This window comes from Pinus tabuliformis, chromosome 1_1 (assembly GCF_031772625.1).
Source record: "Pinus tabuliformis cultivar Carrire ecotype Pingquan chromosome 1_1, CPIR1, whole genome shotgun sequence".
NCBI classification, from domain to species: Eukaryota; Viridiplantae; Streptophyta; class Pinopsida; order Pinales; family Pinaceae; genus Pinus; species Pinus tabuliformis.
The window spans coordinates 354,465,508-354,609,686 of record NC_142297.1 but is presented as its reverse complement, the minus strand read 5'-3'; the positions used below and the strand labels follow the sequence as shown (position 1 = coordinate 354,609,686).

General features: G+C 39.3%; 1 pseudogene across 1 annotated transcript; it reads right to left on the bottom strand.

The window, feature by feature from the left end:
- Positions 1–49,476: 49,476 nt before the first annotated feature.
- LOC149213052 (5'-methylthioadenosine nucleosidase-like) lies at positions 49,477–111,174 on the bottom strand (annotated as a pseudogene). The gene is made up of 8 exons (XR_016250788.1): positions 110,953–111,174; positions 110,767–110,828; positions 101,677–101,768; positions 101,282–101,388; positions 69,812–69,886; positions 50,755–50,829; positions 50,358–50,450; positions 49,477–49,820 (listed from the first exon to the last, which is right to left on the bottom strand). The product of XR_016250788.1 is annotated as a 5'-methylthioadenosine nucleosidase-like (transcript).
- Between the last annotated feature and the right edge of the window lie 33,005 nt (positions 111,175–144,179).

The window sequence follows — 144,179 nt, the reverse complement described above, 5'->3', positions numbered from 1 at the left end:
CCCTAGAAGGGCTGACGCAGAGGCCGAAGGGCTGACAGAGAGGATGCAATAGGCTAACGTAAGTGACGCAAAAGCCGTAGAGGGTGAAGATGGACCTCAGAGGCAGCACTAGGGAGATTCTATGGGGCATACTAGGAGCAGATCAATAGACTCTGAGCCAAGAGAGGGTGACGCAACTCCTGAAGGAGTGACACATTTCTAGAGCAGTGCTTGGAGCAGCTTTTGTTGTCCAGCATAGGGAACAATCGGAGTCATTGTGGGGTTTGATCATCCGAATTTTGATCTGTCGGAATATTTATCTCTAGATAGAGGCACTATTGCAAAGGACATTCTCTGTTGGGTGAGCCATTTCTGGCACCCTAGTTGTTTTCACGAAATTTTCTTAATAATACAAACCCCCTATATGTTGTGTCAGTTTTCCCGAATTGGGTTTTTCCAGGGACAATTGTCCAAAAATAATGGTGTCCCTTGTGGTATTTTCTTTGTTTATTTAATTGCATGATTTGTATATTTTTGAAGGTTGCAATAATGTTTACTTCGATGCTTATGCAATTAAATAACTAATTAATGTACAGAGCAAGTAGGAGAATGTAAACCAGTAATTGCAGTAGGGGTTTCTGATGTGTTAGATTAAGGAATTTTCACATTATTAATATGAATGAATGAATGTTTTACATGGCCATGTCGGTTCTCCTTATATAGGAGTTGACTGGCCATGCCAACGTAGAGAGGCATGTCTTTTGACTAATGCCTCTTCAACTTAATTAAGTAGCTTAGTGTTAATTTATGTCTAAATTATTAATTTATTAATATTTTAATTTATTATTTAATTTAATTCTATGTATATGGTTATGAATATTTAATTCATAACATTGCCTTCCCCTTAAAAATTCTTTGTCCTCAAAGCATGGGTAATGTCGGGTGTTGCTGAAGAAAACGTTCTGACTCCCAGGATGAATCTTCCTCTAGTAATTTCTTCCATTTAATGAGGTACGCCTTTATTGTCTTGGACTGTAGTACCTTCTCTCAGGTAGCAAGTATACCTTCTGGTTCTAGAATGATTCTTCCTTCTTCATCGGTCTTCGGTATTTCTTTTTGAGCTACTTGGTTTTTCCCTAGTACTCTCTTCAGATTTGATACATGAAAGGTGTTATGGATTCGACAGTTGTCGGGTAACTCCAATCCATAAGACACACTACTTTTTTTTTGGTTATTTGATATGGACCATAATATTTAGGTGATAGTTTATTCTTCCCTTGTTGTTTCAATGACAATATCTTATAGGGTTGAAGTCTAAAAAAGACCCAATCTCCTTCTTCAAACTCCCTTTTAGTGTGATTTCTATCGGCCTATTGTTTCATTCTATTACACTTTTTCATTAGATTCTCTTTTAATAAGTTAATGATCCTTTGGTTCTCTTCTAAGTGGTTTTTCACTACTAGAACCCTAGAATCGAGTAGTGTGAAATCCTTCCATCTGGGTGGTTCATTACCATAGAGAGCTTGGAAGGGTGTCATTTTCGCTGACATATGGTAGGTGGTATTATACCACCACTCCGTCAGGTGTAGCCACTGATTCCACTTATTTTGTTTATCAATGACGAAGTAACGAAGATATGATTCCAAGCACTTATTCACGACTTCAATTTGACCATCTGTCTGGGGATGATAAGATGAACTCATGTTGAAGGATATTCCTGCCTGGTGGCAGAATTCCTTCTGAAAATTTCCCTTGAACCTTGTGTCTCTATCACTCACTACGACTTTGGGGAACCCATGCAGTTTGTAGATGTTTTTACAAAACATATCCGCAATTTGCCTAGTTGTGTCTGTTTTTTTATGGCCATAAAATGGGCATATTTAATGAGTCTGTCGACTACAAAAAAATATCTTGTCCTTACTATCAGACGCAGGTAATTCTTCTATGAAATCCATTGAAATCTCTTCCCATTTCTGGTTTGGAATGTGTAGCGAGTTTAACAACCTTGGGGTTGGAATATTTTCACTCTTATTCCTTTGACAAATATCACATTCTGCAACATATCTCTGAATTTCCTTGCTCATGCCCTTCCAATAAAATGATTGTCGAACGTTGTAGTAAGTCTTGTAGAATCTGACATGTCCGGCTGCAGGTGAATTGTGAGATTCTTTAAGAATTTTTAACTTAAATTTGGATGTTGGTGTTAGGTAAATTCTACCTTTGTACCACATTATGTCATTCTTCCACTCTAAATTGGTATGTTGATTGATATTCTTAATCATGGAATCACAATCCTCATCCTTGGCATACTCGGCTCGTATTTTGTCCAACCATTCCGGAACAATTATCATGGAGGTACATGTTGTGTTGTTTCCATCCTTACGTGAAACTGCATCAGCTACAACATTCTCCTTTCCTTTCTTGTGCAATATTTCTAAGTCGAAAGCTGACAACTTCTCCATCCAATTTTATTGTTCTGTTGATAATGTCTTTTGTTGAAGTAAGAATTGAAGACAGTTGTGGTCGGTCTGGATTGAAATTTACTCCCAAGCAAGTATTGACGCCACTTCGTTAAAGCATGTATGATGGTGAGAATCTCCTTTTGGTATGTTGATTTTAAGCCTTCTCATTTATTAAGTTTCCTACTTTCAAATGTTATAGGGTGGTTTTCCTGCATTAATATGTCTCCAATTCCAAATCAAGAAGCATCACATTCGACTACAAATGGCTTGGAGAAGTCAAGAGTCGCTAGTACTAGTGTGGTTGACATTACTTCCTTTAGATTCTCGAAACACTTGTTTGCTTGGTCATTCCACTGAAAAGCATTTTTTTTAACAAATTGGTCAGGGGTGCTATCAGATGTGCATAGTTTTTTATAAATCTTCTGTAATACCCGGTTAGCCCTAGAAATCCTCTTAGCTTGGACACGTTCTTGGGTTTGGGCCATTCCTTGATTGCCTTGATTTTGTTGGAATCCAACTTGACTTCTTCCCTAGATATAACATGTCCTAGGTATTCAACTTCCTTTTGCCCAAAAGTACATTTTGATAACTTGGCGTAGAAATAATTCTTCTCTAATACAGATAATACTTCTTCTAGATGCTTGAGGTGTTCTTTCCACATCTTACTATAAACAAGAATATCATCGTAGAAAACTAATACAAACTTCCGCAAATATGCGTGAAAAAGTTCATTCATGGTTACTTGGAAGGTGGCTAGCGCATTTGTTAAACCAAATGGCATAACTTTAAACTCATAATGCCCTTTGTGGGTTCTGAATGTTGTCTTTTCGACGTCTTCTAGTCTTACCCGATTCTGGTAGTACCCTAATCTTAGATCTAATTTTGAGAAGTATTCATCACCATGTAGTTCATCTAGCATTTCATCAATGAACGGAATCAAAAACTTATGTTTGATAGTGATTTTGTTTAAACCTCTATAATCTATACACAAACGGAAGGATCCATCCTTCTTCCTGACCAACACTGTGGGCACAGTGTATTGACTACTACTTTTCGTAATGATTCCATGCTTCAGCAGGTCTTGTATTAATCATTCTATTTATGTCTTGTGGCGATGGGGATAATTATATGACTTAATGTTTACTGGTGTCAAGTTTGTTTTGACTTCGATGATGTGTTCAATTTTCCTTTCAGGGGGTAATTTCATTGGTAGATCTTGAAAAACCTTCTCGTATTTCTGAATCAAGGATGAAATTTTTTATGGCTGGTGAGTCCCTTTTATCGATAATAACTCCAACTGCTGACATTGTGCGACAAATGTTGGTGCTCCCTTGTGAATAAGTTTCTTCATCTGCTGAGCAGAGATGACTTGAGTTGGTGGAGCTTGAAACCTAAATAGCTTATATTTCCTTCCATCCAATTTGAATTTAATGAATTGTTTTTGATGATTTACTGAATACATGCCTGGTGTTTGTAACCATTGTATCCCTAAAACAACATCTACTCCTCCTAGGGGGACTGTATGAAAACTGGACTCCATTTCGTATTTTCTTGATTGTAACTTGACTTTATAACCTACTCCATCTATACATTTTCCATCTACTACCATAACTTTTAAATCTACTATAGGGTAAGCAAAAATGTTCAGTATTTTCGCAACATTGACATCTATGAAGTTATGCGTACTCCCTGAGTCTATTAGAATGATAACGTTTTGCTTCTTGGTGTGACCTTTCATATTTAGTGTCTTTGGTTAAGCTATCCCTTTGACTTATCTAGATCTAGCATAGATCATTTCGTATAAAGATGAGATCAGTTGAAGACATTTTGCTTCCACTGATTCTCCAAGGTGATGGCTTCACCTATCGTAGTGTTTCCTTTCATCCATTTGATGCACCTTACCATGTAGCTCCATCATGCTGCCCATGATTTTATCTATCATGCTACCAATGATCATTATGCTTCACGTTGCCCATGCATCATGCTGCCCATTCATCATGTTGCCCATGATATTATTTATCATGCTGCCCATGATCATATCTATCATGCTACCCATGATCATTATGCTTCATGCTGCCCATGCATCATGCTGCCCATTCATCATGATGCCCATGATCTTATCTCTCATGTTGCCCATGCATCATGCTACCCATTCGTCATGTTGCCCATGATCTTATCTATCATGCTGCCCATGATCTCGTTCATTGTTATGTTGCCCATGATTTCGTTTATCATTATTATATTACGCTGTCCAATATGCTTAAATAGCTACAGAAGAGTGTCAAGACTGCTATAGATAGCCTTGGATTTGCCACACTGTCACCTACAGCTACGTGCCATTAACATGGATCCTTCACGCTGTAACTGCTTGGCAGTGGCTAGGTCCAACCTTCTAACTGTTCCATCAATCTGTGATCTAGTATGACTGCTTCTTATAATAATCTGAGGTGTAGGCTATAATGTGATCTATCACCCTTGAATGCAGGTCTGTTGTACCTGAGTTTAGATCACTGCATATACGAATACCTTATACTTTGACTGCGGCTACCACACCTGAAATTTCCGAGAGGAAGTATGCGAAGTTCTTATCTTCTTAACTTTGTGAACATGTCTTCTTTTACTGCGTGAACAGTTCTCCTTTTGGCTGCGTTTTACATGTCTTCCCTGATCTGCGTATATGTCTCTTTTATGACTGCATTGGATAGTGTCTTTATGACAGCGTGTAAGGTGTCCATGCTGTGCGTATTACATCGTATGGAATCCTGCGTGAACAGTTCTCCTTTTGGCTGCGTTTTACATGCCTTCCCTGATCTGCGTATATGTCTCTTTCATGATTGCATTGGATAGTGTCTTTATGACAGCATGCAAGGTGTCCTTGATGTGCGTATTACATCATATGAAATCCTTCCCTTACTATGGCTTGGTGTTTCCATTACAGTGTATAGTTTAGGGCATCATTTGCATGCAAAATACGACATCATCTTTAGGCTAGCGTATTACTCTTGGTGTCTCACTCCTCCTCCAAAAACCCAAGACGTGGACAGGAGGAGATCACCTCAAGAATGTGTGTTCCAAATGAAATCAAATCCTCTTCAATTTATACCAAAACGTATACATTGAATAGACATGATGTTTGGGCTTCTTGAGCCTACATAAGTTCTTGGTCAGCTAGATAATAAATTCATAATCAAAATAAATTCATATCTCCATAAATACTTATCGGAATCGGATGATCTTTGGATCAATCCTACACCTCTCGACGAGAGGGATTCAATAAAAATATCAACTACCATAAATAAGCTAACCCACATGGATTTTGGCCCTAGTTTCCAATTTAACACTCCCTCTCAACTATGGAGAACTCCATTCGGTGATCCATAAGTCCCATTGTACTATCTCTGCCATCAGTGCCCTGCACTGCTCTGCCTGGCTCTTCTCAGCTCTGCTGGCTTTGCTCTACTCTTCTCATCTCTGCTCAGCTCTGCTGGCTCTGCTAGCTCTGCTCTACTCTACTCAGCTCTACTGGCTTTGCTCTGCTCTACTCAGCTCTGTTGGCTCTACTCTGCTCTGCTCTACTCTGCTCTGCTCAGCTCAGCTCTGCTAGCTCTACTCTGCTCAGCTCAGCTCTGCTGAACTATGAAGAAGAAGAATTGATCGAGAATGTCTCATACCATTCTCCACTGACCCGAAGTCAGTCTCAGAGTGCGTACCACTAGTCCCAGACCAGTCTCAACCGACCCAAAGTCAGCGTCGTAGTGGGTAATACTCCTACCACTGGCCCCAGACTAGTATCGCAGGCTCAGAGAGTGCACCATTGGTCCTAGACCAATCTCAACCGACCCAAAGTCAACGTCATAGTATGTACCACTCTTACTAGTCCCACACCAGTCCTGCACTGACACGAAGTCAGACTCAGAGTATGTACCACTGGTCCCAGACCAGTCTCAACCGACCTGAAGTCAACGTCATAGTAAGTAGAACTCCTACCACTAGTCCCAAACCAATAACATTGATCCTAGATCAATGGAGGCCATCCTAACGTAGGAAGTACGGTAGATAAAACGATGCATCCATTGGTACTACTATGGTCCCTAACTTCATTTCCCTGCTCATTGATCAGATGAGAGGTACTTCCCATGAGTCCCAGACTGCATGGGTAGGATGCCTCAACAGGAGAACTAATCAATCCTTTCCTCACAAGAGAACACATCAACCCTAATACAATCGCCATGGAGAACACATCAATCCAAGCCTCACAGGAGAACAGACCAATCCTGCTACAATCGCTATGGAGAACACATCAATCCAGGCCTTATAAGAGAACACATCAATCCTGCTGCAATCGCCATGGAGAACACATCAATCCAAGCCTCACAGGAGAACACATCAATCCTGCTACAATCGCCATGGAGAACACATCAATCCAGGCTTCACAGGAGAACTAATCCTCCTGCTACATAGGAGAGCGAATCATCCTGTTCCACAAGAGAGCGAATCATCTTGTTCCAGTGCACACCACCGGGGGAGGGTGAGTCACCCTGTGGTCGTATGTTGCTCCAGTAAGAGCCGCAAGCCCCCAAAGCTCCCAGAGCTCAATGAATGAAACATGCAGGACCCTTGTACAAGGGTTTCTTGACGACTCCAAGTCGTTCAAGGAAATCATAAATTTGATCTTTCCCTCGGGGCTTTAGCGACTTGTACATCATCTCAGTGCAATGGAGCCTCCTTGCTCATCGACTTACCATATCCTAGATAAGGTAGTATCTGATGTCTATCAACTGGAACAATTGTCGAATACGGGATTCCTCAATAATTGAATCCCACCTTTGGTTGTTACAGAGAATCACAGTGGTAAGTGATCAAAATAGCTCACTGAAGAGGTTCCCAAACCAGGGAGTTTCATACAAGATCATACTCGTAGATATGTATCCAGTCTTGGCGGTGCATATGGCAACTAACTTCTGCTTCTTGCTCATCCATTATATCGAAGCATAATCCAAAGAGAAACAACACTAAGAAGTGCTCCAGTGATCCTCCACACTGCTTGCCCAGTCAGCATTCGAATAATCATGCAATTTTCATATTTCCGACAGTGTATCTCAATCCATGATAGATTGTGCCCCGAAGACATCTCAGAGTATTCTTGGCACCAATCCAATGAGGCTTAACCAAATATGAGCTCACAATGCTAACTGTAAAACACATGTCCGGATAGAAGTTCACCAAGAACATCAACGTGATTGAGTTTATGAAACTCAGAGGCATTTCCAAAATCTGGTCCGACATCACTACCATATAGCTTCTGAAAGTTAATATCCTTGAGGTAGTCACAGGCTTGCAGTTTATCATTCCACATTAGGAATCCAACTCCCTCTATCTTCTACAAATGAGAGGGTCTGCACCTATCAGACATAGGTGTCAGTATGAGAGGTCTGTCGTCTCAGACGGTTTGGATAGATTTCACTCCTAGTGAATCTTAGCTTCATCAAACAGTTGTCAATCCTCTCATACTACGCCGGGGTGTTTTGCTTCAAGCCATAGAGGGCTTTCTTCCACCTGTATACATGAGATTCCTATTCATGAATCTCAAACTCCATGGGTTGTTCCAAACCTGTGGACCTGCTACATGAGGGGGAATGGTCCCCTTGTAAGAATTTCCTTCGGTATATCTCAGACATGTACCTTCATGCTCTTTTTGAATTCAGGCATCTTTCACCATCTAACTCAAAAACCTTCGGTGTTGTGTCAATGGACATGGTCCCCAGTGGACTTCGTGCAACTTGATACAACCTTGAACTCAAAAACATCTTTGGAAATTCAATTTTCAAACACGTACCTTTCCATTGACGAATGCCACCATAAAACCTTTGACTTCCATTCCCTTTTCAAGATAGGTGGCATCGGCTCCAAGTGTAATCCCACGATTGTTTCCATCTCTATCAAATTAGAGAGTGCACCCTTCTATCCGATGAAGTGCCTTGAAGCACTACAATCAATATGCCAAATTCCCAAAGAATCTGAAGGAGAGGGCCAATACAAGATAACACTTCTCTATCTTATCAAAAACAATATTTGATTCTTCTTACCTGGGGTTCCTTGCTTCCTTGAAGAGTCGGCCGTGTCTTTGATGACTTGCATCTCTATCGTTCGGACACTCCTTCGCATAAGGGCTGAACTCATAAATAAGACATCTACCTTTCCTTCCACCCTTAGATCCGAACTTCCCAATGAAGTGATCTTTAGGTATGCCATCAGAAGTTCTGTTGCGCCATTCTGATAATATGCTCTGCTTCGACTTCACCCTAAGTGAATTGTGAAGAACCCATTGATCCTTTTGTCTCTTCCAAACTGTCTTTGGTGATTGCTCTTTCATTCTTGCTTGGGCATTGTCTTCACCTTAGCTCTAATACCATGTTAATTTTCAGTATGTTCTATGCTAGAGCAATTTATTTAAATTTTCACAGTTAGCAATCACATCAGCATTAAGATAAACTGTAGATAGAACACAAATATAAATCGCAGAAGACAAGCCAAGGCAAGAGGACACAAGATGTGGCACAAGCCAGGGACAAACCCCACAATGTGTGGGGAAACCATTTATCAATTCTTCTTTTATGTTCTTCAAAGTTCAGCAGAGAAAGAGAGAGAGAGAGAGAGTACATTTACAACAGAAGTCAACACTATGACTTATCTAGATCTAGCATAGATCATTTCGTATAACGATGAGATCAGTTGAAGACATTTTGCTTCAACTGATTCTCCAAGGTGATGGCTTCACCTATCGTAGTGCTGCCTTTTGTCCATTTTCTATACCTTACTGTGTAGCTCCATCGTGCGGCCCATGATTTTATCTATCATGCTGCACATGATCATCATGCTTCATGCTGCCCATGATCTTATCTATCATGTTGCCCATGATCATTATGCTTCATGTTGCCCATGCATCATGCTGCCCATTCATCATGCTGCCCATGATCTCGTTCATCACTATGTTGCCCATGATTTCGTTTATCATTATTATATTATGCTATCCAATATGCTTAAATAGCTACAGAAGAGTGTCAAGACTGCTATAGACAGCCTTGGATTTTCCACGCTGTCACCTACAGCTACGTGCCATTAACATGGATCCTTCATGTTGTAACTGCTTGGCAGTGGCTAGGTCCAACCATCTAATTGTTCCATCAATCTGTGATTTGGTACGATTGCTTCTTATAATAATCTGAGGTGTAGGCTATAATGTGATCTATCACCCTTGAATGCAATTCTACTGTACCTGAGTTTAGATCACTGCATATACGAATATCTTATACTTTGACTGCGGCTACCACACCTGAAATTTCCGAGAGGAAGTATGCGAAGTTCTTATCTTCTTAACTGCGTGAACATGTCTTCTTTTACTGCGTGAACAGTTCTCCTTTGGGTTGTGTTTTACATGTCTTTTCTTATCTGCATATATCTCTTTTATGACTGCATTGGATAGTGTCTTTATGATAGCATGTAAGGTGTCCATGTTGTGTGTATTACATCGTATGGAGTCCTGCGTGAACAGTTCTCCTTTTGGCTGCATTTTGCATGCCTTCCCTGATCTGCGTATATGTCGCTTTCATGATTGCGTTGGATAGTATCTTTATGACAGTGTGCAACCTTTCCATGTTGTGTGTATTACATCATATGAAATCCTTCCCTTACTGTGGCTTGGTGTTTCCATTACAGCGTATAGTCTAGGGCATCATATGTGTGCAAACTAGGGCATCATCTTTAGGCTAGCGTATTACTCTTGGTGTCTCACTCCTTCAAAAACCCAAGACGTGGAGAGGAGATCACCTCAAGAATATGTGTTCCAAATGAAATCAAATCCTCTTCAATTTATACCAAAACATATAGGTTGAATAGACATGACGCTTGGGCTTCTTGAGCCTACATAAGTTGTTGGTCGGCTGGATAATAAATCCATAATCAAAATAAATTCATATCTCCATAAATACTTATCGGAATCGGATGATCTTTGGATCAATCCTACACCTCTCGACGAGAGTGATTCAATAAAACTATCAGCTGCCATAAATAAGCTAACCCACACGGAGTTTGGCCCTAGTTGCCAATTTAACACTCCCTCTCAACTAGGGAGAACTCCATTCAGTGATCCATAAGTCTGACTGTACTATCTCTGCCATCAGTGCCCTGCATTGCTTTGCCCAGCTCTGTTGGCTCTGCTCTGCTCTGCTCATCTCTGCTCAGCTCTGCTAGCTCTGCTCAGCTCTGCTGGCTCTACTGGCTCTGCTCTACTCTGCTCTGTTTTGCTCAGCTCTACTGAACTATGAAGAAGAAGAATTGATCAAGAATGTCTCATACCATTCTCCACTGACCCGAAGTCAGTCTTAGAGTGCGTACCACTGGTCCCAGACCAGTCTCAACCGACCCAAAGTCAACGTCATAGTGGGTACTACTCCTACCACTGATCCCAGACCAATATCGCATGCTCAGAGAGTGTACCACCAGTCCCAAACCAGTCTCAACCGACCCGAAGTCAGCGTCATAGTATGTACCACCCTTACTGGTCCCAGACCAGTAACATTGATCCCAAATCAATGGAGGTCATCCTAGCGTAGGGAGTACGATAGATACAACGATGCATCCATCAGTACTACTATGGTCCCTAACTTCATTTCCCTGCTCATTGATCAGATGATAGGTACTCCCCATGAGTCCTAGACTGCATGGGTAGGATGCCTCGACAAGAGAACTAATCAATCATGTCCTCACAGGAGAACACATCAATCCTGCTACAATCGCCATGGATAACACATCAATCCAGGCCTCACAGTAGAACACATCAATCCTGCTACAATCACCATGGAGAACACATCAATCCAGGCCTCATAGGAGAACACATCAATCCTGCTACAATCGCCATGGAGAACACATCAATCTAGGCCTTACAGGGGAACACATTAATCCTGCTACAATCGCCATGGAGAACACATCAATCCAAGCCTCACAGGAGAACACATCAATCCTGCTACAATCGTCATGGAGAACACATCAATCCAGGCCTCACAGGAGAACTAATCATCTTGCTACACAGGAGAGTGAATCATCTTGTTCCACAAGAGAGCGAATCATCTTGTTTCGGTGCACACCAGTGGGGGAGGGTGAGTCACCCTGTGGTCGTATGTTGCTCTAGTAAGAACCACAAGCCCCCAAAGCTCCCAGAGCTCAAAGTATGCAACATAAAAGACCCTTATACAAGGGTTTCTTGACGAATCCAAGTCGTTCAAGAAAATCATAGATTTGATCTTTCCCTCGAGACTTTAGCGACCTGTACATCATCTCAGTGTGATGGAGCCTCCTTTCTCATCGACTTACCATATCCTAGATAAGGTAGTATCTGATGTCTATCAGTTGGAGAAATTGTCAAATAAGAGATTCCTCAATAATTGAATCCCACCTCTGGTTGTTATAGAGAATCACAGTGGTAAGTGATCAAAACAGCTCACTGAAGAGCTTCCCCAACCAGGGAGCTTCATACGAGATCATACTCGTAGATATGTATCCAGTGTCGGTGGTGCTTATGGAAACTAACTTATGCTTCCAACTCATCCATTATATTGAAGCAGAATCCAAAGAGAAACAGCACTAAGAAGTGCTCCAGTGATCCTCCACACTGCTTGCCCAGTCAGCGTTCGAATAATCATGCAATTTTCATATTTCCGACAGTGTATCTCAATCCATGAGAGATTGTGCCCCGAAGATATCTCAAAGGATTCTTGCCACCAATCCAAGGAGGCTCAACCAAATATGAGCTCACCATGCTAACTGCAAAACACATGTCCGGACGGAAGTTCACCAAGAACATCAACGTGATTGAGTTTATGAAACTCAGAGGCATTTCCCAAATCTAGTCTGACATCACTACCATATAACTTCTCAAAGTTAATATCCTTAAGGTAGTCACAGGTTTGCAGTTTATCATTCCACATTCGGAATCCAACTCCCTCTATCTTCTACAAATGAGAGGGTCTGCACCAATCAGACATAGGTGTCAGTATGAGAGGTATGTCATCCACAACCTTCGGATGGTTTGGATAGATTTCACTCCTAGTGAATCTTAGCTTCATCAGACAGCTGTCAATCCTCTCATACTATGCCCGGGGTGTTTTGTTTCAAGCCATAGAGGGCTTTCTTCCACTTGTATACATGAGATTCATGTTCATGAATCTCAAACTCCACAGGTTGTTCCAAACCTGTGGACCTACTGCATGAGGGGGAATGGTCCCCTTGTAAGATTTTCCTTCGGTATATCTCAGACATCTACCCTCATGCTCTTGTTGAATTCAGGCATCTCTATCACCATCTGACTCAAAGACCTCCGGTGCTATGTCAATGGACATGGTCCCCAGTGGACTTCCTGCAACTTGATACCACCCTAAACTCAAAAACATCTTCGAAAATTCAATTTTCAAACACGTACCTTTCCATTGACGAATGCCACCAGAAAACCTTTGACTTCCATTCCCTTTTCAGGATAGGTGGCATCGGCTCCAAGTGTAATCCCACAATTGTTTCCATCTCTATCAAATTAGATAGTGCACCCTTCTATCCGATGAAGTTCCTTGAAGCACTACAATCAATATGCCATATTCCCAAAGAATCTGAAGGAGAGGGCCAATACAAGATAATGCTTCTCTATCTTATCAGAAACAATATTTCATTCTTCTTACTTGGGGTTCCTTGCTTCCTTGAAGAGTCAGTCGTGTCTTTGATGACCTACATCTCTGTCATTCGGACACTCCTTCGCATAAGGGCCGAACTCATAACCAAGACATCTACCTTTCCTTCCACCCTTAGATCTAAACTTCCCAATGAATTGATCTTTAGGTATGCCATCAGAAATTATGTTGCGCCATTCTAATAATATGCTCTGCCTCGACTTCACCCTAAGTGAATTGTGAAGAAAACATTGATCCTTTTGTCTCGTCCCAACTGTCTTTGGTGATTGCTCTTTCATTCTTGCTTGGGCATTGTCTTCACCTCAGCTCTGATACCATGTTAATTTTTGGTATGTTCTATGCTAGAGCAATTTATTTAAATTTTCACAGTTAGAAATCACATCAGCATTAAGATAAATTGCAGATAAAACACAAATATAAATCACAGAAGACAAGCCAAGGCAAGAGGACACAAGATGTGGCGCAAGCCAAGGACAAACCTCACAATGTGTGGGGAAACCCTTTATCAATTCTTCTTTTATGTTATTCAAAGTTCAGCAGAGAAAGAGAGAGAGAGAGAGAGATAGTACATTTACAACAGAAGTCAACACTTTGACTTATCTAGATCTAGCATAGATCATTTCGTATAACGATGAGATCAGTTGAAGACATTTTGCTTCAACTTATTCTCCTAGGTGATGGCTTCACCTATCGTAGTGTTGCCTTTTGTCCATTTGTTGCACCTTACTGTGTAGCTCCATCATGCTGCCCATGATTTTATCTATCATGCTACCCATGATCATTATGCTTCATGCTGCCCATGCATCATGCTGGCCATTCATCATGCTGCCAATGATCTCATCTATCATGATGCCCATTCATCATGCTGCCCATGATCTTATCTATCACGCTACCCATGATCATTATGCTTCATGTTGCCCATGCATCATGCTTCCCATTCATCATGTTGCCCATGATCTTATCTATCATGCTGCCCATGATCATTATGCTTCATGCTACCCATGCATCATGCTACCCATTCATCATGTTGCCCATGATTTTATCTATCATGCTGCCCATGATCTCATTCATCATTATGTTGCCCATGATTTCGTTTATCATTATTATATTACGATGTCCAATATGCTTAAATAGCTACAGAAGAGTGTCAAGACTGCTATAGACAGCCTTGGATTTTCCACGCTGTCACCTACAGCTACATGCCATTAACATGGATCCTTCACGCTGTAACTGCTTGGCAGTGGCTAGGTCCAACCTTCTAACTGTTCCATCAATCTATGATCTAGTATGACTGCTTCTTATAATAATCTGAGGTGTAGGATATAATGTGATCTATCACCCTTGAATGTAGGTCTAATGTACCTGAGTTTAGATCACTACATATACGAATATCTTATACTTTGACTTTGGCTACCACACCTCAAAATTTTCGAGAGGAAGTATGTGAAGTTCTTATCTTCTTAACTGCGCGAACATGTCTTATTTTACTGTGTGAACAGTTCTCCTTGGGGCTGTGTTTTACATGTCTTCCCTGATCTGCGTATATGTCTCTTTTATGACTGCATTGGATAGTGTCTTTATGACAGCATGTAAGGTGTCCATGTTGTGCGTATTACATCGTATGGAACCCTGCGTGAACAATTCTCCTTTTGGCTGCTTTTTACATGCCTTCCCTAATCTGCGTATATGTCGCTTTCATGATTGCGTTGGATAGTGTCTTTATGACAGCGTGCAAGGTGTCCATGCTGTGCGTATTACATCGTATGAAATCCTTCCCTTATTGTGGCTTGGTGTTTCCATTACAGCGTATAGTCTAGGGCATCATCTGCGTGCAAACTAGGGCATCATCTTTAGGCTAGCGTATTACTCTTGGTGTCTCACTCCTTCTCCAAAAACCCAAGACGTGGAGAGGAGGAGATCACCTCAAGAATGTGTGTTCCAAATGACATCAAATCCTCTTCAATTTATACCAAAACGTATAGGTTGAATAGACATGACGTTTGGGCTTCTTGAGCCTACATAAGTTGTTGGTCGGCTAGATAATAAATCCATAATCAAAATAAATTCATATCTCCATAAATACTTATCGGAATCGGATGATCTTTGGATCAATCCTACACCTCTTGACGAGAGGGATTCAATAAAAATATCAGCTGCCATAAATACGCTAACCCACATGGAGTTTGGCCCTAGTTGCCAATTTAACATCTCACCATGTCTTTTATGCCTCGAATATTCTGTGTCATCTCGTCGAGTCTTCCCAAAATCGTCTTGCTTCCTTTCGACATCGTCAAGGCGTTTCCGTAGCCTGTCGATTTCTTCTTGAATTTTTTTTGAATTATCATCGTTACCCATTTTGTTCTTTTTCTTCCTACTGGACCCAATTTTTAATAATAATAAAAAAAATAAAAAATAAAATTAATATTAATATTAATATTCTTTTTAAAATATATATATATATTCTAATTATAAATTATATATAATTATAATTATATAAAATTTGTATATGTTCTAACTATGCTAACAACCCACCAACCACTGTCTTTGATCGATTAACAGGGTCATGATTGTTGACGATGCTTTGATCGATGTGTGAAAAGGAACGACAACGTATGGATGACGGCCCGACTATTTCAACACCATGAAGCACACACCACGACACACAGTCATGGCACACTGGGAACCCACAAACGGCACGGTGGGGTGTGGTGTTCCATGCCACGGAACACAGTCACAGCACACTAGGAACCTGTAGATGACACAGTGATGTGGTTTGGTGGCACGGTATCGATCAATTCATTGTTCCTATGAGACCGGAACACAATCAACATCGGACAGATGTTGACAGTGGCACGACTGTTCCACGCCAAAACCCGAAAACACGATGGTGGGGTGAGGTGGACGCACGGTGTGGTAGATGCAGCAGGAATGTGGATGGAGGCAACGGTGTAGAGCACGACAGGGGCGGAGTGTGGAGTGGTGGACGTGACAGAGATGAGGAGGAACAGAGGGGCTGAGGACTGGTAGATGGGAGGACCGTCAGGCCTGACGGCCAGCAGGGTGACGTGGGGGGTGTCACCATACGTTGTTGGCTCTGATACTGCAGTGATTATTCTCGTACGGTTGATTTCTTAGACTCCAAGTAACTGAAAATACAACATAATTTATGTGTATAAATAATTTTTATTAATATGAATGAATGAATGCTTTACATGGCCATGGCGGTTCTCCTTATATAGGAGTCGACTAGCCATGCCAACGTAGAAAGGCATGTCTTTTGATTAATGCCTCTTCGACTTAATTAAGTAGATTAGTGTTAATTTATGTCTAATTTATTAATATTTTAAATTATTATTTAATTTAATTCTATGTATATGGTTATGAATATTTAATTCATAATAGAGAGGCTACTAGGTCAAGGGTCTTGGTCTTGGTATTCGTCAATTGGAATCTCTATTAGAAGAATTTTTGTGATTTTTCCTCTCAAAGAATGAGAGGTTTGTTGGAAAATACTGAGAGGGGGGTGAATCAATATTCCTTAGCAATTAGAACTTTTAAATATTTTGAAAGCATTAGTTAATCTTCAATTATTATTAATGTTTATGTAGTAACAACTGGAAGTAAAAGAACACAGGAGGCATAAAAATTTTACGTGGAAAACCCCCTCTGGGTTAAAACCACCGAACGCTTTTCTAATAAATTCTTTAATCTTCGGCCCCAACTGAAATGAAAGCAACAACTTCCTCGAATTCTAGAAAAGCATTCTTCTCCGGCTCCCACTAGAAGGCACCCCAACTGAAATGAAAGCAACAACTTCCTAGAATTCTAGAAAAGAATTCTTCCCCAGCTTCCACTGGAAGGACGCCCCAATGCCCTGGTTTCTTCATCAATCAACTGAATGGATGCCCCAACACCTTAGACCAACCTACCACCCTGAAGTGTTCATAGGCTCCAACCTGTAGGTGACTTCATGCACCTGCCTAGCACCTCCTTGCCACCCTATAATACTGAAATGAGACAAGAGTGTGGATTCCCATACCAGGGACAATAATCCACAATACAATATGATTTGCAATGATTTTGATTGAACACCCAATCACACTATGACCTAATACCCAACCATGAAATCATCCCAAAAAATACTCCTATACCTCCCAAAAATGCCTTTTCGACTCTAGGCAGATTGATTCTTTTACAATAATGACTCTTCCAATGATGACACTTTTACAAATGACTCTTTTACAACTTTACAATGATGAATCTTGGCCTTGACACTTCTTCACAATATGCAAATGGTTGTCATTTCTTCAGAGGATGTCCCGTTGACTCTTGGCCTTGATATTTCTTCATAATATGTAGATGGTTGTCATGTCTTTAAAGGATGTCCCGTTGCAATGCCTCCTTTGATTTGATACTTCGGCTCTTGAATTCTTGCTTGAAGTTTTACTTGAATCTTCTTCTACCTGCATGCAAAATTTGCCCAACAAAACCAATTCCAAAACAAAACAAAATACCCTTCAACTACCTTTGCCTGCAAAACACATGTAAGTGCATAATAATGAATAAATACAAATTAAAATTACAATGCGTACTTAAAGTGTGCTTGTCAATTTTTTTGTTGACTTGTTGCAGCAGTAAAAAAAGACTCCCACTCTTGATATAGGCCTGGACTCTATGCAAGACTATATCCAAAACTGACCTAAAGATATATACAATAAAAACTTATGACAGACCCTAGACTTGTGATGGACCAAGTTCTAAGTACAACAACAGAGACCATTCCATCAACTATGGCAAGACAAGTAACATGAACTTACAACATCATAGTACAACAACAGAGACCATTCCATCAACTATGGCAAGACAAGTAACATGAACTTACAAAATCATATAGATTTAGCAAACTTGGTGTAGCATCAAGAATATGTAGCATAAAATGTGTAGTATCAAGAATAGGACATCCGAAAAACTAATTGTGACATATAGAGACATAGAGATATAACCGAGACATTGTATATACTTACGTTGTCCTACAAAAACATATGTCAAAGATGATGCTCAAAATTAAAATGTAAACATTAATAATACATACCTTGTTGTAGGAGACTTACCCTTGACTATTGACGTCTGGCCCTTACTGCAATGATTCTTGAATGCGTGTTTTTTCTTGCCTTTTAGGAGCTCGATATTGAATTTGTTGTATCTACGTAATTTCGGATCTCTAGGGTCTGAAATTTCGTCCTATGGTAGCCCTCTTAGTCCTATTTCCAACTCGACAAGTCTGATAAATATTGAATTCTTCAAGAAAAAGTTATGTCCAATCTCCCAGGATGACCTGATTATAGACTGGTTCAGTAGAGCGAACTTGTACGAAGTGCCACGTATCATTGTTGTGACCTTAGGTCCTGAAAAAACTACTCAACAAACTACAGTCTGTCCTCTTTTTGTGACTATTTACGAAATTTGAATCAAATTCTCATAGATAAAGTTATGATGATTTTCCCAATGTCACATGTTTGACATAGGATTCAGGAGACTGCAAAAACCCTAACTTCCTCAGATCATATCTCTGAAAATATAGCGAACCAAGATCTGAAATTAGGTCATGAGGTTCATCAAGATTTCGAATCAAATGGGTTTTAATTTCAGCTTCTGAAGCTTCGCTGGAAAAAAACATTTTAGCGAAAATTCCACAATGACCTGTTTGAAGCCACAAAATCCCTACTAGAGGAGGGCGAAAATTCCACAATGACCTGTTTGAAGCCACAAAACCCCTACTAGAGGAGGATATGAGGATTATTATTTATATGAATGTCTTGAGTTGAGAGGGTCCTCAACAAGTGAATGTTGGAAGGATTTTAGGAGCAAAATAATTTATTAATTATTGACTATTCAATGACCACAACTAATTATGAATTCCATGCCACAACCCCATAAGGTTTTAGCCCACTAACTGGGGTTACTAACTTCAAACGCAAATAAATCTCAAACCGTGAAGAACTGGGAGGCGTACCATATATCAACGGAAACATCTCGACGAGTAGAATCCATTAAGAAGATATTTGATGCAAAATAATATGATTTTTCAAGTCAAAATTCCCTTGCAAGCTCAGGGTACCCCTTGGTGCTGCTTGGGTTGACATCAATGACAACCATTGATCAACAAGTTTTTGGCCTTGGTGCATAGCGTACGTGTTGTGTCTCTTGTCTATTTATTTTCATGCATTGTTTACTTTTTGATGAATAAGAAAACTAATAATTTAAGAAGAAGAATATCATAATCTAAAAAAGTAAATAGCATTCACAAGCAGTTACTAATCAACAGAAATCAATTAATTCATGATGCCCTAGATTTCTCACACATGATAGGGTGATCCGGGTTTCAATAGGAACACAAAAAATTACAGATATAACCATACATATAAAGATGCAGCAGAAATAATACATCATTTCATTAATGTAAAATACTGAAATATGCTTACAAACATAAATGGAAATAAACTAGCTAGGGGATGGTAGCTTATCTCTAAGAAGAGATGTGGTGGCTACATGCATCTGAACTGTGTTATAATGAGGCTCGAAAGCCTATTTATTGTTGAGAAACAATGGAAACCCCTAAACATCTAAAAACCTAACCCTAGAAGATGAAATGCCAAATTGTGGGCCCCGTTTGGGTAAATTGGTACATCAACTTCCCAAGGTCGTAACATTGGCATACAATCTCCATTTTACATGCACAATATCTCGTTATAAAGATCTATCCGAGAACTACAACTTTGGGAAGAGCAACATCGGTCCATAGACCCATGTTGCTCTTAATTTTCCCAAAAAACGTCGTTTAGGGCCTCAAAATGGCTCCAGAAGTTCAAGACCCTAAAAATAGTAAATTGTGTTATAATTAAGGAAACTGAAAAGCTGAAAGAAACAATGGTGGGGATCCAAGTGGACTTGGTAGGTGGCCACCAATATCCACCTGGATCATTCCTCCCCCCTTAGGAAGCAATGGTCCCCATTGCGTTGAGTTCCTCATGAGATGAGGAAACTTCTGCTGAACTTGGTCCCTGGTGAGTCACTTGCCCTGGTGAAGGAGTTGGCCTGCTTTGACAACTCGATACAGTTGGATATTCTGTTGGTGAGTGTGCTTGATTTGTGTGTCCATGACCCGATCAGTGGCAGCGTGTTCCATGCAATCTGGATTTAACTCTGTGGGTGTGAGTTGTTCTGCAATGTCAAATATGTCTAGTAATGGTGGAAAGTATGGCCGAAGGCAGTCCACATTGAACACTGGGTGCAGGCCAAGGAATGGGGGAATGTTGAGCTCAAATGCATTGTCTCCCACAACCTTGGTAATGGTGTAAGGACCATATCGTAGTGGTCTGAGTTTCCAATAGGCTTCAGTAAGGCGTTCCTTTTGCAAATGCAATCAGACTTTGTGGCCCACCTGAAACTTGTGTGGCACTCGATGTTGATCATGTCGCTGCTTGTACTTGGCATTTGATTTCTCCAGAATGTCGTGGACCTGCTGGCGAATATATTGGATGTGCTCAATGAAGTTGTTTGCCTTATCTGTTTCAAACTAGAAATGACCCGAATCTACGTAAGTAGCTACAAATGGCATGACCACATCAATGGGATGTAGCGGCTGGAATCCCAAGCCCACCTGAAAAGGGTTGTGGCCAATCGCGTTGTGGAGAGCCCAGTTGTAGCTGTGCTGAACATAGGGGAGGCTCTCAACCCATGTGCATGGATGCTTTAAGTTGTACATGCACAGAATGTGTGCGATCATCCTGTTGACAACCTATGTTTGGCCATCTGTTTGAGGATGGAAGGTTGTGGACTTAGTGAGTTTGGTGTCCAGCATCAACCAGAGACTGGACAAAAATGCACTGAGGAACCTGTTGTCCCGATCTGAGATGATAGACTATGGGATCCCAAAGTGTACCCACACTCGTTCAAAGAAGAGTTTAGTAGTGGCTTCTGCTGTAATATTCTTCTTGTAGGCTGCCATAATGACCATCTTCGAGAACCTGTCGACGACCACAAAAACACAGTGATTTCCATGCTTAGTAGAAGGAAGGCCCGACATGTAATCCATGGAAATGGATTCCCAAGGTCGACTAGGGGTAGGCAGCGTGGTATAGAGGCCTTGCTTCTTAATGGTCGGTTTGGCAATGGCGCAGGCAGTGCATGATCTGATGTACTTCTCGACATCATGTCGAAGATTTGGCCAATAGAAATACTTCTGTAGTACTGCCACCATTTTCTTGACCCCAAAATGCCCAGCAACCCGACTATAGTGTGCTTCCCAAATCATCTTGGCACACTCGCTTGAAGGAACACAAAGGTGACCCAGGTGGCATAACAGGGCATCCTTGAGGTGAAAATCTGGAACATGCTGACCCTCCAAGAGTGTCTGGTGTGTGTGGCCGAATTCTTGGTCGCTTTTGTAGAGAAGTGGCCAATCAGAAGTCTCGTGCCCACAAGAGTTGAGCACGGCGGTTAACGCCAAGTTCAGTAATCGACTGAGGCAATCTGCAACATTATTGGTGTTTCTCTTCTTATACTTGATATTCAAATGGAACAAGTATGTGGACCACTTTTGATGGTGATCATTCTGCAATTTCCCTTGGGTCTGTATGAACTGCAAGGGTCGATGGTTTGTGTGGATGACCGTTTCCTTCCCAAAAATGTAATGCTTCCATTGTCGGCAAGCCTGCATAATGGAATACATCTCTTTGTCATAAGTGGGATACTTTCGGGCTGTGTCTAAAAGTGTCTCACTGTCATATGCCATTGGATGCTCGTTTTGAGTAAAGGCTGCCCCAAGAGCATAGTCAGAGGCATCTGTCTCGACCTCAAATAGTTGTTGCAAGTCTGGTAATGCGAGCACTACTGTTGAGTAGAGGCGATCTTTCAACTCTATGAATGCCTTCTATTGAGAATCAGACCAAAAGAATTTTGCTTTCACTCCTCCCTTGGTGACTTAACTCAAGGGCCAAGTGATATGAGAAAATTCCAACACGAACTTGCGGTAGAAGTTGGCAAGACCTAAAAAGATGCGGAGCTCTATCAGAGTGGTTGGAGACGGGCAATCCTGAATGACTTGGATCTTGGTTGGATCCATATGCACCCCCTGTTCATCAATAATGAATCCCAGATACTGAACCTGGGTCATGCCAAAAGTGCATTTCTCCAAATTGGCACATAACTTGTGTTGTCGAAGTGTTTGGAGAATCTGTCAGATGTGGTGGAGGTGCTCTTCCCAACTCTAGCTAAAGATCAAGATGTCATCGAAGTATACCACTACAAATGAGTTGGTGAATGGCCACAAGATGTCATCCATTAGCCTCATGAAGGTTGCAGGAGCATTTGTCAATCTGAAAGGCATAACCAACCATTCGAAAGCATTCTTCCACACATCAAAGGGTTCGATTGGTACATGGTGATATCCTGACTTCAAATCGATCTTGCTGAAATATTTTTCCCCCTTCAGTTGGTCCAGGAGGTCATCAATCTATGGGATCGGGTATCTATTACGGAAAATGATCTTGTTCAGCACCCGATAGTCAATATAGAGTCTCCAAGTCCCATCCTTCTTCTGTACCAACACGATCGGGCTCCCACAGGGCGATGAACTCAGATGGATGTGACCTTTCTGCAGCAGCTCCTAAATCTGCCTCTTGATTTCATCGCTCTCCAGAACAGAGCGCTAATAGATTGGTCCATTGGGCAACAGCGCACCTGGGGTCAGATCGATGGAGTGCTTGACCTGACAGTGCAGAGAAACCCCTACGGGGAAGGTGAAGATGTCCTCGTACTCCTCCATGACCTTGTCCATCTATAATTGTCATGCGGAGGGGCCCTGTCTGGAGGTCGTGGCCACTGTCTTCTTCTTTCCTTGAGTGCGTATCATCAGGAAAACAAATTTCTTGGTTTTGGAAATGATCTTACTGCATTGTTTTGTAGTAACCAAAGAGATGGCGGTAAGCGGTGCTACCTCTAGTATCCTGTACAACTTATTTCCCAAACTAACAATAACAGCACGGGGCCTTGATTCATACACATCATGTCACTTCCACAAGTATGGTTGTCCTAATAATACATCAAAAACATCAAGGGGAGCAATGTCACACAATACCTCATCCGTGAAGGGCTTGATGTTGTAAGAAAGGCGACACTGCTAGCTCACACGAAGATCCCATCCTTGGTGAAGCCACCCGTCGGTAAGCCTAGCCGCTTCACAACCTCTGCCGAAATTAGGTTCTTTTGGCTCCCGCTCTCGACAATGAACTATACCGGGGAGCCCTTTACCCACATCTGGGAGTGGAAGAGATGCTCCTCCTCCTCTAGATCTTCAGGTTCCTCCTTCTGGATCTTCGTGGTGGCAACGGTGGCGTTGGGCTCCGCATCGATAATCTGCTTCCCTTTGTCATTCCCCTTGTTGGGTTCTAACTCAGAGTCGAAACATGCATCTGATTCTGAAACCTTTAGCTCAACCACTGGTGACTGCTTGGCCCAACACTCACTTGTGTTATCAGTGGAGCTCTTATGGAACTCACACCACTTTCCCGTGTCCTTTTCTAGCTTCGTAGCGCTATTCTTTGCTTGCAACTTTGGCGGGTTGTCTTGGGTCACCCCGCCTTGGCTTTGTCCTTCGTTCTGTGGTTTGGGGGCGCCTTTCCCTTGCTTCAAATTCCCGGATCCAAAGTCTCACTTCTTCTGTTTAAAATTTTGCTCGATCTTGACAGCATATCGGTATGCCGTTTTGAGCAAGGAGATGTTCAAGAATTCTATTTCTTCTTGGATGTACCTGTGCAAGCAGCCATGGTATTTGAGTACCAAATGCTACTCTGAATCCTTGATACCCAAATTTGTGCAAAGGGTATGGAAAATATTGGTAAACTTTGCCACGTCTTGGTCCCTTCCCTGCCACAACATGGTCCACTTTATGTATTGATCCTCATAGCTTCCGATGGGGTAGTACTGCTCCTTGATGGCAGTCCGGAATGAATTCCAAGTGGGTGTGGCTGAAAACAGTGAAGTTGTACTTTCATCCTTCTGCTTGCAGTAGGTTTCCCACCAGTTCTTGACGTGGGGGGCGGCTTTGAGAAGAGCGAAAGTAATTTTTTCCCAACCAGAAAAATCATGAACAGAAAAATACCCTTCTAGCTGATTTTACCATTTCTCTACAGCATTTGCATCTATCTGACCCTCAAATATGGGAATGTCAAAGTTAACTTGTACCTTAAAGGTTATGGCGCTTCCAGAGTAGCTGTTGGAAGTAGATGTGTCGCCCCTGGGTAGTTGCTAAAGGATCTGGGCAAAGTTGTCCATCATCGCATTCCTTTGTCGCTCGAGGGCCTCTTCGAGCAAGATTTTGATAGGATCTCCTACGCGCTCGCATTTCTTTTCATCCGCCATGGGAGGTCGTTGGGATTTGCGAGGCTAGTCTTGCAAAGGTTCGACCAGTTCAAGCCCTAACTCGTTATATGCCGACCTCTTTGGGGACATGCAAAGAAAGACAGAGAAAGAGCAGACCACTCTGATACCACTAATTTGGAATTAAGCAGGAATGCAACAAATTACAGAGATGCAGCGGAAATAATACTTCATTTCATTAATGTAAAATATTGAAATATGCTTACAAACAGAAATGGAAATAAACCAGCTAGGTCGATGATAGCTTATCTTTGAGAAGAGATGTGGCGGCTACATGCCTCTGAACTGTGTTACAATGAGGCTTGAAGGCCTATTTATTGTTGAAAAACAATGGAAAACCCTAAACATCCAAAAACCTAACCCTAGAAGATGAAACGCCAAACTGTGGGCCCCATTTGGGTCAATTGGTACATCAAATTCCGGGGGTCGCAACTTTGGCATACGATCTCCACTTGACGCACACAATATCTTGTTAGAAAGATCTATTTGAACACTATAACTTTGGGAGGAGCAACATCGGTCCATTGACCCATGTTGCTCCTAGTTTTCCCAAAAAATGTCGTTTAGAGCCTCAAAAAACTGCTAAAAATAGTAAACTGTGCTACAATTAAGGAAACTGAAAAGCTGAAAGAAACAATGGTGGGGGTCCAAGTGGACTTGGCGCGTGGCCACCAATATCCACTTGGATCATAGGGGTGGTTGATAATTGTTGTCTTGCTGAGAGGGAGTGTTGAAAAATGCAGTAAGAAAGTCTCAATTTGATTTTCCCTTGGTCAAACTGAGAAAATCTGAATTTCCACATCAGTAGACAACTTGGACGCAGTTAACTTGTGTGACATGGCTTTTTACACCCAGTTAGCCCAGTAAATTCGAGTTAGAAGACTTGGAGATTAGCTAAGCATGTGTGATTGCTAATTTGTAGCAATCATGGTCAGTTATTTCAAGTTTTTTTAGTTAAACTAGTTCAAGTTGTTGGAGGAACTAGTGGAAGGTTAGTTGTGCAGTGGGACAGCAATCCAACTCAGTGATCATCCAGTTAACTGATCAATTTGCCCAAACATAGCTAGTGCATACAGATAATTTGAGTTCCACAGTTGTAGTGTAGATTCCAAGGCAATGTTACATCAGTTGTAGACTAGTCTTGAGTGTACAAGTGTTGTGTGTAGTCAGATGATGAACTTTGGGAATTGCGCAAGCTTTTTGGAGGAAATTCCTAAATAATAGGGGCTTAATTTCATCAAGAATTGTGCAAGGAAATAGGAGCTCAAGCAGAGGCGGAAATTGACCAACTTTGGGTCAAAGCTTCTTAGTGAGTAGAGAAATAGGTTATTCACTTGCAGGTTGAGCTCAAATTGAGCTAGCAATTGTAATACATCTCTATTCATAATATTAGTGCAAGCAAGCATAAGGGGTTTTTAGTAGTTGTTTTCCCCTGCAAAAATATTGTGCATGTGTTATTTCTTATTGCATGTTTGTGATTGATGTTCTAAATTGTGAATTGAATTCTTCAAAGCAATAGAGTAGGATTGTGTCTTGTGATTTAGATTAAAATTTGATGAGCAGTTGCAATTCTACACCATAATTTCTACATTAACGTGTTGAACAAGTTGGCAGTGATTTTCATTGATGTCAATAATAACAAGTGATGTCAAGTTCAGAGGGAGCTTGTTGAGGTGTTATATGTGATGCTTATGGCGTCATTTGGTTGTAGACATTTTTCTTATAGGTAGATTTTTCAAAATCGCATGCTCAACCCTTAGTTGGATAACCCTCTCCAAGACCTTCCAAACAACATATAGCACTTATCCTACCTCCACAGGAATAAATAGGAAAATGAAGTTCAAGTAAAGAAGTCACACAAGATTCCAAAATCGGTCAAAGTTTCATGCTCAAGTAATATTTGGGTTTGAACAATGTATGTGAGTTCTTTAGCATGTCCACGCATCTAAGTCATTTTCCATTTGATTCATTGAATCAAAATGTTGGATACTAGATTTGTTTCTCTACATCCAGACATCCAAGTATTTGGGGATATCGCAAAAGAGTATTTTAACAAAATCACCATATTTCCATATTTCCCCACTAACCATCAAGTGGACCCCAACTAATATGGCATTACAAGTAGGATGATAGATGGTGCCAGGTGGTGGATGTGATGACGTGGCACCCTGAGGTGTGGACAGATGGTAGGTATATTTGGAATTTTTGGGTGGCCAAAGTAGCCATATTCTAAGTGAAACATGGAAATTACATGGAATGACACATGTAAAAAAGTTGGCATTGTAGATGATGTGGCAGTGACATGGAAGATATGACGTGACAGAAAATCCACATCACAAATTATGATCGGTTTCGAAGTTTAGACATGGAAGAGTCAAGACTCACAATAAGGACTAGTTTGGTGAAGGTTTTTAGTGTATTTACATTTTTGCTAAAATAGCAATGAACAAGAAACTTGCACCAAAATCATCAAAAGGGCTAAGGTTCCAGGCCATCCACACATTGTTGGGTATGATTTTGTGTCTTCTCTATTATGTGTCATCATATGTTTTCTTCCTTCAAGTATGGTAATGAAGTTGCAAGTCTTTATTTTCTTATGTAAATGAAGTTAAAATTCCTTAAAAGAGCACTCCTATACTTGAAGTTCTCACCTCTACAATTCTTCTAAGTTACAGATAGTAGTTTCTGTGTAAGACAGCATATTATCTTTAACTTCTCCAAGTGTCACAGATAGTAGATTCTGTGTAAAACAACATATTGTCTCTGACTTTTTCAAGCTTTCTTCATTCATCATTTATATTCAGCAATCAAATGGAATTCTGATATTTTCATGTCACCCAAGTATTGAGCGTTAAAAACCAAGTCTCCCAGGTCCTTCATTTGAGAACACAGCATACAATTAAGTGACAAACAAGTGACAATAATTATAATCATTAATGTCTTAAGCACAATTTCTACACAGCTGGGAAATTGGTTTCTTAAGGTACAACATTAATTGGTGCCATTGTCGGGGAGAGAAGACAAGAACACTTTTCCCTGGGTTTTCAATATTTTCCTCTAATTGTTCAGTGAGGAGGAAATATTTGGTTGTTTTGAACAAAAGCAATAACTCTAGCTCCAAGGAGATCCCATACAAGGTCAGATACCTCACAGCAGAAATTTCAAGCCCTTTCAGATCCTAAAAGGTTAGTTTCCAAGAGGGTCTAAAACTCCACTTGTACCAAGTCCTACACTGTCTGCACAAGGCAGCAGTTCATCACATCTTTCACATTCATCTTTTATTGACCAAGAGTCACCTTTTACATCTAATTAATTCCAAGAACCCAACTGTCAGGAACAGTCTTTAGATTTTGTTTCTTTTTCAGTGTCTGCTATAGTTATTCAGCCTAAACCTATAACTACATTACCACCTTTGCACACTCCATTTACTCCTCAATCAAGTTCCACATCCGCTGGTAATCAAGGTTCAGTAAATTCAAGAGAAAATATGGCAGCACCTGCATTTTTTATGAATAGGTATGTACCTGTTCAATTGCCACAACAATTGAATCAAATGCCACAAGAATACTTGAAGATTCTTCTTCGTTTCACAGGGGAAGATGAACAAACAACAAAGAATCATGTATCAGTGTTTTGTAATTTTGCAGAAAACCTAAATGTTGAACATCTGGATGTTGTTCTAAGACTTTTTTTTCAATCCTTGGATGGAGAAGCAAGAAAATGGTTGAAAGGGCTTTCTAATAACTCTATTCCTTCTTGGGAAGAGATGGAGAGCTTGTTCACCCAGAGATGGGGAGAAAAAAGAGATCATGGGTATTCACTCTCAGAGTTTAATGCTATCAAGAAGAAATTTGATGAAGGTGTTGTTGAATTCATCAGAAGATTTAATAAATTGTGCAATAGTCTTCCAGTGGAGATTAAGCACCCTCCTGTTGGTGCAAAAAAAACTTTTGCAGGGACTTTTGAGTCAGATTTTGGATTTACATTGAGGGAGAGGAGATCCCCAACCCTTGATCAGATCCAAACAGATGCATTAGAGATAGAAGCAAATCTGGTGGCTGCAGGTAAGACACCATATGCACAGCCTATCCAAGATAAGGGAAAGGCTAAAGTTGAATCCTCTCAAAGTCAAACATTAGAGGATATGAGTAATGTAATTAAAACTTTTTCAAATAAATTGATTAAATTAGAGATGGAAAGTAATAATTCTCAGAGGCAAGCACAATAAAATAGGAACTTTAATCCTCAGTATAGAAGACAACCTCTACAAATTTTGTAGAAGGAGAGAAAAGATCAAGATCATATTCAAGCACCACTATATATAGAAGCAGATCCTGATGAAATACTAGAACATTCCAGGGATCATGATGAACAGATTTCTACATTGTATGCGGTAGATGATAATGAACTAGGTGTTGAGGGAGAATAATATGAATATGCTGAAACAGATGCCATTTATGATGACAATGAGATTGATGAGTATTGGAAGCAGTTTTCTGATTTTATGCAGACAGAACTACATAAGAAATATGACTTGAGATCAAGGAAAAGATCTAGAAGTTAAGAAGATGTAGATGAGCAGCAAGTTCCAGCTCCATCACAGAAGGCGACTCCACAAGAATCACAGCCTATAAAACAATTGAATAAAGGAAAGTAGCAGAAAAATACAAGTAGCAAGACTCGAATGCTTCAAGGCGAGTCTTCTCAAGACAAAAGTGAAAAAATTCCTTTAGAAAAACTTGTTTCCATTCCACAAGAGATTTCAGTCATAAAGAGAAGTGAAGATGAAAATAAAAAGAACACTAAATAGGGTCAGGTGTTTAGTTTAACTAAAGAATCAGAAAAAATCAGAATTCAAGTGTCCCTCACAGAGTTAGTCAAAACACCAGTTTATCAAAGAGAGATTGCTAAGTTTATCAATCTAAGAGACAATGTAAATATAAATGATATTGTGAACCTGCAGGAAGATAAACCAGTAGTGGTTTTTGGTCCACATGTGGAGGAAGTGGATTCTTCAACCCCTCCATTCTACATTTCTCTATTGATTCATGATTTACTCTTGCACAATTGTATGTTTGATTCAGGAGATTCACATAATCTTATGCCATTATCAGTGATGAAACAGCTAAACCTACGAATCACTAAACCTTGCAGGGACTTGTATTCTTTTGATTCAAATAAAGTCAAGTGTTTGGGGGTCATTAATGATATGGTGGTGTCACTAGCCCAGATCCCAGCTAGAAGCTTGGTAATGAATGTAGTGGTAGCAGATATCCTTGCTAGGTTTGGAATGTCACTATCTAGGTCATGGGGAGCCAAATTGAGTGGTGTTTTGAAGCTAGATTTTATTTATGCTGTTATACCAATTTTTGGTGGGGAAGAAAGGAGGTTGTACAAAGAAATTAGATTTGTAAAAACAATTACAGAAAACGGAGCAAGTAATTCACCTGTATATAGCCTGGAGAAAGATGACTTTGCTTGCTTCATGTTGCATGATGATGCAGAGTTGGCTGAAGATAATCAAAAGTAGATTACTTCAGTCAATGTAATTACAGAGCTGCAAATTGAAGGGGTGTCGAAATGCTTCTTTGATGGAGCCTATTCTAAGGAAGGAACAGGTGTTGGTTTCCTTCTAATTGCACCTGGAGGTAATATGTTTCCTTTTTCTTTTAAATTGGAGTTTGAAGAAACAAACAATGTGGCAGAGTATGAGTCCTTGATCATTGCTCTACAAACAGCAAAACAAATGGGAGTCAAGTCAATTTCTGCTTTTGGAGATTCGGAGCTGATTATAAAACAAATAAAAAATCATTGTCAGACAAAACACCCTAGGCTTAGGGCATACAGAAATGAAGTATGGGATTTGGTTGAGAAATTTTTCGAAGCTTTTAACATTCAATTTATTCCAAGGGATGGGAATAAATTAGCCGATTCATTGGCTATGGCTGCTAGTACTTTCAAGCCTCCTATTAATCCAAGACTAAGATATGAGGTAGAAATGAGGCATAGACCTTATGTTCCTGATAATGTTAAATATTGGCAAGTTTTTGAAGATGATCAACAGATTAAAGAATTTTTTACTATGGTTGAAGAGTTTCAGGGCACAGAAATTGATCAAGATGAAGATGAAACAGCAGAAGTTGCAGAAGTTAGTGGTTTAAAAAATTCCATAGCTAATCAAAAAGTTTTTCAATTGAAAGATAATATTCTGCCAAAGGGACTTGTCCCTCTTGAAAGGCTTTTTAACTCTAATGATGTAGCTGTTGGTTCAGAGAAAATTTCACAGGATGAGCAGATTCAAGATCACAATATTGGAACTCAGGAGGAACCCAGGTTAGTCAAATTATTCAATGGAGTTCCATCTAATTATAAGGAGAGATATGTTAAACTTTTCAAGGACTATGTTGATGTTTTTTCTTGGTCCTATGAGGATCTTAAAACATATGATGTAAGTATTATTCAGCACAAGATTCCCTTGAAAGAGGGGATTAAACCATTTAAGAAGAAGCTCAGACAGATAAACCCTCTGCTTTTACCATCAATTGAGAAAGAAGTCAAAAAGTTGCTTGATGTCAAGATTATAGTTCCACTCAGGTACTCTAACTGGGTGGCCAATTTAGTCCCTGTAAGGAAGAAGAATGGAGAGATAAGGCTATGTGTAGACTTTAGAAATCTCAACAGCGCTTCCTTGAAAGATAACTACCCGTTACCTAAAATGGATCATGTGCTACAGAAGGTAACAAGATCATTCAGGATGTTAATGCTGGATGGGTTTTCTGTGTATAACCGGGTGGCTGTGGATAAAGAAGATCAGAAGAAGACAGCGTTCACAACTCATTGGGGAACCTTTATGTATGCTAGAATTCCTTTTGGGTTGATGAATGCAGGTGCTACATTTCAGAGGGCTATAGACATTGCTTTTGTGGGAGATAAGTTTGTAGTGATATACTTAGATGACATCTCTGTTTTCTCTAACTCTGATGAGGAGCATCTGGACCATCTTCAAAAGACCTTTGAGGAATGTAGAAGATATGGGCTTTCCTTGAATCCTAAAAAGTCTATTTTTGCTCTGGAAGAGGCAAACTGCTGGGGCACATTGTTTCTAGAGATGGAGTGAAGATAGATCCAGCGAGGGTGCAAGCTGCGCAGAAAATACCTTTGCCCAGGAGTAAGGAGGACATTCAGAAATTTCTAGGTAAAATTAATTTTTTAAGGAGGTTTCTGTCCAATTATGCAGAAATTGTAAAATAAATTACTAATATGTTGAAGAAAGAGAATGAAGTGCATTGGACCAAGGAAGTTAGAGAGTCATTCTCCAGGATTAAAGAAGCATTGCAAGCTGCTCCAGTCCTAATAAGCCATGATTATCATAAACCTTTCCAAGTTTTTTCATTTGCATCACCAAATTCAATAGATGTTGTTTTGTTGTAGAAAAATAGTGAAGAAAGGGAGCAGTCGGTTGCTTTCTTTAGCAAGATTCTCAGAGATGCTGAACTAAAGTATAATATTCTTGAAAAACAAATATATGCTTTGGTAAAATCCCTAAAGGCCTTCAGGACTTATGTACTGCAGTCATAGATCATTGCTTATGTGCCAAGTGCTGCAGTAAAAGATGTATTAGTACAGGGTGATGTAGAAGGCAAAAGAGGAAAATGGATAGCCAAGATCCAAGAGTATGACTTGGACATAAAGCCCACAAAGTTGGTGAAAGGGAAAGGATTGGCAAAAATGTTGACACAGTCGAACTTCCAGGCATTGGGAATCAACTTGCTAGCACCTGTTGATGAAGAAACAACTGAAGAAAGTGAGGAAAAGCCAGATCCGGGTATGCAGATCGGGTATAAATTTTTATGTTCAGAATGGTACAGGCATATAATCCATTATTTGTGTTTTCTCTCATGCCCTTAATCTTTGGATAGAACAATGTATAGAGCATTAAAGATCAAAGCCCAGCGATATGCGATTGTTGAGGGCAGATTGTATTAAAAGGATCCTGTAGGAATTATGTTGTTATGATTAACAGAGGATGAATTTATAGAGACCATTAAAGATTATCATGAGAATTTATGTGGAGGACATTACAGTTGGAAGGTTACTGCACATAAAATCCTCCAAGCAGGGTTTTATTGGCCTACTTTATTTGGTGATACATATAAGTTTGTCAGAAGTGTCAGCTTTTTGCTGATAAGAAGAGGTTAGCTCCCCTGCCTTTGATCCTAGTCTTCATAGAGGAACCATTCAGACAATGGGGACTGGACTTTGTTGGAGAGATTAACCCACCTTCAAGTGGATGGCACAAGTGGGTTCTCACAACTATTGATTACTTCACCAAGTGAGCAAAAGCTATACCCACTAAAAGGGCAAATGATCAGGTGGCGATGAAGTTCTTAGAGGAGAATACTTTCGGAAAAATTGGATGCCCTGTCAAAATCATAACAAACAATGTTCAAGTCTTCAATTCAAGTAAGTTTATTTCTTTTTGTCAAAAGTATAATGTTATTTTGTCCCATTCAACAGCTTATCATCCGCAGGGAAATGGATTAGCTGAATCCACTAACAAAACTTTGATGAAGATCCTTAAGAAAACTATTGCAGAGAACCAGAAAGACTAGGATTCTAAGTTAAAGTTTGATCTATGGGCTGCTAGAGTGACTACAAGAAGGTCCACAGGAAAATCACCTTTTGAGTTGGTGTATGGAACTCAAGCCCTGTTCCCAAGCCAACTTGTAAACCCTATGATTGCAATGATTCAGGAGGCAAAAGAAGAGCTCAATGCTCTGATAAGAAGAATGAATAAGGTAGTGGAGTTGAGTGAAAACAGGGATAAGGTAAGGGATAACTTGATCATGTACCAATCAAAGATGAAGAGTATTTTTTACAGAAAGGCCAGAGAAATTGATTTTAAAGTTGGAGACCTAGTAATGAGGTGGGATACTAAAAGAGAAGATAAGGGCAAACATGGAAAGTTTGATCCTCTCTAGTATGGCCCATTGAAAATTATAGAAGTAAGGACAAATAATACATTCTTCCTATAGAATCTTGATGACGAATCTTTGCAGCTGCCTGCCAATGGGCAGTACCTCAAGCATTATTCCCAGTTCTTAAGCATAAGCATCCTATCATTGTAGATACCAGAGTGAATTCAGTGTACAAATGCCATAGAATTTGAATTGGTTAAGCAATATATGACTACATGCCCGAGGTTAAGGCACTGATCTGTGGGTCTTAGTGCTTCTATGGCAAAAGCACTATCCTCGAGTGGAGCCAATGTTGTAGCATCCATTTTTATTTAAGTATTATTTTCAATTTGTCTAAAGGTCATGCAGGGGGTTCAACCTCAATGAAGCTCCTGTATATTCTTTACCCCCGCAAAATTGAAAAGAAATAAATTGTTTTGTTTGATTGAAGGCTTTCGAATGTGAACCTGCGGGAAGATCTGGGTCATCCGATCAACAAGCCATAGATCCGACGACAATCGGGTGGGTAACTAATCGGGCGCGATGGCATATGAAATACAGCTTAATTTGTTGAAGTCCGAGCCAATCTCAACCGTCCATCAAAAGATACGGGATCTGACGGATATCGGGTGGAAAAGTAATCGGCTCTTATCATTAAAATCAGACCTGATAGATCATTAACTAGCAGTTTTTATTTACTATCGAGTTTGTATGGGAGTCAAAGGGGCGATGAAAAATCGGACTCGATAAGGTTTAGTTCAAAAAGGTTTAAATTCTCGTGAGTTCCGAAGGATCGGACCGTTTATTGAATGAGTGATCGGACGGTGATCGCGTACAACTAAGGCAGACCCGATAGATTTATGAACCAAACTGTTAATTCTTTTGAGTTCCGTGGTAACCGAAGGTTTGTCATATTCTGTGTAAATTAGTCAATTTTGTTGTTTTAGCATAATAACCAAAGTTAGAGGTGGATGACTAAAACTACAAAGAAAGGTGATTGGTCGGGTTTCTTAGTGTTTCCGCCAATCAAAACACTCCTGATACATACATGGGTCAAAGTCCACGCACAGGATTTTGTCAAATACAATTTATTATGATTAAAACAGTTTAACCATTATTAAAGCATCTACAAAAAAACTTCATCAGCAGCCAAGCAACAAATCTGAAAGCGAACAATCATCATCATTTTTCTAAATTATGTTACTTCTTGTTATTTTATTTACGAGGTGTCTTTTATCCTCTATGTAATATTCTGTAATAGCTTTCACTTTAGACAGTTAGGAGAATAGTTAAGTAGTTTGATAGTTTTGGTGATCACCAATTGTCTCATAATGTATTAAAAGAGGAAAATTTACAAAGAAGAGGTTGGAATTTTGGAGAACCTGAAGACTAGGCCACTGTATTCCTAATACAATTGTTGATTAATGAAAGAATCAGAAGCTTTCCACACATTGTTGGGTATGATTTCGTGACTTCTCTGTTATGTGTCATCATATGTTTTCTTCCTTTAAGTATGGTAATGAAACTGCAGGTCTTTATTTGCTTATGTAAATGAAGTTAAAATCCCTTAAAAGAGCACTCCTATACTTGAAGTTCTCACCTCTACAATTCTTCTAATTTACAGATAGTAGTTTCTGTGTAAGACAGCATATTATCCTTAACTTCTCCAAGTGTCACAGATAGTAGATTCTGTGTAAAACAACGTATTGTCTCTGACTTCTTCAAGCTTTCTTTATTCATCATTTATATTCAACAATCAAATGGAATTCTGATATTTTCATGTCACCCAAGTATTGAGCGTTAAAAACCAAGTCTCCCAGGGCCTTCATTTGAGAACACAGCATACAATTATGTGACAAACACATGATAATAATTAGAATCATTAATGTCTTAAGCACAATTTCTACACAGCCAGGGAATTGGTTTCTTAAGGTACAACATACACCACACAAGGAGATATGATTTTCATCTATTGGAAACGACAAGCAGAGAATATCCTCAATCAATTAGATTTGAATGTGCATGGAGAAAGAAGAGAGGGGGGGGTCGAGAGGCTCTTGTTGGGGAAAAACAATCATTCAAGGCTGATACTTATAGGTGGAGAAGGGAAACGAGGAAAAGAGGAGGCTAAGAGGCTCCATAGGAAAAAAACGGATTCGTTGAGAGGATAGAGAAGGTTAGGAGGTTGAGATAATTTTAGGGACTAAGAGAATTTCAAATGATACAGTCCCACTTAGAGACCCAAGATGTTGGTTGGTTGAAATCACTAAGTAGTGGTTGTGCCTTATAGGGATAATAAATCCACTATGGATTGTGTTGGTTGATAACTTCTGAGAGGTGGAGACACCCAAGGCTAGTGGTTGACAAAACCTGAAGGTAGTCCATGGGGTTGGGCTGAGAGCACAGGTGAAAGTTCCAATGAGAAGCTTTTGGAGGGTGCACTCCTATTCCTTCAAAGGTAATACCGCTAATAAAACCTCCATATATATATATATATATATATGAATTGAGACTCTTTGTGTCTAAATTCCTAGAGTTGTTGGGATGTTGTAATATAAGTTCTTTTGTATAAAAGAAAGTGCTCCATCCCTAATGTGAAATTGTTGAATAGTTGGTAGGTGAAGGCACAGTACCCTTGAGACACCCTGTTTTAGCACATGATATTGATTTAATCTCCTGAGTAAATGATGGTTACATGCTAATGAAGTGGTTCACCATGTTTATTTGATTTTTATCGTTGGTGGGTGGAGGTGAGGCAACCTCGAGATACCTTGTTTAAGCGGATAATATCAATTTAAAACTCCTTTGAAAGCACTCTACCTCAATCTTTGGAATCCAGCATGAGGGTGACAACTGCAAGAAAGACTTGGCTACAGCTTGTCTATGGTTGGGTGGAGACTTTAAGTTTCAATCTCAGTTGTCTAGTTCAATATATCAAAGATAAGTGGTTTCTTATGACTCTTATGTTTTGAATGTTTTATGCTTGTTTAATGTATTGATTTATCATTGCTTGTAATGTTGAGGAATGAGGCATTTGTGTATGACATTGTTGTTTTAAAGGCATGGATATGGAAAGGTCAAATTCATGTGTTAAATTGAACATAATCCTAGTCTAAATGGCTTGTATGCAATAAATCTATGAATCTTGTGTTGGAAACACTGAGATGGAGGTGAATCAGTGTTTCGTAAATTTCAACAACTTAAGTATCAAAATGATTAACCACCCTACATTTCCTTCCCTAGCACCACCCTGCCACCCTGTAGAATAAAACATAAAATAAGATCTTCTTGGGCTCTCGTATTAGGGACAATGGCCCAATTACAATAACACTCAAACAACTTCAATTATACCCCTTGTCATGTGTAATCTGTAGATAGTTCAACAATACTTTGCATACCTTATATCATACCCCAGCCAGCGTCAAGATACCTCCTACTTTAGAATAACACAAGTCTACTATAAATCATTGTTGGAAATAAACAACACTAGTTCAAGATGTCATCCAAGATTTGCTTAAAGGAAGGGTACAAACTTTGCTCAAGAGTTCTCCAAGTCTACTCCAAGGATCTTCAAGTTTGCTTAAAGGTGTCATCAAATCAGCTCCAAAGTGTCTACTTCAGAGCTTTTAATTCAAAGCTTTGCAAGTCTTACTTAAGGTCTAATCAAAAGTTGATCTAAATTCTGCTCAAAATCTACTACATGCCTGATATAAAAACTAATAGAAATTCTCTGAAGAATAACCAAGGATGTCAATTTGGCATGAAAATGTATTACAAGTGCCTAGAATATGTTTTCAAGAATAAGCTTATTTTTTTTGTTCGTCGTGAGCTTGTAATTTGGCTTAAGGTCTATGTATGGTGAGATGGGCACATCTCAAATAATTTAAACAGATGTCTAAATGGGAATGAATTGGCCATTCATCCCTGGTCTAAATCTTGTAAACTCAGGAGGAAAAGTTAGTATATGCATGTGTGTCCAAGTCCGACTTGTATTTCATATATATATATATATATATATATATATATATATATATATATGTGGACAAGATAGGTCGAAGTTTAACTATAATCTCAAAAGAGATAGCTAGAGGTTAATGAAGGCATACTCACTGCAGGCGTTCCATACATATGTGTCGCAAGCCGATGGGTCTAAAAGGATACCATGCTTAGGAGGGATAGCTCTAAAGAGCTATGTAAAATCAAATGGGTGTAAGCTCGTGTATTTGCACAGGGTAGTAACCATTAACCCTTTGGAGGAATGGCATTAAGACTCATTACAACCATGCGATATAGAGCCATGACCAAGGGTGTCGGCAGGAGAGATACTAGCCATCGAATGTTCCAAAGTGTTGGAGTCATCCATGTGTCCCGAGGGTTTGGTACCTCGAAGATTTCGATGGGAAGTGGAGCAAGTTCCGTTGAGATTGAAATGAAAGGATGATGCGGCAATAGGGCTAGTTGTTATGCATTTGGTACATCGACACAAAGGAACCCCAAAATCACTTATAACGTGAAATTTTAATTTATCATGCAGCAAAGGGCCAGGAAGGACCCCTAACCAATGTGGCAAGTGACATGGACTTAGAGCCAAGTGGTGTCCTGGAAGTCAAACGTGTGTCAGCGAAATTTGTGGTTTTTGCAAGGCCAAGTGGCCTAGATCAAAGTGACATGTGGCATATCTAGAGTGGGGCCACTTGGAAGGTGACATCACCGTAGCGGAAAGGGCCAATAACGTCACCCCAACACACTATCCCCAGCTATTTCCAATGGATTCGGGTGCAACCCCACCAAGATTTAATCCTTGGGGTGATGTGGCGCAGTGGAGCCCACCTGCATAGGCATGAAAGAACGTGACCGTGCAATTAGTTAGAATTGAGTCGAGGTGAAGGTGGCCAGGTGCTTGTAAATTTAGGGGATGGGTGTCTCCTCATCGGATCCAGAAAAACAGACGTAACAGCAAGTCGCAACCTTAAATAATATTCAACATAGGTTTTGTGGTTTTCTCCCTTTATGGGTTTCCACGTACATCTAGTGTTTCTATGTGTTGTTTATATGAATTGAAATATTGGATATTTTTAATAATTGTTAAAATTGGTCATAATATTGGTTCACCATCTCCCCCTCCCCCCCTCCCCCTGCCCCACTCTTAGTATTATCCTAGTTTCTGACAATTGGGATCAGCACAAGTGCCTTCAACAATAGCCTACCAACTGGAAGGTAGATCTAAAACAATGGCCAACCAAGATGGAAATTCCATCAACAAAGCCCCCATGTTCACTGGATCAAATTATGCATATTAGAAGGTATGAATGAGAACCTACCTAATGTCTCTTGGTTCAAATGTCTAGGACATAGTACATAATGGCTATGAAAAGCCATATTTATTGGTCAATAAAGATGATGAGCTTGAGTTCGCATACAATGCTAAAGCAATGAATGCAATCCTTATTGTTTTTCCTGAATCCAAGTTGGTTAAAGTCATTCACTGCACAGCAACCAAAATTATATGGGACAATATGATGAGTTGTTATGAAAGTGATAGTAAGTAAAGAAATCCAAGGCTACATAGTGCAATTTGAATCATTAAAGATGAAAGAGGACAAGGACATTGCCAAATTCTTTCTTCGAGTGGACAAAATAGTTAACACCATAGGAGGACTTTATGAACTCGTGGATGGCTCATTTATAGTTCAAAAGGTGTTGAGATTTCTTCCAACCAGATTCAATGCCAAAGTATCAACGATTGAGGAGATGCAAGATCTCAACAAATTGGCATAGGATCAATTGCATGGAAAGTTGGCATCTTATGAAATGCGAACTTCAAAAGGAAAATATACATCAAGGGAGGCTACATTCAATGTTGTTAGGAAGATAAAAGAAGATCAAGAAGACTAGAGCTATGGATATGATGAAGAGGCAAAGTTTGTTAAAATATTGAAGAGAGGATCTGGGAAGTTCAAAGGTAAGTTACCTTTCAAATATATTAATTGTGGAAAAGTAGGCCATTATGCATCTAAATGTCCACATATCCAACACCAGAGTGGTGCTTTCTTGTACCCCCCAACTTCTTCTCTTACTGGTTTCGAGGATTGATCTCTGTCAGTTGGGAATGTTAGTCGGAAATCACCTTTGGTGGACTGGTGAATATACCACCATTCCTCACCTACCTATGTCCCTAAGTTTTTGATCATTTCCCCTTAAAATTGGTCTCGTCCTACTTCCAATCAATTTGGTTCTCAGTCTTGTACTTAGACTGCTCGCAACAGTAACTAGTTTTTTGGATAGTATCTTTTAATGTCATGGGTTCATCAAACTCAAACATGTCTTTGAATGCTTGAGGTAACCCACTAAGGTACCTTTGAAATTTTACTTTTTAATCCTTGATGTACAACACATACCTCAGTGATTCTAAAAAAATATTTTTGTATTCATCAATAGTAAGTTGCCCCAACTTTCGTAGAATTCCTTGATCTTGTTGTCATAGTATTGTTCCAAAATGTACTTCTCCCGAAAATATTTTTCAAACCTATTCCACGACAACTCCTTTTCTCTAATGTCCTTAAAATTTGTTAGGTCCTCCCATCATATATCAATTTTACCTTTTAAGCTAAAAATTGCTATTTTGGCCTTCATGTTTTTAGAGTAATCATGTACAACAAAGTATTTATTCATCCCTGGCAACAAGGTTTCCACTTCTTCAGCGTTTTTCTTTTCTCCATCAAAGGTAGGGAGTTTTGTTTTCTTAAACTCCTCCGGAATTAAGCCTTTCTCACTCATCCTTTGTCGATAATGTCTTTTAGTTGCAGCCCTTGAAGACTAATTAGGGGTGTCTGGCCTTATTTATGGATTGTTGAGCACATTTCTCCTCTCACATTATATTCATTGGCTTGTCTCTATTTCTTGATTTAGTGTTGTTTACTCTATTAGCTTCAAATCCATGTCTTTCTATCTCATATCGGCTTTGCTTGGATTTTTTTTTTCCCAAATAACTGGAACCAGGCTCATCTTGTTTCTACCTTTGTATGCCCGATAGACTTTACAAGATAATGGCATTCACCTTTGCTTGTTTCTCATGTGCTTTGACAATTCTTTCGTTCTCTGCTTTGCAACTTCTTAACTCAGCTTTCAGAGCCCTGAGATGTAGGAATTTACAAGGTAAGTTCCTTAGATAGAACACCAAAAGACATCGCTCACAAACAGATCATAGATCAGTACACCAGTATACTTGATGTGGTTAAAACCCTCAAAGGGGGAAACAGTCCACGGCCTGAGCCAACGCGGCCACTTCAGGCAATTTATTAATTTAAAAGAAAGAAAATTTACATAAGCTTATCTCTTGAACAGTCACATAACAAATGACCCTCCATGCTCTTTAAATAGAGATCATGGATCAATCGGGTGTTAAGCCACGAATCAAGTGTCGGTAATAACAAGGAGAGAATAAACCATTGGATCACTTCATGTCTAGAACATATCGTGATCGTTGAATTGTAAGTTACAAAGAGTGCATACTAAAGAAACACATTTTACCTAACTATACACTAAACAAGTTGTAATGAGCTTTCTGGTGAAGTGAATGTGTAGTTCAATGTGTTTTTTACGCTAATGTTGGACTGGATCTTTGCATAGTTGAATGGCACTTTGATTATCACACCACAGTGTAGTTGGATGTTACTGTTGAAAACCAAACTCTGACAAGATAGGACGAAGCCGCGAGGCTTCCTTACTAGCTTTAACAGCACCACGATACTCTGCTTCTACTGAAGAAAGGAAAATGGCACTTTGTTTCTTGCAAGTCCATGTAATAGGTCCAGAACCAACAGTGAAGACATAACCTACAGCAAATATGCAATCATCAGGGTCACCAGCCCAATCAGAATCAGTAAAACCAACCAATAGAGGAGATGCTTATGCACTGTATTGAATCCCAAATTGAATTGTACCTCAAACATAAAGAAGTATTCTTTTAGTTGCTTTCCAACGACTTTCATGTGGGTTTTTCATAAACCGAACAAGAAGGCCAACAACAAAGGAAAGGTCAGGACAAGTATGGGTCATATACAAAAAGTTTTCCAACAAGTTGACGATATAAGGTAGCATCAACTTCAAGGGAAATACAAGTGACTAAAAGTTTGGCTCCAAACTAAAAAGAAGGGGTTGGCTTACAATCCTCCATGTGAAAGTGGCATAGAAGATAACAAGCATACTTGGACTAGGAAAGGGAAATACAATCTTTGGATTGCAAGACTTGAAAACCAAGAAAATAATGCAAGTGTCCTAAGTTTGTCATTTCAAACTAATTTTTAAGCCTGGATTTCACATGGTTTATAAGGTTGGGATCACTACTAATAAGGATAAAATTATCAACAGAAAGAATCATCAACAACCTTGTAGAATCATTAGCAATGTCAGTAGCTAAAATCTGTCCAAGATCTCTTAGGTCCTTAATTACAACATCATGAGGTTAAAATTCAACAGTTTTACCATCACATGAATGAATTATCTGATATACAGATAGAAAGTTGCAGGATAATGTAGGAACACATAATACATCATTAAATTGACCATTTTCTAGATGAATAGTTCCAGTCATTACAACACTAAGAGATCTATCATCACCAACATATATATTTTTGGTGTTGCAATCATTTAAAGAAGAAAATATGGCTTTGTTTTTGGCCATGTGATAAGAAGCTCTAGAATCAATGAGTCACTCATGAGAATGAGAAGAAAAAAATACATTTAATGCATAACCAGACTGAGATGCTTGAAAACCACATGCGGAAAGTGTTATTCCTAAAGATGAAGTTGAAGTTCAAGAGTGTTGCAAATGGATGTTATGCTTCTCTATTGTTACTTTCAAGGCTTCCATCTTCTTAAAGCATTTGGATTCTAAGTGGCCATCATGATTACAAAAGTTGCATATGTCTATCAGTGTTTTTCTCTTTGTTTTTAGTTGCCTTATCATTTTTTTGAGTTGATTTTTCATTTTGAGACTGAAATGGCTTAGAACACTTGTTTGGTTTAGGATCATTCTTTTTAGGATGTTGCTTCTTAGGATTCTTTGAACTTGGTTATTGTTGAGTTGTTAAAGCTTTCTTAGAAGAGTTTTCAAATTAAAAAGACCAAGATGTAAGAGTTTTTCTTGTTCTCTTATCAAAGAATCACAGAAGGAATCAAAAGAGGGAGGCTTGTAGTCGTGTCCTTGAGAAATAAAGGCTTCTCTAGTAGAATGGAAGGTGGAAACAAACACAAAATAGGTTGGGCTTAACTTACTAAGAATGGAATAAATAAGGCTACCATCTTATTTTTTGACCTTAACACCTTCCAAGAAAAGTCTAAGGGTCTTGAACTTGGACAAAAATCTTCAATGGAAGAAAAATTATTGGGGTCCAATATAAGCGACTCATTTTTGAGTTGATAGCATCTAATTACATTTTTAATTCCAAAAACTTTATTGATCTTTTTCATTACTTCATCGGGGGTATCAATTTCTGCGATATGGAATCTAAGGTCTGGAGAAATAGACCCCCTATCAACCCACGTGCTTGATCTTGCTTATTTTCCCATTTGGCTTGCTTATCTTCATCTTGAGGTTTAGACTCTTGGCCTGAGGCTATTCTATAAAGACTTTTACTTCTAAGTAAATCCACCATGTAGGATAGTCATTGGTAGTAGTTGGTGCTATCAAGAATAACTAATCATGGACCTTTCATTTTAAAAGAAATGGAAGCTATAGATGTTGAAACTAAGTGTTCCAATGGGAAGATCTCGAAAAATTAGGTCGATTAAAAAAAACAGCTCTAGAAACAACTTCTGGATGAACAAGTTACAATTTTTTGAAACTAAGTGCTATCAAGAATAACTAGGCATGGACCTTTCATTTTAAAAGAAATGGAAGTTGTAGATGTTGAAACTAAGTGTTCCAATGGGAAGATCTCGAAAAATAAGGCCGATTAAAAAAAACAGCGTCTGGATGAAGAAGTTACGGTTTTTGAAAAAAAATTATTGAAAATGCCGACAAACCACATAAATGTTGGGAAGTTGATGATAATGTTATAAACAAACAAACAAACAAACAAAATCCCCACTTTCCAAACTTAATCTAATTAGCTCACTTTAAAAAAAAATTTGTTTTATGTGACCCACTTTTATACATGTTAGGCCCCTATACTACTCATGTTAGGCCCCTATACTAGTAGTATAGGGGCCTAACAATAAATAAGTGAAAGTCACTTTTACAATGGTACTTTATGAACTATCCATTAAATTGTAACTTAAATAAAAGATAAAATGACTTTAGATTTATAAGTGATTCACTTTTCATAATGGGTGAGAACACTTAACTTTAAAACATAAGTTACATGTGTTTTTTAAAAACAACTCAATAAAAAGAAAAACTTGAACCCAAGTGATTAAGTTTAAAAGGTTAGTAACTTTTGGAAAGGAGAAACGGGTTTTTTTTCTACGCACTGAAGCTTTGGAGTGCGTCCTTACTTCAAAAACTCATTTTTTCCTACAAAACAAAAAAAACCACACAAACCAAACAAACAAGTAAAGTAATCCAAACCTTAAGGCTTATAGATAAATTTGGTCAGAAGCTAAATATTTTTCTGAATGTTTCTGATTTTCTGAAATCACACTAAGGTGCAACGGAAAAGAGCATACACATGACAAAAATCATTTCTTTCTGTTTCTGGTTTGCCCAGATCGCACAGAGCCGTGGGGCAAGAAGCATACGCATAAATGAAAGGTATAGATCTGGTAACAAAAAAAATTATATAGGACTATAAACCGAAATAAATAGAGAGATAAATAACTATAACTGCAAATAAAGATTGTATACCTCCACATCTTAAAAATGACATTGTTAGGGCTACCCGAAACCTTTTCGCATGAAATGAAAAGGGTTCCTCACAGGAACAAATGCTCCTAACACAATAGAGCAGTCATCTCGACCCGAAAGCAGTCGGAAAGAGTAGATCTAAGAAACGACAGTCGGATGCAGTGGTATCGACTTCAAATTTAGATCACCAACGGATGCGACCCTCAAATAGTTTTGATACCATATAGGATTTTACAGGGTAAGTTCCTTAAGATAGAACAACAAAAGACACCGCTCACAAACAGATCACAGATCAATACACCAGTGTTCTTGACGTAGTTCAAACTATCAAAGAGGGTAACAGTCCACACCCTGAGCCAACACGACCACTTCAGGCAATTTATTAATGTAAAAGAAAAAAAAAATTGTATAAGCTTCTCTCATGAACAGTCACCTAACAAATGACCCTCCACGCTCTTTAAATAGAGATAATGGACTAATCGGGTGTTAAGCCACGGATCAAGTGTCGGTAATACCAAGGAAAAAATGAACTGTGTCTAGAACATATCGTGACCGTCAGATTATAAGTTACAAAAAGTATATACTAAAGAAACACACTTCACCTAACTATACACTAGAGCAAGTTGTACTTAATTATTCCCTGTGTGTCGAAATATCCTAACATAAGAGCGCCCATCCAATCAGGGATCCTCAACCCTCTTCCCATGTTATCCAATGTGCAAACCAAAAACGGGCTCAAATGAAAATGAAGTTTTAAATAATAGTTTAAGCTCTATAGCAGAGCATATTTTCTCAGGAATGATAGTTGTAAGTACTTTCCTAGAGATGGACTCGACTAGTGTCTATTGTTTTTAAAGGTTTGCAGAAGTTGGTATATTTGAGATGGCATCCATATCTTCAGAGGAGAGTTATTTTTAATAATGTATAATCTAAAAAATTTCACCATGTACAGTGGGGATTCAAAAGTGCTCTCTATTTTGAAGTATTTTCACAAACAGTGTATTGTTCAATTTCCCAAACTTCATTAAGAAACTTTAGATTTTCCCTATACTAAATTTTCAAATATTTCAAAACATTTGGTTGCCTATGCCCTAGGCTGAATATACTGAATATATCTCTTTCTTAGTGGAATAGGGACTTTCTTTGTCGTTTCAACCAATGGATTTCAGCATTCCAACAATTCTCGGCTATGTTGATCAATTGTTATCAAGTAGGAATGGGAGGTGCAAGGGAGATCATTTCTTATCCCAAAGGAAATGAAAAAAAATATACATTTGAATGGGGTTGGGTAGAGTGTCAAATAATCAATTAGGGGCATTGGCTCTATTCCAAGGGTTGAGGCTTCTTGATTCACATTATGTCAAAGGGCTTCATATTATTGAGGATTCCGCATTAGTTATCAAAAGTTGATACTCGGGGCCTAGAACATATTATGAAAGTCAAATTATAAGTTACAAAAAGTACATACTAAAGAAACACACTTCACCTAACTATACACTAGACCAAGTTGTACTTAATTATTTCCTATGTCGGAATATCCTCAACCCTCTTCCCCTGTTATCCAATGTGCAAACCAAAAATGGGCTCAAATGAAAATGAAGCTTTAAAGAGCATATTTTCTCAGGAATGATAGTTGCAAGTACTCTACTAGAGATGGTTTAAGCTCAATAGCAGAGCATATTTTCTCAGGAATGATAGTTGCAAGTACTCTACTAGAGATGGACTCGACTAGTGCCTATTGTTTTTAAAGGTTTGCAGAAGTTGGTATATTTGAGATGGCATCCATATCTTCAGAGGAGAGTTATTTTTCATAATATATAATCTAAAAAATTTCACAATGTACAGTCGGGATTCAAAAAGGCTCTCTACTTTGAAGTATTTTCACAAACAGTTTATTGTTCCTTTCACTATTGTCAAATTTTCCAAACTTCATTAAGAAACTTTAGATTTTTCCTATACCAAATATTTCAAAATATTCCGCTGCCTGTGTCCTGGGCTGAATATATCTCTTTCTTAGTGGAACGGAGAGCTTTCTTTGTCGTTTCAACCAATGGATTTCAGCATTCCAACGACTCTCAGCTATGTTTATCAATTGTTATCAGGTAGGAATGGGAGGTGCAAGGGAGATCGTTTCTTATCCCAAAGAAAATGAAAAAAATATACATTTGAATGGGTTTGTGTAGAGTGTAAAAATAATCAATTAGGGGCATTGGCTCTATTCCAAGGGTTGAGGCTTCTTGATTCAAGTTATATCAAAGGGCTTCATACTATTGAGGATTCAGCATTAGTTACCAAAAGTTGATACTCGGGGCCACAGTAGGATTTAAAGCATCGAATACTATCATACAAAGGGAGCTTAACCAAAAGGCAGATCAATTGGCTAACGGGGCTAGTTGGATTGTGGTGCTTTAAGAACAAAAAGTGGGGTGTCAATCTCTCCCATACCTTAAGCTTTAAATCATAGTCATGTATTTTAGTATTTTATTTGCAAGAGAGACAAATGGCACATTAATCAGCAGGGGCAACTTAATCATGAAACACGATGTCCAAGTTGCATAACCTTCACGGTAACCTCGCACACTCTATGTCTAATGTGTGAGATGATTTATCAATTGCACTCCGATTTGGGTTTTACTATAGGTGGGATAATGGATTTGGCTTTAGGTCTGCAATCTGGGGAGATTTCATAGATTCTTGTTCTATGGTTCCTTGCTCTGTTTCGTCTTCGTGCAAAATGGGGTTTTTTCCTAGTCTTGTGATGGCTTCTGGGGATTATGGTTCCTTCAGCCCTATTTGGTGGTGGCTTAGTGATTCTAGGGTGGGTTGTTTCCTAGTCTAGTGGCCTAGAATTGTAGCTCGACTGCTATTCCTCATGAAGCCTCCAATCCACCTTCTTCACTGTGCTGAAAAACAAAAGGTTAGTGGAACAAATCCTGAAATTGATAGTCTTCTGTGTTGTTGTCAACTACATAAGAGAATGTAGGAAAAGGGACTAGCTAATGGTCATGGTACTCTATTAATGCTGAGTGTTAGGTGGTTTTTACAAGTATCGTGTAGTACCTTTAGAATGGACCATAGGCATTTTGATAGATGCCCCTCGTGTGAGATCACTGATATTCGGAGAGCTCTGAGAAGGCAGGAAGATTTCACCACTGATAAAACAAATTTTATTCTCTATTAGTGATGGGACACATTCCCAAGAAGAAACTGGAAACAAGGAATATGCCTTCAAGCCGAGTGTGTTGCTCTTTGACAAATGGTAGTGCATAGTCAGAAATCCTAGTTCAGTTGCTTCAAATACCAGGAAAATAATTCATAAAATTGTTCAACTGTAGCAGGAAGATGTGGAAATGTTGACTGTAGACCAGAACTTTCCAGCCAACCTGTAAAATCAGGAGAAAGCTTACAGCCAGCAGGTTTTTATTCAATATTAGTGTTTAATGTTTTCTAAATTTTGCTTAATCTTAGGTGTCTTTTACAGGAGATACACTAGTCGTGGCTTTTCAAAATCCTCTGCAAAGAATTGTTCTGTTTCTCTGGACAGTAGGTTCCAAATTGTGGACAAGTTTCAGAATATCATTTTGGACAGCTATATTGTATTATTATGCTGGCCAGTGCAGCTGTGGCAATTTTCTAAAACAAAACATACCAAATTTTATTTAAAGATAAATAAAAAATAAAAGTAAAAAAGATACAACCAAAAAAAGTGTTTTCAGGTTGGGAACATAACCGATAACACTTTCTGATCTCGTATTATATGTTAAAAGTAAAAATTGCACTCTTGGCCAAACTTTATTAACCAGATTACTATAACACAGCGCATGGATGTTAAGATTTATTATATAATAGAACATGAAAATGATCAAGGCCTAACCAAGTAGTTAAGTAGCACCCACAACCTGCATTTCTTGCTTCCATTACGACTTGTTGAAACTTATTACTCCCCAATTTAACAATCTGAATACTTGGGATAAACTTGATTCTTGCCACTTCATCCATCCATATTGCATCAACGTGTTTATTGACTCTGGACTTGGTTCAAAACTGATCACTATCCCAAGAGTTATATCTCTCATTGACTATATCAAAAAGACAGAAGTCTTGCACTAGCTCCTACCTTGATGGCCTTGCTTCCTAAGTCACCCCTTTACCTCACCTCTCTTGTTTCCTTGCTATCTCATGACATGTCCCTGGTTAGCACCCGAGCTAACTAGCTAGAGGGGCTGCCCTTATCTAACACCTATTCTGTTATCCCTTTTCTTTATTGGATCCTTGTCCTCTGTTATCATCGACAATCGCATGTTTTTCTCTTCCTTGTCAAGCTGGTCTTTACATTTGAACTGCCGATGTATTTACCTTTGTTAACTTCCTGACAGGTCTCAATCACTTCTGCTCCCCATGAATCATAACAAACAGGGAACAAAACCTTCAAGCTAATAAAGTGAATCAAACAGTCATTACACTCATCGAATAAAACTCAGGTATGAGGGTGTTTCGGTCTTTTATCTACTTTGAAAAGAGATGCACGTCAAGCACTTTAATATTACATCAAAATGAAAAATACAAATTTGTACGTGTTTGATATTTTATTATCTTGAGGAAGAAAACTGTTTTGAGAGAAACTGTGAAAGAATAATTAGCTTGATTTGCAAGGATCTTTGGAAAATAGCATTGAGAACTACCAAGAACACTCAGCTCCAGAAGGGATTTGTTAGGAGCTCATGTCTTCATCAGAGTGCATCCTAAACAATTTCCCCGTACTTTTTACCTTTTGCAATGAGGACTTCAAACATCAATCTGTTTGTGCAATTTGTATACAAACGGAATAATGCATACATATAAAACATAAAACATAAAAATAACGATGTAAAATAGATGATGTATAACCTGTGCTCGAATCAACTGGAATAGGCCAACCCAGCTTTTCCATAAGATAGTCATAATCATATTAATGTGGAATGAAATCCTCAACAAGGGATATGCCAACAAGTGCTACACATATGCTCTTTGATTTTGCCCTAGTAAGCACCACTTCAGGGGAAAACTACCAGTGCAACCTCTGGATAAACTTTGTGAATTCCATTCATTATGCAACAAAGTAATATTAATATACAGTCTCTCAACGACAATGGCAACAAATTGAACATTACTATTAGTGTGTTGACCCAAACACAGGCAAATAAAATCTTAATTCAACATTGAATGATTAAAGATCGGAGAGTCTCTTCCCATTTATGAAGTCCACAACTCGAGTGACTGCCTGATCCAATGCTAGAGTTACAGTAGATAGATTTTCCAGGAACTCCTCTGCAGTTGGTTTTTCTCCATCAACAACATCTGTAATAGCCTTGACAAATATAGCAGGAACTGACAAAAGTTCCGTCACATAAGCAACTGCAGCACCCTGCACCCAGAATGCATTTCACTAATCCTCCACAGCAAGTTCTTAGCAAATGATTAAAAAATTACTTAGAAGATAATATCTAATTGTAAATTACAGGACAAGGGATCTAATGGTAAATTACAGTACAGGGGGCCCCAACTCAAGCCAAATCAAGAACCATTGAGAAAAGCCACAAAATCATGTAGGGTGCAGCATAACCCTGTGCCTCAGTCTCATTTGATTCTAAGAGAAGGGGTCCTGTATACCAGGTAGGTCTCAAAGTACATTACAAGCAAACATAAACATATACATGTGCCAACAAATGTTAAAACATAATGGGATACAATGGTAATTCTCAGCATACGTGTCCCCCATGTACTGATGGAACAATCACAGCTTATGACAGATTGGTATAAACAATTACCTTATATCAGGTTATGGTAAAAACACAGCAATTACGAATTTTATTATTTGCACTCATCGCACAAGAAGGGTGTCAGCTAAAGGAGATTGTAGCGCAGGAGAAAAAGATGGAAGGACAATAAACTTCTTACATACCTCCATGTCCTTGACTGCCGTGTCATTAGCCCTAATCAGTTCTTCATCTTGGGAAGACATGTCAAGAGAATCACCAGTAGATAATTTTCCAACCTGTCATGAGAATCAAAATATCTGTTAAGGCCAAATAATATTGTCATCATTGGTTTGATAGGCCATAAAGTGCAAGTGGAGTGGATACCAATTGGTTTACAAAAAGTACTAAAGTTGTTAAGGGAAAATATTAGCAGTGGCACACCGAATATGGAAAGAAATGATGCAACATATTTTTTCTCCTAATTCCGGACTGACAGTTGTATATATAGATATCAGTGCTTAAGCATATGCTAAGAAACATGAAAAAATTGGTGCTACAGAATTTGAACAAGCACAATCAAATGCATGAACTGTCACTAACCTTAAGACCAAGTTCTTTAACAAGATTAGGCGTTGAAAATGTTGGTCTGGCTCTTACTCCATACTGATCAAACACCTGTTACAACACCCAGACAAATGTCTCAAAAGCTTAAAACATGATTCCATAATAAGTTTACCAAAGAAATTCTATTAACACAAACAAAAACCTTCTCTCCATTTTCCACGTGGAGAGAGTTGTGATACATGGAATAAAATGCATGGTTCATTTTATATTTTCTTAGGCCTTTCTTCTCTCACCAGCACAACAGATCCTGAGAGTTCAGTGGTAATCATAGGTTGCAGGAGACTTGGGAGATGTTGATGTAGACTTTTCTGGAGACACTTCACCATGAGGTTCCACTTTGGCGCACTTGACTCTGATTTAGAGGCATGGTTACATGGCTTACACGATCTTTTGTCATCATTGATGAGGAGCCTTGTTCACTGGTTGCACCCAAGACCCTAGACCACGTAGATCGAGGATGTAAGCAAGCAAGAAAACCCTAGAGAATGAACACCCTCCCTCAAGAAGTATCCAAGGTATTATACAAAAAAATGCAAGGTCATTTTGCATTTTCAGAGGCATAGGGAGCTAATAGCATCCTTCAATCCCAAAGTATTTTCAATTCTTATGTTGTTTCTTTGTGTCACTGCTCTTGTTTAGATTTATATTTATAGATCATTAGTTATTCTTCCTGCATGAGTATTTGAATGATTCTTTCACTAACTTCTTGATGAGGACGCAATAAAAAAAGTAGATCTTGAAGATCATTAAGGTGCAGAATAGTGCAGGAAGAGTAAACTCCAAGAGGAAGTTGGTGCAAGGATAATGAAGGAGCCACTCTCACATCTAGAAAAGAAAGAGGCATAAAGAGCTAATATCATCCTTCAATCCCAAAGTATTTTCAATTCTTATGTTGTTTCTTTGTGTCACTATTCTTGTTTAGATTTTTCTTTATAGATCACTGGTTATTCTTCTTGCATGAGTATTTGAATGATTCTTTACCTAACTTCTTGATGAGGACGTGATCAAGAAAAGTAGATCTTGAAGATCATTAAGGTGCAGAATAGTGCAGGAAGAGTAAACTATGAGAGGAAGTTGGTGCAAGGATAATGAAGGAGCCACTATCACATCTAGAAAAGAAAGAGTCATAGGGAGCTAACAGCATCCTTCAATCCCAAAGTATTTTCAATTCTTACGTTGTTTCTTTGTGTCACTGCTCTTGTTTAGATTTATCTTTATAGATCATTAGTTATTCTTCCTACACGAGTATTTGAATGATTCTTTTACTAACTTCTTGATGAGGACACGGTCAAGAAAAGTAGATCTCGAAGATCATTAAGGTGCAGAATAGTGCAGGAAGAGTAAACTCCAAGAGGAAGTTGGTGCAAGGATAATGAAGGAGCCACTCTCACATCTAGAAAAAAACGAAAGGTGTGTCTCATCACCAGGTATACTTTCATTGTGTTTATTTACTTTGCTATTATTGCTCTCTCTTGTTCTGGGATCAAGAGGTACATTTGATGAATGTGAACACCAAGCCCTTTGTATCGAGGTTGAGGAAGATGTCGAGCCATCCCATGACTTGAGTGGACTTGAAGTGGGCAAGAGCTCAAGACTTCTGCAAGGAACTTGGAATCAAGAAAGAGACCATCATACCATATAACCTAGAACAAAATGGGCACTTAAGGTTCTTTGAATGCCCTATCTACTTTCATGTGCCAAAGAAAAAGAGTACCAAGCTGGAAGCTTCAAGCAAGAAAGTTATGATTGTTGGTTATTGTGAAAATTCTAAACCTCACATAATGTATGTGTCTGGTAAAAGAACTAGAGATTTTAGTAGAGATTTAACATTTGATGAAGATGCAGCGCTTTAAAAAGCCATAGACACTCTTCCTCTTGCTAATGTTGAAAGATGTGGTGATGCCTTGGATGCACAAGAAGATCCCAAGTTTGAGCTTGTTGTTGAACTCATGGATTCCATGGACTCCTTGGATCGTTCTCCATGTGCTAGAAGAGACCTTTATGGCTTTGTGACACCCTTCAAGATGTTGATAAACATGTTGCTCCCAGAGGAACCTTCAGAGAAAGCAAGAAACCATGTCGGTTCCAAGGATATGTTGTAGCCATGAGCAACATTATTCAAGTTGAACCATGCACTTTTGAAGAAGTTGTGAAGGCTCAAGTGTGGAAAGATGCAATGGTTGAAGAATATGAGTCCATCATTCATAATGATGTATGGGAAGTGGTTCCAAGACCACAAGGTAAATTTGTTGTGTCTTCTAAATGGCTGTATAAAATTAAACATGGTGTTGATGGCAATATTGAAAAATATAAAGCTAGATTTGTGACCAGAGGGTTCTCTTAGAAAGAGGGAATAGACTATGATGAAATCTTTGCACCTGTTGCCCGTTATACAACCATCTGATGTATTGTGGCTCTAGTTGTTAGCCAAGGATGGTCCCTTCACCAAATGGATGTGAAGACTGCTTTCATGCATGGCTTCCTCAAGGAAGTATTTGTGGAGCCAACACAAGGCTTTGAAGTACATGACCAGAAAACTCATATGTGCAGACTGATGAAGGCCCTCTATGGTTTGAAGCTAGCTCCAAGAGCTTGGTATGCTCACATTGATAGCTTCTTGATGAAGCTTGGTTTTACTAGAAGTAATGTTGATCCAAATATTTACTTCAAGACAGTCCAAGGTATGCCTTTGATTTTGGTATTATATGTTGATGATTTATTTCTGACCAGTAGTGAATCTCTTACCCTCCAATGTAAGAGGGAGTTATCTTCTGAGTTTGAAAGGAAAGATCTTCATTTGATGCACTACTTTATGGGTCTTGAAGTATGACAAAAAAACAAAACAAAAAACTAGTGAGATTTTCCTTTCTCAAGGAAAATATGTTATCATGTTGATATGTTATCATGTTGCTTGAAAAATTTGGTATGACAGAATGTAAATCCATGAATACTCCAATGGAAATGAACTTCAAGAAGCTATGTTGTGAAGCTACAGGTCCTGATTTGACAAATCCTTCTGGGTTATCCCCCCAAGTAGAGATGAGAGATGGTTGTGCGAGATCCTTGTCATATGTTGGCATGTGGCAATGCCCCCAAGTGAATATAGGGTGGTAGTCGGAGCTCCCCTATGATGATTCTTCTTCATTAGAGTGATACATCATTGTTCCAGATGATACAGAGCAAACATGAATAGAGATGAGCAAAGAAAGCAGAGATCTTTATTGTAGAATGAAATTCCTCCCTCATTGAGAGGGAGTGTTGAAAATTGGCAGCTAAGGGATGAAATTTTAAAAACAGAAATTCTAAAAATAAAATGTCTAAAAATAGAAAGTCTAGAAATGAAAAGTCTCAAGATAGTAAATCACTATGCATCAATTGGTGATCAAGTATTTTTGATGAAAAATTACTTCTTATCATTATTCAATCCTAATAGTTCAATCTCGACTTAATATTTTATCATTAATAATTATTATTATTATACTTATGATACTATTATATTAGTATTAAAAAAATTCAAGTCACTCATGTTGAGAAATCCATTAGGGCAGCAATTGATTTTTCTTATTATGACATTATCTTGTGACATTTAAATATTGGATCTTCTTCAAATTATCTTGTTCTTATCATCAAGACTAATGCCAATCAGTAAACAAAAAAGGGCACAAGATATAGGCACATTGCCAGGGCAAAACCCCTAGGAAGGGGAAAACCCAATCAAGAACTCTTCCTTCAGCAGAATCATATCACAGTTGAGATAGACCAAGACCCTTATTACATAGACCGAGAATACCTTTCATCCATCAAGTCAACCTTGTTCAGAAACAACACATTCTTGTCCTGTAGTGATATGGTGTCATGTTTATGTAAACACCCCATACTTCGATTGTGTAGTATGATGCCTTGGTCCTATACCTCATACTTCGATCCTGTTGTCACCTTCTCTGCAGTCATACTTTTGTTCTGGAGTTACCTGTAATTACCTTCTGAAACCTTGAATCTATAGTCACATTTTGATTTGTAATCACCTCCTGAAACTCAGACCTGTAGTCATATTTCTGTCATTGAAACTCAGATTTGTATTCATACTTCGAACTGTAATCACCCCCTGAATCTCGAACCTGTAATCACATTTCATTCCTTGAATTTGTGTACTTTCGAACCTATAGTTACCCTTTTGAAGCTTCGGACCTGTAATGCTTCGATTTTGTAATCCTTTTCGAACTTTTGCAACTTCCCTCATTGGATTGAGTTCACTAGGTTATATATAGTAGTTTCTACCTGTAATTTGAGTTGACTTGTAGAAGATGAATTTGGAGCCAATTTCGAAGAGTTTTTTGGGCCAACTTGCAAGGTGACTAGATGGAGGAGGTTTTGACAAGACAAAATAATTTCTTTCTTTGACACTTACGAAACCAAGAAGGATTTCTTACATAATGGATTTGTTTTTTACTCAATAGAGATCCTAAAGGCCTTCAATGGAAGCTTGACATACTGACCATTGACCCATGCATGAAATCCATGCTTTAATAAGTCAATTTTATTAATAGCAAAAAATATTTTTCTTTCTTTTGATAAATATATTACATCATGACTCAAGTACAATTATGAAGACCAACACTAGTTACATTCTTCAACAACTCAATCATGGCTCTAAATAATGTTCTCTTACACTCTCATTATTAGCATGGCATATTCCTCTGAAACTCTCATTAATGCTCTTACAATCTCTTACACCCATTAAAGCACGTCATAAAGATTCTCTTACACTCAATAAAAGCATGTCATAAAAGATTCCTCTTACACACTCTTTAATGCATATGTTACACTCTCTTAAAAGCATAAGGTACAAAGGCATGCATATCTACTTAATGGCATGAGTTGCATTTCCTAAATGGGCATGAGTTACACTCCTATTGGCATGCGAGTTACTCCTTTATGGCATTGATTCATTGCTCCTCCTCTATATATGTGCCTCATTCTTTCTCCCTTCACTACTTGTGCATTGTGAAAGAAGAATTCAAACTTCAAAAAGAGTTGGAGAGAGTTGAAGAAGATTGTGAGATAGAGACTTGGAGAGTAAGTGCAAAACTTGGTGAGCCAAGGTTGATTCAGTGCTTCATTGTTTCAGCGCTGATTCAATTGAAGGGAAGGTTGATTCAGTGTGCGCATTTGTTACTACCACCCGTGATCTTCATGCTACAGCTTGTTCAAATTTGGGTGAGCTTATTCAATTGATCTCTCATTATACTTTATATCTCTATTGAACAACTGATTTCAAACAGAAGAAGAATCTACTTGGGTTTTCCCCTTGTGGGTTTTGCCCTGGTCATTGGACCTAAATTCTGTGTCTTATTGTATTCTTGGTTGTCTTCTATTGTGCATTTGATTTATGTTCTATCTACAGTTGCTTATCTAATATTGCAACATAAAGAAGTTTTGTAATAAGTAATTTTTATAGCATAGAACACCAAAATTTCAACACACATGTCCAAATGTATGTAACATTTTCGTGCTTTGTATGGTTATGATGCACTAACCTTTGCTAATATGGTTTTGGAGATAGCAGGGCCCTAAGAGCCAACGATTGGATACAGGAGAGCCAAGGCATCCCCAGAGCTCTCAAGGATAACCTATAGACGACCCAAAACCAACAAAAGCCATATGCAGAGAGGGGCATAATCAATGAATGAATTGAATTACATGAGCAAATGAAGCTCAATAAGTAATACAGAGATATTTACAGAAATAGAAACATGAAGTTTCTATTAGGAAATAGAAACAACCAGTTTCTTCTAAGAAACTGCTAAAAAGATAAAAATAGAAACAGCTAATAAGAATGAGCATTAAACACTAAATAGCATTATTCTAATACCCTCCCTTAATGCTCAATCTATTTACAACACCGATAGACCCTCTGAATTTTACAAACTTATAAGGACAAAGAGGCTTAGTGAAGATGTCGGCGCGCTGCTCCGTTGTGGGAACATATCGCAATTGAACGGATCCGTCTTCAACAAGCCAGCGAATGTAGTGACAATGGGTTTCTACATGCTTTGTTTGTTCATGAAAGACTGGATTCTTGGCAAGTTTGAGCACTCCCTGATTATCACAGAACAAGGGAGTAGGACCTGTCTAGAAAACATGGATATCCGCAAGCATACGTCGAAGCCAAACTGCCTCATAAGATGCCTTAACTACTTCCTGATACTCTGCTTCTGTTGACGAGAGAGCCACTGCCTGTTGCTTCTTACTAGTCCAGGTGAGAGCACCGGATCCTAGATTAAACACATACCCAGCTGTAGATTTATGGTCATCAACCGAATCGGCCCAGTCAGAATCTGTGTAACCACTGAGTATAGGATCAAAACTTCGAGTGTACAGAAGTCCATAATCAGGAGTGCCACGCACATAACACAGCACACACTTCGCTGCTATCCAATGATCAGCCTTAGGAGCTGACATGAAGCGGGAAATGTAGCTCACTGCAAAATTGATGTCAGGTCTAGTGGCAGTAAGGTAGATGAGGTTGCCCACTAATTGCCTGAATAAAGTTTCATACACAAGGGGTGAGGATGATTGAGCTAAAAGTTTGAGCCCTGGATCCATAGGAGTCGTGGCAGGTTTGCAATCCTGCATTCTGAATCTGTCCACAAGATTTCTGGCATACTTGGACTGAGAGAGAAAGATGTTGTTCTCAATCTGCCAGACTTCAACCCCCAAACAGTAATGAAGAAGTCCTAAATCTGTCATATCAAAAGTGTTGCACAAATCCTGTTTGATCCCATGGATCAAATGTGTTGAGCTGCCAGTAATGATAAGGTCATCCACATAGACAACCACAAACAGAATATCATCACCAGTATGCTTGATATACAGGTTTGCATCAAATGGACTCTGCTGAAAACCATGATCTGTGAGGCACTGATCAATTTTCATGTACCAAGCCCAAGGAGCTTATTTCAAACCATAGAGTGCTTTGACTAATCTACAGACTTTCTGTTCTTGACCGGCAACCTTGAATCCTGGAGGTTGCGTCATGTAGACTTCTTCCTGTAAGTCACCATTCAGAAAAGCACTCTTTACATCCATCTGATGGACTTTCCAATTGAACTGAGCTGCTAAGGCAAGGACAAGCCATATGGTACTCATCTTGGCTGTAGGAGCAAAGGTCTCCTCATAGTCAATGTCTTCCTTCTGTGAGAACCCTCGAGCAACAAGGCAAACTTTATACTTGTCTAGGGTTCCGTCTGCTTTGTATTTCACTTTATACACCCAAATGCAGCTAATGGGCTTTTTCCCTGCAGGAAGATCAGAAAGAGTCCAAGTGTGATTCTTCTGAAGACTCTGGAATTCAACGTCCATAGCCTATTCCCACTCAGGTGTACCCTTAGCCTCTGAAGAGGTTTGAGGCTCAAAAACACTGTGCAGGTTAGCCATAAGAGCAAAATTTACTGTAGACTGTTATTTGCTCTTATGTCTAGAAGTTCTACCTTCAAGGAGCTCATTATCCCAGAGATCACCAATGGTTTTAGCCCACAATTTAGGCCAGAGAGTAGAGGAACCAATATCAGGAGGAGATGGAGAAGGCTCGGGAACAATAGGAGCAGCAAGAGGAGGGTTATTTTCCGGAGGAAGCTCAGGTAGTGCATCATCAAATATTGATGTTGCATCATCCCTCCCATCAGGTGGACCTACCGGAAGAAGAACACTGTGAGGTTGATCCTTAGAACACTGCTCAGAAGGAGGAGACTGAAAAAATCCTCTGTCTTCATCAAATACTACATCACGACTGAAGCTAAGACGACCAGTGGCTATATCTATCAACCTATAGGCCTTGTGATGATCATTGTACCATGTAATCATGAGTTTCTGACTTTTGGAATCCAACTTAGAGCGCCTAGCAGCTGGAATCCAAACATATGCAACTGAGCCAAATACTTTGAGGTGACTGATCTTAGGCTTACGACCAGACCAAACCTCTTCGGGAGTCTTCCCCTTAACAGCCTGAGTAGGTGATCAGTTAAGAAGATAGACAGCAGTAAATACTGCTTTAGCCCAAAATTTGTTTGGAACATTCCTGTGTTGTAACATGGAACGAGCCATTTCAACAACTGTACGGTTGCGGCGTTCGACAACATTGTTCTGCTGAGGAGTGTAGGGTGTAGTTAACTGACGTTTGATGCCATGAGTATCACAGAAGTTGGAGAAAGCAAAAGAACAAAATTCCCCCCCGTTATCTGTCCTAAGAGTTATGATATTACAGCCAGACTCTTTTTCAACTAAGGATTTAAACTTCTGAAAGATACTAAATACATCAGATTTATATTTTAGAAAATACACCCACATCTTTCTACTGAAATCATCTACAATAAGCAAAAAATATTTGCAACCAGTAATAGAAGATGTATGCATAGGACCACAAATATCAACATGAATTAACTGGAGTACTTTAGATGCATGCCAAGATTCTCCATCCTTGAATGAAGACCGATGTTGCTTGCCAGCTTGACAGGCGCCGCATACTCCCAACTGTTGAGTCTGAATATCAAGTAACCCTGACACAAGTCCCTCCCGAGAGAGTTGAGAGAGACACTGCATGTTTAGATGCCCATATCGTTGATGCCATAGAGTGCTGATGGGAGAAACATGAGCTGCTAGAGCTACTTCTGGAGAATCTCCAGTGTCAAGAAGCCTGTATATACCATGATCCTCTAGGCCAACAGCAACCGTAAGACTAGTGTCCCTGTTGATAATGGAGCACTTGTGCGCACTGAACACTACATCAAGCTGAGGAGAGTTCCTCATAATCTGGCTGACAAACAACAGATTAATTTCCATACCAGGAACATAGTACACATTCAGGAAGATGAGTGTGTGCCCACCAGACTGGATCTAAATTGTACCTTTGCCAACCACTGTGTACTCTTCACCTCTGCCGAATACTACTGAATCACTGAAAGGTGAGAAGTCAATAAACCAATCATGCCTATGAGAGAAATGGCATGATGCACCGGAGTCAATGTACCAGGGCAAAGACGGGACATGATCTGAAGACCTTTTAGCCATAAAGGCGTAAAAGGCAGATTCTGTCTGCTCGGAATGTTCTGCAACATTTGCTGTCTAATCGAGCCCTCCCTGTTTCTTCTGTTCAGAAGCAATCCTCTGTCGGCAATCTTTCTTCATGTGGCCGAATTCGTGATAGTAATTACACTGCACATTTTTCTTCCTAGCAGGATCAAAAAACTGAGAAGAACCTTTATGCTGAAAAGACTGAGAGGACTGATATTTGGCAACAAAAGCATTTTCTTAGGACGCTAATGAGGCACCACTACCAAACTGTTGTTTCCAACAATCCTGCTGCATGAGTTTGGTGCATAACTCTGGAAACTTCAGATCAACATTAGTGGAGGTAATGTTGAGTGTTTCTATGAAGTACTCATAAGATTTTGGTAGACTTTTTAGAGTGATGACTACCATATCTTCTTCCTCCATGGTTCGACCAATGGCTTCGAGCTGATATCGAATGTCTTTAATCTTGTTAAGATGTTCCTGTATGTTGAAATTTGGTATCGGAAGACAAGTGGTTCCCTAAGGCTTTGATCTTTGGCCTAAGGAAAAATGTCCAAAAGAATTTAGTTTTTCTCCTAAAGTGACTTTATAATTTTTATAAAGTCAAATCTAATTTAAAAGTGACTTTAAGTGATAAAGTTACTAAAGTCTAATTTTAAAGTGACTTTAATAAAGTCAATGTAAAATTAGAAAGGAAAAGTGACTTTGGAAATAAATGACTAAGTGGGTCTTTATTAAGGTGGGGTGAATTAAAAAATAGAAAGTGAGAATTAAATGAGCATTTAATCTCAGCCCTAGATCTCAATCTATTTCAGCCATTGAATTTAGGGATTCCCCAAAAGTCACTTAGGGTTAGATTAAAGGAGGGAAAAGGAGGAAAAGGTCATTCATTCTCTCATGAGCAGATTGAGAGAAGGAGAGCAAGAGAGCAAGGGAGATTTCTGGACAGTGAGGAGGAGACAGCAGCTTGGCACACATTCTAAGGCAGCATTCCAGCAAGTCCGTACAGCTAAGTTAGCACGCAGTAAAAGGCAAGTTTTGGGCACAATTTTCTAGAAAGACCGTACAGCAGTTTTGGCTCAGATTCCAAGGAGGTCGTACAGCAAGTTTGCACAGAAATCGAGGAGCAGAAAGTCTGAAAATTGCTGGCACGTTTTTCAAGGGAGGCCGTACAGCAAGTGGCTGTACCTTGGCACGCATTTCTAGGCAGAAATCCGTACATTGTACTGTTGTTTTTTTCTGCACAAAAATCGAGGAAATCGTACAGCAACATTTATGGCAGCTTGCACGCTTTTCTAGGCAGGCCGTACAGCAGCATTTAACGCTGAAATTTGGCACAAAAATCGAGGAGGTCGTACAGCATTTATTGTTGTTCAGTTTTGTTGTTTGCAAGTTTTTCCAGTTGGCTGTGAGGCACGGAAAACGAGATAAGTTGTAAAAATTTGCTCGCTGATTTTTGCTGAATATTTCTCTTACTGTAAAAGCATTTTCCAGAAATAAGGAGCTTTCAAACTGGTTTTCCCAAGAGTTGTAGGGGGTTTTTCTAGGGTCACCTTGACCAAAAGTCACTGTGTTTAAATGTGTTGAATGGCTGTTTGTATGTGCTGATATTTATTTCTGCATTTTCCAGCATTCTGTAACTTTTCCAGAATTTGTGTTTTCAGCAAAATTTATTTTCTAGTTGTTGAATGTATGGATATGGGAAAGGGCATTTAACTATTTTGGAGAAATAAGGTGAAACTGAAAACCGGGGTGGGAAATGAGAAATTTCTACATGGTATCAGAGCTTGAGTGATGATAGTGCAGCTGGATATCTCACAAAGATTACTAATGTGAAAGATGAGTTGGCAGCAGTGGGAGAGGTCATTCCACCCACATAGTTGGTGCGGATTGCAGTGAATGGCCTCCCCCGTTCATGGATGAACTTTGCTGATGGGGTTTGTGCACATGAGACCCTTCCCACATGGAAGAGGTTTTGGGATGATTGCATTCAGACAGAGATCAAGAAAGGTCAGCTTGGGGCAGCCAAGCCAGTTGAACAGGATGAGGATGTAGCACTGTTGGCAGGAGGCAAGAAAGGCAAAGGGAAGAAGCAGGCTTCCACAAGCAATGGTGGGAGCAAAGGCAAAGGTAAAGGTAAACAGGGTAACTCATAGAAGGACTATTCCAAGGTGAAGTGCTGGAATTGTCAAAAGATGGGACACTATGCAGTTGTGTGTCCGGAGAAGAAGAAAAAGAAGGGGAAGAACCAGAGCGTGGCAGCTTCAGTAGAGTTTGAGGACTTTGCAGATCGTTTTGACCGAAAGTTTGGGTTCACTGCGTGTGAGTCCTCTAGTGCAGGATCACCTGCCACACAGGTTCAGAGGGAGCATGCTTTTCCCTCGATTACCGGAGCATCTTCGGGTATCTGGTATGTGGACAGTGGTGCTTCACATCACATGACAGGAGTCTGTGAGTACTTCTCAGAGCTTTCAGAGAGTGGCACTGATATAGAGGTAGTACTCGGTGATGACAGAGTTGTTAGAGCAAGCGGTGTGGGGACACTGACATTTCAGAGGGAGTCCAAACCTCCCTTGAAGGTGTCAGATGTTTTTTATGTGCCAGGGATGAGGAAGAACCTCATATCCGTCTCAGCTTTGGAGGACAGAGGATATGAGGTACTGTTCAGGGGAGGACAGGTGTTGATGTATCCCAGGGGCACTCCAGCTGATTCAGCTAGAGTGATAGGTGTACGCCATGCAAAGGTGTACAAGTTTGCATTCTAGCCCCTTTTGGCATTGAGCAGTAGTACTGACAGCAGAGCTAGCAGTTCTGAGCTGTGTGAGATTTGGCACCGCAGGATGGGGCATATGTATCATGGAGCCTTAAGGACCTTGCAGGAGATCAGTACAGGTGTTCCAGATTTCAGTACTGATCACTTTGATAATTGCAGAGGATGTGCGATGGGCAAGTTTGCCAAATCCCCTTTTCCCAGCAGTGACAGCAGAGCGACTGGGATTCTTGACTTGATTCATTCCGATGTGAGCGGTCGGATGTCTCATGTTTCCTTGAGTGGATATGACTACTATGTTTTATTCATTGATGATCACTCCAGGAGGACCTAGATTTATTTCTTGAAGACCAAGAGTGAGGTCTTCAAGCGGTTTCAGGAGTTCAGAGCTCTTGTGGAGACACAGACAAGTCAGAAGATCAAGTCCCTGAGGTCGGACAATGGGGGAGAGTACACCCTTGGAGAGTTTGTTGACTATTGTGCGGAGGCAGGCATTATGAGGGAGTTCACTGTTCCTTACACCCACCAGCAGAACAGGGTTGCAGAGAGGGAGAACAGATCCATCGGAGGGGCTGCCAAAGGCATGTTACATGATCAGGGGTTGCCATTGTTCTTGCGGGCAGAGGCCTGCAACACAGCTGTTTATTTGCAGAACAGGAGTCCGCATCGTGCCTTGGGGCACATGACTCCGGAGGAGGCTTTTTCTGGGAAGAAGCCTGATATTGGTCATCTTCGTATATTTGGGCGCATTACATACTCCTACATACCCAAGGAGAGGAGGATCAAACTAGAGCCCACCGCAGAGAAGGGTATCTTTGTGGGCTACAGTGAGACCTCAAAGGCCTTTCGGATTTACATTCCTGCACAGAGGAAAGTTGTTGTCAGGCGGGATGTGAAGTTCGAGGAGGACAGGGCCTTTAGGAGATCACGGGAGTTAGAGTATCTGGATCAGCCAGACCCTCAGGAGCAGTTGAGTCAGTCGCAGGGATCCAGTGGACAGGGATCAGGAGGATTCGGAGGTACATCTATGAGGATGTCAGGTCCGTCAGTGAGCAGTGGCTCACCGAGCCAGACGGGTGGTGCTCCGGGCAGCATGCAGAGCAATTCACTAGGGAGTCCACTGATGGACAGTTCACACAGTACCTCAGCTTCTACAGGTTCAGGTGTAGGCAGGAGGACAACAGACAGACAGTCAGGAGTTCAAGCTCCTAATGATGAGGAGGAGGAGGAGTTTCATTCTCCAATGGGAGAAGTACGCTCAGGGAAAAGGAAGCCCAAGTGGCTTTAGGACACCTTAAGAGATGCCACATCTGTTGCTGAGCCTAAGAGGCCGGTCAGAGAGAGTAGACCACCTAAGAGGTTTTGTAGGTATATGGCAATGGCTTCAGATTTAATTCTGAGAGTTTCGATTCCACTCGGCTATATGTCCCATCTAGAAATATGGAAGGTGCATTGAATGGATAAGCGTGGAGATTGTTGTGTCTAAGACGAAAGGGGTGTGTTCGAATCGCAACACCAGCCAACCAAATTGATGTGCGGGAAAAAAAATTCACGTGGAGCCCGCTGTAGAGCCTACGTGAAGCGTCAGACGTTCCTGCGATGTTGGACAAAACACGGTGATCCTCGCACTGAGCAAATTTGTCCTCTAATTATTTATGCCCTCGTAAATGATGAAACTCGATGCCAGCAAAAATCGTCTTGATATATTTTGGCTTCCTCGACCACTCTATCCAGCCATCAAAATGAAGGATTCGGCCCTTATAACTTGTGTGGATGGAGCCGATGAATCACCAAAGCAATGAGCCCTCTGGCAAACTACCTCTACTCGGCACGAACCTCTCTAGGGTTCAAGGGCGAGCAATAACTTACAGAATGTGCATTGTCTGATCCTTTCCCAAGTTCATCAATGGTCGTACTAAGGCACTGGAGATCTCAGAACAAGAGCGGGAAAAAATAAATCCTTTGATTACTACGGCTCAGAAAATTTGACGCCCAGTAAAAAAAAATTCAGACTTCTAAAGAGCTATTTAGAAATGAAGCAAAATTTTTCAAATGAAAAATTATTTCGAAAAAATACCCAAGCTCTGACACCATAATCAATGAATGAATTGAATTACATGAGCAAATGAAGCTCAATAAGTAATACAGAGATATTTACAGAAATAGAAACAACCAGTTTCTTTTAAGAAATTGCTAAAAAGGTAAAAATAGAAACAGCTAATAAGAATGAGCATTAAACACTAAATAGCATTATTCTAATAGGGCAAAATTGAGAGGCACTTTGAAGTTGGGGACTTAGTCTTTTTGAGACTCCAACCATACAGGCAGTTCATATTGAAGCAAAAGGGAGCAAAAAAACTCAAGCCACGTTTTTATGGGCCTTATAAGGTGATCAAGCGAGTTGGGAATGTTGCATATGAGCTAGAGCTCCCACAAGGCGGCAAGGTGGACAACGTATTCCACGTCTCTTGCCTGAAAAAAGGTTTTGGGACAGCGGGTTACAGCAGCTGCAGAGTTGCCACCTATGGATGATGGCATTTGATCTTTAGTCCCAAAGGCCATCGTGGAGGTGAGAGAGAGAAAACTCAAGAGCACAGTCATTAAGGAGTTTCTTGTTCGGTGGAAAGGTCTGCCAGAGGAGTATGCCTCATGGGAGGGAGAACAAATACTACAGCACCTAGCATTATAGTTGCTTGAGGACAAGTAACATTTGGGAGGGGAGGACTGTAATATTCCCTCTAATTAAATTCTGCTAAGTGTGTTCCAAATTTTTGCAATTTTGATGGTGGACAATTTTTGGGCATAAAACTTAGGAAAAGTGGGTGAGAGACATCAAATTAAATTTTGTGAGAAGGGGGGCTCCAAAACAATAGAAAGAAGGAAGATTTATTTGGATGGTGGAATGTGGGGGGCTACCTCAAAGGATAAATTCAAACTCCCTTGAATAATTCGATTTGGAGAGAAGACAGGGAGGTCGAATGGGAGGGCCCACAAGGAGAGAGAAGGGCAACAAGGATAAATAGAAGAGGGGAGCTTCATTTTGGGGTCTTTTGCCAATTTGAAAACTTAACCTTTGTTCGCTTGAGTTGTTGATCCAAGTCAATGAGTGTTGTTCAGCACAAGGGAATTTCCAGGGGGGAATTTCCAACTCTTCTTCAATGAATCTTGGGTGTCACCCTAAGGGAGATTTTGTTATAGCTTGGAGCTGTTCCGGAGCTGGTTTCAGGGGCATTCGACATGTTTTGCATGGGGACTAGGTGTAATAGAGGGAGGACGAATTGATTGGAGGAGTAGCTATGGTGCTTGTTGGTTTTTGGGGATTTAGAGGGGCTTTGTTTAGAGATTTTGTCAGAGACATAAGGGGATTTGCAGGGCTCATTTTGGGGCTAATTACAAGGCCGAATTTTCCATCTTTAGGGACTGCACAGAGGGTGACTAGTTGGGTCTACACAAGCATTTGGAGAGTTGTGTTTTTGTGGTGTCGTAGCAATAAAATTGGGGCTAGATTTGGTGGAATTCTAGAGGAGAATTTTTGGGTGAGATTTGGGCGCTGGGAGCCCATTTTGCAGTGTTATTTCCAAGTGGTACAAATTTATGGCTGAAGGAGGAACTTGCACATTTTGAGGGGTCCTAGGGTTGGTTGGAAGGAGCCCAAACCCTTTCTAGGTTTTGTTGGCCTTGTTGAGAAAGTGCACGAGCCAAAGTTTCAGAATTTTCTGAGCACATTTGAGGGAAGAACTCCCATTTCCTATCTTGCAGCAGTAGCAGAAAATTACTAGGTTAGCACCGAAATTGGAGAGGAGCTTTTCAGGCACCTGAACATCATTATTGTCACTTAGGTTTTGCCTTGCTTGTTGTAGCAAGCCCAGGTTCCTCTATTCCTATCTATTTGTATTCCATTATGCTCGGATTAATAAAATTGCCTAGTATTTTGGTGCAATTTCTGGTGTAATCTGATATTTTGTGTTGGAATTTTTGGTTGCATGTCCATATTTTTTCTTATATTAAACACTTAATAATTCCATTAGGAATAGTGGTATTAGAGTTGTGACCAAGCCAGTTGTGGGGAAAAACACTTTCTATGACCCCAAAAGACAAGCAGAATATAACCTACTGGAGGCATAGATACAAGAGCAAAGAAAGGGTATTGGAAATTAACCCAGATTCGTAGATTCCTGGGCAGGAAATAGTGGAAACAATCATGGGTGACACTAGGAAGGAGGACCCATCCTTCCCGAGCCTCTTGATGGTTCTGAATAAGATGGCACCACAAGGGCAAAAGGAGATGGCACAAGGGCAGAAAGAAATGTTGGAGGAGATGAGACAGAAATATCGTAGCAGAGGCAACCATGGAGAGTTCATCAAAGGAGAGGGTTCAGGGACATCTCACCATATTGACATTACCAACTATCAGAATGACCCTCACATTTACAGTGGACACCCTACATCTACCATGCCCACATTTGTAACCATAGGGACTGGAGGACAGCCAGACATGGACGAGTTGCCCTTAGTGGATTATTTTGGTGAGTATCAAAATATGGGGGAAGAGTTTCGAGTTGCTCTAACCTTCAAGGACAAGTGAGCTCAAACAGGGCAACAAAGGGAAGGGTTTTGATGGAATAGTGGTGCGGACCACAGACTTGAAGCGCACAATTGGAAGATTGTTCCTTCCCACTTTTGATGGCTCTTCCAAATGCACCACTAGAACCTGGGTTGAAAAACTCGATACTTACTTTCAGCTTAATCAAATAACAAAGGTGGAAGCCATTAAAATGTCTTCCTTGCACTTGGAGGGAGAAGCCCACGATTGGTGGTTCCATGGGCTATCCACACTGGGACATGCCAATGTGACCTCGTATGAGGATTTTACACAGAGGGTGATGGAGCGCTTTAACAAGAGAGACGTTGAGGCACACTTCAGAGAGCTAACTCAACTCAGGTAGATCAGTAACCCAGAGCATTATATCTCAAAGTTCTTGAGGTTGTCAATGATGGAAACAAATTTGCCACTGTCCAAGAGGGTATTTTCGTTTGTGGAGGGTCTAGTAGAACCCTTGTGTGGGTTGGTAAGGTCGAACAGGCCTGCTTCACTTCAGGATGCGGTGAGCAAAGGTTGAGATTTGTAGGATGCAATTTCTAAGACGAGATCACCAATGCCTACAAAATCCCCTTTCCCATAGAGGGGTAGCGTTACCAGGCCCCCACCACAGAGGGAGATGTCAGGGCATGGGCAGATGGATGATGATACTAGGAGAGAACTCAGGAGAAGGAGGTTGTGCTTTACATGCTAGAAGTTGTGGGCACAAGGGCATAGGTGCACCAAGGGCAAGGCCTACTACATAGAGGTATTTTCACATAGTAAGCTAGAGGATGAGGCTGAGCTAGAGAAAAATGGAGGCAGTGGTGAGCCACAATGCATAGGAGGAGGAGTTCCACCACTTCCCACTAGAGGGATTATTGCTTCAATGAGAGGGGTCCCATGATATTTGACGCTAACGATCAGAGATATAGTATAGGGGCAGCGTGTGTCAGTATTGATGGATAGTGGGGCTACCCACAATTTCATAGATGAACAGACGTTACAAAGGAGAGGTTTGCACACAGAGGCATTTGAGGGATTTTCACCGTTGGTGCCAGGGGGCAGAACCATGCAGTTTACTCGCTACATTCCCAACCAAACTATGACCATGGGGAACTACTCGGTGACAAATCATTTGTTTGTGGTTTTTTTACCAAACACAAATATGGTGATGGGTGTCCAATGGTTCTATTCCTTAGGACGAGTCACTATTATTGGAAGAAGTTGAAGATGGAGTTCATTGGGCTAGATGGGAAGCTTGTGGTATTGAGGGGCATGCACTCTTATCCACCACAGGAAGTATGAACTCACTGGATGGAGGTCGATATATGGAGAGGAGATAAAAAAGGGGTTGTGGAGCTTAGAGTTTAAGAGATAGGTGCTCAGACACACCAACCGCACCCAGCCATTCTGCGCTCTTGGAGAAATACCAGGCGAGATTTGGGGACATCCCTCCAAGTCGTCCACCTGGCAAGGGATTTGAGCACACAATAGTGCTACAGGAGGGAGTAAACGCAGTCATCACTACCCCATACAGGCGAGCCATACAGGAGTTGTTGGCTTTGGGACACATCGTGCCCAGTTCTAGTCCCTTCACTTCTTCTAAAGTCAACATAATAATTATGTGTTTTGTCTAAGTTAGACTTAGGCTAAGTTACAAACACAACTTGCTCACACTAAAGCAAGTGTCTAAGACTCCAAGGAAACTTCAGGTGACTTCCACAAGCCTAAACACTCGGGCATGTGCAGAAGTATTTGCATGAGCTACAATCATCAACACTCGTCACCAAGATGAATGTAGATCGAGAAAAACTATCAAACTTTGGTTTAGAGAGTTCCTCTGAGGATTTGAATGTTCCACCCAGCCTATGGAGCACAACTGTTAAGAGGATTTCAATACTAGGGGAAATTGAAAATGATGCTTGGATTAAATATTTTTTATTCAAAGAAAAGATAAAACATTTATAATCCATTGTGAAGCATCTATATTGGCAAAATGCGAAATGGCACCAATTGATGAACTCGTGGAGTTATACGAACTCATTTTCTTCAGAGACATATTTTCCAAGGTCACAATTTTCCCATTTCTTCTTGTCTTTAATTTCCTTGCACTGATCTTAGATGTAAGGGTTGCTGCCTTGATCAGGAAGGATCTTGTAGAAACATACGAGAATGATGATACCAACACATATTCATCTTAATACCAGAGCTATTGAGCACTGGGGTAGATAAATAAATTGATTAATTAAAATAAATGAATAAACAAACAGGTGTAAACCTATCTGCTAAAAAATTCAGAGTTAAGTTGGATCTATGCTAGTTTATCTTTTCTTATAATTGTTTTCATTTTGAATGTAGGACCTCAACTTTCTTTTAAATTAGTTATTAGCATTACCGGCACACAGATATGAAAAATCTCACCAACCTGGGCTGTATAGCCTCAATTCTCTAGTGCAAATATTGTCAAGATGTTCCGGGTCGACTGATAATATTGGTTGTGTATGGAAACTTGAAAGCATTTTGATATTGTGAATCTGTAAAGAATGAAAAGTAGAATGTCTAAATAGAGTTTTGTCACCAACTAAACTATAAAGGAGGTTACAAAAGCTTACAGGAATTGGTATTCTGCGGTCATGAAAAGCGACATCAGTTGCCAGAAACACATCACCAATGCATGCTCCCTTGTCCTGAAATTCATGAAAAAAGTCAGCTAAAATAAACACATTTAGTATTCCTGTTTGAAGCACAATTAGTAAAAACAATTTCAAAGAAGAGTCGAATAAATAGTAAGGACTTAAATTGAGTCAAAACCAGTCCATCCTTTAATGTTCTATACTTCAGACCTAGCTGTTCGATTCCAGAAGTAACCGTGCATTGCCCCTGGATGCATGGGATGCCAAAATGATTGTGAAATTCAAGAAGCAAGGATGAATTGTTGTGTTCCACTAGTTTGGACTTTATATCACTTGAAGCATCCAAATGAATATCCAGAGCATGAACAGTTCAAAGGTTTGGAATTTTGCATGTTAGACACAGAGAACCAACAGAAAAGGCCAGAAAACACACACAACTGAGCATACAATCATGTCATCAACAGGAATATGGGATTACTAGGCAACCAGCTCACAAAAATATATGTATTCCTATATATAAATAGCCAATCCTGTATATACATGCTTATAACTCCTAATAAAGATCACTCTGCATATCCCATAATTCCAATTCTCCAAATCTCCAATGAAAACACATTTATTTTTAGATCACTCTCCTAGAAATATGTGTGTTTTTTTTGGTAGGATATAGGATTGACCATTTGTCATGGAGTCACAGAATTAGATTTCGCAGTTGTCCTGGTTAAAAATGGCAGATTTATAGTTGAGAGGGCTCAGCAATCTCCTATCATCACTTACATTTCAAAACTAATATTTCCTTTCAATGCTTTGAAGGCACTTCAAAAAGTAGTGTATGTGTGTCCTTGAGATGAAAACCTTTTTCTCTTCACCTGATGTTGTTGGGGAGAATCTTCAGTATCTAAAAGCGAAGTAACCAACTCGAAAATATAACAATGATCAATTTGCCACAAACATTTTCATCAGTGACAGAGACAGGTGCAAATAACTCAGGAAAACTGAACGGGTAGATACTGCATATGAAAGCAAAAAGTTCAAACAAGAAGGTAACATAAGAGAGGGCCTGCAATAGAGCTAAACTAGATATTGCTCAAAACTATACTGTTACAAATAAAATTATATAAAAATAATATGAATAATCATAATCATAATAATCATTAATTAAATAACAATTAGTTAACAGCGTTGCGGGAGACCCCCCCCCCCGATCCCGCTCCCAATCCGCGCTCCGGGCAGGAGCGACTCAGGAGCGGGTCGGGAGCGCGCTCCCTAAAAAAATTCGCTCCCTGCCTTTTCGGGAGCGTTTTGCCTTTTTTGCAATTTTTTTGTAGTACTGTTCAAAATGCAATTTTTTTTGAAACAAACAAATAATTTTTTAATGGGGCAGCTTAATGATCAAGTCTATGGCCGTAGTATTGATATGTTATTCATGGTAATGTTAAATTCTTAAAGTAAAATGAAGATTAATGAGAATTTCATCCCGGCCTCATTGGATTTCATATGAAGAAAATAAAATTTTAGGTTTCATTCAAAATCTAGCAGACTTATCAGTTTTTCAGGATTTCAGGATTGGGGGATTGCAATGTTTCCATTGAATTTTGTCATGTATTAGGGTATGAAACTCGTATTTAATCAAGAGCACCAATCCCTCTATGTACCTTGATGTTAGTGACATTGGTTGTAGAACTCCTCTATCATGACCCTCCTAAAAATGTACGCATCACTCAAACAAAATCTTGACTTGACATGCTATGCTTTTTCTATCTTATGTTAATATTGAGAGGGTGATATTAATGACAAAGATCCCTATACAGATACAGAGGTAATGACAAAGATACCTCTGGATATTAATGCTTAGAGGGTGATATTAATGACAAAAATCCTAATTTTCCAACAAGACTAAAAAATTAGACATTTCTCGTGGTGGCAAGAGGCCCAAGCATAAGAAATAAATAATAGATTTACTTCTCTTTTCTAGTTTCTAGTAGTTTTAATAGCTATTGACTCTTTCATATTTATTATGATATTTTTTTAAACAATATATGACAATTTAAGTTTGAATTTGGCAATTATAACTCATTAGTAATGAATTATGAATATGATGCCTCATGAAAGTTGAAAGTTGTTTCATTTCATTTCATTTTATAACATTTCATTTCATGTTAGATATTATTTGTTGTAATGGTTACACTTAGCTTACAAGTACAAATTTGGTGATCAATGATGATAAATGTTATATATTGAATTTTGAAAGCTTGAAACTTTAAGATTGATGAATCATGAGACTCAATATGTTGTATGTTACTATGTTACTAACTTGTGGACGTGGTTGATGAAGATTATAACTTCTAGATGATTGTTGTTATATGGTTCAATCTATGTTTTTTATGTTTTTTATATCTAATTCATTATTCTATATGTTTTTGTTGACATATATGTATCAAAATATATATATATATATATATATATATATATATATATATATTAAAAAACGATCTGGGATTCACTCCCAAACCGGGAGCTTCTGAAAATGTCGCTCCCGCTCCCCGCTTTCGCTCCCGCGCCCAAGTAACACTGAGTTAACTAAATAGGCATGTCTTAAAAGGACATGACCATTCATGAAGGGGCACCAACCTAGGTATACAAGCAGGGCTATTTATAACAATTCAATCATCTCTTATCTTTTGAGTGTTATGTTGTGTATGAACTTTGTTCATAATATTTGGTATTAGAGTTGTTCGATCCTCTGGCTGCTCAACCGCTGCACAGAGTCACTCTGATCTGCCCTTTGGCCATCAATTTTCATCAACTTTGTTGCCATTGTGATCAAAGCATTTTGTTATACAGTTTAGAAGAATCTCCATTTTGTCATCACGTCTTTGGCCATTTAATAATTTTTAAAATAAGATAAAAATAAGTGTTATATTAAAAAATATATATATATATACACACACTATGTTGCACAAGTTTCTGGTACACATGTATTTCCGATTTCGGGTACGCAGAACAAGTATCCGGCACACACAGGTAGAAACTTTGTCCAAATTTACAAGAAACATCCACTTGGGAGTGGCAACAAATATAATATATTAAAATTTAATATATATTAAAAATAAAGATAAAATAATTAATATATTTTAATAATATAATATATTAAAATTTAATAAATTTTAACAATAAAGTTCAAATATTTTTTTTTAAATTAAAGTGTAAAGATTAAATGTACATACCAAATTAAAACAAACAATTAACATATAAAACACCTTTACCACTTACTCAACAATTGACATATGAAAAACCTTTACCACTTAATGAAAATTAAGAAAAAACCAACCAATGTTAAATATAAAAATAATATAGTGAAAATTATGAAAAAAAAACAACCAATGTCAAACAAAACAAGATAAGAATTTTAAACCTAATACTTGTCTACTTTCAACAAATTCTGCAATTTTAATGTTTGTTTAGATTGTTTTAACCAAAAATGTTGACAATGAAGAAAATAAATTACATCATTCTGTAATGGACAACTTGCCCATCAAATTCCATCCTGCAAAGAAATATGTGGAATTTTGAAACACATTCAAAATTTGCCAATCAAATTCCTTCTTGCAGATTCCATCTTGCAAAGAAATATGTAAAAGATTGAACTTTGAAACACTGCCAAAAAAAATCAAAATATTAATCCATCAACAATTTTCCAATCAAATTCCTTCCCAGCAAAGAAACATGTGGGGCTCGCAAACTGGTAAAAAAGGTTGTTATTACTCAATTATTCTGTGATTTCATGCAACGCTATATTTTATTCAACTTTGAAATTCAAGTTTGGAAATTCATAAAATGAAATTGACCAACACGCTACTCTTTCTCTTTCTAACCATCACTGTACAGTGTAATTCATTGAATCTTAACATTAAAGCTTCAAGAGAGCAAACTTATTTGCAATCGTTGAACTTCAAGATTTGCAATAGAAGCTGCCAAGGAATGACTGGCAACTGTCTTTATTTTGTTGAAATCTTTGCTACATTTACACACCTTTGTCGCTTTACAGAGCTCATGCAGTCCAGCCTCCTGACCTGCCATGTATCACTTAGTAAATAAACAAATGGTACCTTCGTTGCTCAATTCCTTGAACCTTCCTTGCTCAAAATAGGTACACGAAATGTCAAAATCTGCTATAGTGAGGCTCCCGAAAAGCTCCAAAGTACCTATTGAAGCTCCTAGCGGTTTTAGAGTATTTCGTACCAACTCCCAACTTCCCAAGAGCACGGGGTACATGCTTTCCAATGGTTGGGAGCAATACCCATGTAACATTTTATATATATATATATATATATATAAAGTCAAGGAAAGAAAATTAAGAAGGGAGAAAATATATATATATATATATATATATAATACCTAAGTAACCTGACTGGGGATTCAGGATTCGAGTGTCGGATTCGGACACATTGACCCCCCAAAACAGGACACTTTAGGATACGTTATATATATATATATATATATATATATATATTAAAAAATAGATATTTCTTACACAAATTCTCATTAATGATACAAATTCATTGATTTCAAACATAGATCTCCATCTAGATGTAAGTTTTATTGTTTACAAAGTTAGTAACATTATAGCATGCATAGTACATACAAAATTCAAATACATGTCACACAAATATAAATCAATGAATGATAAATTCTAGATTCATAAATGATAAATCATAATACATGTTTAATTCATCAATGATCCAATAGGAGAAAGACAAAATAGTAAGATAAAGACACTGACAGCTGTAGTTTTCTCATTAAGTCATCAAAATCAAAATGTGTTACATAGGTAGTGCAATGCCAATGGCAAATAAAAATAAAAAATACAAAACAACTACAGGTATACAAGCCTCAAGGCAGTAGGTAGCCCATGACTCATTAGTCATCAATCCTCATAGTCATCATCAGAATCAACATCATTGTCCTCATCATCATGGTCACCACTGCTCTCCTCTGCATCCTCCTCCCCTGTATCCATAGTCGTCTCTGCATCTACTAGTATCACCATCATCAAATCTAACAAGCTCTAGCACTGGATCATTGAGATCCATATTGGCCAATACCAACTCAACACCAGTAGATGCAGAGACGACTATGGATACACCAGTAGATGTTTGCCCTCTGCCTGTAAATAAGACAAAGGTTGGTGTGCACATACACCATTGTCTCTGCCCTGGAATGCTCAAGCCTACTCTGCTTAACACTATACAAATTCCCATATGTGCTCCAACTCCTCTCGCAACAAGAGGGTGAAGTCACCTAAGAGAGGAGCCTCATGGCTAACTATTGTAGGAGTTGGGCTTGTTGCCACATGATTTGCCCGCCAAGAATAGGGCTTCTTAGCCCCCTGTCTCTAATCACATCATATCCTGCAAATCGACCAGTGCCAGTGGAAAATTCTGCAAAGGCACATCCTCTACCTCATCAAGTAATGTTCTATCCTAAAAAACCTGCCTGAATGCATCTTTCCTCCCCTGTGAGATTTCACCATCCAAGTGAGGAGGGAATCTGTGGGAAGGTCCACCATTCAACCACTCATGGTTGTAGTATTTTGGGTTCAATGAGTAAGCCAAACAATGTAAAGGTGTGCAATTCTTGTCCCATCTGCTGACAAGAATATCCTATATAGTACCACATAAGGCCTCCGGTGATGTCTCATACTCGGGGCACTCACTCTGTAGAATAATGCTCCTCACAGACTCAATCATGGAATCCCATCCCTCATAAACCTCTCCTAGGATGGGTTTGTCTGTATCTGCAAATCGAAGCAAAGAAATGATAGAGTCCATGATCTGAATAATTAAATCTACCCTCTCCCACCAAGAATCATCTAGTACTGTGTCCTTCACTCTTTAGAGGCTAATTGATCTATCTTTCTCCAAAAAGACCAAAACTATGAAATAACCATGGCCCCAAGAGTGGTCTTGACCTCCCTCAACCTCTTCAACATGATGAATGAAAAGGCAAACCGTGTAGCAATTTTCAACAATGATAGATTGTTGTACTCCTTGTAGATAGTGAGGGCATGTTGAAGCCCCGAAATCGGGTCGACAACAAGGGGGATACCCACCCGGTCCGGACCTTGGTTGGCAGCTCCTTATCCGTTTGGTATAGCGGGTCCGACTGGGGATAATGGGACCAGTTTCCCAATCTATGGGTGTGTGTGTGTAGAATTGGATGTTGCTGATCTAACAGTTCCTATCTAAGCTATTCTAATTCAAACTTTAATCTAATTCTATGCTATTGTAATCTAATAAAAACAGCACATCTAATCTATGCTAACCCGGGATGTAATTCTTCTATTATGCGATCTAAAGAGATTTCAAATAACAACTGGTAATAAAGATCATTCAGCGATTATAAGAAAGGAAATCAATTAAGATGAACTATTTCGCATAAAAAGTTAGGCAAAACAGTTGTGAACAGCATATCGCATAATAAGCTATTCATACATTAAACATAAATAAATAGCTACCATCGTACAAAAGTGCCAAATGGTAACTCAAGCATTCATGCAATAACATATAAACAACTAAAAATTATATATCACTTTAACATATAAGCAGAAATGGTCAAAAGATAAAAGTACCATTTATGACTGGTCCTACTCATAAGCTTCAAGCAACAATGATTTATCTCTCCTTACTCTAACATCTACTAAGAGTACAGAAGTGCAACATCAATAGCAGATATCAAATGCAAACATCAACAAATCTTGATCCATTCATTCACCAAAACCTCTTCTGAGGGTGCAAAAGTGCATGTTCTGAGGACAAGTTTTTGATAAATTTATGGACCCTTCTCTAAATGCATGAGAAGGGTTTAAATACTACTAACTAAATAACTTAATTACACATATTCAGGATACGGTTTAAATGACCGCCCATTTTCTAAGCAAAAATTATTTCTAAAAAATTAAATCTAATATCTAACTATTTCTGCATTTGCTCCTTAATATTGCGAGCATTCAATATTTGCCTGGGTAGAGTCGGCTGACTGTCTTCCGCTTTTGGTTGAGCTAAGCAAATAGAAATGGCAAGCGCTGGCACCATTTTTTCAGCAAAATAGAAGATATACTTGAGAATCATCTTCTGGCTATGTGGATTTACTGTGTATGCTCAGTAATAATCCAAATTCCACTTGGTTAACCCTCTAATTGCCTCTGCCTTTGCTTTCTTGCATTTCCGGGCTTATGAATGACTGAGCAGTTAGGGACTTTGCTTTTTGAGCAATTTTCTCAGGCGCTAATCGCGCATCAAAAACTGCCTCCGTTCTTTGATCCAGGCCTTTCTGGTGCGTTTTTCGCCTTTAGCGCCTTTTCCTTCACCAGGTATAAGCTTCAAAATTTTGTAAACATACTGCTTTCGTGAGCTTCTGACCTTGGGCGTTAAATCGCCTGTTGATATCAGCATTGTTCAACTACTCATTCAACCATGGCTCTGACTGAAAGATCTGTAATGGATAGCTCAGCAGCGCTCTGGAATTTGCGGCTCTGTTGCATGCAGTATCCGTTCATGAGGGCATCTCTTCTCTGTTCCCGAGCATTGGAGCTTTACCCTTTTCCTTAATCGCTCCCTGCACATTGCTTCATGTTGTTTCTGTTTTTCATTCCTGCGGTTCACACATAAGGAGAGAGTAATGATAATAAATATTGCAAGAAAGCTCTGAGCTCTACGAATGTACAAAAACATGCCACCTGACGTGAACTAACTCTTCGAAAAACACAAAACTATCTTTCATTAACACTTGGCGTACATTTATTAATTTTCATTAAAGCGCGTATCCAATTTTTGGTTTATGGACAGCTTTTCTAGAATATTGAGCCGGGGAAAATTTGCGATGGACAATTTCAGCGATTCGCATCGCATCATCGCAGTATCGCGTTATCGTATTTTCATTAAGATGTGTTATCGCAGGGTTGCCCGATCACGTTTATCGCAGAATCGCAGATTGTTGTATCGCACGATCGCAAGATTGCAGTATCGCGTTATCGCAGATTTGTTACAATCGTTAAATGGTTATGTGTTTTTATGCGATATCGCATATCGGCCGTTGGCGATTTTTTAAGGTTTTCGAATATGAGTGTTTCTTAATGCATGCGATGCGATGGAATTCGTGTCGCACTCTCGCAGTTTATCATTTTACTCACAAGGAAATGTCCTATCTCCGCGCGATGCGATGTTTTCTTAAGGAGTAGAATACATGAGTTTTAATTAAATTTTTTGAATTTTTTACTAAGGGTCCCCACTTACCTAGTGTTATTGCTAATACTAAATAAGGAGGGGGTTTGTTGGTGGCCACAATAGGGAATTTGTATGATTCTGCACAAAGTTACGGATATGTCGTGCATCCTCAATAATGTTACCAATCCAAAGCACATCAGAAGCAATGGATTTTAGTGCTAAGTTCAATGAATGGTCAATGCAAGGTGTCCAAAACACTTGTGGATATTTAACTTCCACAATCATGTCAACAGCCTTGCAAATAGGTGCATTATCTGTAATGATTTGCACACAAGAATCAACACCTACATCTTCAATAACTTTAATAAACAAATCACCCATAAATTGTGCATCCTTGTATTCTCCAAGTGTATCCACTACTTTCAAGAAAATTGGACCATTCAAGGAAGACACCATGAAGTTGATGAGTGGATGTCGTGCTGGATCTGTCCATCCATCAGAAACAATGCTAACCCCAGATGTTGGCCATGATGCTTTAATAGGCTCAAGCATTTTTTGCACCTCTTTTTTTGCCTTCGTCAACAATGTGGTTCTAAGCTTCTCTGAACTAGGAGGCACATACCATGATCAAGACTCGTTGCTTGAATCTCCTTGAAAACGCTCCAAACCTTTGGCTCCTTTCTCCAAACTTCTAACAGCAAACCCACAGCTCACTTCTTGCAAAAGAAATGACAAAAAATGATAAAGAAACATGGGCAATTTCACCCTTTTATGGCCACGCGGGTCTGAAGTTGCCGGATTCGTGTCCGGATTTCGTGACACATGTCTGAACAAGACACAATCCGGATTCCATCGTGTCTCATTCGAACACGATGTGTCACGAAATTCGGACACGATTTAGGGCGAATCGAATCTGATTCACCGAATTCAGACATGTGGCCAAAAAATAATGAATCCGGTTTCAGAGGATAATACCCGTGTAACATTTTATATATATATAAAGTCAAGGAAAAAATATTAAGAAGGGAGAATATATATATATATATATATAACAAAAAAAAATTATAAACAATCTTATTTTAAAATAAAAACAAAAAAGTCAAGTCTCGCTAGCACAACTGATTGAGGATGGGCCTCGTTTGCAAGGCGACTCGAAATTAAACCTCACGGGGGGTGGTTGTGCTTGGTGCTAGGGGGAGGAGACATGCTCAAAATCCCAGTCTGTTGTTGCACAAAATGTCTAAGCACTGCAACAACGGCTCAGAGCAGGGGTTGTCACCATAAGTTGTCTCCCTACAGCAAGCTAAGGGGGGTGGGCCCTATGGAAATGGAATGAAGGAGAACTAGTTGGGAACCAACCAGTTCGGGAGACACAGTGAAGCAACCAAGTTCTTGATTAAGATTTAGCAAGACTTATAAGATTTGATTAGATTCAAACAATTGATAATAGTGCCTTATGGAGTCAACAATCTTGCTAGGAAATTTACGACCAAGTAATTGATTTGCAACTGTTGCTTGGATGAGTGACTATCTTATATGAAATGCAGATCCTAAAACTAATGTGAGATGCAAAACACCTGGTTAGTTTTAGTTAAATGTCTATCTAAGTTTAAACCCTTCAATCCTTTCTATATTGAGCCTGATTCAGTAGTAATTGGCAGAGAGAAGATAAGGTGAAGCACACTAAGGTGTGATTAACGATATTTGTCCTGAAAATCTAACATACCCGATGGTCCCTCCGACACTGTAGAGAGTTGTGGCTCTGACGACTGCAAGGTCATCGTTTTAAATACTATTAAAACGAAGTTTGTCACCCAAAGATGGATGGGTACCTATCTCTTTATTGACCAAGCTTATGCCTGGAAGTAAATTTTAGTTATGCAGAACTAACTTAATATGCAAATGCGCGAAATGATTAGAAAATAAGATGAAGTTAAATTCAAGGATTAGAAGTGTTTATGCTACCAAAATGAAATGTTCACTTTACTAAACAAAGACTAAAAGATAAACTTCTCAGCAATATCATAATTAAACCACAAGCTTACTTCAAATATTTTTAATACAATTATAGCTCAAAGAGAACAAGAGCTTCTTCACAATTTAATATCAATGCCAATAGATGCTCAAAAAACTTAGTTTAAGAAACTGAAGATATGCAATTTACTACAGTTCTATGAAAAATTACTTGAAAATTTCACCCAGAAATATGCAATAAATATCCAATAATTCAAGTAATTAAACCACGCTTAAAATTAATTTAACGACGACCAATCTCAATAGATGTCAAGCATAAGAAAATGCTCAAAAGCTTGGCATGTAAAATACTTTAGCAATTACCCGGATGCGGGTGATATAACGTGCCATTAAGGCAGGCACCTGTCTCAACACCTGTGACGCGGTTGAGAGGACGGGTTTGAATCTCAAGGTAATGAAGAAAGGAATTTATTCAATTCCCATGACAGACGACATTAAGTTGCTGCAGATTTGGGAGGACGGCGCATTCAAGCCAAGCGAGCCTGCTCAGGACTTGAAGCGCGCAGGGATGAGGGATCCTTGTCCTCCGCCGGTGATGAATGCTATGAATCCGCTATTTAGTCGGAATGCCCAGACATGCCAGGACCAGAACATGCCATTTGAGGTTGGAATTTGGCAAGAGAATTCACCGGAGGGTCGATTCAGGGTGGTAGAGAAGAGCTTCAAAGCCCTTGCGTTAGGAGCTATGATGCGCAGCAGAGGTGTGCCTCGACGAGGCGGTAGATCTGGCATTCGTATTGCAAACGAAGGGGAGGAGCCGCATCCTGTCGCTCCCATGGCCGCTATGCCCCCCTCGTCCTCCAGCTCTGAGCAGGAGTTTCTGGTTCTGCAGGATTCATACCAGACATTCCGCCTCAGAATTCCTGGAAGGCTCATTCGATCAGACGTAATTGTCAATTTCTCGGTTTATCTCTCAGAGGCGGCTCCTGAAGATCACTCCTCGTCTTCCCCTGCCTCTGCAAGCATTCAGAGCAGCGATATACTTCTCGGGGACATGAATGGTAGAGTTTATCGTGTGCCCCGTCCCCTGGCTGTCGAAGAGCAGATTATTCAGCCTCCGCAGGTCCTGGTCCAGGAGAATTCGACTCAAGCCGCGTCTGTGCAGGAAATACCGCCTCTGTTTAATCGTGCTCAGGATAGAGAAGAGGGTCGCGACTCAATTCAGCCAGGCTCGGATGGGCAGCTTCAGCTTGGCGAGGAGCTGGTCATCTGGCTCGACTCGCCTAGTCCGGAGCAGAGGAAGCCACCGGCGTCGCCTAGCCAACCTTCTTGAGTCTCCTCGGAAGCTCTTTTCAAGGTTTTTGCTCAAAGTTATCTATGTCTTTGTCGATTCTCATCTTGGTCATTTTCAGTCCTAGTTCTCAGCCTCTTCATGGCTGCTTGTTTCTAGTCAGTGCAGTTAGTGTGTTAAAGGTTAGAGTCAATGGGATATACAGGGTCTGTAGTTTGTCTGTCCATGTTCAAAAAGTCTGTTGTCCAAGGAACTCAAATGGGCAAGTTTTTGTAACTCGGTCACAGTGGAAAGATAGTCTATTTCAGTTGTTACTGTTAGAGGGCTGGCCACGACCCCCTCGGATGATGTAAACCATGTAAATATTTTTCTTACCCTAATATAGAAGTAGACTTTACCTAGAAAAAAAAAATACTTTAGCAATTAAATTTCAAAAATTTAAAGACCATGGATAACCATGAAATTCAAATGCTAAGCAATTCAAACAATTCTAGAACAAAAATGATTTTTCTTAAGCGACCCCAATCCAGAAAAATTTATTGTTTTCCTATAGTCAAACTTTAGAGATGATTTAACAATATTTAAATGTGTTTTGACTATAGAGAAATTTAGAATTTTTAACTCAACAAAATTTTTCCCTTTAAAATTTTAAAGTCCAAACCCCTAACACAAAAACCCCAAAAAGAAACTTTAGATAAAATATTTAGTTATTCCTTTCGCAAATTTTAATGTGCTAAGTTTTATGAAACAAATTTAATGTGGCAAATGATTAATTAAGTTTCTTAATGTGACAAATGTAATGAAATCAAAAGGCTTAATAAATTAAATTTTTAATGGCCTTAATAAATTAAATTTTTAATGGGCCAAAGGCCAATTTAAAATTTTGATGTGAGAGCACAAAGTTCTCTTTTGATTTAATTTTTTTAGAAATATCAAAGTGGCATTAAAACAAAAAAAAAATGTTTTTATATTAGACAAAATCAAAGTATCATTAAAAAAATCAAAACAAACAAGAAAAGCAAAAGATAATAAATAAAAAAATGGAATCCGATCTCTAAAATAATCAAAGTCACAAAAAATTAAAATCAAAAGATTTTTTTATTTTTGTTTTAAGTTTTCAAAAAAATCAAACATAACAAAACAAAAAATGAAACAAGCAAACTAAAAAAAAAAAGATATCGAATTATTATGTTATGAAACCTAGCCCTAACACAAAAGCATTAAAAATAAAAAGAATAGAATGCTTGTATGCAGGTCGAAGGGGAGAAGGGAACTCGGGCAACCAACAAAGAAATGAGATGAGGAGCAACAGGGGAATGGAGGGCCACGGGAGAAAAAGGGAGATGGCAAAAAGCAGCGAAGAAAGATAGATGAGCTCGAATGTGAAGGAAGAGAGTGGACGAGTGAGGGAGTGAATTGATCTTGAGTGCAAGTTTATAGAACGAGGAGCAACAGGGGAATGTGATGGAAGGAGGCAACAAATGCAGATAGAGAACTAAGGCTGCGGAGAAACTTGCAGGCATGAAGTGAAGGAGAGAAGGACAAGCTAGGGTTGTAAGAGGGAAAGAAAGTAAACGCAAAGGAAGCAAGTTGAGCGCTGCAGGCAGAGAGAGAGGTGAAAACGAGCAGCGAGGGGATGAAGCTGGGGCTGCGAGAACACAGGTTAAGGGAGATAAAGCAGCGTTTAGCTGCATGTAAGTTGGTAGAGACAGCAAAAATGGCAGCAGAGGGAGATGAATGCAGAAAGGAAAGGAAAACAACTACAATTGGACTGAGAGAACTCAAATTTTGCAGAAAGAGGGGAGTGAAAAACACAACAGAAAACCGGCAGCGAAATTGTTGAGGGTTCGAGGGAGCAAATGGTAGCCAAAACTTTTAAAAATTTTCCCAGAAAATATTATTTAAAAGGATATACCTCTGCTTCAGATTGTAAAAAAATTTGAATAATGTCCATGTAAAATGATATTGAGGCTAGATCTTACCCTCCAGAGCCTAGATCTGGCTTCAAAAAAATAAAATCTCTTTCAGATATGCACCTGCAAAAACAAAAACAAAAATACCCAAAACCCAAATATACAAAAACAGATAAAACCCAAGTTAAAAAAAAATATATATTCCAGATCTATATAAAAAATGCACAAAGATGATAGATTTATCAAATCTGAAGAGTATGAGTCCAACTCTGCTCTCAAATCCGATAATCTAAGGCTCTCAATAGCCAGATCTATCAATTTTTTCACAAATATTTAAAAAATAAAAATTTGAAATTTTAGAGGTATTAACCCCAAAACACCCTACAGAAAATATTAATCTGAAGATAAGTTTCGAAGCTTATATGAAGTAAACTCTTCAAAAAATATACGCTAAAAGTTGGTTGGTCCAACCGAGAACTATCCCCAAACGCTCAACGAAAACCTAAAATATCTCATGCAAACACTAAATCAACCATCAAACCAAGTTGAGAAATAGAACAACAACAAAATTGAAAAAATAGAGATACCAGCTACTTCGATCAAAATTAAGAATATTACCCTAGATCCAACAAACTAAATAAGATACATGTATTCAGATTATTCTAAAAGAGTTATTGATTGATAGTTTTCACATAACATTAAGCAGAAATTAAAACAATGTTACCATAAATTCATGAAGAGGAACACCACAACACGTTGAAAACCCAAAGACTTTTGCATTAATTTTGAAAAAAAAATATAAAAGAGCTTGAGAGCTTAGTACACGATTCAAAGATCGAATGAAAAGACAGACTAACATTGACCTCTAATTTATAGGTAAAATCTCCAAAGGCTAGTTGGCTTGATCACTGTCAAATTAATCTCAACCGTTCATAAAGATTTAATTAATCTTTAATCATCACCGTCGAAATTATTTAATTTTTTAGGAAAAATCGAAATTATCATTTAATTGATTTTTAATTAACTCAAAATTATTTATTTTGAGTTAATTTCCTCAAAATTTTGACTTTGACTTAACCACCAAGGCCTAAGGGTCTAAAATTTCTTGATTTCTTCAATATTCCCTTGGCCGGGGACCTCCAAAAATTAACTTTTGTAAAACCACGAATTTCACCATTGGAGAAATTAATTTTTCCTAAGACACAAAATTAATTAAATTTTTGGCTTAGGATTTAATTTAATTTTGCCAGAAAATTTAATTAATTGTCTAATGAGGGGATTAATAATTTTTCCAACCCTCTAATATTTAGCCATGGTGTATAATTATGAATGACCATGCACTAAATATTTTTTACATGAAGATTTTACATTTCAATAAATGAAGAGAGAACACTCGTTCGTTATAGACCCTCAACATTTACCCATTTCTGCGACACAAAATATGATCCAATAAACCCTAAAGAACTCGTTGTTTAAAATGCAAATCTCTGAAAATTAGGTGTTTTTGGGTGACTTTTTGCATTCTTACTTCAGCAAGTTTTAGCGGTTATTGACATTGGGTTTTAAGTTGAAATGCTTGATATTTTCTGAGTTCTGAATTAGGATTACACACATATAAGCTTGTTGTCTTGAATGCATTTCTGAAGTTTAAAGCGTTGAAAATAAATTTGATCTATTGTTGTCCTGAATATTAAATTTCTGAAACTTAGGTGTTGAAACATAATTATGAAGGTGATTGTCATAAGAGTTTAAAGGGCTAATCTATCTATTGTCATAAATCTTTTTTTTGTTGCCCTTATTATCTCTGAAAGTTTAATTGATATCGCTAAAAAATAAGCACATATAATTCATGTGGAAAGTGAATGTTTAGTATTGTTTATTCAACTAATCTTTTGAGTAAGAATGTTTATTATTGTCTGAGTTAGGCATCCTAACTGTGTAAGAAATAACATTGATGATTGTTAAAATTGGCAACTAGGGCCAAACTCCATGTGGATCATCTTATGTATGGTAGTTGATATTTGTCTTGGATCCCTCTCATCGAGAGGTGTAGGATTGATCTAAAGATCATCCGATTCCGATAAGTATTCATGGAGATATGAACTTATTTGTGTTATGGGACAATTCGTCAAGCTCGGCCAGCAACTAAACTGCCCCCTCATGTGCTCCACGTTTTGGTATAAATACAAGTGCCTTGCAAGTCATTTGTACACACAACTCTCTTGAGATTTCTTCTTCTCCACTTGTTTTGGGTTTTAGTGGAAAGAAGAATCTCTAAGGGAAAAACACAGTCCTAGAGCATGATGCCCTAAACGCAGTCCTAGAGGATGATGCCCTAGCCGCAGAGGGTGGTCTAACCGCAGTGCAAGAGAGGAGATCTGGCCGCAATAAAGAGGCTCCTTCACAGCCTAAACCTACTCCTATATGCTGCCCTCATCTACCCTAATACACTGCCTAAAGGATGCCCTAATCCATTTTCATGAGGAGGCCTTAAATGTGCCCTAGCTGCAGATCTAAGGAAGGGTTACAGTTGATGCAAAATGTGCCCTAGCCGCAAGTATGATCACAGCGAAAGAGACTTCTAACGCAAACCTAAAACGCTATCATCTTAGTTAGCTGTTAGGCCGAGTTTGAGGGCCAAACGCATGATGATTGTGACATGTTTTGAGGACCGAATGTTGTGCTAGGCCGCAAGCCATAGCACCACAGTTGGGCTTGCATAGGGCAACAAAGGGTTGTCATATGCCCTAAGGCAGCAACGCAACTAGGGAAGGGTTCTAATAAGGTATGTCACAGTCCTTCAAAGGTTGTTTGGAAGTTTGTTGGAGAATCGAAGGCTACAGCCAGATGAAAGTTTGAGCAGCAAGTTTGATATTGCTATGTGAAGATAAGTAGGATTGTCTTAACATGAAGGCTGTCCACCTAGTATTAGAATGACTTCCAGTGCAGCATATAGAGAATCCTCTTAACAGTGAACTATGCAACAAATGATAAGATTTGACAGTGTTGGAGCAGCATGGTGTGGAACACTGCTACAACATGACAGACATCATAAAGAAGTGTAGTGCAACATGTTGTGTGCTTGGTAACAAAGTGCAGCACTCTGATAAAAGGAGTGGCAGCATGATGAAGGCAACATGGTGCAGTATGGAGCAGCAATAGTATAGCATGGTAATGATGTACATATGACAACGACAAGAACATATGGCAGCAGCAAGAAGGTATTGCAGCAACAGGATGATGAGGTATTGCAGCATGCATTTGAGTGCAACATAATGCAATGAAGAGCTCAGCATAGTGCAGTAAGGGGAGATGCAGTGCAGTGTTGGAGCAGCATGGTGTGGAACGCTGCTACAACATGACAGACATCATAAAGAAGTGTAGTGCAACATGTTGTGTGCTTGGTAACAAAGTGCAGCACTGTGATAAAAGGAGTGGCAGCATGATGAAGGCAACATGGTGCAGTATGGAGCAGCAATAGTATAGCATGGTAATGATGTACATATGACAACGACAAGAACATATGGCAGCAGCAAGAAGGTATTGCAGCAACAGGATGATGAGGTATTGCAGCATGCATTTGAGTGCAACATAATGCAATGAAGAGCTTAGCATAGTGCAGCAAGGAGAGATGCAGTGCAGTGCAGTGATGGGTAAAGTCATGATTAGTGAAGCATGATGAGATGCAACATTGTGATGATGGGTGTAGTACGGTGAGGTGCAACATGATGACAAGATGCAGCGCAATGATAGGTGGAGCAGTCACCTTGGAGAATCAATTGAAGCATCATGTCTTCAACTGATCTCATGTATCATCTTCTTAGAGATGATCTATGCTCTTATCTAGATAAGTCAAAGAGTTGACTTCTATTGTAAATTTACCATCTCTTTCTCTCTCTGCTAAACTATTGAAGAACATATAAGAAGAATTGATCAAGGGTTTCCCCACATTAGGTTTTGTCCCTGGCTAACGCCACATCTTGTATCCTCTTGTCTTGGCTTGTCTTCTGCAATTTATGTTTATGTTCTATCTGCAGTTCACTTTAATGTTGATGTGATTACTAATCTGGAAAAGATATTGAGCTAACTGTGAAAATTGAGATAAATTGCTCTAAGCATAGAACATACCTAAAATTAACAATGATCTTATTGTCATTGGATAATAGATTCGAATAAACACCGTGGGTAAATGCTCTAGTTCTTTCTCTTGCCATTAATATCATTATTAGTTTATGGTTATTGTGGATTTTTGGCATATCAGTGATCTTTCTTTAAGAGATACATTTTGTGATTATTTACTTGAGCAATTGTATCTTTGGCATATTTTATATCCTATTGGCTGTGAAGCTTGAGTATATTTCCACTGATGAGCAGGTTGCAAATATTCTTACCAAAGCCTTACCACGGGGCAGGCATGTCTACTTCAGAGACAAGATGGGTGTGGTGAGGAACACCTTCCTCGGTAAGAGGGAGTGTTGAAATTTGGTACCATAGGACAGGTGGTTCCTTAAGGCTTTGATCTTTGGCCTAGGGAAAAGTGTCCAAAAGAATTTAATTTTTCTCCTAAAGTAACTTTATAATTTTTATAAAGTTAAATCTAATTTGAAAGTGACTTTAAGTGATAAAGTTACTAAGTCTAATTTTAAAGTGACTTTATAAAGTCAATGAAAAATTAGAAAGGAAAAGTGACTTTGGAAATAAATGACTAAGTGGGTCTTTATTAAAGTGGGGTGAATTAAAAAATAGAAAGTGAGATTTAAATGAGCATTTAATCTCAGCCATTGATCTAAATCTATTTCAGCCATTGGATTTAGGGATCACCCAAAAGTCATTTAGGGTTGGGTTAAGGGAGGAAAAGGAGGAAAAAGATCATTCATTCTTTAATGAGCAGATTGGGAGAAGGAGAGCAAGAGAGCAAAGGAGATTTCTGGACAAGGAGGAGAAAGAGGCAGCAGTTTGGCACACATACCAAGGCAGCACTTCAGCAAATCCGTACAGCGCAAAGAACAAGCAGAAAAAGGCAGATTTAGTGAGCAAAACAATGAAAAAATTGATTTTCAGCACGAATATCGAGGAGGCGATTTTCTGCACGAATTTCGAGATCTGTCCGTACAAGTCCGTACGGTCGTCCGTACAGTCTGTACGGTCCGTACAGTTCGTACATCCGTACGGTCCGTACAGTTCGTACAGCGATTTTCCAGATTGTCTGTTAGCTGAAAAACAAATAAGTTTGCTTGCTGGAAAAATTTCTGTTTTGCTGATTTTTTGCTGAAAATTTTTCTCTCTGTAAAAGGCATTTTCCAGAAATAAAGAAGAGCTCTCAAACTGGTTTTCCCCAAGAGTTGTAGGGGGTTTTTCCAGGGTCAAGTTGACCAAAAATCACTGAGTTTAAATGTGTTTTAATGGTTGTTTTTAATTGCTGATTTTTATTTCTGCAATTTCCAGCACTCTGAAAAATTTCCAAAATTTGTGTTTTCAGCAATATTTATTTTTTCAGTCTGTTAAATGTATGGCTATGGGAATGGGCATTTAACTACATGGGAGAAATAAGGTGAAACTGAAAACCGGGGTGGGAAAACAGAAAATTTTACATGGTATCAGAGCTTGAGTGCTGAAGGGCAGTTTGGGACAGCAAAAGGAAAAAAATACAGCTGCTGATTTTTTCACTCAGAAAATTCCAGCAAGCTGATTTTTCATAAACAGCAGTTTTATCTTTACCACAGCAGTGCTATTTTTCAGTTTTAGGACAGCAAGATGTCATTGGGATTGAGGGTGGAGGATAGGTTGGATGGGCATATAAATTACAGCGTTTGGAAGGAGAGAATGCAGAGTATCTTTGAGGAGGCAGAAGTCTGGGATATCATGGTGCATACAGCACAGCACCCTGTGCCTACTGATGCAACTCAGTTGACAGCTTATAATAAAAAGAACAACAAGGGTAAGATGTTGATTCTAGACGGAATCAAAGACCATTGCATTCCTCATGTGAGAGGAAAGAGCAATGCCCATGAGATATGGACAGCATTGTCCAATCTCTACCAGAGTACCAATGAGAACCGGAAGATGGTCCTGAAGGAGAAGCTGAAGAACATTAAGATGGGGAATGATAGTGCAACTGGATATCTCACAAAGATTACCAATGTGAGAGATGAGTTGGCAGCGATTGGAGAGGCCATTCCATCCACTGAGTTGGTGCGTATTGCAGTGAATGGCCTCCCCCGTTCATGGTTGAACTTTGCTGATGGGGTTTGTGCACGTGAGACCCTTCCCACATGGGAGAGGTTTTGGGATGATTGCATTCAGACAGAGATCAGGGAAGGACAGCTTGGGGCAGCCAAGCCAGTTGAGCAGGATGAGGACGTAGCACTGGTGGCAGGAGGCAAGAAAGGCAAAGGGAAGAAGCAGGCTTCCACAAGCGGTGGTGGAGGCAAAGGCAAAGGTAAAGGTAAACAAGGTAACTCACAGAAGGACTATTCCAAAGTGAAGTGTTGGAATTGTCAGAAGATGGGACACTATGCAGTTGTGTGTCCGGAGAAGAAGAAGAAGAAGAAGGGGAAGAACCAGGATGTGGCAGCTTCAGCTGAGATTGAGGACTTTGCAGGTCGTTTTGACCGGGAGTTTGCGTTCATTACATGTGAGTCCTCTAGTGCAGGATCACCTGCCACACAGGTTCAGAGGGAGCATGCTTTTCCCTCGATTAGCGGAGCATCTACAGGTATCTGGTATGTGGACAGTGGGGCTTCATGCCACATGACAGGAGTCCGGGAGTACTTCTCAGAGCTTTCAGAGAGTGGCACTGATATTGAGGTAGTACTCGGTGATGACAGAGTTGTTAGAGCAATCGGGGTGGGTACACTGACATTTCAGAGGGAGTCCAGACCTCCCTTGAAAGTGTCAGATGTTCTTTATGTGCCAGGGATGAGGAAGAACCTCATATTCGTCTCAGCTTTGGAGGACAGAGGATATGAGGTACTGTTCAGGGGAGGATAGGTGTTGATGTATCCCAGGGGCACTCCAGCTGATTCAGCTAGAGTGATAGGTGTACGCCATGCAAAGGTGTACAAGTTTGCATTCCAGCCCCTTTTGGCATTGAGCAGTAGTACCGACAGCAGAGCTAGCAGTTCTGAGCTGTGTGAGATTTGGCACCGCAGGATGGGGCACATGTCTCATGGAGCCTTGAGGACATTGCGGGAGATCACTACAGGTGTGCCAGATTTCAGTACTGATCACCATGATACTTGCAGAGGTTGTGCGATGGGCAAGTTTGCCAAATCCCCTTTTCCCAGCAGTGACAGCAAAGCGACTGGGATACTTGATTTGATTCATTCTGATGTGAGCGGTCGGATGTCTCATGTTTCCTTGAGTGGATATGAGTACTATGTTTTATTCATTGATGATCACTCCAGGAGGACCTGGATTTATTTCTTGAAGACCAAGAGTGAGGTCTTCAAGCGGTTTCAGGAGTTCAGAGCTCTTGTGGAGACACAGACAGGTCGGAAGATCAAGTCCCTGAGGTCGGACAATGGAGGAGAGTACACCCTTGGAGATTTTGTTGACTACTGTGCGGAGGCAGGCATTAGGAGGGAGTTCACTGTTCCTTACAACCCCCAGCAGAATGGGGTTGCAGAGAGGAAGAACAGATCCATCATAGGGGCTGCTAAAGCCATGTTACATGATCAGGGGTTGCCATTGTTCTTGTGGGCAGAGGCCTGCAACACAGCTGTTTACTTGCAGAACAGGAGTCCGCATCGTGCCTTGGGGCACATGACTCCGGAGGAGGCTTTCTCTGGGAAGAAGCCTGATCTTGGTCATCTTCATATCTTTGGATGCATTACATACTCCTATATACCCAAGGAGAAGAGGACCAAACTAGAGCCCACCGCAGAGAAGGGTATCTTTGTGGGCTATAGTGAGACCTCAAAGGCCTTTCGGATTTACATTCCTACACAGAGGAGAGTTGTTGTCAGATGGGATGTGAAGTTCGAGGAGGACAGGGCCTTTAGGAGGTCACGGGAGTTAGAGGATCTGGATCAGCCAAACCCTCAGCAGCAGTTGAGTCAGTCGCAGGGATCTAGTGGGCAGGGATCAGGAGGATCCGGAGGTACATCTATGAGGATGTCAGGTCCATCAGTGAGCAGTGGCTCGCCGAGCCAGAGGGGTGGTGCTCCGGGCAGCATGCAGAGCAGTTCACAGAGCAGTTCACTAGGGAGTCCACTGATGGATAGTTCACACGATACCTCAGCTTCTACAGGTTCAGGTGCAGGGAGGAGGACAGCAGACAGACAGTCAGGAGTTCAGGCTACTGATGGTGATGAGGAGGAAGAGTTTCATTCTCCTATGGGAGAAGCATGCTCAGGGAAGAGGAAGCCCAAGTGGCTTCAGGACACCTTGAGAGATGCCACATCTGTTGCTGAGCCGAAGAGGCCGGTCAGAGAGAGTAGACCATCTGAGAGGTTTTGTAGTTATATGGCGATGGTTACCAGCATCCTTGACTCTGAGCCTTCTAGCTATGAGGAGGCAGCTAGCCAGCAGGTCTGGAGAGAGGCCATGCAGGAGGAGTATTCTTCTATCATGAAGAATGATGTTTGGGAGGTGGTGCCGAGGCCTGAGGGAGAATCCGTGGTTACTTCCAGATGGCTTTACAAGGTAAAGCATGATGCAGATGGCAGCATTGAGAAATTCAAAGCAAGGTTTGTGGCTAGAGGGTTCTCCCAGGTAGAGGGAGTTGATTATGAGGAGACCTTCGCTCCCGTGGCTCGATATACTTCGATCCGCTCCATTATATCGATAGCAGCAGAGATGGGTTGGAAGATCCACCAGATGGATGTGAAGACCGCATTTCTCAATGGCTTCATACAGGAGGAGGTGTACATTGAGCAGCCACAGGGCTTTGAGGTGCATGGGAAGGAGTCCCATGTGTGCAGATTGAAGAAGGCCCTTTATGGACTGAAGCAAGCTCCCAGAGCTTGGTACTCCAGGATAGATGCATACTTGCAGGGGATGGGTTTCACAAAGAGTGAGGCAGATCCGAACCTTTACTTTATTGTGATTGGTGAGGAGCCTCTCATTCTGGTGCTGTATGTGGATGACTTGATCATTACAGGTGCAGAGAGACTCATAGAGCACTGCGAGAGAGATCTTGCGGCGGAGTTTGAGATGAAGGACATCGGCTTGATGCATTACTTTTTGGGTTTGGAGGTGTGGCAGGAGGAGGGGCATTTCTTCCTGGGGCAGGGGAAGTATATTGTGGACATCCTTAGCAGATTCCACATGGAGGATTGTAGACCCATGTCGACACCGATGATCACCAACTGGAAGAAGCTTCATGCTTCGGATTCCGAGTTGGTGGATCCCACATTGTACAGGCAGCTGATTGGTTCCTTGATGTATTTGGTCAACACTAGACCAGATATCTGTTTTGCAGTCAACACGATGAGTCAGTTTATGTGTGAGCCTAGGAAGGTTCACTGGGTGGCTGCAAAACACATTTTGCGGTACTTGCAGGGGACAGTGGATTATGGTCTGGACTACAGGCAGGGAGATGGAGTGAGATTGGCAGGATACACTGATTCTGATTGGGCAGGTTGTGCTTCTGATAGGAAGAGCACTTCAGGGTACTGTTTTGGGTTGGGTTCAGCAGTAGTGTCATGGTTCAGCTGGAAGCAGCAGTCAGTAGCACTAAGTTCAGCAGAAGCAGAGTATATGGCAGCCAGTCTAGCTAGTTGTGAGGCCATCTGGCTTCGCAAGATGTTGTTTGGCTTATTTGGTCAGTCGTTGAGACCTTCAGTGATTTACTGTGATAATCAGAGTTGCATTAAACTCACGGAGAATCCAGTATTTCATGACAGGTCAAAGCATATCGGGATCAGATATCATTTCATCAGAGACTATGTTCAGAAGGGAGCTGTGAAGCTTGAGTATATTTCCACTGATGAGCAGGTTGCAGATATTCTTACCAAAGCCTTACCACGGGGCAAGCATGTCTACTTCAGAGACAAGATGGGTGTGGTGAGGAACACCTTCCTCGGTAAGAGGGAGTGTTGAAATTTGGTACCAGAGGACAGGTGGTTCCCTAAGGCTTTGATCTTTGGCCTAGGGAAAAGTGTCCAAAAGAATTTAATTTTTCTCCTAAAGTAACTTTATAATTTTTATAAAGTTAAATCTAATTTGAAAGTGACTTTAAGTGATAAAGTTACTAAGTCTAATTTTTAAAGTGACTTTATAAAGTCAATGAAAAATTAGAAAGGAAAAGTGACTTTGGAAATAAATGACTAAGTGGGTCTTTATTAAAGTGGGGTGAATTAAAAAATAGAAAGTGAGATTTAAATGAGCATTTAATCTCAGCCATTGATCTAAATCTATTTCAGCCATTGGATTTAGGGATCACCCAAAAGTCATTTAGGGTTGGGTTAAGGGAAGAAAAGGAGGAAAAAGATCATTCATTCTTTCATGAGCAGATTGGGAGAAGGAGAGCAAGAGAGCAAAGGAGATTTCTGGACAAGGAGGAGAAAGAGGCAGCAGTTTGGCACACATACCAAGGCAGCACTTCAGCAAATCCGTACAGCTCAAAGAACAAGCAGAAAAAGGCAAATTTAGTGAGCAAAACAGTGAAAAAATTGATTTTCAGCACGAATATCGAGGAGGCGATTTTCTGCACGAATTTCGAGGTCAATCCGTACGGTCGTCCGTACAGTCCGTACGGTCCGTACGTCCGTACGGTCCGTACAGCTCGTACAGCCATTTTCCAGATTGTCTGTTAGCTGAAAAACAGATAAGTTTGCTTGCTGGAAAAATTTATGTTTTGCTGATTTTTTGCTGAAAAATTTTCTCTCTGTAAAAGGCATTTTCCAGAAATAAAGAAGAGCTCTCAAACTGGTTTTCCCCAAGAGTTGTAGGGGGTTTTTCCAGGGTCAAGTTGACCAAAAATCACTGAGTTTAAATGTGTTTTAATGGCTGTTTTTAATTGCTGATTTTTATTTCTGCAATTTCCAGCACTCCGAAAATTTTCCAGAATTTGTGTTTTCAGCAATATTTATTTTTTCAGTCTGTTAAATGTATGGCTATGGGAATGGGCATTTAACTACGTGGGAGAAATAAGGTGAAACTGAAAACCGGGGTGGGAAAACAGAAAATTTTACAAAATTTAATTTGAACAGGGCGGTTGGGATGTGAAGATTATGTAACTACTTTTACAGATAAAACCTATAAAGTCACTAAAAGAGCCCTGGTAATAGCAAAAGGAGAAAAGGTTGATACATTGTATTTATGCAATGTTAGTCTAAAAGCTGATGACCATTGTTTCTTCGTTCCACGAAATCAAATCTACTAATGTTTGAAATCCAGCTTTGATGGGCTTTCCCCAAGGGAAGGTCTTCCTCCTTTCGTGTGTCCTTAACTTTTCTAATTATGTTAATGTTTTAGCCACTACAAGAGAAGATACGGCATTGTGGCATTATAGGCTCAGGAACATGAGTGAGAAGGGGATGTAGATTCTTCACTCAAAAAATTTGTTGCCAGGTTTGAAGCATGTTGATTTGGAATACTGTGAGAATTGTGTTTATGGAAAACAGAAGAGAGTCAAATTCCTCAAAGCTGGGAAAGAAAAGAAGAGCGAAAAATTAGAACTTGTGAATAAAGATGTGTGGGGATCTGCTCAGGTATCATCTCTCAGTGGCTCTCGTTATTATGTTACTTTTATTGATGATGCAACCAAAAAAACTTGGATTTATTGTATTCGAAATAAATCTGATGTATTTGATACTTTCAAGAAATGGAAAGCTTTGGTTGAAAATGAGACAGGAAAAAGGTTGAAGTGTCTCAGATCAGACAATGGAAGTGAATATTGCTGCAAAGAGTTTGATAAGTATTGTTCAGAGAATGGAATTCGCAGAGAGAAGACAGTTCCAGGGACACCACAAGAAAATGGTGTGTCAGAAAGGATGAACAGGACAATCATAGAGCATGCAAGGTGCATGAAATTGCATGCAGGATTGCCTTTACAATTTTGGGCAAGATGTTGTAGATATTGTTGTTTATCTCATAAAGAATGGGCCTTCAAGTTCCTTGGATGGTGTTATTCCAGAGGAGGCATGGACAAGTAAAAAGGTAAACTACTCATTTTTAAAGACTTTTGGTTGTGAAGCCTTTGTCGACATTAATAAAGAAAATAGAACAAAGCTTGAGGCAAAATCAAACAAATGTATCTTTATTGGATATGGTGTTAATGATTTTGGTTATCGTTTTTTGATTATGAAGAACACAAAATCATTAGGAGCAGAGATGTCATATTCAATTAAAAGGTTATGTATAAAGATCAGATGCAGGAAAAAGAAAACAAAGAATACACAGTGCTTGATGAGATCACAGAAAAAGTGAAAGTGCTTGAAAATCATAATGACCAACAGCGAGAACAACAACAGCAACAAGCACCTCAAACACCTGAAAGTGGTGTTAGATGATCTACCAGGATAAGTAGACCCCCTGAACGATACTCTTCTTCATTATATTATGTATTGTTAACTGATTATGGTGAACCAGAATTTTATGAAGAAGCAGTGCAGGTAGAAACCAGGAAGAAGTGGGAGCAAGCCATGAAAGTAGAAATGGACTTCTTAGTACATAACCAAACTTGGGACTTAGTCCGGTTCTCTACAAGTAAAACAACATTGCAGAATAAATGGGTTTACAGGTCGAAAGAAGAAGGAGGTAGAAAAAATGTATAAAGCTAAACTTGTAGTGAAGGGGTTTGCACAAAAAAAGTGTATGGACTTTGATGAAATATTTTCTCATGTTGTTAAAATGACTTCAATCAAAACTATTGTAAGTCTAGTAGCAGCTGAATATTTGCATCTTGAGCAGTTAGATGTAAACACAGCCTTTCTGCATGGAGATATGGAGGAAGAAATATACATGCAGCGGCCACAAGGATATGAGGTAAAAGGGAAGGAGAAACTAGTATGCAAGTTGAAGAAGAGCTTGTATGGCTTAAAACAGACTCCAAGGCAGTCACTCTAATCATTGTGTTTATCTCAAAAAAAAAAATGATGGCAGCTATATTATATTGTTATTGTATGTAGATGACATGCTTGTTGCAGGTTCTAACATGCATAAAATAAATGTGCTCAAAAGAAAATTGGCAAACTCATTTGCAATGAAGGATTTGGACGCTGCAAAACAAAACCTTGGTATGAGAATAACTAGAGACAGGAAGAATCGAAAATTAACATTGTCTCAGAGTGAATACATACAAAAAGTGTTGAAAAGATTTAATATGCGGAATGCAAAACCAATTAGTGTACATTTGGCTAGCCATTTCAAACTAAGTAAGGAGGTGTGTCCCAAGACTCAGGGAGAAATGGCTTATATGTCTAAAGTTCCATATGCATCAGCAGTTGGAAGCTTAACGTATGCAATGGTTTGCGCAAGGTCTGATATTGCACATGTTGTGGGAGTTGTAAGCAAGTACATGAACAATTCAAGAAAAGAACATCGAATGGCAGTGAAGTGGATTCTCAGGTATTTGAGAGGTACCACAAATCAAACATTATGTTTTGGTGGTTCAAACATTGCTCTACAGAAATATGTTGATGCAAATATGGCAAGTGATAGAGATAACAGGAGGAGCAGCACAAGGTATGTGTTTACTGTAGGTGGAACAGCTATCAGTTTGGTTTCAAAACTGCAAAATGTTGTTGCACTCTCAACGACAAAAGTAGAGTATGTTGCTGCTACAGAGGCTAGTAAAGAAATGATTTGGTTACAAAGGTTTCTGAATGAATTAGGTAAGAAGCAAGAGTTGGGTAGGTTATACAGTGACAGCCAGAGTGCCATACATCTTGCAAAGAACTCTGCATTTCATTCCAAGACTAAACATATATAGCTCAAGTACCATTTCATACGATCAGTGTTGGAAGATTGACAGTTGAAGATGGAAAAGATACACACTAGCCAGAATCTTGCAGATATGCTAACAAAGTTGTAACCAGGAAGAAACTAAGATTATGCTCGGTTTCAATTGGTCTTCAAGTATGGTGATGAAGATGAGAAACAGTCAAGTCCAAAGTGGGGTCATTGTCCAGCAAATGAAGCAGCGGTGGAGTTGTTATAATCAGTCTCCAAGTGGGAGATTGTTAGGTGTGGAGCCTGATTATCTTGTTTATTCAGAGGTATCGCCACATTGGACCACATTTCGTAATGTGGCGGCAACGCCGCCCATTTTTGCATGCCGCCAGGGAGGTCCGAATCTAAAAATAGATGTAAAATTGCCTTGTAAAATGTTGTAATTTCGTAGTCAATCTAGGTCGTTCATTAGACGGAAATTTGACAGTAGAAGTTATGTTTAATTTAGGGTTTTTTTCCTAGAGGGCAACCCCTCGCTATATATGAGGGAATTGTATTGCGGCTATGGAAATGTGTATTCTAAGCAAGAAAGAGAGAGGAGATTGTGTGAGAGAGAAGAGGGAATTACAAGAGATCTATTGTAAGTTGTATCTCTTCATTTTGCTGGATAATATAAAAAGAAGAACTAGTTGTTTCTCTGTGGATGTAGCCCAAATTGGGTGAACAAAGTATACCTGTGTCTCTTGTTTTTATGTGTTTTCTATGTTTATATTTCTGCAATATTCTATGTGTTCCATTGCTTTGTAATATATCATTTTCTAATAGAGGACAAAGAGTTATCTATAAGTAGCACACCATTATGTCTCATAGCTCCACAGTGGGCTTGATGATCTATGCTTTTTGCATTGTACTCTCTGTTATTAACAAGAAAGGCACACTTTCCTTTTGTTGGAGTTTTTACCCACATCAGGTTTCTCCAGAGTAAACTTTGTATTCATTATGTTCCATTGCTTGTTTTTCCTAGTGTAGTTTTGTTCGTATTTCATAATAGTTTAGAGAATCGATATGATGTAATTATCTCTCTGTTAAATCACTAAATATAAGAAAATTTGTTGCATAGTGAAGCATAAGCTCATTGTCTTAGCAATAAGTTAGAGATCTTCTTTGGCAAGCTAGCCATTGGAATTATCCAAGGCGGTTTACAAATCACTAAAGGAAAAGTTGGTTGTACTGTGGACCTTGGCCCTCTAAAATTCATGTTATAGGTGTTGATGTTTGTAGCATCGAACAGGAACAGCCACACAACTCTAGTGTCGGACATGTGGAAGTCGCCCAAAAAGGTCATTTCTATTTTGTAATTCGCTTTAATTATAATTAAGTATTAAACCTTAGTTACATGGGAAGCACTCCCGACATGTAGGGAACCCGTTCCAGAGGTTCCTGTGTTCCCGAGAGCTTCGAAACGGGAGCGAAATGATCCCTTTTCATGGGGAACAACAACAGAAATGGGGGCATGTTTCTGGCACGTTGGTGACTCTGATCAGGGAACGTGGGAGCGAGGTTTTCAGCTCCCAACATCCAATTTACTGATCCAGAGAAATTTAAACATTCATATACAGTCATACTTACATATGTATTCAGCTGCCTGACGAATCTGGAGAAGTTGTTCTGCTTAAAGTTAGAGGGGAGGAGAACACGGGAGAATTCAGTGGGATTAGAAAAATAGTTGCTTGTTTGTTTCTCTAGTTTAGCGAATGGTGACAAGATCAGCAAGCTGCCATGCTGCCATTTGTTTCACAGATCTTTCATTACGAAATGGTTCCATTACCAGGCGCTACAACCAACATGTCCAGTCCGCAGGTCGGCGCAGGTTTATAATGTCATGACAGAACGTGACAAATCCCTTCTCCTCTTTTCATCTGCATGAACCATCACCTCTTCTCAAAACTTGTGCTACCACTACCTATTTCGCTCTGCATTTGTGTCTTCAATGCATTTTGATAAAGAGGCAGCTGTCTCCTTCATGGCGCCCATGGAGAGGACAGATGCATACTTCACAGATGTATTAGTTACCATGTTCAAGTATGTATCTCCAACTAGGGCAAAAAATATTGTATCAACTCTGGGACAAAGGCACTCAGTCTCCATTTTCAGTTTCTAATATAAGTTCAGTTAAATGATAGTTAAAAATATAGATGACCGCACTATTAATTTTTTATTTTTTTTATTTTTTATTACACAATATTGCCACTCCCAATCAGCCATTTCCTGTAAATTTTGGGGAAACTTCTAGCCGTTCCCGACACCCGTACCCAAGTTCCCAGCATTCCCCCGTTCCAGAAACTCGTGCAGCATAGTATTAAACGCAATAGTCTTTTATCAGTGATTTGATTAATGTTTAATAAAATGTGAAGTATTTACTTTAGTGATTTAGATATGATCTCCACCAATTGTAATTTAATCTCAACCGTCAATCTCATTGAGATATTGGGGTAATGGAGACTTGGTCATCAACTAAAAGTTAAAAAAGAAAAACAAAGCAGAAGGAAAAGACAGAGTGTTAAGAGTGTTAGAAAAACACAAGTGAAAGAGTGATAAAGGATTTTCACTCAATGTGCATGTCCAAATTAGAAAAGAGGAAACAGTGTGAGCAGCAAAAGGAGATTAACCCAAATGAAGCGGGTGTACGCAGCAGGTACAGAGGCAACTTCAAGAGACTGTACAACCCAGCAAAAGAGAAAGGTGGCCATACAAATATTTGGGACATATTTCAGCAGCAGCAAAAGGGTTTGTATAGCAGGTTTTCGCAGCCATACAAGCTGTACAGTATACCAGCATAACCAGGTTTTACTGTAATTTTTTGTTGTTTCCTCAGTCAACTATTTTCCCAATTTGGAAACCTTTGTAAGCTTGGAATAATTTTAATGAAAAACTAATATTTGAAGAGCAGTAATTTCTGTGCATTTTGGAGACTGGTTTTCTATAGCTTCCGCTGATTTTTATTTCCAGTTAAATTTCCAGCAAGTGTATTTTACTTTATGAGCTGAGAAATATAATCTAAATTAATTTTTCAGTAAAGAAACCATAAGGAATTAATTTACCAAGGTTGGTAGAATAGATATTTTAACAATAGGCAGGTGACAGGTTCTTTCTTGTTTTCTAGCAGTTTGTTTTAAGTTTTGTTATGTGACATTTTGGATGGTTGGTTTTTTGAAGAGTACCAGAAGCTGGCCATTGGCCCAAATTCTGTTGGTATGGTCACAAGTGTCCTTTTGTTCAGATGAGCTTTAAGAAACCGGAAGATCCACCTACTGGATAGACACTGTAACCTTCCCAATATTCTCATGGTCTATGTAAATTTCTCTGGATAATATAAGATCCTCTGTTTTTGTTTGAAGAAAAGCATTTTTTTTGCATGGCCACATACAAGACATTTTAATGAATACAAAATAGACAAAAGGGTATTCACTAGTATGCATGCCATAGCAAAAGGCTATAAGAGGTCCGCCAGACATACTTTGAATTTTGAAACTTGAAATTTGCAATATTTGTCAGCTAAAGCTACACCAAAGCATCTTTCAAAGAGTGTTAACTATCCACAGCTTGGATACAATCAGCAGAAAGGTCAAGAATGGTTGCAAGCAAGAGAGGAGGGCTTATCACCAATGACATGCCTAAAAACAACATTCTTTGCATCTAGAGTTTTGCATCTAGACTCTGAGCCAAGAGTTGGGTACTTGCAGAAGTGTCCTGTTGCCTGGAGAATACAAAGATTATGTCTGGTCAAAATCACCAGAAGGCTAATTTGAACATGGACCAACAAGAGTGTATGTACATGAAAGTACATGAATAAGAGATGGAAGACTAAGAGCCAACTTCAACAGTATAGAGTTTGGTTTTCATTTATTCCCCCTTATGAGCCTTAGAAGGGACATTTCATCAATTTTGTGTTTTATGAGAGTCAAGGAATTAAAATTCTCTTCCTTATAAGAACATGTAAATAATGTATGCCCACACATTCTAATAAGATACGAGCTGGAACCTCAGAATTTTTCTGGAGAAGGTATACATATTAAAGGATGAGTATAGGCTGCTTCATATTCAAATCAAAACAGGCAGCACATTGAAAGAAGTTGACAGGGCAAGTTGACAAATGATAAATGAAATAGAGGTCTAAAATGGTTTGGAAAAGCAGTGTGTTCAGTACCTTGAAGCCACCAGCAGTGCCTACATTTAAAATAATATCGGGCTTTAGAGCCTGTACTGAAGCATAAGTCACAAGAGCTGCCGTTACTGTTCCAACACTATCAATGCCTGCAACAAGAAACATATATATATATATATATATATATATATATATATATATCAGGTTATGGTCAGAATTTCCTGCCATCTGAGGACCAACAAAACCAACTAACAAAGTAATTTTGACAGCATATGCAAAGGACCTAAAGCTCCCAATGGGGCAACGAAGACCAGTATACAACGATACTGTCTGTGGGACTGTTAAAGCATATCCAACCTTCCATAATAATAAGTTTACTTGTTACATTGAAAGCTCAAGCTGAAAGATAATCTTTATAGCTACAACAACAAACTTACCAAATATTGTATCCTTTCCTGGAATAACAATATTAATTTCAAGATCTTTGTATGTTCCATGGTATCTAATCCAAGGGGCACCCTTTGGAAACCTGTACAGGCAGTAAGAAACATAATGTATAATTTCACATAAAACAGTATGCACATGCACTGGCACACTCATTTACAGAAATGTAACTCAAACTCAATTCAAGAAAACCTACAAAATGAATTCGGAATATAAAAGATGGTCTACTTGTGTGTCGTCAAACTTCTACGTGTAAACCAAGAAACCAAATATACAATTAGATGGCAAAGAAAAAATATGACAGACAGCACTGTATTAGGAATATGCCACAAAAAACACAGATTGTTCCAGAGTCTACAACCAATTAGACAACATTGTTCAAACATGTACAAGGTACTAATAACATAAGAACTGCCTCCTTCTGAATTTTTCCAGGAGAACCTTGTGCAGTAGGGTGTGCATCTAATAGAATTAAAAACAATGAGGGGTCCAATAAGTACAAGACTAGAGCTTTCATAGACAACACATAAAGATGACGTAGCCTTGAAAAACAAGTTCAAAGCCAATGGAAAGAGAGTAAGTAGAAAGAAGATAGGCGGTTGATTTCGGATAACTGAAGTATTTTGGGCACAGTTTCAAACTGAATTTCACTTCTTCACTGCCTCACTTTTGTGGAAATATACTCTTCTGGTTGACATTTTGATGGTCCGAGGCAGTTGCCAAATCCCTGTGGCATTCAGTACAGTTGATTGTTATTGGCTTTCTGTGGAAGCATCAATGTAAAGTTACTTTTTAGAAGGAACCCCTTTGTAGCCGAGCAGATTTGAGAGATTTTAAATTTTTATGCAAGTGCTAGATCCAGTTGTGAGAGTCAAACTCAGTGACTTCAAGTCCCTTTCTCTTGGTGCCCAGGCTCATATGTGCTTGCATTCTTCGCTTTTTTAGGGTAAGTTTTTCCCAGTATCCTTGTTGTTCATGTGATGTAAGTTTCTGATTGAATGATGCCTGGTTTAATCTTTGAAATAATATATGTAGCATTCCCAAAAAAATACAACAGCAGACGGACAAAATGTTATGCAATAGAAAGCTTTGAAGTAACACTCAAGCTGAGTTCATAGTTTATTTATGACATAAAAATCCTAGATAGATAAGATAAGATAATTTTATTAATTGTAAAACAAATGACCACAAAAGTAGGTCAATGGGACTCAAAAATACATCCTGTTGGAATACAATGTGGGAGAGCAAAAAGCAACTCCCAGGTAATAGTAAATACTGAAAGTAGAGGGAAAAAAAGGTACATCACAGATAAGTGTCTAGCTACACGTCACTAGGTCTAACCAAAATAGATATCACAATATCATAGGTGCAATGATGCAATGAGAGAGTCCGAGACTGGAAATCTGGGCACCTCAGTACAACACAGCAAAATAAATTGACAGCTTGGTATTCTAACAGAGGAAATTCTCAGACATGGAAATTGGCAAATACAAGAAAGGAAAAAGTAGCCACCTAATGAGCATAAACTGCAATTTTGGACAGTAGATGCACAATTACAGCATCTCCTTAAAAAGAATAACTTTGTCCCATTTTGTACCTACATCACTAATGTAAGATAACCATCTTTGATTTTAGATTTATTACACTTATTACTCTGCTTTTTGGTTGTTGTCAGGGAAGATTAATTGGTTATGTCTTCCTATTTCTCAGCTGTGTAAACTTTGTCACTTTTAAAGGGAAACATTGGTGTACACGTTTTCATGCTACAAGCGCTTCTGCACGACCCTGCCAAAGGTCATGGAATCGCTTATTGTTGGGTCATGTGGGTTACCAGTCACTTCTGTGGCAGGCAATTGATCTACCTTTCATCCAGGCATTCAGGGAAGAAGAGAGGAATTTCCCACAGGGTAATTCTTCCACAAAGAATGTTATTGCTACAAAAAGAAATTTTATGTTTCCCAAAGTTATCATACAGCATATGTTCTTGTTAAAGTTTGTAGCTCAGGTAGGTACTTTTCCACAGACGTAAATGTCTAGCATGCAGAAGTCACCTAATGGGCCCTTGAACCTTAGTAATTACTTTAAAAATTAAAGTAATTCCTTTATGAGACAATGTGAGTTTAATCTAATACAATGTAAAGGTTATTTGCATTAGTAAATTAGATAAATCTCAACCATCGATCTCAAGTGAAACGAGATCTAATCTCAGCTGTCAATTACTTTAGATATTAGGGTTGTAGATTCGGTCATAATTCAAGCTTATAAAAGAAGGGCCACACCAAGGGAGAAGACACACCACACAGTGGCAGAAGACGTTGGAAAGATATCTTCTCAAGTGAAGAGTAAGATACTTATGTGTCCCAGGTCCGAGAAAAGTGCATGGAACAGCAAGGGAGATCCAGATCAAGCAGATCGAGGATGGATCCAGGGCTTTATCTGGTGGATCAGATCTAGGGTATTGTTGTATATGTCAATTCCTCTGAGGGCCATTTTCCCAGCAAAGGAGCCTGAGTAGGTTTTGAGATTGATCTAAAGAAGATCAGAATCTTTGTGTGCGATAATGTGTAATTGATACTGGTTATCATTTTGTTTCCATTGAATGTTTACGTCAAAAATCCAGTTGTGTTTTTATCCAATAGATCTGCGATAAATCTACTTGGAATTAATTGCTAGGTACTAGGTTCATGGAAATTTAACATAGTATCAGAGCTTAGCCTCTAAGAAACCATCTCCGAATGTTCAAGTGCCAAGTATGTACAAGCATCCAAAGGCCAAGCAGGGTTTGGCCAGTAACTGTACGATGCATAATATTTGCAAGTTGAGAACCAGAGACCGTATGACATATGACGCATTACAATCATACAGCCGCCAAGAAAATCAAGGCAGAAAATAAGCAAATTTTTAATACGTAGCTGAAGGAAAAAAGGGGCGTTGGCCGACAGGCTGAAGGCAATAAAAATAAAAAAGGGGGATTTTGTTTGGTGGTGGTCAACCGCCAGCCACTAGGCTGACAAGGCCTGGCAGCCAGCAGATAGACATGTGCACGTAATCTGAGCCACTGCACAGGAACAGGGATTATAGGGCCAACAAACCAACAACAAGGGCCTGCAACAGAGTGTCATTGGAGTGGACCTGCAAGACACAAGCCCAACTGGCAAGATTAGTGAACAATCTTGATCCGCAACAACGAATTGACGAGGAAGTGACACCGCAGATGTGAGGAACCGTAGCAGCAACTCGTAGCCACAGGAGGTCGATAGTAGTCCAAAGCCATAGCCAACCAACAAAATCACGGGGCAAAAGGGCGGCAAACCAAGCCTACCCAAAAGCATCCCAGGCACAGAAGAAGGCAGAGGACTTTGGGAGGCACAGGAAAGAGTGGACAGGCACGACCAGCGAGACACGACTGCAGATTGGAGCCATCCATCAGCGTAGGGATGCAACAAAACTCAAGAGAGCCGCGGTTGGTCACTGATGCCAGACCCAACGATTGATCCGCCATTAAAGTGTGGGTCAACAAGGTAGAGCCACAAACGCACAGAAAAGGTGTCAGCGACTCAGCATGCAGCATAAGTGCAGCAGAGGCATAGGCTACAGTGTGGGTATAGCACAATGACAGCCAGTGCAGCAGGTGTGTGGGTTCAGGTGTCAGCGTAAGAACCCACCTGTAGATGCTACAAGTGGGGTTTACAGCAAACATCCGCATAAGAGACCATGAGAAGTGGATGCAGCCACCAGCAGTCACAACAGCCAAATTTTACAAGGTACAAAGGACAGTACCAAGTTTGCCAACAAGATTGGTGGAGGTCAACCTTTGTAGGTAGAAAGGGAGACCGTACCAGTCAAGGGCTTGGCAGCAAATTAATTTCATGGATGCCTAAAGGACCAAGTAAATCTTTTCAATTGAGTTTCTGATTTGGATATTTCAGCAACCAGTTTAAGGTTTGAGGGCAAGTTGGAGGGTGCCTGTAACTTCATTCCCTAGAAGCCAAGAGTTTCACTGATTATCATGGAGAATGGCATATCGGAGTTTGCTAATACCAAACTCACCCCACCTACAGATGTCGTAGATCTGGCCATCTACAATCAAAAGGAATGAAAGCCAGAAGAATTATCTTGGATGCAGTGAAGGATCATTTGATTCCTCACTATCCAAGAAGAATACAAGAAGCGAGATGTGAGAGGCTCTAACAAAGTTATACCAAAGAGAAAATACCATCAGGTAGATGATGTTGGGAGAAAAGCTCAGGAACACCAAGATGACCAAATCAAACATAGCAATTTCTCACCTCACCAAGATCACACAAGTTCGTTATGAGTTGGTTGCAGTTGGGGAGGCTGTGTCAGATCAAGAGATGGTAGGGATGACCTTGATTCACCAAGTCATGGGTTCCTTTCATTGAGGACATTGTGGCATGAGAAAAACTTCTTGATTGGGATAGATTGTGGGATGATTTCATCCAAGAGGAGATTCAATAGGAATCATTATGAAGAAGCTAGCACAAGAGTGATCATGAGAATCTTACTCTTGCCAGTTAGGCAATGAAGAGCAAAGAAAAAGGTTCGAGCAGTGAGAGTGAGGAATCGACCTCATAGTTGAAGAAGAAGGACTTCACTAAGATCAAGTGTCTAAAGAAGAAGAAGGACCAAAAGGATATGAAGTCAGTTGTTGTTGTGTTGGCAAAACCTCGGGTGGAAGAGTTAGGAAGTGTGAGACGAAATTCACACTTATTTCCTACCTTTCCTCAAGCACCATACCAGCACTTATTGTCATATGACAAGAGCACAAAAGTTGTTTGATAGCCTAACAAATAAGGACTAAGAGATGCATGTGGGGTTTGGTGATGATATCAAACATGCAATGAAGAGAGTTGGGACAGTGATAAACGAACTTGAGTCAAGAGGTGTGTTGAAAGTGAAGGACGTGTTATAGGTGCCATAACTCAATAGAAGTTTGCATCAATCTCTATGATAGAGAAGGAGGGATTTGTTGTAGTGTTCCATGATGGGCAGGCACTGATTAGATTCATCTAGCTTTGACAATGGCCACATAATTGGAGTTAAAGTGGGCAACTTGTACAAGCTAAACGGCTAGCCTATTTAAGAAATGGCAAGCAGTAGGACAATGACAGAGAACAAGGAACGAGAAGTTCTGAAGGTTGAAGAGAGTAGATAGAGTAAGCCTTTAGGTTCAAGATGGAAGGACTAGTCAGCAGATCCTTCCAAGTTTGTCAAGAAGGTCTCATGTTATGTGATGAATTTATAGGATATTCAAGAGCAACAGGCTTCTAGGAGCAACTTAGCCAATTCAAAAACAGTAGGCCTTCGAAAAAATTATGAACCAAGTGGCAAGGAAGGCTTCCAATCCAAAGGGAGCAACCATGGTAGTGAATGCAGTGCGGGACAATGTTCTAGGAACGGAGCCAGCTCCAAGTGGTAGAAGTACCTCCATCGCTAAGAGGGTATGTTGATGATTGTAGCTCCGGCAAGTTCTTCTGCACAAGCCTAAGTGTCTGGGCATGAAAAAGTCGCCTAATGGACCCTTGAACCTTAGTAATTACATTAATAATTAAGTAATTATTTTATGAGATAAAGGCAGTCAAAGGATTGACTAACACTAGATAGTCAGTCAAATGATCGCCTTGTGGCACAAACGATGGAGTGGTCATAGGAATCAACTAGATCGTCAAATCAACTTGGACAATCAACTAATCAACATGAAAATAACCGACGAGATAACACAAATTTACCAAAACCAGTTGTAATGGTTAAGCCTCACCATTGGACCTAATCCTCCACATTTCAAGGAAGGTTGTTAGATTTGGTACCTATAAATAAAGGAGCCTACGGATCAAATAAATTGTATTTTCATCATTGTTCACTATGATTTGTGATGTTTCGATCATAATGCATTGTGCTTAATGATATAACAGTGTCTCTAGACACCACCCATCATCTTGGAGTGTTATTTTCTCTTTTGCTTAATTTTTATTAGACTTTGTTATTCGTTCTATGCTCTTGGTTCCTTAACATTAGAGCATGTCCCAACACCTCAATAAGAGGGAGTGTTGATGTTTGTAGATCGGGCATGTACTTTTGCACAAACTTAAGTGTCTAAGCATGTAAAAGTCGCCTAATGGACCCTTGAACCTAGTAATTACTTTAATAAATAAAGTAATTCTTTTATGAGATAAATTGAGTCGAATACAAAGGTTATTTGCATTAGTAAATTAAACAAATCTCAATCTTCAATCTCAAATAAGGTGAGACCTAATCTCAACCATCAATCACTTTGGAGATTAGGGTCGTGGATTCATTCATAGCATCAATCACTTTGGAGATTAGGGTCGTGGATTCATTCATAGCTCAAGCTTATAAGAGAAGGGCTAGGCCAAGGGAGGAAACAGATTTCCTCAAGTGAGGAGTGAGATACTCATGTGTCCTAGCTCTAAGGAAAGTGCATGAAGCAGCAAGGAAGATCCAAAGGATGGATCTAGGGCTTGATTTACCATATCAAATCCAGGGTATTTTTGTATATGTAAATTCCTCTGAGGGCCATTTTCCCAGTAAGGAACCCCAAGTAGGTTCTGAGATTGAGTTAATGAGTAACTGTTGACTGGATAGAATTTGTGTGTGTCTAATGTGTGATTGAGATTGGTTATCATTTTGCTTCCACTGCATGTTTACATTAAGAATTCAGTTGTGCTTTTATTCAGTCGATCCGTAATAAATTTGCTAGAAATTAATTGCGAGGTATTGGGTTCATGGAAATATAACAGTTCTCAGGGTACAAAGTATACCACTCTTCAGATCAACCCCAAGTTTAGGTACAGCATCCAACTAGTAAGAAGAAAGGTAATTGAAAAGGACATCAGTGATACTGGAAGCTTTTGGAGCAGGTTACAAGACAAGGGAAAACAACCACAATATATGCAACTGATGATAAACATAGAAGTAGGATGTGTCTAGCCTATCTGATCTCATATGATGACGTTTCTTTCATTTTAGACCTGTAAGATAGTAAGGCTGCTGTTTTCGATCCTGTACAATCAACCTGGATTCTAAAGAACAATTAGTTTCATAGATGCTATCACTATTGCATTTAAATCAACACAACTTTGTTTTTTTCTGTTTCCCTCTGTGCAAGAATGATGGCGAGAAGATTATGATCTTTTGCAATTATTGTTTTCTGTACACCAATTTCTAATTTGAATCGAACGTAAAAGTAACTGCATTCCGAAACTGAATAAATAAGTTCCTTATAATAAATTACACCAGGAAATTGAGAAAATTGTATGCCAATGACTCGGAAGGAATTCAATTTTAATATACACACATTCAACTTGGCAAATCCATATGCTGTAGGTATCGAAGTGCGTAGAATTGGTGACTCAAAATTCATCATGGAGGGGATGTAATGCAGGTTTGAGTTTCTGTTTTCTAGCACCACCTTTCCACTGCCTATTAAATTAAGTTTTATTTGACATTAACAAATTTACTTACTTACAGAGGCTTACTCGAACAATTTTACTAACAACGGTGCGAAAAGGTAGTGTACAGCAATAATGGGGAAAGGGTGAAAAAGATAAAAAGGAAGACATCCAAATAATTAGTGGAGGAAATGGGAAAAAATCGCCAGGTAGCGAAAATCGAGCAAAATTAAGAACTGGACATAAAATCGACAACATCCACATGGGACAAAATAGAAAAAGGAAAAAAAAATTAGGCCATGATTTTTCACAAAAAGAATTTAAGTAAATAATAGTTTTGCTCCGAATCGCCAAATTAAACAACCTTTCTGGTGAACTGGGAGAAGTTCACCAAGTAGAAAACATGGAGAAAAAATCAAACAAGCGGGAATTGAAAAAAACCGCAGAAAATGGAAATTTTCCAGGCCATGATTTTTAACAAAATTTTCAAGGGAAAAACATTTTTGCTTCGAAGCACCCAATTAAACAGCCTTTCTGGTAAATCCGATCTGTAAAAAGGGCCATTTAACACAGCTCCTTTCACTAAAATAAGTTTTAGTTATGTAATCTACCACACAAACTTTTATTAGGCGATTCTATTAGAGTAGCCAAGTAGATTTAACTAAGTTCTGTGCTTCATTCCGATCTAGTTTAAGAAAGTTAGAGCTGGCCATAATAATAAAATCTGTTAAAAAATTGTTATTGGAAACATAGGGCTGTCCGAAATGGCATATGTGGTTTTATTAGAAAGTGGTACAATAGGAAACGGCAAACCTTAAACAACAGATAGACTTGCTATTAATTCTTGCTCCGGAACCTTGACATAACACGTATTTTCCCGAAAACCTTGAAAAACATTAAGATTCTATCTGCATCTCTGACAAGTCGGTCGGAAGCTCGAGATTTGCTGAAGAGAATGGCCCCATATAAAGCTGTATTTGACTCGCATATGTGCTTTGAAGTGTCCGACAAAGCGACTCTAGGGTACTTAATACTCTAAGGTACTTTAAAGAATCCGGAAGCATTCAAGGAAATTTATCTAGAGATATAGGAAATCTGCCAAGCTGCAGCAATTTAAACACAGTATATGTGTTTTGCCGTACCCGATGAGTGACATTAAGGTAATTTAATCAACCTGGAAGCATTTAAGGCAATCTACAAAGCCACAGCAATTTTGATAATAAAAAAACAAAAATATAAAAACGTCAAAAAGGACGGGTAAAAAAAAGATCGAGAGAAAGATAAAAAGGAAATATGAAACCGGATAACATGGCCAACAGAAATGAACAGAATCATGACTATATGAGCAAAAATTAAACCGTATACAGAGTAAAAGCTACGCAGAGAATTGCATCATTTATTTCTAATATACGGACCTTAAGCAGCGATGTCAACGCAAATTTGAGAAAACGAAGTAATTATGAAGATTTTAATCAAAATGAAACCTATTCTAAGCAGCGATTCATGGCAAAGAAAGTTAGATACATGGAAACTCCAAGGACCGTAAAAACAAATTGTCAATAAATATAAACTTTCGCTTAAAAGATCTACAGAATTCCAGATAAGTCAAAGCACAGCTTACAGTGTACAGAAACAAAGATAAAAGAAGCTCACACTGAATCTTCGATCTCCGAAAGAAAACTTGCTTACTAAAGGAAGGGCTTCTGCCTGCATGGCTGAACAAAGATTTTAAACAAAAACATCATCAAACTTATTTAAAGCTTCAACTGCAAGTACTGCAAATTTGACGTCTAGGGTTAGAATCCCGCCGATTCATGAGGAAAATTATAATCCACATACCTATGTACATGAGAACGCTGGAAATGGCACGTTCTTCACCTTCTGATGATGTCTGCACATTCGCAATTGGATCCTGCGGAGGTGCCATGGTCGATCCAATTGCAGTTTGCCGGCTCGAGGACTTTGCAGCTGTTCCCTTTCTTCGCCGCAAGATAAAAGTTTAGTGAAGAGTTGTTTTAACAAGTTATCTTTTAATTAAATATAATGTAGGCTGCACTTAAAAGAAGTTTATAGGGGTAGTCAATGTAATGTTTATGGGGCAGTCAACCGAGTGTTCTAAGTCAGTATGGGACCCTTGTGACTCGAGAGGTTCAAGATTTCTAGATACATGTTTGTATCAGAAAGAACTTGTGACTCTAGAGGTTCAAGATTTCTAGGTACATATCTAAGGGGGGTTGTAGTGAAGGTTTTTTTGGGGGGGGGGGGATGTTCACTCTTTTTAACTTTTATAAGGTGGAGTGTAAAATTTGCTTTCAAATTATTTGAATTATTATTGTTGCATTTTATTGCGAGGTTACCTACCATTCTCTTCTCATATAACAACTTGAATTGAATTTAGATGATAAAAAATATAACACTCGCTTTCCACCTATTTAAACCTACGACCTTGAACTTGCTAAATATTATTAAAAAAACAGTCGCTTTATTAAAAATCGCTCAAGTACGGATATTTAAAAATAAAACTCTTAAAATAATAATTAAAATATTTAAAATAATAATAATTAAATAAAACTCTTAAAATAATAAATAAAATAATTTTAATATACTGACTTTTAATGAATGTTATCACTTTAACTAAATTAATCAAAACCATAACAATATGTTATGGGCAAGTCGTGTGCCCCTTTGATTTTTCAAATAAAACTGAAAGAGTGTGGGTCCCAGATCAGTGGGGGAAAAGGATCACGGTTCTTAGGATAACGACTTATTTCAAATATTTATGAATGTGTGTGATGAATCAGCTGACATTAAGCGGAGGTTTTGTTTCAGGGCACTTCCTCAACATGGAGGCCTAAAAAAAGATTCGGAAAAAACTTTACGTTAATTGCATTATTGACTCTTTAAAATCTGGTGAATGTATTTATTTGGACAGTCGCATTCAGTGGAGCGAAATAACTTATTGTCATTTTTATAGGTTGTTTCTAATTTAGTTGGGGAGAAATGTTTATGTAAAAATAGTAAAATAATAAATTAAATTAAATTAATATTGGTCATGATTAAAATATTTTAATTTGCATCTTAATTTTATATAGAGATAAAAAATAAAAAAATAAAAAATACTTTTTAATATGACGAAGAAATGGAGATGAGTAAAAAAAGTTAATTTAATTTTTATTACAAAAAAAATGTAATTTCTTTACTACTTAATATTGAGATGACAAGCCCCGGATGCGGGTGATGGCACGTCAGATGGGGACGAGCCACATGCCCAGCATGTGCCGCCCCGTGCTAGCAACAGAATGTAATGGTGTTTCGCCGCCAAAGTATATTGTTCAGTCGCCCGCGCTCTAGGCATTCAATGCCAAGCAGAGTGAAACGATGGGGATGCAGGTCGCAGTTAATGTGTGCTCACATCGAGGGAATGATGCGAGTTTTCAAGGGGAAGATGGATCGATGCAAGTTCATTTGTATGGAGAAGACGGGGCGGTGCAGGCACAGAGGATCTCTGAACGGGTGGGCGCTCTGCCACCTCAATACGCAGTCACTGCATTCCGTCGCTGTAACTCAAGCAATTGCCTCAGGTGGGAGCGGCAATTTAAGGGCAATCGAGGTAAATTGGAGGCGTGGAGTGAAATTTTTCCCTCAGGCAAAATCTGTTTGGTGGTCGTTACGCCTGCGTGCGGTTTGGGGCAAGGTCCGCACTGTACTTATTATTACTATACACTTCAGGAGCAAGAAGAAGGCATTGGGACGTCCATGGCAAAACTGCGAGAGCGGCAACCAAGCAGAAGGGGTCCTGGGCGAGGTGCATCCTCTCGCCACCCTGCAGCGGATGAGCACCATCACTGTTGTTGCTGCTATTGCCACAGGAGGGCAAGAGCCACACCACTCCAAGCCGGGCAGTTTATGGAGGTTGGCAGCTCAAGTGAAGGGGAACCAGTGCTTCCCGCTTTCGGCTCAGTCGTGTTCACCTTGGGCAGCTCAAAGGATAATGCAGGTATCAGTGCTCATATTTCAGTCCTCTTTACTAAAGCTCCTGAGGGAAATGAAGGTGGAATGCTGCCAGTTATGGCTGAGCCACCTCCAGAGGGCAATGGGGAGGAGAGTCCTGTATTGCAGCCACCAATTGAGGCGGGCTCCTCTGGGAAAGCGATCCAGCAAGCCCCTTCTCATCCCCCGGAGCTGGAACCTCAGGCCACCGCAAAGGATCCATGGGCCATGGGGGAAGGGATCCCTGAGGGCCAAGGTTGGAGCCACATCGTGGAAGAAGAGACCGAAGAATGATCCTCAGATGCACGTTCCAGCACACGCCTTTCTCTCTCGGCTCTGTTCTAAGCTAACGGTCTCTGCGGGTACTTGGGTACTGCTCGTCACTGTGTTTGTTTATTTTCAGTTCTTAATATTGTCTTGTTTCTATCGGTCTCGCGTTTGGACAAGGTCCACTGTAAGTTCTTTGATGGACAAGGTTCACAGTCAGTTTTTGATGGAAGCCCCTGCGCGGGCCGTCTCGTTCATGTTTAGCTCAGCGCTGTTCTATGTTCTGGTGTAGTCATGTCATTTTGGTCTTTTTGGTCTTTTGCCTCAGCAAGCTTTGGAGGAATTTGGGAAAGTCCTGTAGATGCTGCCCCTGCGAGGGAGCTTTTTGCATCAAGCTAAGCCATCCAAGGTGCCATTGCTGGGCCTGGATGGCCTGTCTCACTGCATGTAAAATTTACCTGTAAATATAATACAATAGACTAGCTAGCTTTTACCGAGAAAAAAAAAATATTAAGATGACAAGAAATAGTATTATTGATATTACACTATGTAATTCATTGCATATGATAATTAAAACAAAAATATATTTTAATGTCAACAAGATGGATCTAAGTTAGTTTTAGTTTTTAATTTAACTAAATGAAAAATTTTAATTTAATTTAATTAAATGAATATGTTAGTATGAACTTTTTTAAATAAAAAATTATAAATAAATAGATAGTTGAATTTACAAGAGGGTTTGAACTTTCAATTAATATTTTATAATAGAGTAATTTAATTTTTTGATGTTTTAATTTTTTCTATATATTTTTGGTTGATTTTGTTAAAAAAGTTGTAAGAAATAGTTTGAGATGTAAATTGTGTAATTTAAATAATTTAGGTTTAGAAAATTTGCCAAGGCACTAAATTTATAAATAACTAAAAATCACAATCTAACTTAAAATTATATCTTTATATTTTAAACCAAACAAATCAAATAACTACATTAAACTATAGTTATATAGACTTTTTAATCAATCAAAACATATTTGTAAATACAATTCTAACACAAAGTCAAATGTGTTTGGGAAAATGGTAAGGTTTTCAAAAGCCTTTTATTTATTTCCAAAATATTATTATTATTTGTAAATACAATTCTAACACAAAGCGAAATATGCTTTGGGAAAATGGTAAAGTTCTCAAAAGCCTCTTATTTATTTCCAAAATATTATTATTATTATTATCCAATTTTAAAGTCATGTATTTCCAAAATATTATTATTATTTATAAATACAATTCTAACCCAAAGCCAAATATGCTTGGGAAAATGGTAAGGTTCTCAAAAGCCTTTTATTTATTTCCAAAATATTATTATTATTATTATTATCCAATCTTAAGGTCACAGTGAAGCTAGACACCAAATTGGTGTATGAGACCCCCTTGTTTGTGGGACAAGAGACCCACCTTGGTGTATGAGTTTGTGGGACAAGAAACCCAACTTCCAAATTGGTGTATGAGACCCCCTTGTTTGTGGGACAAGAGACACAACTTCATGTAATGATTTGACTACTAAGTCCACGAAGGCATACATACTCTACCCCCCTCTAGTTTTGAACCTGTGACCTTTTAGGAGGAAACACATGCCCTTGACCATTAGGCCCACTCAAGCTGTATGAATGTGTAATGAAACATTAAAATTAAACTCTTATTTTCTTTTTTATTTTCTTTTTGCTAAAAAAATTATGGGTTTCTAATCAAAATGAATAATATCTTAATTTTATTTAATATTTTGAGATGAGAATAAACATTTTAATTAAAAAGCAAAAATTATTTATACAAATGTTCATAAGCAATGATTTAGTGGGTTTTGAGATGGTTTTGCTTCCTATTTTAGAAATCAATGGACTGAAGTTAAGTCAAAATGATTGTAGTTTGGTTAATCGAAATAATGTCTTGGGCATTCGATAATCCAACACTACCTATGTGTTTCACGACATGTGCTTAATTGCCTCTCGAAGATCCGTCAACTTTGGCAATGTGTTTGTTTATAAACACCTATGAGATTTGGTGTAATGGCAATTGTGATTCCAACAAGTGATATCAGAGCCAAAGTCTCAAGCTTGAAACACCCTCGACTCGTGATGGGGGAAAGATTGATGAGAATTGGATAATCTACCACTCCTTGTGTGTTTTGCAACATGTGCTTAACCAACTCTCGAAGATCTGTTAACTCTGGCAATGCATCCATTTACTAGCTCCTGCGGGTTTTGGTGTAATGGCAATCGTGATTCCAACACAATGATCATCACGATGTTTGTCATTAAGTATATGAAGTTATATCTTGTTGATTCAAATGTTGTTAAGAGCCTTTGAGGTCACTGTTGCAAAAAATGTTAGGGCATATGAACAATCATGTCAATGGCATTTAAGTTGTATAGAGTCGAAACTCTAAAATCATCCTATTGGGCTCATTAATCAGTTTTGTTTACAAGAGCTCAATTGATAAAGATAAAGTGTGTGCAAGTAGGTTGGGGCAACAATAGAAAGCAACACCCAAAAAGAGAAGAAAAGTTAGTTTTGTAAATAAAAGTCTTGGAAAATGGTATTGTTCTTAAAGCTTAGTTTGAAAGTTTGATCTTGAAAGGCCACTAATGTTTGATTAATCTTTTTGGACTTGAAGAGTTTTGGTGTTCTCAATACCCATTAAGGGGGCACTATCCCAAAAAGAAGAAGGGAATGAAGATGTCTCAGGAGCAAGCGAATAGGGTTTCCTAGCCATCATTATTCTTCCCCATAATGTTGATCATTTTGTTGTAGATTTGAGGTTTCAATTGTGGTTGAGTGCATATTTTTTCAGTATTCATAATAAATTTGGAGTTTCGTCATTGAATCAAGGTTTGTCTTCATTTTTATCTTACTCGATTTCCTATCAAGTCGGATGTTCTTTTCCTCTTTCGTGTGTTCACAACCCATTGGGGTTTTCCTTGCCACTAAATTATGATATGGTGGTGTTTCTCTGGTTCTTGAGTTGTTGGTATCATTCAATGGGTCTCCCAAGCAGATTTGTTAAAAAGGTGGAGTCAATTCCCTCTCTTAATTTGGGGTTTTCCTCCTTTGTGAAGAAGAATGTGACTACATTGAAGGAAAGAGGGTTGATTGGTAAGTTAACTAGCTTTTGCCCTAGCTATAATTCTATTTTAGAATGGATCTTTGTTAATTGGGCAAATAATAAGCCCATTAGTATTTTCTATTGTGGAAATGGGTGTTATGACTTTCTTTTTAAAAACAAAGAGGATAGGGACCAGACCTACAATTTTGGACCTTATTTCATGGGCACTAAAGGAATGATTCTCACTCACTAGTCCCTAGATTTCAATCCCATGATGGAAATTTCTTCTACACCAGTGTGGATCATATTGCCATATATTCCCCCTCTTTGTTGGGGTGAAGGTATTTTCAAGGCAATAGGAGATAAATTGGGTTGATTTATTTCTAGTGATATGAATAAGGAGTATAACTTCTCTTATGCCAGAATTTGCATTGAAATGGATTTTTCAAAAGGCCTTCCAAGGCAATTCATCTTAACTTGGATGGTTGTTCCCATCTTCAGGTCTTGGATTATGAACTAGCTCCCTTTAAATGTAATTTTTGTCATGAACATTGGCACTTTGCAAGTTGTTGTCCTAAGGCTCCAACTTCTCATCTTTCTTCTAATCCTTTGTCATATTTCATAATAATGATGAACAAGGAGCATTCAAACTAATTACAAGGAAACACAAGAAGCATTTGATTAAGAGGCCGCATGCTAACAAACCTGAATCTCATTAGCATCCTCCCTCTAGTAATAGTTATGTAGTTTTGATGTCCCCAGAGGCAGAAGTTATGGGTGATGAGGCCCAAGTTGATCAATTAATCCCATATCAAGTGTCTCCAAAGAAAATTAATTCATTATTGAGGAAAAGTCTTCATCTAAGGATATTAACAAAATCCCTCTTACAAAAAATAAAGAAGAAGAAGTTGGAACAAATGATGAGGAGGAGGTCAAAACCTCCTCTTCTTCTCCTTCCTATTTAGAAGAGCTAAAAACCAGTTCATATTCATCCCCTCCTTTAACAAGAAGTAGTACCCCCGATCAAGGTGTGAGACAATTGGAGGCCTGCTTGGGCTTAATTGACATGACAGAGCTTTTAATGTTTTGGGACGATGGGTGGTAACCCGAATGCCCACACACGCGTATTCACTGTGATAATATGTAGCATTACAGATCTTGGCAGATCCACGATGTGAAAGTTGATAATCCTTGGTGCCTACAAGTAGTGGGAGCGAAGGTGGAGTTAAGGTCATTTATCCAGTGTATAAACTCGGGTCCTCAACTTCTTAAGGAGCCTAAGTTTGTTCGTTATAGGTTCGCTATGCCGAAAACGCGAGAGGAATACCCAGCTGTTGTCGGTCTCTGCTTGAGGTTGGCGTATAAATTCTGGTATGTTATAATTCTATCTTTGTATCTTGGGTGGGGGGCGATTACTCGAGATAAACTTCACGCCTAGAGGGGAAAGGAAACATTGGTTAAATTAGTAATTTCTATGACTGGCAATACAGGCCTTCATGCTTAGGCAATGTCGACTTCTATATTTTTTAGCAATATTCTTTCTTGCATGGGCATGTTTACTGGTTTCCAGTTTTTTATCATGATGTTTTCTCTGCATGTTGATAATTGGGTTTCCCGATTTAAGCCTGAATTGTCGGGGCAAGCCCTGAGGAGAGAAAAGGTTTTGGAAAATGATTAGGGCCAATTCTACGGACTAAGGGATCAAAGGGGGTATGGGGGACATAGTTCTTATTCTGGTGATACCTCCCACCTCCAGAGGGTTATTAATTACATATGCTTGCTGGCTTGGGTGGAATTCTGAAGGGACACAGTGTTGTCCAACATTGCATTTGTTTTTCTGGCCATTCATTAAGTTAATTCTAGTTTTTCGGGTGGTTCTCTGTACAAATTATATTCCAGGTCCACCTATGATGTCTTCACTTCTAGCCTTTGTACAGTGGGTTGGGTCACGAGCATGGGAAATTGGGAGAGGGGTGAAGAAAGGGGCCCAACCTTGGCAGATATGGTGAAGTCTCAGCTCTGTGGTGGAGCCTCGGGTCGAGGCGGAAGAGGAAAAAGACACCAAGAAGATAAAGGAAAAGATGTAGATCCATATTCTGGTCGAACTAAGTGATAGAGGACCGTGTGGCAGAGGACTGAGCGGCAGGAGACTGCGAGGCAAGTGACTGAGCGGCAGGTGACTATGCGGCAGGTGACTGCATGGCAAGGGACGATGCAAAGGGGGCCTACGCAACAGATGGGTCGAAAAACAAATTTAGAGAATCTTCAGGACACAGTCAAGGCTTACTGTGAAGGGACCTTAGCACAGGTGAAACAATTGATTGTGAACTGGAAGGCATTGTTCACTTCGCAAGCTGAGCCTGAACTACCAATTAAAGATTGGGGAACTAATCATGAACCTTGGGTACACTGATTCGAATTTAAACAGGAACGCAATAAAATACAGAGATAACCATAAATACAGATATGCAGTGGAAATAATACTTCATTTCATTACTGTAAAATACTGAAATATTCTTACAAACAGAAATGGAGAGAAACCAGCTAGGGCGATGGTAGCTTATCTATGAGGAGAGATGTGGCGGCTACATGCCTCTGAACTGTTCTAAAACTGTGTTACAATGAGGCTCGAAGGCCTATTTATTGTTGTGAAATAATGGAAAACCTTTCACATCCCAAAACCTAACCCTAGAAGATGAAACGCCAAATTGTGGAAACTAAAAAAGCTGAAAAAGCTAAAAGAGACAGTTGTGGGGGTCCAAATGGGATAGGTGGGTGGCCACCAACATCCACCTGGATAATTCCTCCCCCCTTAGGAAGCAATGGTCCCCATTGCATTGAGTTCCTCCCTGAGATGAGGAAGCTTTTGCTGACCTGGGTCTCTGGTGAGTTGTTCTGCAATCTCTGATGTGTCCAGAAATGGTGGAAAGCATGGTCGACGATGGTCCACAATGAACACTCGGTGCAAGCGAAGGAATGGAGGAATGTTGTGCTTCAAAGAATTGTTGCCCGTAGTCTTGGTACTGGTGTAAGGACCATGTCGGAGTGGTCTGAGTTTCTGATGGGTTCTGGTAAGGCATTCTCTCTGTCGATGCAACCAGACTTTGTCGCCCACCTGAAACTTGTGTGGTACCCCTGTGGGTGAGGAGAAGTTGTTCCTGTGTCTTTTCATGACCGTATCCCTTTGCTGCTGCTGCTGCATGGAGGAATCCTTCGCGGGGGCCATGGATGTAGCAACGATCTTCCCCATACAGATGAATTTCGTGGTCTGGGAGATGATCTTGCTGCCTTTCTTAGCGGTGATCAAAGATGTGGCGGTAGGTGGGACTACCTCCGGTATCTTGTATAATGAATTATTCAAAGAAATAATGATAGCACGAGGCCTGGACTCATACACAACGTGTCGCCTCCACAAGTATGGTTGGCCTAATAATACATCACAAACATCCAGAGGTGTAACATCACACAATACCTCGTCTGTGAAGGGTTTGATGCTGTAGGGAAGGCGACACTGTTGGTGAACTTTTAGATCTCGTCCTTCGTGAAGCCACCCAATACTGTACGGCTGCGGGTGCGGTGTAGTTGGTAGGCCCAACCGCTTCACGACCTCTGCTGAAATGAGGTTCTTTTGGCTGCCACTGTCGACAATGAATTGCAACGGCGAACCCTTCACCCACATCTGTGAGTGGAAAAGACGCTCCCCCTCTTCTGGATCTGCAGGTTCATTCTTCTGGATCTTGGCAGTGGCAATAGTGGCGCTGGGATCCGCATCAATTATCTGCTTCCCTTTGCCATTCCCCTTGTCAGGTTCTGGCTCAGGGTCAGAACATGTATCTGATTCGGAAGCCTTCAACTCGGCCACCAGCGACTGCTTGGTCCGACACTCACTTGTGTTATGAGTGGGACTCTTGTGGAACTCACACCACTTTCCTGTGTCCTTCTTCGGCTTCGTGGTGTTGTTCTTTTCTTGCGGCTTTGACGGGTTGTCTTGGGTCACCCCACCTTGGCTTTGTCCTTTGGGCTTCGGATTTGTAGATCCAAAGTCTCGCTTCTTCTGTTTGAACTTTTGCTCGATTTTGACAGCGCATCGGTATGCTGTGCCTAGTGAGGAGATGTTCAAGAACCCCATCTCTTCCTGGATGTATCTGTGTAGGCAGCCGCGGTATTTGAGTACCAGATGCAGCTCAGAATCTTTGATACCCAACTGTGTGCGAAGGGTATGAAAAATGTTTGTGAACTCCGGCACATCTTGGTCTCGTCCCTGCCGCAATGTGGTCCATTTGATGTATTTGTCCTCATAGGTTCCGACAGGGTAGTACTGCTCCTTGATGGCATCCCGGAAGTCATTCCAAGTGGGTGTGGCTGAAAATAGTGAGCCTGTACTTTCATCCTTCTGCTTGCAGTAGGTTTCCCACCAGTCCTTGACGTGGGGGGTTGCTTTGAGAAGAGCGAAAACAATCTTTTCCCGACTTGAAAATTCATGAATAGAAAAATACCCATCTAGCAGATTTAACCATTTATCTACGGCATTTGCATTTATTTGACCCTCGAAGATAGGGATTTCAAAATTAACTTGTACCTTAAACGGCGTGGTGTTTCCAGAGTCGCTGTTGGAAGTCGATGCATCGCCTCTGGGTAGCTGTTGAAGGATCTGCGCAAAGCTATCCATCATCGCGTTCCTTTGCCGCTCGAGGGCTTCTTCGAGCAAGATTTTGATAGGATCTCCTGCCCCCTCGTATTTCTTCTCATCCGCCATGGGAGGCCGTCAGGATTTGCGAGGTTGGTCTTGCAAAGGTTCGACCAGTTCAAGCCCTAACTCCTTATATCCCAACCTCGTTGGGGACATGCAAAGAAAAACAGAGAAAAAGCAGACCGCTCTGATACCACTGATCCGAATTTAAACAGGAACGCAATAAAATACAGAGATAACCATAAATACAGATATGCAGCGGAAATAATACTTCATTTCATTACTGTAAAATACTGAAATATTCTTACAAACAGAAATGGAAAGAAACCAGCTAGGGCGATGGTAGCTTATCTCTGAGGAGAGATGTGGCGGCTACATGCCTCTGAACTGTTCTAAAATTGTGTTACAATGAGGCTCGAAGGCCTATTTATTGTTGAGAAACAATGGAAAACCCTTCACATCCCAAAACCTAACCCTAGAAGATGAAACGCCAAATTGTGGGCCCCGTTTGGGTAAATTGGTACATCAATTTCCCGGGGTCGTAACTTTGGCATACGATCTTCGTTTGACGTGTACGATAGCTCGTTAGAAAGATCTATCCGAGTACTACCACTTTGGGAAGCAACATGGGTCCCCCCAGATTCCCAAAAAAATGTCATTTAGGGCCTCAAAACGGCTCCGGAAGTTCAGGACCCGAAAAACTGCTAAAAATAGTAAACTGTGCTACAGTTTAGGAAACTGAAAAAGCTGAAAGAGACAGTTGTGTGGGTCCAAATGGGATAGGTTGGTGGCCACCAACATCCACCTGGATCATACACGCGCGACCATCTCACCCTGTTAAGATAGTCCATTCATCTTTATTAGATAATGACGTGCATAGTGGCCAAAGCAATGGTTGTGACCACCAACACAGTGACGCACAATGAGGTCGAGCCGAGTCTACAAGACATTCAAAATGAGCTCCAGCTTATCCAACGTCAGTTGTAGAATCAGAACACCTGTCTGGGCTGCATCGAGCAGCATATCCCATGTCTTCCGCAATCTGAATTACCAGGATCAAGTGTTAAAGATCCTACTCTGGTGGAATTGTCGGATGATTAATGGGTTGAAGCTATGGCTGTTAATTTTGGCTTATTTTTTGTTGTTTATGTCGAGTAGCATTTATGTTTTGAGTCTGATGTTTATTAGTTGGTTTCCAGACTATCAAGCTTATAAGGCTTGGGTAAAAAGACTCAAACTATTTATGTTTTGGATGGCTTATGATGCGATTCGATGGCCAACAAACCTGGTTTCCCTCTCAGCAGGTTGAGGCCACCAAACAACCCATATATTTGTAACCTACATGTTTATATATGAATGAATGAAAGGTACTGCTAAGCTTACAAAAAAAAGTAGGAAAGATCAAATCATAAAAACCCTGAAATCTAGTGTTGAGAATTCTCTTTCCTCTTGTGGGTCTAATGGTGCGGCAGTTTCTCTCAAATATCGAAAATGTTTTGTTTTTGCATCATCCTATGCAAGCAATTTGTAACAATCTACAAATGTTCTCAAGAAGCAATAGGTGCAACCTTTAGAATGTCTACTATTGGATCTTTGCCCCCCTTCTTTTTTGGCTGAAGGAAGGTTTTTAAATCCTTTTTCTTTAGATTTATGGAATAAAATTTCTTTGTAATAGTCACTTCAAAGTACTTGCTAAATGTTCCGGGTACAGATTTTTATTAATACAAATTCTCATTACTATAAAAAATAAATATTCATATTCAATAAGTATTTGTATTGGGAAATATTATGGAGAGTACAAGATTGGATAATAGGGTACATTCAATAATAATGTTGTTTCTTAATCTCCATCCCAATAATTTAGTTATTCAATTATTAATTATGGAATTAGAGAAGTGTGTAAGGTTAGTGAATAAGAAATATATGTACAATTGATGGATGGTGATCACTATTGGTATTCATTGTTCACTACTATTGTGGATGTGCTAGTTCTAAAAGGTACATGAATTTAGTGGAGGTTGTTTCAACCATGATCACAATATATGTTGTTTTTGTTATGGATAATATTTAGGTTGAAATTGTCTTTTTGTTTTGGAAATCTTAAAGTTTTTTTATTCATTAAGAGTTTATATTCTTGGATATAAGGAAACAAATTAATTGTCCAAGATCCAAAGTTACTAGTAGGATCACAAGTTTATATCTTTGGAGTCCATTGTGCTAGGCAGAACGGTGGACGTCCCATACCAGAAGATGTTTGCAAGCCAATATAGGGGCTCAACCAAGGTTTGAAACTATGTATGTTTGTTTAATGAGGCTTGTGGGTGATCACACTAGGATCAGATCAGGAGTATAGTGGCAGTCCCACAGGTCTCCTCCATGACAGAGAGCAAATTTACCAATTCGCCTAATAAGAAAAAACCCACCTTTATAGACTACCAATAAATTATTATAAATGACATAATTTTACATAAATAACAATGATCATCAAGCGTAAATGTTTAACATTTAACAAATTGTATGGTGGGGATGTTGGAGTATAAACATTTAGATCTTGACTCAATAAATAATAAAAAGTCAAAAGTAATAAAAATAATAAAATTCAATTTTTATATTATAATTATGTTTTGCAGGGCAACTTAGCCCCTCCAACTCAAGTTAGGAATTATGCTTTGGGAAAATTTGCATTAATAATTATAAGCTACATTGGTCAATGCTAAATCAATAATGGTTGATAGACAATTCATCCTATAATCTTTCTTTAAGAGTAACAAATAAATTGTGATGTGAAGTGGATAAGTAAATCGCTTGCTCATTCTAAAGAACTTCCATAAATTTTGGTGGGTTGTAACCATTAATAATTCTACACATTTACAATTTTACTCCTACATAAGTGCTAAAGAAAAAACAAATAATGGTGGGAAGTAACCCCTCTATGCATATTTTTTTTACATCTTATTCCTATCCATCTTTTATGCAAATATTTGCTTAAATTATGGTGGGAAGTAATTCATGGTAGATATGTTACTTTCTTGAGTATAAGTTATTTTCAATTATTTTAGTTTTGGATGGTTTTCTTCCAAAGCTTTGGAATAAAATATCATTGCAACCATATCCATAAATTATGGTATAAAATATGTAAGGAAAATTACTATCCACATGGCATTATATTGTGCAAAGGCTGCAATCAGACCTTCAATTTATGGTCCAATCAAATGTTCGAAAATATTATTTTTTAATAATGTTGAGAAATAACTTTTTTATTTTCAAAGTTAAACATTATAGTTTGCATTGGTCGAAGCTAGATTTTACTGCAATAGCATGGGCTAATACCATGGATTATCAATACCACATGCCAAGAAAACATAACTCAATTCACAATAAAAAATTAAAATATGAAATATTTTAGACATTGCATATGGCATTGATTAAAAATTAAAATATGAAATATTTTAGACATTACATATAGCATTGATTCTACAACATATGGATGGAGGGAGGGGAGAGAGCATGGAGAGAAGGGGGGGGGGGAGAAAGAGAAACAAAAGAAGATAATGAGAGAGCTAGAGGATGGAGAGAGAGAGAGAGAGAGTGATGGGGATGAGAGAGAGAGAGGAGGGGAGGGAGAGGGGAGGGGAGGGAGAGGGGAGAGAGAGATGGAGTTGGAGTGTGAGAGAGGGAGGGAAGAACAAAGACATAGAGAGAGGGAGAGATGGATCCAACCTAGATATGGTTTGTGTGTATATAAAATCTAGCTTAGATCCATCTTAACCCCTGATCTATCAAGCGTTGAGAGGGATCAAATGTCTTTTCACTTTAAAAGAGGTTTATATCTCAAGAGATTTGATCCCTCTGGACACTTGATAGATCTGGGGTTAAGATGGATCTAAGTTGATATTTAAAAAATGCACTAAGTGATAATTACATTACATATTAACAAACATTTAAGTTAGGGTAAATTTACCACTTAAAAAAAAAAAGTGAAAAAAGAAAAACGAAAAAGAAAAAAGAAAAATAGATCATAAATTCTCTACCCTATAATTTATTGGCACACTCTAACTAATAAAGAAATGGCTTTTTTGGTTGGAACATGGCAATACAATATTGAGCAAGATTATGATTTCTTATTGTTTAAAATGGACTTTTGAATGCATAAATGGATTCAACACCTTAAAAATCTTGGAGGAACTCGAACTTTGCAGATTAAACAATTTAATTTTATGATTCTTAAAATCTCTATGGATTTTAGGCAAAATTGACCACAAAAAGTTCTTAGAAAAAGTCATTTCATCTTTCTTTTTTTCCATGGAAAAAGCGTAATTTTCATTAATACGATAAGAAAATTACATGTTGTATAAAACTGCATGTATGAGATGCTATCTCTGAGGAGCAGATCAAGTAGTATATATAATCTTTACAAAAACCTTCAAAGAAATCTAGATAACATCAGAAATAGGATAAAAACTAAGTTCGGTCCCAAAATAAACAACTATGAATAGAAGAAAGTTTATATACATAGAACCAAAAAAAGGAAAAATAGAATGATCAAGAGATCACTCAGTGATGAGTCCATTCATGTCCATGAATGTGTAGGTTTTAACTCTGTACAGAAATTACCTGCATAGAATTCTAAAACACAGAAAATAAACAATGCGAGAGCATAACACGTAAAACACATATACACAAAGATTTTTCCCTGGATCCCAAAACCGGGACTACCAGCTTGATTTTTCATTATGTTCCTTTCAATATTACAATGCATATTTATACATGCTGAAGCATCTAATACCATGGACCAAAAACCATCGCATCCAAAACCATGGACCGAAAACCATCATGTCCAAAACCATGTGCGAAAATCATGCACAAAACCATAGGTAGGTCTGCCCAACCTAATATAAGGTCCAAAAAACAAAATTTTCTAGGGTGCTGCCCCGAACCCCATAGAGGGGGGTTACCTGCACCCCTTAAACCCCCTGTGACCCCTCCGCTACGCAATCGGCGCAACGAAGGGGGGGCTTCGCCCCCCCTCTAACCCCCTTGTTAACTACGTGGGCTAGTCGTGGAAAGGATATAACACAACCGAACATTCTCCCACTTGTTGTTTTCTTTCCACAGGGGGCCACAAGAGAGCTTAGTCATTTATCCAGTCCTGCAATGCCCATTGTGTCTCTACACCAAGATAACTTCTCAGAGCTCACAGATTTTGTCAATGCATCTACAGTATTCTTCAAAGTGTCCACCTTTACTAGCAACACCTTTTTGTCTTCTCTCATATCCCTCACAAAGTGATACTGAACATCAATTTGCTTTGTCTTTGAATGATATGCAGGGTTCTTTGCCAAGAAAATTGAACTTTGACTGTCACAATCTATCCTTATAGCTCCCTTTACTAACCCCATACTTGAACACAATCTCTGCAACCAAATTTCTTCCTTGCTTGCATGAGTGGCTGCCATGTATTCTGCCTCTGTAGTTGATAGTGCCACTACAGATTGTTTCTTACTCATCCAACTGACTACACCTCCAAATATGTTAAACACATACCCACTTGTAGATCTTCTCTAATCCAGATCTCCAGCCTAGTCTACATCAACAAAGCCACAAATATCCAACACTCTGTCCAATCCTGGTCTTCCTTGGTAGCACAAACCATAATCACTAGTGCCATGCAAATACCTGAAAACCCGCTTCACTGTTGTCCAGTGCTCCTTCCCTAGTTTTGACATAAACCTGCTCAATACTCCTACTGCATGTGCAATGTCTGGTCTAGTACAGACCATTGCATACCTCAGGCTATTCACTGCACTTGGATATGGAACACGGGACATGTCTTCTTCCTCTTCTTGTGTCTTGGGACACTGTTCAACAGATAACCTCACACCTACAGGAATAGGAACCTTCACTGGTTTACTATCCTACATATTAAACCTCTGCAATATTGTCTTGACATACTTCCTCTGCTTTAACCAGAGCTTCCTCTTTTCTCGATCTCCTTTAAGTTCCATGCCCAAAATATAGTTTGCAGCACCAATCTTTCATGTCGAAAGAGGACAATTGGGTCTTCAAATCCTGGATAATTTCTTTGTCATTTCCAACTAGCAACATATCATCCACATACAAGACCAAATAAATAACACGGTCACCAAATAATTTAAAATACATACAGTGATCTGCTTTGCTTCTAGTGAAGCCAAGTCCTCGTATAAATGTATCAAATTTCAGATACCACATCCTTGGTGACTGTTTTAACCCATACAGAGACTTATTTAACTTGCATACCAGTTCTTTCTTACCCTTCATTGCAAAGCCTTCAGGTTGCTTCATGTATATTTCCTCTTCCAGATCCCCGTGAAGAAATGTTGTCTTCACATCCATTTTTTCTACCTCAAAATCAAAAGCAACAACAACAGATAAAAGTAATCTAATAGAAGCTACCTTGGCAACAGGAGAAAAAATATCACCAAAATCAATTCCTGGCACCTGGGAATAACGTTTTGCTACCAACCGAGCTTTGTATTTCTCCACTTTCCTTCTACATTTGTCTTCTTCTTGAACACCCATTTGCTGCCAATGGGTTTCCTTCCAGCCAGGAACTCCACTAGATCCCAAGCCTCATTTTTGTGCAAAGATACCATTTCATCAACCATGGCCTCTTTCCAGAGTTCCATCCTCTGAATCTACTACTTCCTTCACAATTTTGGGATCATCATCAGTAACAGATAAAGCAAAATTTGAACAGAAAGCAGATGGACTATACCTTTCCGGTTGCCTTCTTTCTCGAACTGATCTTCTCACACCCGGAGTTTGTGGCTCTTCATCTTCTGATTCCTCCTTTGCTGTAGAATCTGATTCTTCCTCCTTAAGCTCAAACTCTATCTTCTCAGGTTCCTTTGGTTGGACTTCATGTTTAATAACATCTTTCACCTCTTTGAACACCACATCTCGGCTATACACAACCTTCCTTGTTACTGGGTTCTAAAGCTTATAACCCTTTAAACCATTCTTATACCCAATGAAGATGCACTTTTCAGATTTACTATCCAACTTGGTTCTTTTCTCCTTTAGAACATGTACATATGCATCACATTCAAATACCTTCAGATTTTAAAGAGAGGGTTTCTTACCAGTCCATACCTCTTGTGGAGTCTTATCCTCCAACGCTGATGAAGGTGATCGGTTGACCAAGTAACATGTTGTCTCCACTGCCTCTGCCCAGAATTCCTGTCCTAACCCGACACCACTAAGCATGCTTCTTGTCCTTTCCATTAACATCTTGTTCATTCTTTCTGCAACTCCATTTTTCTCAGGTGTGTATGGAGTAGTCTTCTGTCATGCTATACCACACTTCTTACAGAATTCTTCAAATTCCTTGCTGGAAAACTCTCCACCGTTATCTTTCCTCAACAACTTTATCTTCTTCTTTGTCTGGTTTTCCACCAGAGCCTTAAATTCTTTAAACCTTTCAAAGACTTCAAATTTCTTCTTAAGGAAATATATCCATGTATTCTTTAAGAAGTCATCTATAAATGATACATAGTACACACACTTACCCAGTGATGGAACCTTCGCAAGCCCAAACACATCACTGTGCACAAGTTCTAATATATGTATCGCTCTTTTACCACCAAAGAGGAAACTCACCCGATTTTGCTTCCCATATACACAATTTTCACAGAAATAAAAATTCAGAGAGCTATTACTCATACCTTCTACCATACCTTTACCATGAAGTATTCAAAGGCCCTTCTCTCCAATATGTCCAAGCCTTTGATGCCACAACATGTTCTTCTCTCTAGAGACTACCAGATTTTCTGCTCCACTTTCAGGAACCACAGAACTGTTGCACCCATAAACAACAGTGCTACCTTGCAGCTTGTACAAAGTTCCAATTTGAACTGCCCGCATCAATACCAGTGCCCCTCGAACCATCTTGCAGGTATCCTTCTCGAACACTATTTTTACACCTACATCATCCAACTTGCTTACAGAAATAAGATTTCTGGCTAATGCAGGAATATGCAGAACACCTGGAAGTGTTCTAACCCTTCCACCTTGCAACTTCAACTTTACTTTTCTGCGACCAATGATTCTAGCCTTCCTGTCATCCCCCAAGAAGACATCACCACCATCATATTTCTCATACTCGTAGAACCACTCTCTATGGGGAGTGAAGTGAAAGGATGCACCTAAGTCAATCAACCATGCCTCATGATCTACATGTGTACTTGAAGAAGCCAAGTACACATCCCCACCTTCATTTGAGGTGGTTTTCACCTCTGCAGAAGGAGCATCATCAGATCCCTTTCCTTTATCAGGAGCTTTAGATTTATAGTCCCTTTTGTAGTGGCCTCCCTTTCTGCGTTTCCAACACACCACCTTTACATGTTTTCTTGGAGATTTAGATCTCCCACATGATGACTTTTTTTTTTTGTTCTGGGACGATCCATGTACAGACAAGGCATCACTATTCTGTCTCTCCATATTTTTCCGTCTCATCTCCTCCATCAGCAAGGATGAGACTATTTCATCAAACTAATGCACTTATCTTCATCTAAAATTTCAATATCAACAGATAATAACTGACTTACCATAGTATTAAATGCGTTCAAATGCTCTAACACCGAGTCTCCATCTTTCATCCTTAGGTTATACAGCTTTTTCCACAGGAATAGTTTATTCACCAGAGACTTAGATTCGTACAAAGTCCCTAACTTGTCCCACAAAGCCTTCGTCGTAGCTTCCCCTGATACATTCAACAATACTGAATATGAGACACACAATCGTATTGTGCTCTTTGCCTTCTGATCCAACTTCTTCCATTCTTCATCAAACACTCCCGTTGGTTTAGTACCTGGATCTACCATGATCCACTGATATTTATCCACCAACAGATCCTCCATCTTAAGTTTCCACAACTCAAAACTCTGACCATCAAATTTCCTGATCTCTATCTTTCCACTGCTCGCCATCTTCTTTCACCACCAAAATCGATCTCGCAGATCTCCCATTGAACAAGGTCTACCACAGGCCCGAGTGAAAGCCATCAGCAACAAAGGCGTCCCCTTGAAGCCAAAACAGCTCTGATACCAAATGTAGGTTTTAACCCCGTACAGAAATTATCGGCATACGAATTCAAAAACACAGAAAATAAACAATACGAGAGCATAACACATAAAACACATATACACAGAGATTTCCCTTGTATCCCAAAACCAAGACTACTAGCTTGATTTTTCATTATGTTCCTTTCAATGTTACAATACATATTTATACATGTCGAATCATCCAATACCATGGACCAAAAACCATTGCGTCCAAAACCATGTGCAAAAATCATGCACAAAATCATAGGTAGGTCCGCCCAACCTAATATAGGGTCCAAAAACAAAATTTTCCGAGGCACTGCCTCGGACCCCATAGAGGGGGGGTTATCTGCACCCCTCAAACCCCGTGTGATGCCTCGCTATGCAATCAATGCAACGAAGGGGGGGCTCTGCCCCCCCTCTAACCCCCCGATTAACTACGTGGGCTAGTCGTGGAAAGAATATAACATAACCCAACAGAATGGTTGATGGTAATAACTGTAGAAGGTGCCTTCCCTGAATTCCTGAATCTGCTATTGTCCTATGTTCAGTTGCGTTGCCTCTTTGGAAAGACGATCAACGATCTCATTCCTTTCCCTGTATATATGTAAGCATGCATAAGAATCAAATTGAGACTTTAGAGTAATGATATCAACCAAAATATCTCTGAGTGTGTGCAAGTGATAGTGATGTACTTCATTTGTCCAGTTTATAGTGAGATGCGAGTCCCCAAAAATCTGAATCTTTTGGCAATTTAGTTCTCTTGCAAATAGTAGAAGATATTTAAGATTGTTCAATTCAACATAATTGTTGGTACCCCTGCCTAGGCCAACTTGAATTCTATAGGACACGACATTGTCAATATTCAAAACCGCCCCCCTGCAGCCTTCGGCCTAAGCCGAACCATCAAAATAACCCCAGGGGGTATTAGTGTCAATAGATTTCGGGATAATGACCCGAGGGGGTTTGCTGACAGGGTCCTCCAGGATCAAATTAAAAATGGCCATCAACGAAGTACAGGAGGTTTCCCAATTTATCTTGGCGTCCATAAAAATAGATTTGTTCCTATTTAACCATATACCCCAACAAATAAGCAATGGCAGATTCCTGACTTTCTGAGATTGCGCTTCTGTCCACCATCTGAGCCAAGCCTCCTCTATGTTTTGCCCCGACCAGACAATCTGTAAATTTAGGGAGGTCATGATCCTTGACCAAAAGAAATTCGACACTGGGCAGGTAAGAAATAAATGATTTGTATCTTCCTCTTGCTGCTTACACAGGCTACATCTGGAGGGGCCATTGATTGCTCTACGCATTAGCTTAAGCTCTGTAGGAGCTTTGTCCATAAGGATGCACCACATGAATAACCTGGTTTTAGGAGGGGCTTTTAATTTCCAAAGGTGGCGCCACCACCAAGAGATATCTCCAATTTGTCTGGCTGCCATTGAGGACGCATAACCTGCTTTAGGGGAGTATCTACCATGGGGGTCAAGAGCCCAAATAAGGACATCTTGATTATTGTTGATCCGCACATTGGCCTCCTCAAGTGACCCAATAAACCTCTGCCAATCCTCTTCCCAACAGGCTGGGATGTTGAGCATTTTGTGATCCATCTAGTTCTGTTGCTGCCATCGGTCCTGGTTTACATTTGCTATTTGCGCTAAGTGGGTGATGCCAGCATCCTGAAGGTGATTATAGAGTGGTCGTGGGAGGATGTGAGCATTTCCGCAGCCACTCCAAGCATCCAGGTCGATCCTCACTTGGTCCCCTTTACCAATTTTCCAAGCCAGTCCTCTCTTAATGAGGGGGAGGGACTGAATTATTGCTTTCCAAATTATAGAGGCTCCAGTTGTAAAATTGGAGGGGCTGCGGATCCAGTCCAAGACTGAGAGCAGATGGATGTATTTGTAGAAGGTAACCTCCTGCCAAAGGCTTCTAGAGTTTATGAGATGCCAGCCCAATTTTGCAGCAAGTGCCTATGTGAATAATTAAAGGTTTTTTATGCTCCAACCTCCCAGTTTTTTAAGTTTTCCAATCAGTCCTAGTGAACCCAAGAAAATGTTCTACCTGTGCTTTGGCCTCTCCAGAGAAAACGACATCAGATTTGTTGGATTCTTTTTAGGATGCCTTTGGGAATCCAGGCCAACGACATCCAATATACTGAGATTGCTTCTAGAACCGATTTGATAAGAGTGAGCCTACCAGCTCTAGAAAGCCAATGTTGATTTTGCTTTCAATCTTTACAATGAGTCATGCCCAGTCCGTTATTCGATAACCATTTGGTTTCAATCTGAAGCCCAAATATTTTAGACCAACATCTAGATCTTGCTGCACATAGTCAAATTGTTGGCAAGCAAATCTTGTTTCATGCGGCTGACAGGTTACAATGATAATTGTAGATTTCTCAAAATTTGGCTCCATACCTGTAGCTTTGCAAAAGAGGGATAGTATGGACTTGAAAGCATGTGAGTCTTTAAAGGATCCATTTAAAAAAATCAAAACATCATCTACAAATAAAAGATGGGTTAGAGATGACATATCAGAGATCCGAACACCAGCCAGAGAGCCATCCTCTCTTCCTTTTTTAATCAACCTGCTAAACCCTTCCATAATGAGAAGGAAGAGTAGCGGAGAAAGAGGGCAGCCTTGTCTAAGTCCACGTTCCGCATGAAAGAACCTCGAGGCAACACCGTTGATGAGGATACTGTAAGAGACAAAAGTGAGACAACCCATGATCTAGGAGATGAAGGCATAGGGAAAGATGATGTGGGTGAGGGTAATTCGGAGGTAAGACCAACAGGCATGATCAAAGGCCTTGGAAAGATCGATTTTAAGGATAATAGATTTTTTATGGAGCTTTTTGATTGAATGGAGGGCTTCCTAAGCAGTCCCAATAGCTTCATGGATCTGGTGCTGGCTGAGGAAAGCAAACTGTTCCTTGGAGATCATTCGGGAGAGGATAGGTTTGATACGAAGGGCAATTGTTTTTGAGATGATTTTGTATATACTATTACAGAGGGATATGGGCCAATAATCATCAAAAGAGGAAGGGTTGTATGTTTTAGGAATAAGAGCCAGGAAGGTTGAGTTGAAAGCCTCTAACATTCTACCAGTTCTTCGACATTCCTCTATGGTCTGAAGGAGATCGTCTCCAATTAGCTCAAAGAAGGAGCTGTAGAATTTAGCCGGCCAACCATCCGGGCCCAGGCTCTTATCCTTTTTAAAGCACTTCAGCACCGCTTCTAATTCTCCTCTAGTTACCTAGGAATTTAAATTTTCCACCTCATCCAGATCGACAAAATTGGGCAAGGCTTCAGCTGTGCGGATGATGCTTGGGAGAGTTATTCCTATGGGGGATTTGTAGATATCAGAGAAGTGTCTAACCCCCATGTCAGCCAACTGCTCAAAGGAGCTTGCTTTTCTGCCCTCATGGTCTTGTAGTTCCCAGATTGTGTTGATAGATTTCTGGCCCCTTGCATATTGTTGAATTTTTTTTGAATTTTCATCTCCAGCTTGAAGCCAGAGTGCTCTACTCTTCAGCCTCCAATTTTCTTCTTGTGATCGAAGAAGTTTGATTCTTTCAGTTTCAAGCTGAACCAACTGAGCCTTTAAGTCAGCCGAAGACGTTCCTCTGGGAGCCAAGTCTTCGAATGCTTTGAGGGCCAATTCAATCCTTATAAGGTCTTCATCATCTTTCCTTCATTTCTCCCTTGCCCAGATTATTGTTTTGGCTTTTAAAGCTGCTAAGTTCTTCGCAAAAACCTCCCCTGGAGAGGAGAGCTCATCCTGAGAGTAGTGAATCTAGGAATCCGTTACCAATTTCCAAAATCTCGTCTCCAATAGCCATGAAGAGTTGAATTTGAAAGGCGAAGGTGGTTTAAAGTTATTATCCTTGAGCTCCAAAAAGATGGGAGAGTGATCGGAGATCCCTCCAGTGCCCACCCATTGACGAAACAAATTCAAACTTGCCAGAAGAGGGGCCTTGATCAAAAAGCGGTCCAGCCTTCTAGCTAGAGCCTCTGCCCCCAATCTTCGGTTCTGCCAAGTCGGCTTGATCTTTGCAGGGTCAATATTCAATAAATCATGGGAATCCAACATATTTTCAAAAAAGGCTGTAAGATGATCGCTTTGACCCTGGGAACCCCATGATTAAGCTAACCCAAGGGAGAAATTTAGGTCTCCACCAATGATTATATTCTCTTGATTCATGAACTCAGCCCCCATAATCCTGTTCCAGAAAGCTTCTCTGTTCTGACAAGGCCCATAAATATTGATAAGCCTGAGAGGCTTGTTGAGCTCCACTGAAACTATATCAGCCCCAAGAAAACCTTCTCCCCCCAGACATTGAGGATTTTAGTGGAGCATTTATTAAATCCCAAGGCACAGCCGCCAGAGCGACCCCTAACATCCAGAAAGTGAAAATCCCAGTCTGGGAGAAAACTTGATAAGAGCCTATTGACTTGAATTCCTTCGCCCAACGTTTCTTGTAAAAAGATTGCATCCAGTCTTTCAGAAAGACAGAGTCTCTTAAGAGCCAACTTTTTGTCTGGGTTGGCTAGACCCCTACAATTAAAGGAGAGACAAATCATGGGGGGGCGATAAGAGGGTTGCCCTTTGCTCTAAGAACCCAGTCAATTGGGGATTGGACCCGGAAGCCACTTCGGCACTAGCCCTTTTGATGGCCTTTGAGATTTTAGATTGACGGCCGCGAGTAGGTTTAAGGGGAATAGGAGGGGGAGGGTTGATGTCCAGATTGAAAGTCAACGAGGGCGCAGCGGGGAGAGAACGGAGGAAGTAGCGATGCAGCCCACTTGATTGCGGACTGCCTCCTTGAGAGCAGATGGTCCGATCAACAGAGGTATGGGGGATGGAGGCTGGTAGGGAAGGAGGGGCTGAGGGAACCGGACAAACTGGGGAGCACAACTTACTAGCCTCTGATAGTGACCCAACAAAACACATAGATGAAGTAAAATTAATAGAACCCAAAACATCTTGAGATAAATGAGGGAAAGAGGAAGGAGGAGTACCCGCAAAGGTTGTGTCCCTAGATCGAGAGCTAACTGGAGAGGGCTCTGTGACCCTGGCGATCTGATGGGAGGCAAGCTGCTGCGGCTCTTGATGTGGAGGCGGTGTAGTCTCTTGATTGTCCATAGGTGGAGGAAGCTCTGATTCCATTGTTTGTGTGGAAGATGAGACCAACGTTTTGGCCGGGATCTGGCTCAGCCCCAACACTCTTGGAAAGTCTTTGTAAAGATGCCCCACTTCATGACATTTCTGACATCGAAATGGGATGCCTTCATAGTCCAGGATTTTCCGACGAGTAATGTCACCCATCTGGAGTAGGTAGCTCTCCACCAGGCCTTCTCTGGTATCTAGATGCACTAGAATACGAGCCAATGCCAAACATCCTATGTCTTGATAGGTTCTATCATGATCCAAATAGACTCCTAAGTCATCCCCGATCACCTTGAAGATCTCCTCTGCCCAAAACTGAAGCGGGAGAGCAGGCAGACGAACCCATATTGGACCAACTCCATGATTTTCCTTTTCCGGGTCGAACATCGACGACCATCTTTTCAGCAGCACTGGGGTCATCTCAATGTGCCAATATCGGGTAAGGACCCAATCAACCTGATCTGGGTGGGAAAAGATCAAAGAAAACCAGCCACGAGACAGTGAAAGGATACCAGGAAGCTGTAGCAGAAGATTTCCCCAAATCTCTGCGGTCCACTTCCGTAGTCGCATAGGGGTATAATTCTTGCCTCGGACCCTTCCCACGAGCACTGTGCTCTCAGTTAGAGCTGCTTGAGCCATAGTGATGCCTTCGCCAAATACCAATCGCCTGTCCCTTTCTCTTATTTTCAAATTTCTGGATTTTTTAGTTCACTTCGGCAGCGATTTGGCAACCTGGTCACCCTCCGCTTGTCCAATGTCTTATGAATCCGAAGATCAGATGTCCTCCGTTTCTTGCTCTAGCCCAGCTATGCCATTGAAGCAGCCTGAGGGAGGGGCAGTTCCAACAGGTTGGAAGGCCGGATAGAAAGGGGCAGACCCAAGAAGGCCCAACTGTTCTGGTGTCAACCCTTGTGTAGGAGGTCGTAGTCCACTTACCCCTTCTCTAGAGGAGCCCACACCACCTTGAGTATTTGTACCTACCGGAAATGCCTGAGACCAAGTATTCAGTTCTGAAGGTGAAGGGATAGAAAGAAAAGGAGGCTCCGAGCCTTCTCTCGGGTTAAAAATACCCTCCGTCACTGCCAATAACAGTTGCGAGTGTAGGTTTTAATCAGTAACCTCCATGTCTTCTAACCACTTCCACTCTCGTGACCTATAAACTGGCTGCCACCGGCTCAATCATTGCAGGAACCAGACGAGAGAAGTTGACCCAGATGTCTTCAGCGGTCAGGGAGTCAGTTGAGTAGTCTATTAGTTGCTCATCCATCCGAATGCCAGCTGCTAGGGTTTTCGAAGCACCGTTCCAAGAAACCCGAGGAATGAGGACCACTGTTGACCGATGTAAGAATCACCCGGGAAATCACAGAGAAAATTAACTCTGTTCCCATAAACTGACCTACAACAACCGTAACCCCCAACGACGTCTTCATAACTGCAGCGAAAACCCGAAACCTTCGGGGCCTTAGGCCGTTCCCCCACCTTTGCAAACTACAAGGAAACCCTTCAATGGTAGTGGGTTTGAAAAAAAGACAAAGGGTTATTTTTTATAAAAACTACCAAGCCTGACCCACAGGCCCGTAAACTCCCAGCTTGTTTCTCATGACCACTGCAAGGCTTCGCCCTTCAATTTAATCGTTAAAACCTACTTGAAGCCTGTCTTGAAAAACGAGGTTAAATAAACAATAGGGTTTGATGTTCGCTCAAGAAAAAACTGTCAGCCACTTCCACGGGAGCACGTGAATACAATGATGCACCCCACTAAGGGCTTCCAAGGTAGTGAAAAAGGTGACCGCCAGCAGTAAAAAAACTAGGCCCAACAACTAACCCTTACCGCAATGATGGTGAACAAGACCCACCTTCGAACCCTGTGACGCTCCCCTTGTCTCCATCACTCCTGAATTTTCCTGTCAATCGAATCGAAACTATCATTAATAGAAAGAGTACCTTTTGCACCCATGACTGTGATCAATGTTTTATCGCCAGAATCCGGTCTAAGGTTTTGCATTGTTGCCACTGTCTTCTGCTTCCCCTTTCCAACTAATCTCTTTGGTCTTAGTTCTAGATGCAGCTTCCTGCAGTGGTCCTGGTCATCGAAAAATTCATTTCATTTATTAGTTAGGCTATGCGTAATTTATTTCTTAATAAGAAAAAACTATATAAAAGAAAGTGGGATTTTAAATTAGTGATCGACAAATATATCCCAAAATCACATACCTTATAATTACGCCTTAAGGCATTCCCTCTTCGAAGAACTCCCCTCCCATGCCACCTATTCCATCTTTGACCATTGATTTTTGTGTTAAACGATTGAAATAATGTCTCCCATAAGATTGAAAACAGGTATTAAAAATAGGTATGAGTTAGTTACAATTCATAATTACATTCTCTACCACCATTTCTACTAGGTTTTCCTTTATCTAAATTTGCTCATTTTACCTCAAACCAAGCAACCTCCATGTGATAAACTTGAATACCAAGATTCATCCATACGAATCTCTTGTTTTCAGCTGCAACTTCGTGACAATTACGCTATGCTTAGTTTATAACCAACCTACACACCAATTCTGTCATTATAAGTTTATTTTTTCTTTCTCCTTGTTGTGTTGGAAAGTTATATCTTAAATTAACAATTGGTAATCATCATGCCTACAGATTGTTCCAACCGAATTGTCAATGAAGGAGGTTCTTCGACACAGGAGGACAGTCATGAAAAAGGAGTTCAAGAAAATGATAAATGTGAGGAGGATGAGCAATTTTCAATCCTCGAAACTAATCAATATCAACAATTCATAGAAAGCTACTCAAAAGACAACATGAGTATTTCGCATTCATCATCAGTGGATGGTAAAGATGATTTAGATATTGATCGCATTTCAAAAATAGATGGCCATCTAGACCAAAGTTGTAAGTTCCCTTCACCTTTTTCACTTTGTTGCATTGGCAATTTATCTCCTGTAAAATATTGTTTTAAATTAACAATTGATGATCACCGTGCCTGCAGATTGTCCCAACAACATTGACAATGAAGGAGTTTCTTTATTAGCCAACTGGAACTCAGTAGATGAGTTTGAGTTTGACCAGACTTTGAATTTGTTTGAGCATCCTCATCATTCGCAGCTTGGGTGAACACTAAAAAGGAAAAGGCAGGAATCAAAGGCACAACATTAGAGTTAATATTGTTGAGTTCTATGATAGAATAATTTCTTTGAGTTAATTACTCAAACATATTTATTATACCACGAACTTGGCTCTCGTAAATGACTTAATTTCAGTGAATTGATTGTGTTTCTAAATTACAACACAACAAGAATATTGATTGTGGCTATGTGTACTTATTATTATTTAAGCTACTGCAACATTTGTTTTCAAAACAAATTATGACGTGAATTATATTTCCTTCTTTTAGAATTAATAAATATCATGAGAAATTCGTAGAAGATCTGCAATAATCCGTGTTTCATTAATGAATTGATGTTCTATTTTGCCATAGTTTGTTATATGATTTCCAAGATTTAAATTTGAGGAACACACCTGAGATCTGGAAGAAAAAAAAATCAAACAAACATACATATATTAATATATTGTGTGAAGCCCCAAGGGTTAGCTCAACTGGTCGAGTCCCCGTTGTTAAGTACCTCGCTGATCGGTAGGTCATAGGGTCAATTCTCATCAACGCCCTTGGGATTAGGCCCTGCTAGTATGGTAGAAGGCTTTAAAAAATTCCCTTCGGGGTTGATCTGCCCAGAACAAAATATATATGGGTTTCAACTTCGAGTTGCAAGAGCAACGAATATCTCTCACACAACGTCTCCCAACTTAGAGCTGTCAAGAGCAACGAATCGCTCTCAAACATCTTCCTTTAATGGTGGGGTTTTAGCGGAGTCACTTTGACCAGATGTTGAACTTTGATGAACTTATTTTTCGAAATTTTAATAATTTAGGTTATTTTAAAATGGGTAAAAGTTTTTAAATACAAATTATATGGTAAAAATTCCAATATCAAATAATACGTTCTATGAGCAACAATTACCTCTCTCCCATTGCAATTGAACAACCATTTTGATTAACGGAACTTCTAAAGAGCAACGACTTGCTCTCAGACAGCTTCCTTGAATGGTGGGGTTTTAGCGGGATCACTTTGACAATATGTTGAACTTTGATAAACTTATTTTTCGAAATTTTAGTAATTTAGGTTATTATAAAATAGGTAAAAGTTTTTAAATACAAAATTATATGGTATAAATTCCAAAATCAAAGAATACGTTCTATGAGAAATAATTACCTGTCTCCCATTACAATTGGACAACCATTTTGATTAAGGGAACTTCTCAAGAGAAACGACTCACTCAGACAACTTTCTTGAATGGTGGGGTTTTAGTGGGATCACTTTGACAAAATGTTGAACTTTGATAAACTTATTTTTAGAAATTTTAATAATTTAGGTTATTTTAAAATGGGTAAAAGTTTTTAAGTGCAAAATTATATGGTAAAAATTCCAATATCAAAGAATATGTTCTATGAGCAACAATTACCTCTCTCCCATTACAATTGGACAACCATTTTGATTAAGGGAACTTCTCTCTCCCTTTACAATTAGACAATTACCATTTTGGTTAATGGAACTTTAAGGAACCATGTCTTTTCCATCACAAACAAACTTTGCCATGATTTATTCAAATTTTCATATTAAAATGTTAGCTTTCAGTATTAAAATGAGTAAATTTTAAAGTTATATGTTTAAAATTTCCATCACTAATGTCATACAAAATTTCTATTAAATCTATGAATATATCTATTCTTTTCTCAAAATAATGTTTTTTCACATCTTAATTTATTATTTTCAATATTCTTAAATTAAATAAAAATCACATTTTCATCATTTTTTATTCACAAATTGAATGAAAATTACATGTTTGATGTATACAGTGCACTTAATAGTATTAATCTATTGAACAAATAATTTGTATACCACTGAAAAAAGAAAAAAGAAAAAAAAAGTCATTAATCCTACTTTTTTATACTTAACATATTTTACCCTCATGTCACACCCCTGTCACTTTCTTGATTTTAAATTCATGCCACACCCTAGAGAAGGTTCTACAATGTCTAATTATAATTCCAAATTCTACTTTTCAAAGTGATAATGAGTTACTAATTCCTTATAAGAATGAATGTTATTAGATTCATCAAGTCCTTTCATCTCTTCTAGAAGCGATTCATTTTCCAGTGCTCCTCGTGATAGTGAAGGCTCCACAATCATATCCTCTTCTCTATCTTCTAAGGCAATATATCATTCCTTAATCTATAGTTTTGAATATATATTATTATCCTTGGTTGATCTTAACATCTAAAAATTATGTGAGCTGATCATCTATATCATCTAAAAAAGGTTTTTAATAAGATTGTTATTTTTGATATTGATTTTTGTCCATTGATCCTTTTATAGTGATCTTGTGTTTGACCAAATAAACCCTAGAGACGTTATGCTTGTTGGGAATGCCCATATAAAATTTTCCTTGTGTAGGATCATTTTGTTGAATAGACACTAGTTCATCTCATCACATCATGATCATATGTATAAAGACACAACTTACTGTGCTCAAGATTAGGTTTTCTAAATATTTCCAATGTATTCTTGATATTTTCAGAGTTAATAAATAACAAAGATGAAAAGGTAAATCTAGAAGGAAAACATAAATGGCCATCTTACTAATATACATAATGAGAGAGTCAATATAACTTTACAGACTAAGGGGTAACAAAAAGACCCGCTCCTCCAAAAAATAAATTACACTCCTTAAAATTTGTCTTTTAATCAACAATGTTGAAAATGATACAAAATAAATAAGAGTACTTAGAGCATATAGATACCTCACGTTGCTTCATCTAGGTTGAAAAGATCCACTAGTATAATTTTTTATGTGAAAGGCCAAACAAAATTGAAACTACAAATGTTTGAAGATGATTTAGAAGAAAATATGAGATTTGTAACACTTGCTTTGAAACCTCCAAACTTGGAACAACATTTGATTTCTCCACTTATACACGCTAGAAAGAGTAGAATTCAAAGTAGCTAAAAGAGAGGATTAGTGTCTAACCATGTCCTTGAATGAGACAAATTATGGGGATCAAGGAACTCCAATTCACTTTGTTCCTTCGGAAAAGAGAAAAGCCAACATGAGATATTAATATCTATAAATGTTGTAATCAAAGAAGAAAGAGTGGTCATCAAGGAATATACATTGAAAAATAAGTCATTGTCACTTACATATCCCATAGGAGCTACAATTTTCACTTTAGAACTACCATGTAACCATTAGAGTTCACCCACAAGAGTAAGGCCTTCCCTTTGTATATCCAAGAAGAATTAAAAACTATCTAAATCATCCAATCTCTCTCATGTAAATACTTCCCTACTTAATTTTTTAAACACGCATCTCATCAAAAAAATATTGTAGACATTTTATCAACATTTTTTTAGCATAAATTATATAAAACACTTAACAAACATTCCTGTGAAGGGAGAGAATATGGAAATCATCCAGGTCTTTATAGTGATCAAGAGTGGCATTTATTCTACAAATATTGAAGGGGTGTTTTGGAAAAATGTGAAGATATCTACAGGAACCATAGTTTGAATACAAATGAAAAATGAGAAGTAAATACACCAATTTAGATTGAAAACTTGAATCATAATCATTTTATCATCATCCAAGCCAACATTTTCCCATTGTTAGTAAATGGAAGATCTCAAGGTTTTCTTGCTAAGCAAATCCAATCCAAATCATAATTATATATTATTTCCCCATGCCACATCTCAAAAAAAATATTCAAGAAAGGCCCTTCCTCACTACAAGAATCCATTCCATGAATCCAATCATTCGTGTTTCTTGTTTTGAATTAGGGATAAATTGGGTTTGTTATTACAAGAGAAAGATTCAAGTGAACAACGCATCAAAGTGGATTTGAGTGGGAATGTTCTCTAGGTTATAAGGTAGTTGTAAATATATCCATTCTCTTAGGCCTATCACACATACGCACACATAAGTATATGCATATGTAATTTCCATTCAGTTTTCTTTATTTACATTAAAATTATCTATAATCAACTTGCCACATTTATTATAATGGTAAAAATGAAGGGTTTTGATAACAATTGAGATCATTTTTTCCTTCCAAAGGGCCACTAGTTTGTATATTAATTATTTCACCAATTTGCTTAATAAATTGATCTATAAAATGTCATGGATATTTCATTATAACAGTTCATCATAATATATCATACAATATTATCTATTTTCTTGTTATGTGGAATTTTACTTTAGATTATAGATTTTAAATTACTAAGGAAAATCACAAAATATTGAAATAAATTAAAACTAAGATGCAAACAACTAATAAATAACACACCATCCACACAATGAACATGGTATATACCCTAGAAAAATCCAATAGAGGAAAGAAATATATAGAAAGCGATGAATTTTCTTCACTATTTTCTTCTTGTTTATGAAATGAAGATATAAATAAAGTGTATCACTGTGGAGTTGTTGGAGACACCATGGTCTCTACAACTATTGCAAATCTTAATCTTTTAAGTCCTCAGTTTTACTTCAATATCCCACTTTTAGATGATCTATTCAACTATCGAAAAATCAACATTAAAATATGAATGGAATCATTTACCATAGGCTTATAGAACAATATTTAACATCTAAGGTTAGGGTTAAGGTTTTTACATTCCCTAATTCTCTATTATGATTAGTATTTTGTACCATGTAAAATATTCTTAAAATACCACAAGTAACTACCTCCACATGATTTTCGAAAAAAAGGATGGCGATTACCCGAGTGCAGAGGATTATGACCCAGCCCATCAATCTGATTTTTCGCCTCCTGCAAAGCAAAGAACGCATACAGATTTGGCTGTTTGAACAAAAGGATTTGAGAATCGAAGGTCGTATCATCGTTCTGTGCGGCACCAAGACTGGTTTCACCATTGCAGCATGGGCCTTCGTACCCTTGGCAGACCTCCTGGGTATACCCAGTCTAGAGAGCGGCCCTCTTCCTGATGGCCAATACGCCCGATCCAGCTACTGGGAAGGCGAGATCTACCCCGATGCTGACCACATCAGGGCCATGCAAAATGTTGAGCCCTCCACCGACCTTCGACAGACCGGATCTGCCATCTGCAAACACATCTACAGGCACTGGACGGTTGCCGCAAAGGAGTACGCCCAGGACAATAACCCTACTCCGAATCTCCAGATCTCTGTGGAGGCAGAGCAGTAGGAGGAAGATTAGGGCGCGGATGGGGCAGGACCCAACAACCCATTTGGCAATATCTTAGAGGTAAGGGTCAACTCAACCTTTATATACCCCTCCTGCACACCCAAATTTGGCCAAGCCGCCTATGCATGGCCAATGCACAAGCCCGAATCGAGCATTCTCGCCATGGAAGACAACCAGAGGCTCAGATCTGCCATCAAACCAACAGATCAGACACCCAAAAGAATAAACAGTCTTCAAAAAGTCCAGATCTGGGGGCACACAACTGTTAAGATACCCCCATGCCCTGATTCCTGGGCCATAAGCACAGAGGAACGCTAGTTAGCCAAACAGAAGGACGAAGATCCAGGATCAGGTATCTAGACGTTCTTGGCAATAGATCAGGGACAACCTCCGTCAGACTCAAATACTAGAGGGGCAGATCTCACCCAGTTCTTCCTTAAAGTACCGGAAGGCAGACACCACTGCATAAGCTTATGGAAGG